Source organism: Rhododendron vialii, chromosome 10a (assembly GCF_030253575.1).
Source record: "Rhododendron vialii isolate Sample 1 chromosome 10a, ASM3025357v1".
Taxonomy (NCBI): Eukaryota; Viridiplantae; Streptophyta; class Magnoliopsida; order Ericales; family Ericaceae; genus Rhododendron; species Rhododendron vialii.
In genome coordinates, this window is record NC_080566.1 from 27438021 (window position 1) to 27582199 (window position 144179).

The 144179-nt window shown below is 39.4% G+C and overlaps 4 protein-coding genes across 12 annotated transcripts; 2 read left to right on the forward strand and 2 right to left on the reverse strand.

Annotated features, from left to right (window-relative positions):
- Positions 1-24976: 24976 nt before the first annotated feature.
- On the forward strand, positions 24977-28244 carry LOC131303868 (uncharacterized). Its single transcript, XM_058330929.1, has 3 exons — positions 24977-25229; positions 25538-25600; positions 27979-28244. Exons 1-3 carry the CDS (start codon positions 25125-25127, stop codon positions 28111-28113), a joined length of 303 nt encoding a protein of 100 aa, XP_058186912.1. The 5' UTR covers positions 24977-25124; the 3' UTR covers positions 28114-28244.
- A 3731-nt stretch (positions 28245-31975) lies between these two features.
- On the reverse strand, positions 31976-57766 carry LOC131303773 (phosphatidylinositol 4-kinase beta 1-like). 6 transcript variants are annotated; one of them, XM_058330765.1, is made up of 17 exons: positions 57673-57766; positions 55711-57560; positions 52373-52564; positions 52213-52261; positions 49592-49724; positions 48922-49444; positions 45033-45113; positions 44824-44946; positions 41731-41800; positions 40195-40292; positions 40007-40111; positions 38485-38538; positions 34821-34964; positions 34669-34722; positions 34482-34556; positions 33047-33130; positions 31976-32959 (listed from the first exon to the last, which is right to left on the reverse strand). In XM_058330765.1, the coding sequence occupies exons 2-17, from the start codon at positions 57283-57285 to the stop codon at positions 32858-32860; spliced, it is 3462 nt and encodes a 1153-aa protein (XP_058186748.1). In that variant the 5' UTR covers positions 57286-57560; positions 57673-57766; the 3' UTR covers positions 31976-32857. The 6 variants fall into 6 exon arrangements, 4 of the variants coding, with proteins under 4 accessions (XP_058186748.1, XP_058186749.1, XP_058186751.1 ...); XM_058330766.1 differs by having other exon boundaries at positions 55711-57689; XR_009192189.1 differs by lacking the exons at positions 31976-32959; positions 33047-33130; positions 34482-34556; positions 57673-57766 and having other exon boundaries at positions 38485-38554; positions 55711-57653.
- LOC131303774 (uncharacterized) lies at positions 50719-98422 on the reverse strand. Of its 2 annotated transcripts, XM_058330770.1 has the most exons (7): positions 97959-98422; positions 94263-94488; positions 93585-93860; positions 92956-93157; positions 91099-91593; positions 90290-90728; positions 50719-51361 (listed from the first exon to the last, which is right to left on the reverse strand). In XM_058330770.1, the coding sequence occupies exons 1-6, from the start codon at positions 98353-98355 to the stop codon at positions 90291-90293; spliced, it is 2034 nt and encodes a 677-aa protein (XP_058186753.1). In that variant the 5' UTR covers positions 98356-98422; the 3' UTR covers positions 50719-51361; position 90290. The 2 variants fall into 2 exon arrangements, with proteins under 2 accessions (XP_058186753.1, XP_058186752.1); XM_058330769.1 differs by lacking the exon at positions 50719-51361 and having other exon boundaries at positions 89893-90728.
- Positions 71844-86652, forward strand: LOC131303775 (O-fucosyltransferase 38). 3 transcript variants are annotated; one of them, XM_058330773.1, is made up of 12 exons: positions 71844-72195; positions 76604-76682; positions 77508-77575; positions 79998-80086; positions 80570-80747; positions 82109-82237; positions 82631-82767; positions 83586-83799; positions 83914-84098; positions 85514-85606; positions 86339-86423; positions 86503-86652. In XM_058330773.1, exons 1-11 carry the CDS (start codon positions 71992-71994, stop codon positions 86379-86381), a joined length of 1419 nt encoding a protein of 472 aa, XP_058186756.1. In that variant the 5' UTR covers positions 71844-71991; the 3' UTR covers positions 86382-86423; positions 86503-86652. The 3 variants fall into 3 exon arrangements, with proteins under 3 accessions (XP_058186756.1, XP_058186755.1, XP_058186754.1); XM_058330772.1 differs by lacking the exon at positions 86503-86652 and having other exon boundaries at positions 86339-86446; XM_058330771.1 differs by lacking the exons at positions 86339-86423; positions 86503-86652 and adding an exon at positions 86005-86299.
- Positions 98423-144179: the final 45757 nt, after the last annotated feature.

Genomic DNA, 144179 nt, shown 5'->3' on the forward strand with positions numbered 1-144179 from the left:
CCTCACCCCATGATCAAACCGATTAACTACTCACTTATAATAAAAAGACTAGAAAAAGAGTTAAGCATGGAAAACATGATTCACCGATAAAAATGAAAATAAACTTGATTTATAAGAAGATCTAACAAGTAGCTACAACATTAATACATGAGAAAACATCAAAACACTTAAACTTACTTGAGTTCTTGAAGAAAATAACTTGAAAAGCTTGAAAGACTAACAATGGAAATCCTAGAGCAAAAACTAGAAAACTAGGCCTAAAACTAACTAATGGCCTCCCTTTCATAAATGGCATACAAGCCTATTTGTAGGGCTTATAAAATCAGCCTTACAATGGACAAAAAGGCCCTCAAAATACCCAAAAACATACTAGAAGTAGAAACTTTCCATATATGGAAGGTTGAAATACTCAGCAAAAAAGGTGCTGGTCGAAGGGCATTGGTACCGGTTCGTCAAAAATGAGGTATCGGTACCAATCCAACTGTCTTCCATTTTAGCACCAAGGTACCGGTACTATGTTTTTGAGGTACCGGTACCGACTGGACAGATTTTTTGGGCAACTTCACGGGCTTGCTCCGGACACTCCCGAACTCGGATTTGGGTGTTCTTTGGACCGTTGGAAAGCTCGACGAGTCTACTTTCTAACCCAAGTGATTTGGATCAAAAGTACTTTGTACATCAAAAGATATGACAATTCTACCCTCAGCTGGTCGGAAGATGAGTTGCTTTGGTAAAATCCTCACTTCTCCTTCAATTCCCTCGACCCTTGGGCGATCTGACCAACCTCTAAACCATCTCTTCAGGACTTTTCGAGCACCACAACAGGGTGGCACGTGGCCTTGAGCACTTGGTTGCATCCAGAGCATTCTTTGGCGTTCATAACCGCCTTATTAGCACGTTTTACCTGAAATACACAAAAACGTACCTTACGTGCAATATCGCATAAAAACGACAATATATATATGTATAAACACAACATACTAGAGGACTTAAGCACCAAGAATATGCATTATTGGGTGCTTATCACTAATCCTGATAGGTATTTTTTAATTGGGGAATCGCTGCCAGCAGAGGAAGAGGCTGAATTGGTAAGTTTCCTAAAGACATACGTTGACGTATTTGCCTAGATGCCAGAGGAAATGCCTGGGGTGGATGCAGATGTCATCTGCCACCACTTGAATGTTGATCCACAACATAAGCCAGCCATTCAAAAGAAAAGAAGGGCAGCAGTACAACATGTTGACGTTGTAATTGAAGAGGTAGATTGTTTGTTGGAAGCCAAAGCAATAAGGAAAGTTTACTATCCAGAGTGGCTATCCAATACTGTTGTTGTGAAGAAGAAGAATGGAAAATGGCGTGTCTGTGTGGACTTCACAGATTTAAACAAGTCATGCCCAAAGGACAACTTCCCTCTTCCAAGGATAGACCAGTTGGTTGATGCAACTGCTGGATACGAACGGATGAGTTTTCTCGATGCATATCAAGGATATCATCAAATTGCCATGTTTGGGTCTGATCAAGAAAAGACTTCTTTTATTACACCACGAGGGTTGTATTGTTATAGTGTCATGCCCTTTGGATTGAAGAATGCAGGGGCAACATATCAAAGATTGGCAACCATCATGTTCAGAAAACTTCTCGGCAAAACTATAGAGGTTTACATAGACGACATGGTGGTAAAAAGTAAAACTGGACAAGGACATATAGCATATTTGAAAGAGGCTTTTGAAATCTTGAGGAAGTACAAACTGAAGCTCAATGCCTCGAAGTGTGCATTTGGAGTCGGTTCTGGAAAGTTCTTGGGTCACCTTGTAACCATAAGAGGGATTGAGGCAAACTCTGACCAAATAACGGCCTTACAGAATTTGCAGAATCCTAAGACAACTAAGGAAGTCCAAAGGCTAACTGGGACGGCAGCGGCCCTCAATAGATATATCAGCCGGTCAAGTGACAAGTGCAGACCCTTTTTCCAATTGTTGAGGAAAAGGGAAGGATTTGAATGGGGAGCAGAGTGCAAGCAGGCCTTCCAGGACCAAAATAAATATTTGGCTTCCTTCCCCCCCTGCAACTCCAGAACCAGGTGAGTCTCTAGTTTTGTATTTAGTTGTTTCTGAACATGCTGTGAATGCGGTTCTGTTAAAAGATAAGGGATCCGAGCAAATCCCTGTCTATTATGTGAGAAAAACGTTGCTAGATGCATAAACGAGATATCTGTCCCTCGAGAAATTAGTCCTGGCATTAAGAACAGCAACTAGAAAATTGCCACATTATTTCCAGAGCCATAGAGTTGTAGTCTATACTAAGTTCTCATTGAAGTCGCTACTACGAAAAGCAGACTTCTCGGGAAGAATCTCAACTTGGTCCGTCGAGTTAAGCCAATACGATATTGATTATCAGCCGCGCACGGCAGTCAAAGGCCAAGTGTTGGCTGATTTTGTGGCAGAATTCTCGCCGGCAGTAACACCTTTGCCTCCTACGAGAAAGGAGCAGGTAACAGGGCCACCAACAAAGAAGAACCAGGCCCCAGCCGAACAGGATCCCCTGGAATGGAAGCTGTTTATTGACGGATCAGCATGTAACACTGGATCAGGAATCGGGATTGTGCTTTTTCCTCTTGAAGGAGTAATGTTGGAACTATCTGTTCAGCTAGGATTCAGTGCATCAAACAACGTGGCAGAATACGAGGGACTCTTAACTGGCCTGAGAATTGCAAAAACCCTGAAAGTAAAACGGGTTAGGGTAATTGTGATTCACAGCTCGTGGTCAATCAACTGTCCGGGGAATACGAAACCCGGAGTGAGAAAATGGCGGCCTATGTGTAGGCAGCCAAAGATCTGCTTGATACCTTCGAAAGGGTGTATATTGAGCAAATAAGCTCTGGACAGAATGCTCACGCAGATTCATTAGCATGGTTGGCTGCAGTTGTACCAACTGAGTTAAAAAGAAAGGTAGCAGTAGAGTATCTGAGTGAGCCGAGCATTGGGAGAAGTATGAGTTGGTCTTGGACATGAACTAGGGACCAAGTTGGATGGACCCAATTGTAGAGTTTTTACGAGATGAAATACTCCCTTCAGACAAAAAGGAGGCTCACAAGATAAGGACCAAATCTGCTAGGTTTTGGCTGTCCCCAGAAGGAAAATTGTACAGGAAGTCTTTTACAGGTCCCTATTTGCTTTGTGTACACCCCGAGATGGTACAGAAGTTTCTCCACCAGATTCAAGAGGGAACATGTGGAAGCCATGCAGGGGGCAGATCCATTGCCCATCGAGCAATCACCCAAGGTTACTGGTGGCCATACATGCAAGAAAATGCTAAGGTTTATGTAAAGATCTGTGAGAAGTGTCAGAAGTTCGCACCAATGATACGAATGCCAGCAGAAGATTTGGTGCCACTAACGAGTCCCTGGCCATTTGCCTAATGGGGCATGGACATCGTGGGTCCACTCCACAAGGCAACAGGAAATAGGAAATTTCTGTTGGTAGCAACGGATTATTTCACCAAATGGATTGAAGCAGAACCTTTGGCTAAGATCACTGAACCTATGATAGAGAGGTTCGTATGGAAAAGCATCATTACTCGGTTTAGGGTCCTTTATTCATTGATTATGGATAATGGGTCTCAATTTCAGAAAAAGTTCAAAGCATTCTGTGCCCAGTATGGAATAAGGAACTACTACTCGACCCCAGCCTACCCTTAAAGTAATGGGCAGGCAAAAGCTTCCAACAAAACCATTCTTAATCGGATCAAGAAGAGGTTGGATAAAGGAAAGGGGAAGTGGCCTGACGAATTACCACTGGTTTTATGGGCGCACCGAACAACGCCTCGGAGGTCTACGGGAGAGACCCCCTATTCATTAGCATATGGAATGGAGGTCGTTATTCCATTAGAAGTAGGTCTGCCGACCAATAGAACCACTTTGGTTGAAAGTGGAGGCAATGACAGAGCCCTGGAGATTGAATTAGATCTTGCCGAGGAACGAAGAGAGCAGGCCCTGATGCATTTAGCCTCATACTAAGAGCTGCTAATGAAAACCTACAACAAAAATGTCCACCCACGAGAGTTTGGTGTTGGAGACCTTGTGCTTTGAAAGGTGCTCGGCAACACTAAGGTGGCCAACGAGGGTAAGTTGGGTGCCAATTAGGAAGGCCCATATCGAGTCACTGAGATTGTGGGCATTGGGGCTTATCGATTGGCCGACCTGGACGGGAACCCGGTGCCAAAGCCTTGGAATGTCCATAATTTAAGAAAGTTCTTTGTTTGAATAGCTTCAAGTTTATTTTTTAGGATGCACATTGTGATTGTGTGGGAGTTACGAACAAAACTCTCTTGTGTCTTATTCTTTGTTAGTTGCAAGGGGTACGAGTAACGCCCCCTTGAGTTTTGAGTTATGAATTCCGATTTTGAATTATGAAACATTCTTCTTTTTTAGCAAATTTTTATTCTGGGTACTAGAATATGAAGTATGGCACTCATTCTTCAACCTTCCTTCATATTGGGGAGCAGAGAGTGAGCCCATACGCTTTCTTTGAATACATACGAGAATATGTAGTTGATTGTCTAAAGTATAAGTGAACTTAGCCATATATCCAAGTATGTGAAACTTGGAAAGCATCATGAATATGCACAGACAACTAAGTACGAGTAAACTTAGCTGGTTATCCAAGCACGAATAAACCTGGGATGCATACGAGGAGATGCAATCATCTAAGTAAAAATTCATAAACAAACTTAGTATGTACGAATACATACAACACTGCCTGAGTACGAACACACTTAGAATGCATACAAGAACATGCAGATATAGTTCCAGTACGAAGCACTTGGCATACATATGATAAACATGCGAATACATTTGGGCACCGAACTAAGTATGAATAAACTTAGAATTCACAGATTGTCTAAATACGAAAAACTTAGACATACGAATATGTCCAAGTATGAACAAGCTTGGGGTTGCATACGAATACATGCATAAGTACAAGAAACTTAACCAAGTATGAAACACTTAGCTAATATACATCTGGAAAAGAACCTTGGCATCCAAAAACGAAATGTAAAGCCAAGAAGGGCCAAGCAAAACAGTGTTCAGGCCAGACAGGGCCAAAGAAGGCCAAAACACCTATGTTAGACAAGTTTTTAGAACCATACTTGTGCCACGCAGGGCCAGTTCAACTGTTTGAAAGACTAGGATTGTCTGTCAAAAGGACAAGATTGTACTTACTCATCTTCAGTAAGATCTTGAACAGTTGCTAGAGAAGCTGGTGCAGTAATGTCCTCTGCAGCAGTATCTCCCCCAGGTTGACCACCATTGGCTTCCTTCTGGCCAGGGTTGGACGTATCAATCGTTTGGTCGGCATTTGCTACCTGCTGATCGGGGACAACGATATTGAGCTCTCTATCCGAACTCCCCTCTTCCACTACTGTTTCATCTTCGGAAATGGCTTGTGTGCTCGGTAGGTCATTGTTGGTCCACAGAAGGGAAGACTCAGGTGCTCCAATCTTTGTAAGACAAGCTGTCCAAGAGGCAGCCCAAATCCGATCTTGAATGACAGGGATTTGATTTTTGTAGCTCTCAGTGGCTACGTTGATCCCTTCATTATACCCATGCTAGTATGCGTCTTTTGCTTTGTTCTTGCTTGACTCTAGCTCCATAATAGTTTGGTTCAAACTGTCTTCGGCACCATCAAGCTTACCTTTCAGTTCGTTCACCTCCCCACGGGCATGGTCTCTTTCTCTCTCAAGCCTGATTATTGTGCGTTGCAATTGAGCGTTCTCATTTGCCAGCTTGGCACGTTGGGGTTCAAATTGGCCGAGTTTTTTGGGCCATAGCCACCATCTTCTGAATTGCCTGGAGATCCAAACAGTCAACGCAATTACAAGAAGATATGACTTAAGTGATTGGTAAATAAATTACGAGGAAGGTTACCTTGGCACTGTGGCTCATAAATGAACCAATGAGGTTATCAGGAGAGCATGCAACCTCTTTTTGCATGTCTCCTGGCAGTAGAAATGCCTGGGATAGTGCAATGGCTGTCCCCTCAGATTCTACACTGTCTCGAGCAGTGATAGGCCGATTCCCATGGGTGAGTGGAGGAGCCTAAATAGGAGCTGAAGTCAATGAGAACTGAGGAAGGGGCCTTTCGTGTGATGATTCCACCCGTTGACGTTTGTCCCGATGGCTATTGTCAATTTCTTCCTGAGAAAACCCAGGGGGAACATGAATTTGAATGTGGGCTCGACGACCATGGCCCTGAGAGCCATTGTGGCTTCGAGCAATGCCACGACCTCGACTTGCACCAGGAATGGTGAGAAGGTCCCCAAGGTCGATTGGCTGGTTCATCTCTTGAGAAGGAGAAAGGGTATAGCCGTTTGATGTGGACGTTGATGCTTCTTCGGCCAAAGTGATTGGCTCGCCTTGGAAGGGAGGCGTTTGAGAACGCCTTTCTTCTCCTTGCTCGGGATGCGAGGTGGAGGGACCAGCAGCTATCGGGTTATCAGCTGCACAGGTATGGCGATCAATGAACCCGCCATATGAGGCCCTGTAACTAAGAAAAATTTGGGCAGCCCTTGCTCGGCTAGCAAGATAAGTACCCTATCCGTTGAACGCTAATACCCGCCTGATATCCGCAACATGGACCTGAGGGGTGATGATGGCATAACCCTGGTTGACATTTGTGGCTACAACAACATACGCAACACAGAATGTTAGTAAAAGCACGAAGAAGCTTTAACTAAAGACAGACAAAACAAGAGGAGAGCACTAACGTGGGCTCCCAAATCTGTGAAGGGCATGAAAACCTATCACTCGGCTGTCTTCATCTTTGGGTTCGAAGTTTCCCATAACGATGAGGAAGTCATCATCGTCTCCCCGGGCAGAGTCAGGAAGTTCAAGCATGAGTCTTTTTCTAGAATCTCTACTTTTGAGATAATAAGTAAGGGCATACTTTGTCCTCGAGATGTTGTACAAGTGATGGATATCGTGCAGACCTAGGGATGTGCCTAGCATCTGGTTTAGAGCATTTATGCCCATGACTACCTGAAAGAAATTGGCAGAAACCTACATTGGGGACAAACGATAGTGGGCTAAAACATGACGAAGCAGGGGTGCTAGGGGAAACCTAACCCCACCTTCAACAATGGCAACTACTGGTATATGAAGGGTGTCGTGATCTGGACACTCACAAAGGGCGTCCACAGGGGCGAAGGTGATGGCGACATTCTCAGGGATCTCGTAGCGAGATCTGAAGTTAGCAATAGCCTGGGGTGTGTTATAGTGCAGTCTAAATCTCCCCATTGTTGAAAAGTATGTTTTACAGAAAGGGTATCGAAGAAACCCTAAGAAATAACTAAACTCTAAATCTACGAGAGACATCGGGCGAAATGGGGAGCAAAGATTTACAATGGATCAGTGATCGGAGTTCCTAATGCAGAAAAGGGGAGACCTTGAGAGGGTGAACAGAGCTCCAATGGTGGGTGTGTACGAGTAGTCTTTTTTGCAGAGAGAGAGACAGCGGGTTTAAAATGGGACGAAAACCCAAAAATACCCTAATAAGTGGAGTGGCATATGTGAAACGTCACCCCAGATGCCGTTTGGGCATTCCATTCCCCAAAAGGCATCTGTCCGCATTTAATGTAAACAATACAATGAACGCCATGTGTACAGTTTAGGACTAAAAAGCCTGTTCAGGCCGAATGAAGAGATGTTTTTTCCTGGACTAATGATAAAAATTGCCCCAATTTTACGAAATAAGGTGCAGGAACAGAATAAATTTACTCGGTAATTAAGAGCTTTACTCGTCATTTGAGTAAAAGTAACGAGTAAAAGCTGGGGAGCAATTGTAGGGAGGTATTCCCGAATAGGTCCAAGGAGGGCCCGAACACGTGGTAAGAGGGATCATGGTATAACAATAATAGGGACAGTCACCGTGCTAGACGATGTTCGGCAATATGGACCAGTAACATGAGAAGTCATTGGTCTAGGAAGGTTGTACGGGGTCTAAGTCCGGTTAACATGAGAAGTTATTGGACCAGGAGACTAATAAAGGAATAGTGACATGAGAAGTCACTAGTCCAAGTAGCTTGTTCGACAAAGAGAAGGACGAACAGGAGGAGAGCTCCTAAGAGGGCAGTGGTCCAAATAATTGATAGAGGACCAATTGCATGTGAAGTGACTGGTCTAGGCGATCTGTTCAGTGATAAGATAGCCGAACAAGGGAAGAAATCCAATCAAATGTTGGAGTAAAGGGAACACTCTGGAAGGGTCCAGAAACAGTGGTATTCCGTTAAAGAATAAGATCTCGAGAATGTAGGATTTGGAAAAGATACCCAACTGGATTGGAATGTACGGCTTGTTATGGAAAAGAGTCCTACAAGGACTAAAGTAATGAACTGATAAGGGAACGAGAATCCAAGGTATCCTTGGATTCCTATACGAGGTAGGAAATCTAGGGCAACACGGATACTTGGGCAGCAAGCATTCATGAATCTATAAATACAAGGTAAACCTAAAGGTAAAAGGTACGCAATACGAGGCATTCATATTGTTTTCCTACTGATAATTAGGGTTCTATTGCTAGTACGTGAGACTAACTTAGACATCGGAGGGCCTTTACCACGAGAGGCAAAGGTGCGCTCACCCCATGTCTGTTTTGCAGATTAGTGTCCCGACGACGAATTAAGGTTCCGATGCAGAGGCAAAAGTAGCTGTTGCCAATTGGTGCAGTTCTAGGCACCAATTGTTTTCATCCCCCTACAGGTTATATCGATGGTTCTGATTGCCAAACTCATGGTTCATTGCCTCCTCATGGGTTTGCAAGGGAGTGTGAAGACAATTTAGTTAGGATGTGTTGATGCCAAAATCTAGACAGTCAAGCTGAGCTTCGTCTTCAAAATGGTTCCTGCAAGAAGTCCAATGACTTGAGGGGTTTCCAGTCGTGGACCCTTTGGATGATTAAGTTAGTATATGGTTGTAAACTGTTGAAAGACTATTTGGGCTGTAATTCAAGGGGAAAACAGAGAACGTACCTTACTTGCACATCGTCTGTCATTTATATACTACTTTGCATAACTGCCAGCTACGCTGGTGATCGTGGTGGAGGTTAACAATGGTTATCTACGGTAATGGACCGCGTAATATGGGAGCTAGGTGCACTCGAGGTCGCGGGAGGCCCACGACCTTAACCCTAGGGTTATCCAGGAACACTATCCCACACGTGCGATTGTGGGACGATCACCCCACCAGAATTGACTCGGTCGGCCCCTTGTAAGCCAATCGACGCCTCATGGGACAAGTGTCAAACAAATGACGCTAGGTAGTGATAGTACAAAAATCCCCTCATCAGTAGACCTCCATTCTTAAGTCGAGAGGCACTTGTTCGACAATAGGAATTCAAGATAACCGCCGTTGCACGGGTAACGAGGTCATTTAATGCCCAAACGTGCGGCTGCCGCCAAAACTTTACCTCCCTTCCTCGAGCAAAATCCTTGGCAAACCCGTCCATCGATCTGGCCAAAGTGGGTTCGACAGCCCAGATCAATCCTCATGGTGACTGAATCTGGTCCATCCAATCGGACCCACATGGAACGGCCCCGATGACTCATGGCTCCTCGCTCCTTGCGCCTGCCAAGGTATAAAGAAGGGGAAACCGCTTGTTGTCATTATCACTTCCAAACTCCCTCATTCTTTCTTCTCCTTTCTTCTCTCTCGCTTTCGTTCTACTCACGTTGGATCATCCAAGGTCCCCCACTCCAGGAGTTGATATTCCATTAGCGTCTCTTTTTCCTTTTTCGCCGGAAACCGCCCTTCCTCTAGCCTCCTTTCCATCGATTTCTCAGGATCTTTCATTCAGAGAGATATTTTGCAGGTATAGGTTGTGGTTTGGTCTGAGTAACGTTGCCAAACGCAAAGAGCCCCTCCCCCTGCTACACAAGTACACCGGCCAAAAGCATTTTTTGGAGGGCGCTCTAAACTTCTACAACCTTCTCCAACACGTGGTTCTAACACACCTATGGAAAAGTCCATCTAGAACCCTCTTCCAACCGATCGACCTAGAAACCACTTTCTCAGACAAAGAGATGGCTAATCTAGAGGTTGGGGACCACCTGGTCGTTGACGTTGACCAAGTCATCTGCTCCCAACCCTTCAAGGTGGAAGGGATCAGTGGGCTCATATACGAAGCAGACCTACCACTTCATAGAGCCGCGTATCAAATCTTAGAGATTGTTGTTCTCCGAGCACCGAGTGCAGAAGACAGGGCATGCGCATTCTTGGAGAATGAGATTTGCCTGTACGAGGAGGCCTTCCATGCCGGTCTACGACTTCCTTTTCCTGGATAATGCGCGAGCTCTTGGCCCGCCTGCGTCTGGCTCCGGGTCAGCTAATGCCGAATGCCTGGAAGATCTTTTATGGGGCTATCATGGCGTTGGAGGAGCTAGGAGAGCCAAGCCGATCGATGATGGTAAATTATTTCCTTTGCTGCTATTCCTTGAAAATGTCCGAGCCAGGGTTTTGGTTCTTTCAAACCCGAGACGACCGTCAAATCATCTTTAAACTACCCACCTCAGTCAAATGCTGGAAAGAGAAATTCTTTTTTATCGCCGGTGAGGGTTGGGAGTATCAAGAGACGGAGGTCGTGGGTCCAGTAACCCTGGGAATCAATCTGGTGTGGGGCATTCTGGACTTAAATGAGATTGGGAACATTTACCCCGAGGCTGACGACCTTAAAGATATAATCAAGGCAATAAAGAAGAAAGCGACCAGGTACAGTGAGCTGGTGACCCTGGAAAAGCTCTACTCCCTTCTCCTAGGCCCTAATCCGAAAGGTAACTTCTAACTTTACCCTAATAGTCTTGATATGATTTCCTATGAGGCAAATGCCCTGATCGTGTCCTTTTGTAGATGGGGTGGAAATCGATTAAGCTGCCTTAAGCCGACTCGGGGTTGCCAGACCATTGGCGCGGGTAAGCCGAGCGCCCCGAAACTGAAGATCGACAAGAACGTCCTTGCCCAAGCTGTCCAGGCTGGCGCCTCTGCTATGGTGAAAGGCTTAGGCAAAAGGGAGAGGAAAGCAAACCGCACCGATGGTCCAGCGACCGCAATGTCGAGCGAGGTGCCGATTGGTTTGATAAGCAAAACCTTGAGCCACGCGTTGAGCCCCCTGGTCGATCACATTGATCTCGTGAAAATGGAGGGGACCAAAGCCAAAAGTCCTGTCGAGACGACCTCAGATCAGAAGGCGGGAGATGTAGGAAAGAAGAAAAAGGTGGGCTTCTAATCTCTTGGCCAACCAAGCTCCTCGGAGACGGACCCAGCGAAGTGGTTGTAGCAGGACTGGGTGGACATGTCTGGGTTGATATATCCTAGGGGAAACGAGTTCCCACGAGTGCCCATCCCTGGAAACATTCTGTATGACCCCAAAGCTTGCGCCGACTCGCTCAACGATTTTTCCATGCCAGTCTTTGATAACCTTAGCGCGCTGACAACAGATCATCTGTGCAGGAATCTTTACCTAAGCATGGGCCGAGTAAGTTACAGGTCCTATTTTCCTTCATTTTTGGATATTTACTTACGTCCTCGGTCTACTCATTTCTTCATTCCCTGGTTGATTTCCAGTTGATTGCGAAATTATGACTGTGATGAACTAACTATCAAGTCGAGAGAAGTTGGTCTATTCAGCAATCTACAATGCCAAGGCCGAGCGCTTGACGAGAGAGAACTTGGAGAAAGACCACAGCCAGTGTGTTGACGTGCTGAAGCAGGCCAAAGAGGAAGAAATGAGGGCTATTGAAGAGGCGCAGACCAGTCGAGCAACAGCTGAGCTGGCCCAAAAGGTGGCGGAAGACAAGCTAGTGGCGGCCGAGAAAATGTTGGTGGAGGAGAGGAAGAACATCGATGTGCTAAAAGGTCAGCTGGAAGCCTCCAAGAAAGCCTCCCAGAATGCGCTGGAACGGCGCCAAAAATGCTTTGTCGTCTCCAATATAAGGAATAACAGCCCAAACGTAGGGTTTAATACGTCGAGATAAGCATAATAATCCGGAAGACCGGGTATCGTACCCAAGGAAATATTTGTTACGGCTTGGATAGATTTGTAGAAGTAAGCAAAGTTTTTGGCTTTTAGACAGCCAACTTTGTTTTACTTTAAGCAGTGGAAAATAAACGGCTAAATTGAACGAAGATTGAACTAGAATAAAACGGAAGGCTAGGTCTAGGAGATCCTAACACCCACGACTCGAGTCAAACCACTTTCTCATCCTATTACGCGGATTGAGATACACAACTAAGGTTCTCAATCCGGAAGAAAAATGGTTTGAATACCAAGTGAGTTATAGAATTCATTTGACAAACACCCCAAGTGACAGAGCTCCAAGCATCGTGTGTGGCAAGTAGCATGCTCTTGCCTGCACATGATCAAGGAGGTTAACACCTTAGCAATTTGACAAATGAATCTGAACTAACTTGACTTTTGAACCAAAGATTGAAACTTTATGATGAGAAAAGCAATTTCAACTTAAGTTATGAGGTGCTAATCATTCCATGACCAAGCCTTGAAAAATTACTCACTCATATCTAGAGAGATAGAAGTAAGGAAAAATCTACCAAACATATTTAATAAACGAAACTTGAAATAAACTAGAGATTACTATAGATCAGGAGCTTAGCTACAACTTTAATGAAGACAAAAATAACAAAATCAAATTAACGAAAGCAGAAAATGCAGGTTTTTAACTAAGAAAATGAAGAACAATGAAGAACAAGAGCAAGAGTAAGTAACAAGAAAAGAAATCCTAGTCTAGATCTAAAAATGCAATAAAATCTAGTTGTTTGGATTTGTGACATCACAGGAAATTTATATCACGCCCCATTTTTGTACAGAATATCCTCAAAGATGCCCTAGAATTTTGGCTACGGAGGCCCCTTGGTACCGATACCTCCTATGATACGGCATCGGTACTGAGCTCACTAAGTTGCTTCCTCTAACCCACACGGTACCGATACCTCCAATGATATGGTATCAGTACCGAGGCCTTTAACGCTAGCTTCATAGCTCCCAACAACGTCTACAACACCCAACAGCTTTCACAACATCTTATTTTCATTCTCAACTACATTTTAAACTTTTCTTTTATCTTTTCTTTACTTTAATTTATTTAATGAAAATAAGGAAATACCCCCCATTTGGGAACAATGGCATTACCAGAAATTTGAAATTTCAATCCAATCAAAATGTTGACCCCCAGCTTTTAGTGTAAAACAAAAAATAGCACGCTTTTTTATAGAAGAAATGGCTCAAAACATGACCTTGCTTTTCAAATAAAACCTTGTAAATTTGAAGTTGCGCTTAGAAAAATCCAAGGATCAATTACCACCATTTTTTATCTCGAAAATTGATTCTTTTTCGAAAAGTCATTTTTCCATACTTAGACAGATTTTCAAGGGCCGACAGGGTCTTCCTTAGTTCCTCAGGTACTTGGACGCACTCGGACCATCCATGACGTCAAAACGTGCCTTATTCACATGATTTACCTAAAAACATTAAAAACATACCTTATATGCAACATCAAAGAAAATACTAACTTTATAAACATAAATACGACAAAACTAAGAACTTAAGCACCAAGAATATGTATTATTGGGTGCTTATCACAAAGCAAAGCCGCCCTTTCCACAGCAACTGAAAATTTCAAGGCTTCAGCTGAGTACCTTGCAGAAAAGACCCTCTATTTTGTGGGTGATTTTGAACAGGCGAAAAAGTCTTTTCAAAAGAGGTTCCTTGAAGCCGATCTGCAAGGTATTGACCCTAAGCCCCCATTAGAGGAATAAACTACAACGGAGGTCGAGCAAAGCGGTGGTGTGGATGACCGGGACGACGCTCAGAGCTGACCGCGTTGGTCGGCCAGCAACCATGCCTTTAACTTGCATTATTCCAGTTCCTTTTGTCTTTTAACTTTTGTCGTTATTAAGAGCTAGGTTTAAATTCAGCAAGTTCAAGAAGTTAGGTTTGTATATGGACAAACATTTATGACAATGTTTGAATCGGTAGTCTTGACAATTGATTTTTGGTACGTAATGTGTTTACCCTTGTCGTCAAAATGACCTTCAGCGCTTGGCCATGCGCCGAAAGTCGCCCGGTCCTTAAGCGAGCAACAAAGTTTGAGTTCGCCAAGTAATTCTACGATGAGCGCCCAAAATGCAGGATCGGCTCCCAGGAGCGCCCCTGGAATCGTTCAGCCCCTGAGCATGTAAGGACCAACTAGCACGCTTCTCCTAGGGAAGCGGAAGAGATAAGCATGATCTGTACCCTTTGTTAATATCCGTCAAATCAGTGTTAATGATAAGAACTCAGAGAGACGGCAAGGCTTTGACTTCTGCCCCCAATTAACTATGATCATTAATAGCGTCTTTAAGTGTACTTACCCCTTACCAAACATCCTGAGTTTGGCTATAAAAGCAACCGATGAGTTATTCATTTGACAGTGCATCATACTAGAGAGAGAGAGAGAGACCAGCAGCAGTCACACGAACTTGACAATTCATCAGGTGGAGGCAATTGCGAACACCACCGGGGCGAAGGCAATGGAGACCCTCCAAGAGGACGTCCGTGGGCTGATGATCGCTGTGGAGGGGTTGGAGAGGGTGGACGCCATGACCAACACCATGTCGGATGTGGAGAAGACCATTCACACGCTGCTCATCGTCAACTGGGATAGGCTCTAGGGTCCTCCACTGGCGTTCCCTTCTCCTCACCACAAGACCAAAGGTGGCCGAGGGAGTGGGTCCAAGTAATGGACTCACTCTTGTCGCCTGTGAGGGTTACCATTTTGCTGCATGGTAACCTTCATTTTGGTTTCAGGGGAGGGGAATGCAGCTTGGTAGTCCGGCGACAGACTAGTAGCAATAGGACTTTTCTTCCTTCGTTTTTTTTTTTTGTAAGTTCATACCCCCACAAAGGGGTAGAAAAGTATAAATAAAAGAACTTTTATCCATCTTAAAGCTATTTGTAGAAAGTTTCTTCTATGTGCGTTGTGTTAAAGATAGGCTACGTTTCACAAAAAAAGAAAGACTGAATCTGGTGAAAACTACCAGGCTTATTTTTGGTGATTGTTACCCTGTTTGGATCAGTCGAGTTATGATGTGATGTTTATCATTTGATCATCCAAGTAATAACACGAGGCCAGGAATTGAGAATGTTGTTGGTTTGCTTATCCAGTCAGTCGGCAGTGCGGGTTAACTCGACCGTTCGTGAGGTGTAGGATGGGAGCGTATGTTAGCTCGACCTACTGTAAAGTTTGAGATGGGAGGGCAAGTTAGCTGGACCATCTAATCGGGAGTGTGAGTTAGCTCGACCGATCGTAAAGTTTGAGATGGGAGTACAAGTTAGCTCGACCATCTGATCGGGAGTGCGAGTTAGCTCGACCGATCGTCAAGTTTGAGATGAGAGTGCAAGTTAGCTCGACCATTTGATCGGGAGTGCGCGTTAGTTCGACAGATGGTAAAGTTTGAGATGGGAGTGCAAGTTAGCTCGACCATCTGATCAGGAGTACGAGTTAGCTCGACCAATCGTACGGTGTGAGATGGGAGTGTACATTAGTTCGACCATCTGATCGGGAGTGCGAGTTAGCTCGATTGACCATAAAGCTTGAGAATACATGATGTACAACGATGAAAAGACATGAACAGTTTTTAGAAAAGAAAAGTCACAGTCATTTCCATTAACGAACTTCTGATATGCCAATCGCCGGAATGACATCTTTTAGGGAAAAGCGAAAACAACGAGGAAAATGGGGCATCGCAGACTACTCTGACATCCCAACAGAAATAAATGACAAATCATTGCTTGAAAGACTGAAAAAGCTGAAAGTAAACAATAACAGAATGAAAAATTACTGATAGTAAGCCCTCAGGTGCTCCGCATTCCACGGGTGCGAGAGCTTCTAGCTGGTCGTGGTGACTAACTTATAGACCCTGGGCTTGATGACCTTCCAAACCTGGAAAGGCCCTTCCCATTTTGGAGCTAGCTTCTTCCAACTTCTTCTTCTCTAAAATTCGTTTCAGCACGGGATCTCCGACCTGGAATGCTTGGCCCCTGACTTTCTTATCAAAATAGTGTTTGGTTCTCTGCTGATAGGACGCGACTCGAACTACTGCTTCCTCCCTAACTTCATCGAGCAAGTCAAGATTCAGGTTTCGCGCCTCCTCATTCTGCTTGGGCTCGTAGAACTGGACCCTATAGCTCGGCAGACCGACTTCAACTGGGATGGCCGCCTCACTGCCGAATGCTAACTGGAACTGGACCCTATTACTTTAATTGTGTTAGATTATGAGAAATTCTCTGCCTAAGTATGGATGAATGCAAGGAATGCAGTTGACGGGCCAAAATGTTTTTCCTGGTTAATGCTGGTTTCTAGTTTTAAGTTTAATGCTACTGTTGGTGCCTTTGGTCTTATGGATGATAGGTTTTTAGTTTAAGCAGATATGAATGATAGGTCTCTAGTGTAATGCTGTTTTTTTTTTCGTTGGTTCATTATGAAATTGTAACTAGAAGCATATGGAAGTATGTAACAGGCCCTAGACATTACTTTGCTTGAGTGAAATGTTGCATGGAACAAGCATTAGACATGTAAATTTTGATGGAAATTAATGGTTTATTTTTGTTTAATGGAAATGGACATAGACTTGGTAGAATATAAAAACAAATCCCAAAGGTAGGTTCTGGAAAAATTTGGGCAAAGTCTTCCCTATTTTTTGTCTTAGCTAGCCCAACGTCTCACGTCTCAGTCATATAGCAAGAATAACAGGAATAGCATCAAGTTACGCACAAGCCCACGCTGGGCATTTGTCATTCTAAATCACTATTCACAAGCCAAAATCCATTGTCAAGTTATCCATTCACAACAAAAATCATAAAACCATATAGTCCCACGTAGGGTCATTCTCATGCTAATTATCATTCACATACATTCTCCTCTCTAATGGTTTAAACCTCATTTGCAAAACAAAAATAGACTACATTCCAGTATTTCAATTATAGGACAAATAGGCCTAGGCTTTACATCTCCATTTTATTTGCTATCAAATCATTCCGCTCTTATTTGCCGCCAAATCATTAAGCATCTTTACTGCTTTGTTTGAGTTGTGAAAACCTTCTTCTCTTTCCATCTTATAGCATTACATGCCCTCGAGCAGCTCCCATAGCTATTTTTTGGCATGCAGACCATTCTAATGGATCTTCGATTCTTTGCGATGACCTTAAACAACCAAAATCAGAGATCAGCTTAGATATACTTTTAACACAAATTATTTGGGCTAAAGCTTAAAACTGTGAATGCAGAGAGACGGTTCACTTAATGAAAGAAGCATATCAAAGCTCATAGAGTCACTGAACTGCTAAACAAAGGCAGACCAGACCGGAATATATACTTGTAAACCAGCAACCTTCTCTTGTCCTCAATACAGAATTAATCCAATCAACATAACAACATTTCGATGCTGAGCACAGCTTAGGACTTAATTGCTTGAATCACTACCTTGGCAAATATAACTGCATAAAAAAGTTGAGACTTAATTGCTTGGTTTCCAACCTTCTCTAATGTAGTAAAAATACCTGGGTAACATGGCACATTAGGGTATGAAGGCATGTACCACAGATACGTACTTCATAGACTATGAACCCTTCGTTAGTTTCATCGATATGTTGCTAATCTTCACCACTTGGTGTAAGAATTCTATGGAAGAACAAATCATGCATAAGGCTGTCCACTATCTAATCCCATAATATTTCATGGGAACCGACAATATTGAACGCCACCACTCAGTTTGACAAACATGGTTCAAAAGCCAAAATCCAACTGAATACAATGATGATGACCGAACAAAAAATTTGCACATAGGGAGAAGAAATCTTCGACTGTTGATGCATATAGGAAGCATAAATCTTATAGTTAGGGTTCAAACCAAAAAAATCTCCAATTTTGTAAGCTCTAATTTTTTTTGGTTTCAACAAGTTATAGTGAAGGCTAGAATCGACTGAAATCGTAGGGGTCGTCGACAACCCAGAAAGAGAGAGAGAGAGACAACCCAGAGAGAGAGAGAGTGAGAGAGAATGAGACCTTGGTGGTCGGTAATGGCGCCGGTGGTGTTGTCGTTGCTGGGCCCAGGAGATTTTTGCTGATAGTACAGTGGTGGTCGCTAACGTAGAGAGTGAGATTGGTGGGAGTCACCGGTGATGGGGGTCCCCGGTGGTGGCCGCCAAATCTAGGGAGGCCGAAGGGGTTGGAATTCAAATTTCAGCAATTTTTTTTTTTTTTTCAGCTGCTGCTGTAGGGCCCACCCATTGGGAACCAGGTCAGGCAAAAAGGTCAGGATACGTAGACTTTCTGTTTCATCGTTAACATAGAAGGCTACAAGAAAATGTTTGCTTTTATTTACGCACCAAGCTCATTGGCCAAGAGGCAAGAGCCTCTTCACTTTGCTTCACTCTTTTTTTAACTTTTTTTTTTTGGGACAGTTCTGAGAACAACTAATTAAATACCTAAAAAAATACATCATAGTTTCGGATGAAATTTTGATGATCCGAACTGTTCAATGTGATCAAAACGTGATTTAAAGGGTACCCACGAGAAATGAGCAAAAAAAATGAAAGGGAATGGCTTGATTTGGACAGTTTTTAGCTCAAATTTGATGAACGGTTCAATTAAAAACTATACAAAACAATCACTTTCCAGTCATATTTTTTGCTAATTTCTCTCGAGCATTTTTAAAATCACATTCTGCATACATTGAACGGTTTGGATCATAAAAATTTGATCAGAACCTATGAAATTGAAATTTAGAATTTTTTTTTTTTTTGTCCCTTGAACCGCCTGACTTCTTTTTTGTGGAGACCAAGAAAGTGTAAGAAAAAGAAGAAGAACAGGCTAGTGTTTCAAGTTTTTTTTGCCGCGGTCCCACCGTACTTGGGCCAAGCTTGTTGAACATGGACTTGGACTTTCTGGCCTAGACTGCAAAAAGAAATATGAATCATGACCAATGTTTTCTCACTCTCTTATTTGTCGAATTCACATTCACCACACCCAGTGTTTCACCACCAAATGCCTTGAATTCTCAAGCCTTCCAAAATACTTTCAGAAATCCGCTGAAAGACAACTCAAATAGTCGAATCAAAGTTTGCAACTTCTTAGAGTTATGCTTGTTCCTCAATAATCCATCGATCTTCTTTTTTAATGGATGAATCAAGTCAAAGACCCCTTTCAATATTTCCTGAGGTTAGGAGGAGTTTTGGGGCGGCTATATCATATGCGGTGCGGTAGCCACAAAATCCTAATAAGCCATATATTTATAAGCTGCAAAATTTGTCTGAGTTGCTATATATCGAAACCTTGATTTTCTTCCACTTCTTAAACAAACATTTTGAAAATAAAATAAAAATAAATTACAACTCGATAAACGGGATATATGCAAATTGTGTTTTGTCGTGAAATTGCCAACAATGAGAGATTGCGGCATTTGGCCCTTAAAATTTGAAAAAATAGGGTTTCATAATAATTCGTAAAAAAAAACCTTAACAGTATGAATGTGAATCACTAAGTAAGGCCATCCACAGTGACATAATCAAAAATGGATAATCAAAAGTTGACACATCAGCTTTTGATTATCCATTTAAGAGGTTGCTAAGCTTAACAATGTTGAGGTCTACAATAGTCACTTCTAGTCCATAACTAAAATAAGGGATACACTACAATTACATTCTCTCTCCCCTTGTGTTTTCCACTATTGATCACTTTCCTCCATTACACTTTTTTTTTGGCAAAAATATATCGATTTTCTTCTTTAATTTTGGGGAAAAAATTGGTGACTTCCTTCCCTAATATTATGAATTTGGAAAAAAAATCATGTACTAAAAAAAAAAAAAACAGATGTGTTCTTGAATTTGTAAAAAAATGTAAGGTTCTTTATGTACTCAACCACAGGGAAAGGAACGAAAAAAGAATAAAATAAAAACGAAAAAAAAAGTGAAATACCTTAATGCGGCGACAAATGTTTTCCACCATTGATCACTTCTCTCCATTACGGTTTTTTTTTGGTAAAAATATATCGATTTTTCTCTCTTCATTTTGGAGAAAAAATTGGTGACTTCCTTCTCTCATATTATGAATTTGGAAAAAAATCATGTACTCAAAAAAAAAAAAACAAAACAGATGTGTTATTGAATTTGTAAAAGAATGCAAGGTTCTTCATGTACTCAACCACAAGGAGAGGAATGAAAAAGAATAAAAATAAAAACGTAAAAAAAAGTGAAATACCTTAATTCGGTGCAATGAGTTGAATTGTAAATGATTGAAAGATATGAGCTTTACTTTTGGAGGGAAAGAAAAAGAAAGAGTTTGTGGCCGAAGAAAATGAGATATAGAGCAGGCGAAGAAAATAAGAAGAAAATACCATTTGAGAAAATACCATTTGAAACACGTGTGTACATAAATTTTAAAACCAGTTAACTTATGTGATGTGAAATCCACAAATTTTGATTATTGAAAAAGGTTGCTAGTTTTGGTTATCCAAAGCTCAAAATTTAATTATTTCTAAGAATATTGTTAAGTTTGATTATACCATTGTGAGCCATCTTTTACCTTAATATTGTTAACTTTAAAAATAATTTGCTTTTGATTATGCCACTGTGGATAGCCTAATACTAACAGCAAAAACTATGCAAACAAATAATCCCATAACACAGAGATATACGTGGAAAACCCCTAAATGGGTAAAAACCACAAGAATGAATTAAATCACTATAATCATTGTGCAGTTACAGATATATCTAACCAATCAAAGTAAATTCTCACAACGTTTTAAGTGCGTACCACCTACCGAGTTACACTTACATCGCACTCAATAATCTTGATCGCCAATCGCCTTGTGCCCCTCAAGCCTTCCCAATAACGAGAAATTTACTTAAAGCGAATCAAACTAGTTGAATCGATAAAGTGACTCCACGACCCACATAAACAAAAAGCCCTCTTCAGTTCCTCGGTTCCTCCTCCTTTACTTCGAAAGTTCTCAATTTATAAGCTCAGTTGTCCACAATCCACATGTCCTTATCCTTATATATAGATAAAAAAGACCTTCTAGGCCTTGGACTATTGGAGATGTCCAGGCTTAATAAAACCATACAGTAACCAAACTGTTTTTTTTTTTCTTTTTCCGAACAAATGATATGCCTTGCAATTAACTAGAAGATGCATCCATTTCCATGTCTAGCAAATCCTTTCCATGTGCAGTAAATCTTTAATTCCATGAGCACCAATTTCTTTCCTTTTCTACCAGTAGAAAACACTCATTCTCAATTACAAATAATGACTTCTTCCACTCTAATTCTATACAGACTCACTAGCCTATAAAAAATAATAAAATTACAACTCGATATAAAATATGTGTTTGTCGTACGAAATTGCCAATACAATTAAGAATTTTGAATTTGGTTCTTACACAATTGTCACGAAACTCTGTTGTCAAACGAAAAGACTGGCCCTCGAGTTTTCGCCGATGTCTTTTCTTGAAGTTTTGGGCTTGGTGAACCTTTTTTTCTTTTTTCTCTTGTTTAGCAGCTACTTCCTTCATGACCACTGAAAGCCTCTCCCACCTCATATTCTTCATTTTCGGATACAACTTTACGAGTTGACCATTCACCTTTAATTCATAAACATTTGTTCGACCTCGATAGACAATTAATACTCCTATCCCTTTTTCAGGTTTTCGCTTTCCGCAACTAAATTGGTAATCGATGGGAGCTAGACCTTGTTGGGCATCTTGAAGAGTTAAAACTTTTGTAAAACTCTCAATTTCAAAACTAGAATCGCATTGCACACTAGGCAGTGAAGTGAAATTCTGAAGTCCATGGATAATCAAAAATCCATCTTCATTATACTCATCTTACATTGGAGGCAAATTCCAATGCACTTGTGGTTGTCAAACTATAGACTCTTCATACGAAAAGACTTCCTCGAACGCATTATCTTTAAACGCCACAGAATGAAAATTCAACAGGATTGATAGCTGAGCTCTGATTCCAATTTGACAGCGGATGTTAGAAGGAAGTAAAGAAAATTAAAGCTCACCACTCGAGATAGGACGTCAAGGGATTAGATAATCACCACCCGAGGTGTCTAACAAGGGATATATACAGGGCTAAAGAAACTCGTCACCTATCAGAATCCAGCGAAGGATAAGAGTTTACAAGAAGATACTAATCTTCTCACAAGCCAAAGGCTAATTCAATTCGACTCAACTCTCGAAACTACTCATTTCATTCACCACATAGGTTTAAATAGATAACTTGAAACATCCCTCCAAGCATAGAAAAATTAAACTTAAATTTTCAAAATTAAAGAACTTAATGAAAAATAAAGATAATTGACTTCTAAAAACTTGGAAGACTCTTGAGAACTTAAAAGCCACTTAGCAACTTAAAAAGAACATAGAAAGACTCCTAGAAGAATAATTAAGAGACGCCACGAGAAATGCAAAAGACGACTTGATAATCATTAATAGAATATCAAATTATTATTATCACGAAACTCCGTTGTCATTTCTTACTTCTATTACGTGATGTTTTTAGCTAGGGAGAGAGAGAATAATAAAAAATATTTAAAAACAGCATATTAGTTTAAAGTCCAAATAAAACAACCCTATAGTAGTTTTAGTCCAGCCTAAGTTTTGTGATGTATAGAGTCCATTAATAAAAATATTTTAGAGTCTAGAGTCCGTGAAAAAAACAAAATTGCCTTTAATGAGACAAGGGCTTTGTTTGGCTAACACACAATGTTTTCTTTCATTTAAATAGTCTTAAATGAGACGAGGGCTTTATTTGGCTAACACAAAATATATCATTTTTCGTGTTTTTCGATTTTGTTGCACTTTCATAGGATACCCTAGGATTTTAGGCACTTTCATAGGGTACCTTAAGATTTTAGGCACTTTCATAGGGTTTTAGGGTGCACTTTCCTATTATAGGGTTTTAGCGATTTAGGCACTTTCATAGAGTACCCTAGAGTTTTAGGCACTTTCATATATAGGGTACCTTAAGGTTTTAGGCACTTTCATAGGATACTCTAGGATTTTAGGCACTTTCAACCCTGATTAACGCCGGTCAACCTTGGTTAACGCGAGTCAACCTTGGGAGGTGCTTTTTGTAAATCCTAGGCAGAATGTCTTTTAGACTTTACGAAAAAATATTTATATCCTTATTATAGCAAAAATCCTTAGAGTATATCCTCCTTAAAAAAAGAGAGGGAGAGAGACAGTAATAAAAAAAAGATACTCACGAACAGTAATTAGCAGGGATGGAGCCACCAATTGAACTCGAGGGTGACCAACGGTCCAAACCTAAGAGATACATTTTAGTATGATGATTTTTTTTAAATTAAATCGAGTCAATTAATTTTTTTTAGAAAAAAGATAATAAAGTGAAGAATTTAAAATTAATCTCGAGATATTGCTATATATATATATATTGTTCATATCATTTTCCTTTTAACTGAGGTTACTTTTTTACACATACGTAATAAAATTAGATAAATGGTACTCACTACATCTTTAAATTAGACGTTTACATCTTTTGTTGCACATGACAATGAATTGAGTGAGAAATCGAGACAATATACTCAGAGAAGACAACACGGTTATTAGAATATCATGAGAGTACTTTTTGCATTTATGTGAAGTCTCAAGAAGGTCAGTCCAGTTAATTACCTAATAAATGGATCTAATTTCTCTGCAGTCCAACTTGTGTTACAAATGCAATCACATATTTATTGTCCATCTCGACAATTAAAAGATTTAAATTTATGAAAAAATCTTACTAATAAAAATTTGTCACCAAATTTGATTCATTAAAATCACTTTTAGACGACTATGATGACACCGATGATCCTTTAAAAGCCAGTTCCTAATAAATAGGGGCGGTCCCAAGGGAGGACACGAGACCATGCACAACTCCAAATTATCTCGCATATTATACTACATTTTAGATAAATTTGGGGAAAAAATTATGGGATTAGTCCCTGCAAGTTCTTTGAGTGAAACAAATTTCTTAAAACTTTTATATACTTTGATTAAAAATCTTCAAAATTCCAAATTAACAGTCATTTATAAGGCTGCATATATAAAAATTAAATTAAATTAAACGGTGGCTTTGCAATACATATAATATGGTCTCTTGTTTGATCCTTGCGAGTAGCAATATATACCTATAAAATATATTTTTTATTATTAATACTCCTTTCATTTTCATTCTTTCGTCTCTCGTCTTATCCCAACCGAATAAAAAATTAATTATAACTTTTAATTGGTAATACTATACATATGTAATATGAATCTTGTTTGATAGATCTTAATAAACTCTTTTAAACGATATTTTTTAAAAAAATATAGATTACAAGATATAATCATTTAAAAAATGATATGAGCTCCCAAAAAAAACTAAAGATTGGGAACAGAAGGAATATGAAAATGCACATGATTTGGGCGCTCTTGGACACGTACAAATTCTGCATCCGCTGCATAAATATCTAAATGGACATTTTTAAAATCTTTTAAACACCGCTTGTACGTGTTGGTCACCCCAATCGGATAGGAACAAGCAATCCAAATCGCGGCAACTCGTGGTTGGTTGATCTAAAAAAACAAACACGTAATAAGACCCCGACCAACCGCCTCTTTCTCCTTTTGGAAATTGGGATTGGAAAAAGTCAAGAGCCATCCATCACGTGTTACATCGCTCGTTTCCGAAATTGGAATTTTGTGAAAAAAAGAACAGCATACCCTCGTCGTTCGCCACGTGTTATATCGCTCCAAACACACACCGCCACGTGCGGATATATGTGTACACTCCCCCGGTTACATTACGTACTCCTCAGGTTACATTACGTACGTGACTGGTTTACCAGCCCCATGTTCTTCACCCCCCATTTGTTTATAAATGGAGATGGCCTAATCACATGCATCACCAATTTTCAGGCCCCTCTCTCTCTCTCTCTCTCTCTCTCTCTCTCTCTCTTAATCCGAAGTCCTATAAATCTCTCTCTCTCTTTCTCTCTCTCTCTCTCTCTCTCTCTCTCTACACACGTACATATACATGTTTTTGAAGATTGGAGAAACAGAAATTATGAGAATGGACAGAAAATCATCAATTGAGACCGAGCCTCGGACTCTTAATGTTCATCAAATCCAATTTGCTAGGGTATGTTATTAAGCTTTTTCTTTTTTTCTTTTTTTATAATGCATTAGCTTAATATTTATGGGTGTTTTTCATGTGCGGCAAATACTTTTCTAGACAAATGGCTATCTACCTATAGTATTCCAACTCTGTTCTTTTTTAACTTTTAAGAAGAAAAAAAAAAGGGTCTGTAAAATCGAGTAACACAAATAAAGCAAATATTGTAAAAAAAAGTTCAATTTTTTCTCACTTCAATGAGTTTTTTTTTTAATTTACAAATACATTATATTTCCTGTCATGAGAGGAAATATTAACTATGGTTGATATAACAGGACGCAGCAAAATATGTGGTAAATACGAGTACCATCGAAGAAGCCTTGAGAATTTTCACACAGGTAAATTCCTTTTTCAATTTACCGCATCTAATATGAATTTCAAACATCAATCCAATTAAACATGATTTTTTTTTTTTTAATTCAAAAAGTTACACACCAATGAGGGGTTACTCAGTGGTGGGAACTGATAATGATCCTATTGTACAAGGTCCAGATTCAAAGTATCCATATCTTTTATTTGAGCTAAACATACACCTAATACTATTCACGCGTTGTCAGATTTTAGCTAACATAGGTGCGGTGGGATAGGTACAGATAGTGGTGTGGCGTGATAGAGCAATACTACTCCCGGTGATGAGCCCTACACTCCCATTATGTGAAGAAAAAAAAAGTTACGTAATAGGACATTCCGCTAGAGAAATAGCTCCATGTGTATGGAGAGAAGGGGGGGGGTTGTAATCTAAGAGCGAATTTCTCTTCTATAATCGTCGTCTTTGATAAGATCTGATCGCTTGACTATTTATTTTTGGTAAGGAGTGTACAATGCTAACCAACTATGCTAGTCCGATGGATTAATTCATGAGCATGATTTAGGGGGGAGAAAAATATATTTGCGAGCATGATTTTAGGTTTGGGTGGCATTTTTCGTCTGTGTGCTCTCAATCATTTTAATCTTTGTAATCATTTTCAAGAATAATAAAATTATTTTAGCCGATTGGGAAAAAAAAAAAAAACCCTTGTACAGGGACCCTATATATGACTGATTTCTTTTGTCTTTCAGCTTGTCATGGTCCATTTGCTTAGCAACAGAAAAACGGAAGGAAAAAAAAAGAGTACAAAGTTGAAAGGTGCAAGAAATTGAAATATAAATTTTGTTCTTATCAGCAACAAAAATTTTGTTATTTCTCTCGCGGATGATCATTCACGATTACCACTTGAAATTATTGTTGGCTTCTGCTTAATGATGAGTAGAAATTGAGGGAAAATTTCATATAGGATTAGTGAGTGTTTTAAAAAATAAAAATTGGTTCCATTTTTAACGGGACTCGTAGTAAGTGGATAAATAGCATCACACAAGCCACGGATGGTCATGTCTCATATATTGTGGGATTATACATCCGGGGCATTTGTAATCAGGATCGTTAATGTTTTAGATGTTTGGTCATCTTGGATATTTGTTCAAGCCAATGCTTACATTCTGTCACACATACGGCCTTTATTGGAGCATACCCGGAGGAGGGAGTTAGGGAACGGGGGAATTGTTCTATTTGTGCTGCTGTACCCTCTAGATGAACGTCATCTAGATCGGAAATGTGATTTGGACTATTCATTTTGTACACCTCAACGTTTAAAACCGCTTTCAACGTAACAATCAATTTGATCGCACAAGGGTAACTCTGTGATAGAGTTAAATTATTTTGAAAGTGTATTTTTAAAGTCGGACTTGCCGTTCGTCTGTTCAAGATATGCTCATTGAGTTATTGATGTCCGCTCCACTTGATTTTTTGTAGAGTAAGAAAGCCCAAAATGAAACCTAATCGACTTGCGGGCTTGGCCATATGTGGCTATGAGGCCTCACTAGACGTGGCCCTCAACTTAGAGAAACGGTACCGCAAGCAGCATAAACTGTAACCATTTATGTATTGCTGAAAAATTAGTAGCATCTCTGATTCGGCTCGAGGAATGCTGCATACACTATACATTTTCACTACACCATCCACTACATTTTTTATGGGACTCATTTCGGGTCCAACAAAAAATACAGAAAAATATCCATAAATTTTAAAATAATATTTTAGGGGGCCTTGCAAAAAATCAGCTTTAACCGGTATCGGTAAGTATTATTTCTAAATTTATAGAAGTGAAAATGCTCAACTGCGCAATTTCGAACATACAAACCCAGAAATAATATTTATCGACACCCGTTAGAGCTGATTTTTTACGGGGCCCCCTAAAATATTATTTTAAAATTTATGGATATTTTTCTGTATTTTTTGTTGGACCCGAAATGAGTCTTGTAAAGAATGTAGTGGATGGTGTAGTGAAAGTGTGTAGTGTATTCCAAGTTATCAACTACGTTCTAGGACAGCTAATTTTTTTTATTTGATGTCCATAATAGAGAAGGTTTAGTTGTTACTCCTATTTATGTTTCTTGTCGTCGGTATTGTTTTTATCTTATTTTTTTATCAGCAAATAATTTTTTTTTATTAAAGCTCGAAGAGGGTACATCGAGGAGGATTAAAGCAGCATCATACTTAGACCATACAACCCAAAACATTTTGGCCTCTATGGCTAAGGAGATATATGTTTGTATTGTTTTAGTTGTATTTAGGGGTAGTAAGATTGATGATTTCTATTTCTTTTTATTGAGAGATCGATCTAGCTTATTCTTGGGACCACCACCACCGATGGCATTAATCCTTAATGATTTATTTCAGGGTTTGGAGCCGGTTGAAACTGTTGCCAAACATAATAATGGCAACCCAACGATGGACGTCGGTGAAGCGTTCGATTGCTCAGTTAGCGAAGTTGGAATCCCGGGGCCAAGAGATATAGCATCAGCACCATTTTGATGATTTTTTCCTACTGCAGATTTTTGTATATATATATATCAGCATGCATATATGTTTGTAGTAGTATTTTGTCTTTCTTTTTCCATCTTCTGGAATATTCTTTCCTGAATTTATATTTTCTTATTTTCAAATACTCCTAGCTAGACAAGGAGATAGTGGTCGGGAAGATAATGATCTGAGTATAGTTTTCAAAGGCGATGAGGATGATCACATTAGTAAAATCGCCCACGGAGCTAGAATCTTGGGATTTTGATAGATTTTTGTGGGTACGTATTCGAGTTGTTAGAGCTAGGGGCTTTAACAAAGGTCTAATGAGAGAAGATAGAGCTAGGGGCTTTAACAAAGGTCTAATGATCAGAGAAGAAAAACCGCGAAAGGTGGCAAAAAATCAACTTCGGAAGCAATTATCTTGCAGTTTCGTGGAGCTTTCGGTCGGGTAGGGAGGAGATTGCATTATTAAGAAAAATCTAAGTTGGGTTGATTTTTTGAAGCTATGCATAGCATCTTCAAGGGCGATTTCGGATCGGGTTAGAGCAATTTCATATTCGGATTATGTCGGATTCGGATTCAATCCGGTCTATTGATAGGCCTAATTAAAGGCTAAGGTCCGATTCCACTCGCGACGCTCAGCCGGTGTTTGGCTAAAAATTATCACGCTACATAAATAATTAAGTCTAGTAAACTATGTAGTTTAAACACGTTGATGATGAAAACATTTCATTAATCAAAATAGGATTTACTAATATAAATCTGCGAAAATCGAGATGCGCTATTTAGTAAGGTGTGCGGAAAACTATGGTCCTTACGGATGATCTTATCACAAAGGAAATCGATTAAGGAACCAACTGAGCTTGATTATGATAGAGATTGATAATACTAAAATAGAAGTCTGATCTTGTGGGAAATAACGTCGAAATACAGATGCAACGTAAAAAGTTTATGAAAGGCTGCTATTATTTGCAATCACAAATTTCCTGAATATATTTAACCCTTTTAAAACTCAAAAATTTTTAAACAAAAATACCCTCATCTTGATTGACCATTATACCCTCAATAAGTTTGTCCTGACATATTTTCGGATTTTAATATCCCAACGTTGGACATACTTCCCGCACATAGTTCAAAAATCTTTCAGATATTAAAATCCGAAAATATGTCCAACTTTCGAATATAAAAATCTAAAAAATATGTGCAACTTTCGGATATTAAAATCCGACAATGTCAGGAAAGACTAATTGAATGCCGACGGTGGTAGTGGAGAGAGGTTGACGGCGGTGGTTGGTGATGAAGCTAGCTGGCAGTGGAGGAAGGCCGACGGTGGTGGTGGTGGAGTGGTTGTTGTGTGGTAGTCGACAGTCGTTGTGGTGGAGAATGGAATGAGAACGGAGAGGAAGAAGGGTAAATAGGGAAGTTCTTAGGGTATTTTTTGGGGTGTATTTAGCAAATTGTTAAAAGGGTGAGTTCTTTTTAGCAAAGAATTTGTATGTAAGAAATAAGCGGTTTGCTGTCCCGATCGGGGATGAGGAATGGTTGCGAATAGAAAAGGTTATTTGAAAATCACGAAAAAATATTAGAAATCAAATTCAACTTCTTTTTTGGCATAAAAATAGAGCTTTTGATGTTAAGAAACAAGCAGCCAAAACAGTAGCAAATGGACGATCAAAAAAAAAAAAAAGGGGGTAGCAAATGAGCTACTCTTCAACAAAATAGTTGCCTAAAATGGAGAATGGATATGACATATTGAGATGAGATTTTGTTATGAAGAATTATTTTAACACTCCCCTCTTATCTATTGTCACTTTTTTTTGATTCATGTAAAAGTACCAAATTGCCCTTCATATGGAAAAGTGACTCAAGAGGTAAGGGTAACTTAGTAACTTCACATCAATAAAAGACAAAAATGGAGTCCAATGGATAAAAAGGGAGTGAAAATTATTTTCTTCTGTAATTTATCCCCTCTTTTCTACAATTTTTTGCAATTTATGGGAGAATCTTGGAGAGACCTATTGTTTTTTTTAGATATTTGGTCTCATCTCTAAAAAGAACGATGGGTCCTTCCAATATTCTCTCAAAAAGTATAAAATAAAAATTGAAGAAAAGAAGTGATAAATTACAAAATCTCTACTCAATATATCATATCCATTTCCCATTTTGGGATTTTCGAGATGAGTTAGAGATGCTCTAAGGAGTTAGAATCCTCAACCGTTGTGAAATGGGGAAAATGGTGTTTGCTTCCGACCGTATCCTTGAGTAAGTTGCAAACTCAGCCAATCTGATCCGGTGTCTAATACTGTTTCACTGCATAACGGGACATGTAATTACAGTATTTAATTAATGATGCTTTAAAATTGGAATTCTCAAAGAAATAGGAGGGAGTATTGGACATAAGAAATTTGATACTAAAAAATTTTGGGTACTGAATGAAAACTTACAGGAACCGCTTTGGAGTCTAATCAAACAGTATCCGAATACCCAAGAGAGGTTCTCTTTTGGAAACAGTATAGAAAGATAGATGTTACGCATTGTCTGAATATTATAACAAACGAATTTAGAGCTAAGAAAGGTTAAAAATTGTGCAATTATAATTAGTAACCGACTTTTTTGGAACAGTTTCTTTTATCAAGGAACCAAACCAAAAAAATCATGGGAGCCTTGAAATTCCAATACAACACAGCCAAAACTAGGCAAGCCTACACACACTTCCTTACCAGGAAAAGAAACAAACACAGAATCAAACCAAAAACAGCTTCAACAACAGAAGAAAAGCGAAGCAGTCTCCTAGCTCAGTTGGTAGAGCCAGTAATGGGCTCTTCACCAGGTGAGGGTTCAAACCCCACCCCCTACTCCCATGTTACCTAGGATAGTATAGAGTAGGATTTTCTTGAATAAAAAACAAACACTAGAAGAGCCTAATGCTGGAGCACATAAAAGGGGATACTCCAATCTATACAAAGCCTCACATTTTCTGCAGAATGGTTAGTTACACCAAGAGAACACACAAGCTTTGACCTCCTCCACCACTCTATGCTCCAACATAGTAGAATCTACACGAATTTGCTCAAAAGTCCTACAATTCCTCTCCTTCCTTCCATATGTAGTGTATGGTGGCAGCCAGACTCAACATATAAATGGAACGCCTCAGTGACTGCCTTTTGCAGTTTCCTATCCCCCAGTTTAGCTCAGAGGTTAAGTCCAGAGCATGAGAATTACCATAACATTCAAGTCTTATCTTATGACATACCCGACCAAGGAATGCCACCCACTGAATAAAAGTCCATCCAGGGACTTGTCTTTTTACACGAGACCATGCCATACTAGTCCACCACAAGAGCTCTACCCGTAAGGGCCATCACTTGTTTCTTATGATTCGATTTGTTACATATATTCCAACTCATTTGTCAAATTTTCTCATGGTATTAGTTATGTATCAGTCTGGTTAGTTAATGAGTGTACAATTTGCAAAATTTCTAACTAGTTAGGAAATTACCTTGAGTGTGCATCATAAGCTTCTCTTAGTTTTCCTGCCCTACATAAACCGAATCTGAGGCCAAGCATAACGTAAAATTATCCACAAAAGCTGCAATTACACTACCTCACTGCAAATAGTAGCTTAGTTAAGCAATGATAAAATTAGATGAAGCCTGCAAAAGAGTCTTTAATTGCCCCACTCATTTGTATCAAATTATGACAACGTTAAGAAAAAGCATACGCATACTGCAACAAAATATAAACCAAACTAATAATCTCCCTCTCAGAATTCTGAATCAGGTGACAAACAGGACAGCAGAAAAATTCAGCCACCAAAAAACCCTCACATTACATAAATGGACTTTGTGGGCTTGAAAGCTCAAATAATAAGAACTATAAGAACTCTTTTGCGGAATATATTATGCACTTGTAATGACTTCTACACTGCCATAAGGTACAAAAATGGATATCACAAATCAATATACCACCAAAATCAAAGCCAAGACAAACACCACCGCAAAAAATTGCACTAATGAGAACTGCAATCAATGAAAAACTATACATAGTACAATCAATTGCTGTTTCTGAGCAATTAGCAAATACCGATGGAAGAATTGTGAATGAAGCTCCAAGACAGATGTTGTCAGGAGATGGAGACCGAGAAGAATTGGCGTATTGCTTTTCCTATGATAACATGTATCCAAACCTTTTATCTTAAGTATAGTAGGAAGAGGTAGATATACAACCTGGCAATCCCTTTCACTGTTCCGGACACCCGACTGTAACAAATATATTGATCATCTGTAAAACCTGGCGCCAACCGTCCTCTCCCATCTAAATGTTCCCTCCAGTGTAATCACTCTGTACAGTATGTGTAGCCCAAAAGATGGCAACAAGGGCAGCATACCATCTTCAAAATTAAATCTGAGGTTAATCCCCCTTCACCCGGCAGCACTCTTCCTTCTTGAAATAAAGCAGATGACAAATAAAGAAAATGGAAACGAACTGCCAAATTCGTTTTGGCTTGGTAGACCCCACCCAGCTATTTCTGCCTTTCACAATTCCAAATCCCTCTCGCTGATAAAAGACATGCCAAATCTGCTATCAGTAGTCCTTTTAACTCTTTGACAAAAATTGGTGAAGCCCATCCATTCATAAAATAAGATATCAATTGCTCTTTATCGAATGGCGCACTCGAATGCATTTTCTTTAGTGGAAAGAATTAGGATCTGGCTTTTCCAAGTGGACAATCATGTAAGTGGAAATCAATCCTATATCACAATATGCCATTTAACACCCTTTGATAGTAATCATACTGCCGTGTCCTCCATGCATCTAAACTGCTGCTGATCAAAGAAAGCACCAAGGACACACATTGCTGCCAGAAATCACCAGAAACTAGCATGTTAACCATAGAAGTAAAAAGCTACAGCTCGTTTAAGAGACAGAATGAGAAAAATCAAACCTCTTCTGTTAGACTTAGGTGAAATCGTTTCCTTAGGTTCTGAAATGTCCGAGGACCACCTTTAAAACATGGGAAACCCGAATCCTGATTCAAAGCATTAGAAAATAACTAACTTGAGCTAACCATGTGTTGCATGTATTGATATAGTAAAGCAACTGTTCTGCCTATTTCATGAGGAAAGAAATCAATGCGATGTGCTACAACAAACATCGCTAAGATTCAACACAAAGAACCCCTACAATGTCATCAACTTAATAAGGGAGAAATACAATCATAGCCATGGGCCTCTAACTTCAACTAATCACATATTACTAATAGGGTTTCAAAAATTGAGCCATGGGAGTACATACTGGTTTTCGGGCCTCCTGACATCATAACACCCCATTATAACGGTGGAAATGGAAAGCTTGCCTATCGGCCAGTTCGTAATGCATATTGGTTTCCAAGATGGCTGATTCTCAACCATTACTGTTATTTCCAGACACAAAGAGATCATTTTATATTCGTCGTTTACTGAGTTGATATTGCACTTTAGTCCGAAATCATATGGGAGTGAACTCACTATCTTTGAACCACAAAGGGTAACCTGAATTTTGCCAAATGCACTATCTACTATATGGAATTTGAGTCCTAATTGGTTAACAAACTTTGAAAATATTTAGGAAAATGTCTGAAAGGCTTACTTAATATATGAGTATATACAGGAAGTTTCTTTTGGGCTCTTGAGCATCAATAATATGCCTCTTAAATGCCCAACAAGATTGAAGTTTAGTCGTCCTGTTCCCCACAGAGAGAGGAATAACTACAAAACCGGTGACTTACTTCTGGTTCTTAACATGCCAAAAGATACTTCTCTCCTATTCTTCCCTTAATTTCCTTATTGTATCTTACTTTCTACTTCTGAAGACATGTTTTGCCACAATTTCTTTCTCACGGACTAAACACAAAAAGGATCCCAATGCATAAATTAATTACCATAGTCCACAAGGAAAACATTACATTCAAACCACCTATTTTTCCCCCCAACAGTTTAGCCCTACAAGTAATATTTAGGCTGCTGCCTGACATTGCTAGCAACGCCTGTCATCCCTCATGCCCCTGGAGGTTCAACAATCTAGCTGTCACCTACATACCTGGACTACATTGCTTACTCTAAATATTAACAAAATATACTGGGTAGTAAATAAAATCAATCAGTCCAATAGATCTTCATGCACGTTATATTTAAGAACTTTACACAACGATTACAGAATTAGAGTCGTTTCAAGAATCTTTCATTTTGGATTGGGTATAAGTTCGATCTCAAATACTTACACTCCATTGTGGACCCATCAGCGCATTTGGAAATATGAATCTCGGTACACCATTTTTTGGCAGTATGATCAATTAGAATTATGAAACCAAGGAAAAACGTGAAAATACAACTTTGAGTTACCTGCAACATCTCAACAAGGAGAATTATGCGCTCTGCATGCTTACGGCATGTTAGGAAACCTTGAATGCATAACACCTGAACACATAGGATGGATGACAAATAATCACTACCAATAAAAGTAGAATTCATGTCTGGTTTAAGTCAAAACATTGAAAAATTAAACAAGGTGAGAGAGATTGATAAATACTTTAAAATAGTCAAAGAACTCGCTTGGTACGCCCTCAGCATCAGAATCCATGACCTAACACCATGCCATAGTCATGGATTGTTAAGGAATCAAACAAAACTGACAAAAAAACATCTATCATGCTAAAAACATCCCATGCCATAATTGCTTACCTCAAGTAGTTCCCGCGTCAATTTAAATGGTGCACTCTCAAAATTGACACCTCCAGGCGAATTAGAGAGCATGAAGCCAAAATCAATGTGGATAATATGACCTTCTTCATCCAACAAAAGGTTTCCATTATGCCGATCCTTCACCTAGACGACAACTAAAAGAACTTTCAAAACAGAGGCACACACGAAAACTACTTATCTAATATTCCAATTTACCAGAAGACCCTGTACCTGTAGGCAATGCCCCTTATACACTTAAACAAAATTATAAATTGCAATATGATAAGTTCCTATTCTGGAAACATTCTAGCTAGTAATAAAAAGAAATTTCCAGATGGATTAAACTCAACAATTTGCACATACATGGATTTACTACCACCACAATTGCAATCTTTTAACTTTCAAGAGGTTAGGGAACCAAGCGAATAAGTTGCTAATTGATCCATATCCATCTAAAATTACTGCAGGTATCATAAGATTCAAGCCCACCGGAATTTTATGCTCGCTCTCAACATTTATTTATTTATTTATTTGCTTGTTTTACCTTCAGAAAAAGCAAGGAGCAATTGCAGAAAAATGCAGAGGCATGACACGTGTATCTGTGGACCCATACAATAGCCAAAAAAAAAACCTAATTGAGCTTTACCCAAAAGTCCGCATAATTATTGAATACAATGAAGGATGTCCTGTGAACATATTTTCTCTTCCAAATATAACCTTTAAAATACGCTTTAACTAAACTTAGGAGGACTCCACCTGACAAATCAATGTTCTTTGTCTACCCCCACCAAGTCATAAGCCCAACCCACAAGAAACTCCCACCAAGAACAACAAAAGAGCACATCCTGCCAACTCTCAAGATGCCTACATCACATGTTCCCAGCAAGAATCCAACATCTGAAAACCAACTCATAAGCCCAAGATACAACTAAAATTAAACTCTAGGGGCCCACCCGGTGTCGCACTGCGGTAACTAAAAAAGTATATAGCCTGCAAAGTGATTTTATGTATCTTGGCTACACATCCAAAGCACATTGAGATAACAGGAAATACAGACCCAAAGTACTTGGACAGGAGAAAAAAGGAATTGACTATCAAACCAACAAGATTTAAGTACTGATCTGTCTAGCGGCCAAACTACGAGGTTGAGCTTGGATGGAATGATTCCAAACTCTTCCATGCAATCCAAAATGAAGATTCTACAGGAATGGTTAAGTGGAAGAATTTGAAAGGTGTTCCAAGTTAATTGCTAACCTATTTAGCATACACTTTGTAGGACCTCCATTTAGTCTCAGTGGGATCCACCCATAAAAAAGGACAACCCTCTTTTTGGGTTTCAGTTTCCCAGCAGGGAATGGAAGCTGATACTTCCACTTTAGAAGTCGCAAGAGACACCTCTCAAGCTAAGAACAGACTGTCTACTAGAATTTTGTCTTTGATTTCAACCAACACACGTTAGGCTTCTTCAGTTGAAAGAAAGGATAGGACTCAGATTTGGGTTCAACCAACAGATGTCCACCTGCAAAAAAACACGGGCTTGACCGTGGACGATGTACATGCCTATGTTTTGTAGTTCTTCTTTTAAATACCTTTCGCCAACCAAAGCCCAGTATCCAGATTGCAGTACCTCAGTACAAGGGAAAAGCAATACCATGCTTCCATTACACTGGTTCTCCTCAACTTCTCTTATTTGCATCTTCACATCAAAAATAGGCAACTAAAGTGAAGCCACGTTTTATTTTGGTTATGTTTGGCGACAGGAATCCAGAGATTAAATAGGAATCCTATTCCTGATTTCCCTCATTTGGGATGCCGGATGTGCTATTCTCAACCCTCAACAGGAACCCCACTCTTCAAGGATTTAGATCCCCACAAGAAGTGACAATTCAGCAGTAGGTGCTAAACCTATTCCTATATTGGGAATTTCCAAGGATACTGCTAAGTTTACAGAAGGTTGAATACCTAAAAGTCAGTACACAAAAATAGTTTCTATATTACCAAAATGTTAAAGAGTTATAAACTACATATAAATCAGTAATTGGGACTCGAGTCTAATCAAGAGAGGTTGCTTATTCTTAGAGTCTCCACAGGTTTGGAAAATTTCTTGCCACAGCCAAAATTTGCCACAGCGAGCATAAGTGCATCTCCACTAGTTGGGTAACTACAACAACAACATAACCCATGTAGTCTCCAACCATTGGGGGTATGGGCGGGGGAGGATTAGACACAAGACCTAACCTTTGGCAATATGCACAAAGTGGCTGCTCTCAAAATACAACTGCAATAGTGCTGCCCCCCCCCCCCCCCCCCCCCCCCCCAAAAAAAAAACTCCCTTGCAAAAATAGCCAAAGCCATTTATCGAAAAGAAAAAAAAAAGGGTCACTTGTATCAGTGGAGATGCTCTAATAATTTCAAAATGAGAAGGGGCTTTTAAATTACCTTTTATTCAGTACTTGAGCAGATCATTTGTCCAATTTTTCCAAGTAACCACTCTTACATGACTATTACCATCAAGCCTTCCAACCAATCGATACGATTTTGATCAAATTCATTTGAACCTCACCCTTCACTTAAGGCTATGCCATCCTAAGGTGCTGCTAAATAGAAAAATCTTATCAACGTCCATGAAGATGAAATTCGTTTTATTTTCCTAATTTCCCTCAAAAACGAATTCACTCTTTTAGAGGGCCTCTTGATTACTAATCAAGAATATTAGTAATAATAGAACTATCTGCAATTTTTCTTTGTTGAGTTTGTTCTACATTTAGATCTTATGCCACCAAAGAAACCTTATTCCTCTTATTTTTGCTTTGGTTTAAATTTAGGTAACATGTTTTACCATGTCCAACTGCTGGATAGTAATGACACTAAGGTCTAATTAATACCCATGACATTACTCCTACGTAGTAATAAGACAACCATGAATGCTACCCATTTCACCGTGTTATACACCCTGTTTAATCTCATCTTTTAAAGAGAGCTGCTACCTGCACAGACTTTGTGCACAAATCACAATGTAGGGCCCACTACAGGTCCCCCACAAACGACCCGAGCAGTTCATTAAATGTAAAACATTCTTTGAAGGCCTCGCGAAAAATCAGCTCAATCCGATACCTATAGGTATTTGATACAATCATCTAACTTTTCATTCAGATTTCAAGATAAAAAGTTAGATGATTGGATCGAGCACCTATAGGTATTAGATTGAGTTGATTTCTCGCAGGGACACCCAAAAAAATATTTTACATTTCTCCGATCGTTTGTGTGGGATCCGTAGTGGGCCCCACACTGTAATCTGTGCTCAAAGTCTCTGTAGTTAGACTTTCTGTAATAACAAGAACAGTAACCTAATCATAAGAGGCCCAGGAAAACACAAGGAATTCACATATTAATGAGTCAGTAGAAAATAAATACCCACTCAAAACAACATACAATATATGTAGACCACCAAGAAAAAATAGGATTCACATATTAAGAAAGATCAAAAAATAATGCAAGGCATGTATTCACTATTCATCCAATGCATGTCCATTGGTTGTGTATGTTCAACATAAACTGATGACTTTTGTGTTTCCAGGTTGCTTAATTGAACACAAAACTTGCACCACTGTCCCCAGTACAAGTATCTGTATGTCGAGATCAAGATAGAGAGAGAGAGAGAGACCTGGAGAAGGTAGCAAACTAGGGAATAGCCAGCCATGCTTTCGACGAAGTTCCTCTGTAACAAGAATTGCCTAGTCAAAACAAGAAGATAAATCCCCTTTCCACAAGAATAAATATCAATTTTCACTCCCTTTATTTTAGATAACTCTGAATTTCCACTCTCAAAACACATCAACATCTTAAGGACAAATATCTATCCAGAATTTAGGAAGTTCTTGTGCATTGGAAAAAAAAAGACAGATGATCCAAGGCCCTCCCAATACATAGCTGCTTCGAACAAGACAGTTCAGATTAATTTGGTACAAAATTAGTTATCAGTTGCCTCCCATACTATAGCAAGGAAAAAGTACAGACAAGCAGATGCAGATATCCATTTCTTTGTCGTTAACTGGCCATGAAGTTTCAGCTTGCCTATGTCCACTAAGAACCTTATACTCCCTTGGCCCCTAATGTTATTCAATTATTCCATAGTTTCCATTTGGGATGTCCCAAGATGCTAGTGTTTCTTGAAAAGGTATGAAATAGGGGGTTTTCCAAAATTATCCCTTATAAATGTCTAGGAATCCATCAAAAGTAGTTAGAATAAAGGAGCAACGATGGAAATGATGTCTTTAAATTTGAATTCAAGTGCAATCATTACAATCTCCTTAAAAAGTTGAAACTCCGAAGGGCAGATCAGGTGCAATGGTACCCAATGTGACCTGGGGGTCACAGGTTTGACTCGCAAAAACCGCCTCTCTGCTTGCAGGGGTAAAGCTGGTACATCAAACCCTTCCCAAGACCCTACACCGGCAGGAGTCTCGTTGGGTAGTCCTTCCTTTAAAATTTGATACTCACAAAAGGGACCAGTCCCAACATCAGGGGACAGAGGGGGTCACTACCCTAGCTATGATATTTGTCAGACGTCAAGATTCTTTTGCATTAATTTATTGCTGATTTCAAGTTGACTTGACAATGTTTAAGCATAACAAATAGGCTGAAGATAAGATAAAGATTATTAGGTTTGAGAAAAGGATTTTTTTTTCCCTAATATTTATCCACAACTTTTTCATAAGCTCCATCTTATAAATTTTGTAGTTCGTTCATGTCGGGCTGGTTCAATAATTCAATTATCTCAACAATGCACGTATACATACCAAGAATACTCTGCCTAATATTTCTACATGACTTTTTTATAAGCTCCATCCACACTATTTCGTTCTTGTTTGGCTGGTTGGATAGTTCAATTACCACAAAGACGTATACATACCCAAGATGTAACATAAACATGATGCTAGGAAATTGGCACCTGGAAAAGTTAATGGTATCTTCTCCACTTATTTACTCATTAGTTGGAATAATATGTTTTCATCGAAGAAGGTAAAAACCAGAGTGTTTCATGTGACATCAAAAAGAAAGAAGAAAGGTTAAGGAGAAAATATAGTAGAATAAGATACCTTCAGGAGGCAAGACATTTGGAAAAGAATGTGCATGCTAATGGCTACACATTGCAATGAGATCTACTACTTTCCAAATTCATTTACCTGAGCAAGCTTAAAACTAGGAGAATTCTCCTGATACTTGGCAACAAAAAAGTCCCGTAAACTTGTAATGTCGGGAAATCTACTCTTGATAGAGTGCAGTGAGGCCTACAAAAAATTCATATGCTATCATTGTAATATCAAAGTTATCTTGTATTAAATCCACTGAGGAAACAAACGTCCAAATTTACCGTATCAGGAATGGTTTCTATCAGTGCTGTGTAAGAAGAAGTAACTAGGACTTCATAAGGGCGCAACCAGAGAGGGAGACCTGCTTCCTGGAATATATCTGGAATCAGAAAAAATGATAAAACCTTTTAGCCTCTAAAAGAAAATACTTAGGTCTATACGTATTACGTGACATGGTTCAATAATCAGTCAAGACATTCAAGATAAAAGCCCTACAAACACACTATTATGTAAGACGCCATGGTTTTGTATTCTGTTCTGGTGAAATTGGTAAGGCAGTCGTAATCCATGCCTTTGGTCTCGTAATAACTCGTAGACCTAGTATAGTTTTAGTTCTAAACCAAGAGATCAAGATACCCAAAAAGCTATAAGGGTGAGATCCAAATCACATCCCTAATGGAGCAGGGCTGTTCAAGATGGAGAACAGCTCAGTAATAAAATCCTCAAGATAGATTGTCTTCTTCAGCCTACATTGCCATGAAAAAATGCGGTTATGCACCAAAGGAAGGGCACTTAGATATTTTAAAAAAGAAAAAAGAAAAAGAACTGAATAAACTAAATAATTTTACGATTTCTAAACACCAGAATGAAAGTAGTGAAGAAAAATGTGTATGGCAAGGGATGCAGGTTTAATTTTGCTAATGGTGGCAAGATATGGATCTTGTTCGTTTGGGGGCTTTAAAACCCCTGGGCACGGCGGTCCCCAATACATTTTCTCTATCTATCTCTCTTCACTCAAACCTCCTTCAAAACCCAAAACGAACAAGCCCATGGAGATTAAAAAGGCTTCGAAAGTTTAACAAAGTAACAACTAAGCCATTTCTAATTATGTCACTCATTTGAGTTTGGGTATAGCATCTTTAACAGTATGATTTAGCATCTGTTAAAACTCAAGTACACAAAGTTAAGCAAATTTGCACTCAGGAAATTTGCCAAGTTTAAGTACAACAAGTGGAGGTGGGACATGCATGAATGAAGAAGATAATGCTTGTCTTTGAAGTTACGTAATAAATAAAAAAATCACCTGAGTTTAATTTCAATCTAAATTGAGTACCTCTTTGGAGTTGTATTACAAAAATGACAAGCAGAGGGATTACCAATTTTATCAAGCAGGTTACCATATTCTGGCCCAACAGTAGCCCTACAAACGAACTACATTATCTAAGATTCTAAATAGATCAGACCATCCCTAAGAAGGTAAACTTATGAACAAGGTTTAACTAACATTAACTAGATCAAGATGAAGTGCTTGGGCTTGTTGCTAATTTCTTTTGTTTTTTGTTGTCGGCATATAGTTATGCATTGAGTAAATTACAATGTGTATAGCAATGTGTATAAGTCACAGCTACCCCAGCCATACCGGAACTTGTTTTTTTAGGCTTTGCCATACCGAAGTACACAGTACCGTACCAATAGGCTACCTGTAATGGAGCTTCATAGCCAAGAGCTCTCATTATAAAGTAAGAAATACGCAAACAAAAAATACTAAACCATTCTCCAAACCCAATGAACTTGTCAGGAATAAAAAAGATACCTACCATAAAAGTGAGAAATAAGTTGTACAGCAAGATGCTCCTGCCTACAATCATCGCCACTCTTCACAATAGCCTAGAGAACCAAAACACAAAACAGGATTAATGATTGTATGATACAATATAATCCACCATTCTCAGAAAATGCAAAACTAGAATACAGATGGCTACTTATTATGACAACAAATCCTCTTCCTGAACATCAACTACCAGTTTTACAGTGCTTGGAACCTAGAGAAGGAGAATTTTCCCTTTCTTTCTCAGTTTGGTACTTAATTCAGATAGAATTTGGAAATCACAAGGGAAGAGCAAAGAAAAACATGCGGAAGGAAATAAATATTCTCATTTTCTTCTTTTCGTTCTAACATTTCTTGGTTAAGTTAAAGAATTTTTCTCCTGCTTTTCTTTCAATACCAACCAACAATTATGTTCCCTATCCTTTACTTTCCTTTTTGCTCAAAACAAAACAAAGAAAAGTGATAGCACTTTCTTTAAAACTCTCTCCTTTCCTTTCTTTATCTTTCATTCTTTTCTCTTTCCATAGGTTCCAAACATAGCATTCGTTTTAGTTTCAGCTATCCGAAAACTACAATACATCTTTCATCGGGTTTAAAATTCAGAAAACAAATAAAACAAATTGCTGATACTAAATTAATGACTTTGAGAAAGAGTAGCACCCTTTTCTTTTTCTTTCTTTTTATTCTTGTGAGTTTCCTCTTTTTTTTTTTCCTATTGGCGAAAGTCAATATTGTTAGAATAGTTAGATTAGCACCTTGGAAGAGGAGTTGAGCTCCTGACCTCCTTTCTCCAGCACCTAAGTGCACCCCCGATGCCATTGCGCCAAAGGCCTCTTGGCTTATTCTTGTGAGTTGACTTGTGTATAATGTTGAAAACTCAACAAGTCCTTAATCCCAATACGTCAAAAGATTTTCCCAACCAATCCGCACAAACTCAAATAGCATATGGAGCTTGGTAAATAACTCCGGCCAAATTTAATATCAAAACATCCTTCCTTGCTTGATGTGAGGAGCAGAAGCACCCACTTCTCTGCTTAACCTATAGCCCTATTAACTTGACAAAAATGGGGCTCCAAGCCTTCAACAAAGTGGTACGGCCTACAGTATCCAACTGGAATGGAATAGCAATAGCTGCAACAAAGACTATATCTGGGAATTAAGGCTTGAAGAACGAAATGTTGGAACCTTGCATGCTCAAGATTCAGGTAGGTTCAAAGGTTGGATACAAACCTTAGCTGCAGGAACCTTCAACTATGCCCACGTTTCTTCGACGGAAACGCGTTTCCGCGTTCCCGTCGAAGGAAACTCCAAGAAACTTGTCCTAATGACAACGGGAACTCGTTCCTTACCTGTACGGGAACTTACACCCAAAAAATGGTTGAGAGATTTACGTTTCAAGCTACAATTGGTACCTTTAAAGTTGTTTTGTTCCTGTTGGTGTGCACATCTGATATTAACCTTCTAGAGTCATACTAATGCCTTTAACTTTTACGCCTACTTAACATGCACAAGAGCTCTATTGTGTAATCATGTGCTTCAATAAAAATGTTGAAATGTAACTAGAAACTTATAATTTTAATAGTAATATTTTATGTGGTAGAATAATATTTTTATATTGACATTTAACAATATAAAATCCCAATATATATTTATAATTTTAATAATTTTTCCTAACCGCACCCAATGGCTCTCCCACACTTCTTTGATCACCCGCTCCCCCGTCCCCACCCCCGCTCCCGCTCCCGTCCCCACCCCACCCCCGCTTTGTGTAACTAAGATACAAACCAGCATCCGGTCAGATGAAACCCCACATAAGATCACTAAAAAGATGAAATTCTAGGAAATTGGAACCAAAAAAGACTCCACCCTAAAAGCAATTGGAAAATTATGAGAATGTGGAATCCGGAAAAGTGAGAGAAGAAACAAAATTTTCTTGACAAAGCTATGCAAATGAGGGAACAATGGATGAAAACAGACATTCCCAATCCAAACATCCAATGAATTTTTCCACAAGCGTCAAGAATCCCAATCCCATACTAATCGCCTTGAGAGTAGAGGTGTAAACTGGGCCAGGCCAGCATAGGCGCGACACATATAAAAGGACATCACGGAACGATTTGGGCTGGCACGACAAAACACAAACACTTACGTGGGCCAGGCTGGGCTGCCATTTTGGAACACTCAGCATGGCACGACGCAGTTAATCACGAGCACAACACAGGCATGGATGCATCGTTTGTATTTATTTATTCGAAATAAGATTAACTCATTAAACTTACCTTAACTGCATAAAAGTGAAATTTGTTCTTTCTTGAATCAATTGAACTACTTGGATAGTTTTGAAACATTATATATTTTACTTCTACCAAGATGCACAATTCAAATTATGTAAATAGAAGTGCAAACTCATGATAATATAAATGAAACAGTGAGAAATCAGATTATTATGTTATTTAGTGATAGCTATTTGAAATTTTTAATGTTTCAAGACTCAAAAAAATATAGGCAATTTTTGTTCAAGGTTTTTATTTTTGACCATAACAAGGCGCGACTAGGCAAAATACGGGCACAACATGAGATAGGTACAATGCGGCATGCATTGTAGTGTGCCCAGGGCCAGGCTGGGCCTAGAGTATTCTTACATGGCATGGCACCACACAATTAATTAACGGGCTGGGCTAGGCATGGCAAGAAGCACATAAGGTATGGAAATAAGGTCAGCATGGCAAGACCCATTTGATACCTCTACGTGAGAGACCACCTCCCAGTTAATCATAATGTCTTCCACATAAATCTCTGATCGTTTTCTCTTAGTGTTGTTGGCCACACCCACCGGAACCTTAACCAAATAAATGGGTACACTAAATAAAACATAATGGAGAAAAGACACCGAAAAATGCAGCATTTAAGTTCCATAAGACTAAACGAATTGTTAACATGTAAATTGTTTACTAACACACAAGCATTACAGATTGGAACTATACAAGTACACACATTAATTCTCCAAAAACATGCTTGTTTCACAAACCAGACACTGAAGGAAAAAAGGGGGGATAGCAGAGTTAATAAACCCAGAACTTACGGAGCGCAAGTCCCAACCAGGTAATTTTCCATGAACCGAAGCTTTTCGTATTCTCTCTCTCTTTACCTCCCAAAGTTCACCAGATAATGCATCACCAGCTTTCGGGCCACCGCCATTCACAACCTATTTCAAATGAGGCCCATCAGTCAGATTCAACACAACAAGCAAAAGCAAAAGAAAAGATGTTCCAACTTTCAGCAAGTGCTCACCTTTGGTTGTGCATCTGAGGAATCCTGACCAGCCCCTTTCAGAGGAAGTCCAGGAGGTGCTTCACCCTTTAATGTGGCAGCCTGCAAAAGATGAACACGGCGATTTTCATTTGACAAATATCAATTGCACTACAAGGCTCAGAAAGCTCTGAAGTGCTCTGTTAAAGGGTGAAGCATCAATCAGAAAGCTCCAAATGCTTCACTCGATAAAGCTCCAAAGTACTTCATAAATTTATTCCACTTCCACCAGAAAATAACTTTTTCACTATTATATTCATCTTCTTGTTCTTTTCATTTTTTGGATGGGAGACCACCATTTGCCAAATCGCTAATCCACTCAACATGCTTACAAAAGTAATTATATCAATGACATACTCCATCAACACATGTATAGTCCCAATGCCTCGGAGCATATATCCGCAAACTTAAAGGAAAAAAGCCACTAGTCAAAATAAAACCAAAAAGAGCCGGGAACTGCAAACTAAAAGGCCCACATGAAATAATGTGATAGCGAAAAGTAAACATGACACTGGTACATGGACTTAAAGCACCACAACAAAAACATCCACTAGAAGAGAGACATTCTGCTCTGCCTGAAGCCCAAACATCCCAAAAACCCAATCACAGAATCCAAACAAACTCAGATCTGCCTGAAGTCCTAAACTCGTACCATAAACTGCCTTATCTATCGTGACAAAAAAAAAAAACCTTATCTAATGATTTAAAGAAAGAGCAATCATTTAGTCATACAGCATGTCAGCATCAAACACTTGTATCAACTTACTCATCTAGAACAAGAAAAAGCAAAATCATTGATCGTAGAACATCAATAACATGTAGAACATAAACATTTGTTGTACAAACATCAACAACAACAATAACAGTACCCATGTAATCTCCCGTCGATGGGGGTATTGGATTTGTTTTCTAGACGAAACCAAACTGAGCCTTATGTCCCAATCAATTGGGGTTGGTTACATGAATCCATTTTCTCCACTGAGCACTGTCAAGGGCATTGGGTTTCGTGTATCTAACAAACCTAGATCTTTTCGAACTATGACCTCGAAAGTCAATTATGGCCTACCTCTCCCCTTAATGCTACCCTCTACCACAGGTCTGAACCAATGTCACTTCTCCTAACTAACACATCTAGCGATCTACGATAGACATGTGAAAACCACCTTAATCTATTCTCCTTCTATCGGTGCTACCCCTACCAAACATCCAACTCAAAACGAATTGGCAATGAGTGGAGAGGCCGGCCAAGCTCATATACTAGTTTTGTAGGTCTATAATTAACCAATATGGGACAAGGTCTACCAGTTATCGTTCCTAATTTTATCTTGCAAGTCTTACCACTAATCCATCTCAACATTCTCATTTCTGCTACACTCATCTTACTCTTAAGTTGTTTCTTAGGAGCCAACACTTCTGAAGCACTGCCACCACTTGACTCATCCAACTTGAACTCTATGCATCACATCCTCTATAATGTCTCAATCCTTGATAACAATTGGCAAGATACTTAAAAACTCGCTTCTTCGTAACTCCTGATTTTGGAGAGTGACAAGTCTCTCTATCAACACTAGCACTTTGACTACCACTAAACTTACATTCCATGTCCTCCATTTTACTCCTATTGATCATAAATCCTTTTGACTCCAATGTTTCACTCCAAGTTTCTAATTCAGCATTAACACCTTGCAATTTCTTATACTAATACAATATCATTCGCAAACAATATGCACCATTGGATATCATCCTGATTCCTGAACATGTCTAATCAATTCATCTATAACTAAGGCGAAGAGGTAAGCACTCAAAGCAGGCCCTTGGTCTAAAATCCATAGCATACATATGTACATAAATGAATCATTGCCACAAATGACTATTTCTAACTCTCAAGTCACAATTAACCATATGAGGTGGCCGGACTACACGCTAGAGCACTAGTCAACAAACTCAACAAAATATCCGACCAGATTTGCAACTTCAAAGAAAATTTAACTTGAAGGAGCTTCAGCCAATAATATTATTCCATGTGTAGAATATCCAAGTCGCTAACGTGGAATAAGCTGTGTGGCTCTTCAAAAGATGCAAAACCGAGCCTTAAGTCCCAATCACTTGGTGTCGGTTACCTGAACCCGTTGTCCCCATTGAGTTCTGTCGAACCCATTGTGCTTCAAAATCTCCAAGAAACCTAGGTCCTTCCAAACTACCAGCTCTAAAATCAATTTTGGCCCAACCGTCACCTTAGTGCTACCATCAATCATGACCGTATCACTCGTCCCAACTATCGCATCAACAGATCTATGATAGAAATATCCAAATCACCTCAATCTATTCTCTCCAATCCTATCTTCTATCAGTGCTACCCCTACCATTCCACTAAGGTTTTCATTTCCATTTCTATCTCGCAAAGTAGTACCAAACATCTATCTCAACATTCTCATATAATTAAAATTTCGACAATGCAAATGCTGTGACATGGCTAATGCATTGCCTGTTGCTACTTAGGTAAAAAGCAGCAAAAGGCTACAGTAGCGTGTTCATATCGTAGTAAGGCTTTTCTATTATACTAGACACCTGAACCTTTTAAGACAGCTAAGATCACAAAAGTTAGATGAAGTCATAAAACCAGTATTTCTTCTCCATACTGCTGCAGACTCCAACTACACCATATTTTAGGCGCACTGCTGGAACATGGTGGTCTACTTCCACTACTACTCAAAATGCTAATAACTGAAAGATGAAAATCTTTCAGCGGAAGTTTCGACCTAAATATCGCCAATCAGAATTACTTTTGTGAACCATGTTATATAGAGACAGTAAACACTCATAAAACCAGATGTGAAAAGAAACATAGAATGGACTGTGAATAATATCTAACATGGTCAACATATGGAGCATAATACATATAAACAGTGAGAGCAACTCCAATGGGGATGTATAACTGGTTCTATACAAATATTACAGGGGGGAAAATTCAACTAGGAGCTCCAATGGGGAGTCAAAATTGGTTGGAAAATGGAACAAATGGATAATTGGTTCTGTATTTGGACCCTGCCACCTCACCAAATCCCAACTGCCATCTACCAATCTCGAACCAGAGTATACCTGCAAATGGCCGGAATCTAGAAAATTGCCCGGAAACTGGAAAATCTCGCCAGAGAATGGTGACAATCTGTGGGTGACGATTGTAGCCGGAAAATGGTTTCATCTGTTGGTGAACCAAGGTTTGATCGGTCCAAATTGCAAGAGGTGAAATTCTGTGGGGTTGATAGGAGGGGGGCGGGGTTGATCGGAGGAGTCGATAGGGGTGAGATAGCGATGGGGTTTGTCAGTGGAGAGAGAGGGGTTTGGCGGTGGATTTACAGAGGGGTTTGTGTTTGACGATGAGAGAGAGAGATGAAAAAAAAATCCACGCACTGCTTGCGTTTGACGACCCACTCACAAAAACTGGGGAAAAATTAATTTGAAACTGTTTGGGGGTTGAGAACGTGGTTGAAAACGGGTTAGGTAGTTGAATTGCGGTTGAGAAAGGAGGGGAAAATGAGGTGGAGGGAAAGTTGGTTAAATTTGGAACTGTTTCTTTCTAAAATAAAACCAACCACCGGAGAGGCAGTTTCATAATTTGGCACAAAAGCATTTTTGGTGCCAAATTATGGAAATGAGTATACTCATTTTCCGACTACCATTGAAGTTGCTCTAACAAATGCCAACTACCATTGGAGTTGCTCTAACACATACCAACTACCATTGGAGTTGCTCTAACACATACAAAGCCAGATGTAAAGAGACGTATAAAATGAACTGTCAGAATTTGACTGTAAGTAAACCATGGCAATGTGGCAGCAAAATAAGTACAGATAACAAAACAAAGGCCCACCTTTACTTCCTCAATAGCTACTGTACTTGGAACACGGCGATGTTCCTTCCTGCGGGGTGGTTCTTGCTCGACAATGTCATCCATGTTAACACCAGGATCTGCTGTCAATACAACCCTCACCCATTCTAAATCACTACCAGATTCTCGTTTTGGCATATGAAATGTGCCTTTCCCTTCACAACTACAGGATAGAACCTCCAATGGACTTGAACCAGGCTGAAGACCACTGCAACTGGTCCCACATTCTAAACTTGGCGTTCTCTTTTCCTGACAAGGTAATTGCTGCTCCACAGAAAGACTGACATGAACAAATTTTGCTTTGGCATCCCACAACTGAGCCATTGCTTGGTCGATTGCTTGAGAAGTTGAGCTTGACATCCTGTCATAACCACTGTGGTACATATCCTGTGCAGTCCCCAAAGGATAGGCCCATGGAGGAGGCTTTGGCAATAGTGCATCCCCATTTGCTAATGGGATTCCTCCTCTGGAAAGCTTGTGAGAATGTGATACATCCTTTGTATTGCTGCTTAATAGAAAAAGAAAATGGAAGGAAAGACAAGATGTATCAGTTTGCATCATCTCACAAAAAGAACTAGTACATCCTAACTTCTGTAATTTATAAGACCGGCGACTCCCTTCAAGAGTTAAAGTTCCACATCCACATAATTACCTCGGTGTTTCGCTTTTCAGAACTTCAACACAGATTAAGTAAGGTGCCTTTTCTCTGGAATTCAAAAGAACTGCCTCATCTTCTGGTATATTAACAACGCGATACATTCCCTTCCCCATTGGAAAGCATACTCCTGCAGCATTGTCAGGACATATTGTTTACTTTTACCAAGTAAACTATCAGGATCTATTTTACAAGCATACCGACAAGATAAAGTAATGAAATAGCAACTATCTTGACCAAATAAGCACCAAGGTTCCAAAATGTGCTTAGAACCTCAGCTTACCTATCAATGGATTTCAAAATAAAATATGCTAATTGCTAAGAACCAGTATTCCTGTCAGGTAACTTACCCCAATAGTAGTCTTCATACTACCAAGCAATGCAAAATGCTAGACTCTAGACTTTTTAATAATACTATTGATACCTATTAATGGACCTACATAAGTGTTTGCACCACCAATATTCTGATTACAATTTTCCTTTTTCCCTGCTGGGCATGAACGGTCAATGATGTTCAACAAAAAATTTTGTTCTCTTGATATTCAACGATTTTTTCACAAAGTATAAAGCACCATGAACCAATAGCTAAGAGACAAGGAAATCAAAGTTTTTCTATTATGTGAATGCCATTCCAAGTTTTGCAGCATTAAAAAAGGCTATAATATAGCAATCCTGCTCCTATGGTGCTAATATCATTAGTTCACGTTTATTCACACCATATGATAAGGAAATGCTATATGTGAACCCCATCAGGAGAGATAGAGAGAGAAGAACCGTGCCAAAATTTGGCAATTGCGTAACTTTGGGCCAAGTATGGAACAATGTTTTATTATTGCTTAATTGGCCAGGTGATATGGCAAACCATTTGAAAGCCATTTGAAGAGCTAATGCCAAATATGGGAATGGTAAGTGATATAGCAGAGACTGTTGAATAGCCTAATATACATTGTGGGGCTCATTTTCCAACAACTTAAGCTTTGGGGATTACTAGTAACTTAACATAGTATCAAAGCTCAGGTTTTAAGAGGTCTTGGCTTCAAGTCTCTCTTTGCATTTGTCCCCTGTTTGCATTCTACTTCTCTCCTTCGTATTCTATTTCGCTTCATCTATGAAATTTGCATCTCCACTTGCAATGTTCTAAAACTCGGTACTCGGTACTCGCTCGGCCGGCCACCTTGTACCTTGTAGGCCGAGTACTCGGCGATTACTCGGCGAGTAGAAATTACTTGGAATATTTTTTTTAAATGTTCCCCAAATGATATTCATAATGCATAATGAGAAGTTCAATGTTCGTAGTTCAAACCAAATGAAACTACGTACAAAATTACTAGTCCATTGCAAAGCTTAACGTTCAAACCAAATGAAACCAGGTACGAAATTAATAGTCAATTACAAAGTTCAACATTCAAACCAAATGAAACGAAGTACGAAATTAGTAGTCAATTATTCCTTCTCTTCTTCTCAAAGAAGAAGAGGAACAGCAGCAGTAGCTTGATTGGTGTGTTCACTCGATTAGGGTAAGTATAAAACTATACTGAAATTACACTAACGACCCTTCAAATTTAACATATTATGTATTTTACCCCATTTTTCAGTTTTTTTTCGATTTTCTCCCCACTTTCGAGTAATCTCGTTTTACCGAGTAATCGGTACTCGCCGGGTACTCGCCGAGTAATGCCGAGTAATTCCACCGAGTAGCCCTAACTCTACTCGGCTAGGCACCGAGTACCGAGTACTCGCCGAGTATTTCCGAGTTTTAGAACACTGTCCACTTGCAAGACAGGGCTGCGCTTGAGGGAGGATGTGTATAGCCTGAAATACATTGTTGGGACCATTCTCTAACAGCTTAAGCCTCTGGGATTACTGGTAACTGACAGAGACTATTGGAGATGATCTAAACAACCCATTCATGAATTTTTTGACAGTTTGTCTAAACTTAAAAACGAGTGAAAATTTAGCCCCGGATCATGAGACATCAAAGAGCACATTCATAAGACTAACAAAAACTTCAAAAGACGACATATAATAAAACACGTCCCCACAAGCACACAAAACAAGAACAGTAAAATTATTTTGAAAGAAATGAGGTCCACAAAATCCTCTTTGCTGACTCCCAAAAAGAGTTATAAAAACAAAAATGACATCACAAGAAAAAGGTTTTCACACATTTCAAGCCTTTTCACCGCCAATAATTTTTACCAGAAAGGAAAAGCAAAAGGTACAAGAAAATAAAAGGAGGGCTAGAGGTCCACCAAAATAACAAAAACAAGAAACTAGAACTCGACACACTCCTTTGGAGTTACTATTAATCAAAACAAAGGCATTTCTTAAAGGGCAGACCACAAGCAAAACAATGGTATTTCTGAAGTTCACACAAAGCATTCAAAAAAATGATTTGTTAGGGAATAGAAACAATTGCATGAACTCAACACTAAAGCTGCCATTTCCTTTTCTTTCTTAACGATAGTTAAAACTCACTAAAACAGACAGCGATATCCTCTTTAACTGCTATTCTTTTTCTTTTTTTTGGCTATGGCAGCAACAATATCCTTACCACGCGTTCGATAACATAATATAAGCACTTTGCATTGACTAAAACCCATGCACTTAATACATACCACCACTATCCTGAGCAGCAGCCACATGCCCATTGATCTCCACAAGTGACTAGAAACACAAGAAGTGCATAATGAGTACTTGTAGCCGATAATAACGGAAAAGATATGGGGCGGACAATGTAAGCATGGCAACATAAAAGGAAGTGAAAGTAGGGACAACCTCTCGAAGAGCACTTTTACGATCTTCAATAGGAAATACGTCAACTAAGCCATATGACGTCTCACATAGTGATTGCACAAAGTCAAGTGACTCATGATACGTTCCTTTGCGAAACTGTGATGCAGCATTACTTGGGAGTGGCGGCTTAGCATTAGGCTTTTCATTCTGCTGCTTTGGCGAGCCAGGGCGCTTCTGCAAATAGTACTTGGTAAGAACAAACAAGAGCACCACCCGAGTAGCTATATGTCTCAGTCCAGATTAAAGATAACTAACAGTAAATGTCTTCACAAGAAATGCTATCAAAATTATATTCTGAAGAAGGGGAAAAAAAGAAAAAGCAAGGAACGCACAAACAGTGTAGACTGCACATTCACTGCATGACCAAGGGACTGAAAATTCTCACAAGTCAAACCACTAGCACTCTCTGTACCACAATCTTCTACTCCGAAAGTTGTATACTGTTTTCCACATATGCATAATGTTTTTTTCATTTGATTTACTAGGTAATGTTACAAAGAGTGCAACTTTTGTCTTTCACAAATTGAGATTAAAGGTCCTTTTATCACCTTTAGATGGATAGAAGCTCTCGCAGAATTTGCTTAATTTTATGGCATCTCACAATTGCTTGCCAACTGAAGGCAAGTGGCACATATGCTTTCTAAGGAGAATTCTTATCTGTGTCGGTCATAACACATTGGACACTCCTTAAAAGTGGCTCTGTTGCTGTAATTGCCATGGCATTACTATGCATATCTCCTACGTCACCTATGCACTTTCACATGTTTATGTTACCTTCCTCTCATGTGAGTGCCAATACGTTTGAGCACATAACAATTAAGCGTATCTTTGAAGTTCCTAAGTCACAATTATGATGCTCGTTTAAAGATAGAGTCCTTGAGGTGGGGAATGAATGGTGCTACTTGTATGCTTGTTAAGAAACTCGGCCTTAACCTGTACTTAATTAGCTTAACAGTTATTATTGATATAAGAGAAGAAGATACCAATAAAAAGCCAAAGGAGAATACAGAAGTCCACCAAAAATCTAGAAAAATACAAAAGACATCACAAGCTACAAACTGCTTTCAATTCGCTAGGAATTTATCCTTTTCTTTTTTCTTTCACAGCACAGTCAGTTTAGGTAGTTGTAAATAGTGAGGTTTGAACCCGTGTCAAATGCATGGGAGTACATGGTGCCTACCACTCCACTTGCTAGGAATTGATCCCATTCACAAGGTTTAAATAGCACACTTTCATTGGACCCCATACACAACAAACCATGAAGAGTGTACACAGTAACTGACCTTCAAACCATGCCTCTGGTAAAAAGCTTCCTGTGATGTGGATTCTTTACCGTTAGAGGGACACAAGGACTTGAAATAATTATTTGAAGGACAAAGTTCAGTGCGCTTTGATTATCGATTACTTTACCAAAATTATGACTGATAAGAAATAAGCAGGAAAAAAGAAGAGTGAGAAAGAGTCCACAACCTTCGATCAATACAAGCATTGAACAAAGACATTCTATTGTCAATAATGAAACAATACATTGACATCATGATCAGTTAAATCTCAACGAATTGGAAAGCCATCTGGTTGGAGATGTATCCAATAAGGACTTCAAAACAATTAAAGCTCTAGTTAACACATACATCTGCAGAAACAAGGGAGAATGCAATCTCCACCTCCAAACATCCTCCCAAGACAAATGAACTCCCCAATGCCCACGAGAAAGGAGTGAACTGAGAGAAACCCAATAGACCTTACAAGTTAACCATCCTCTATCATGTAGCTCCTGTTCTCTCTTGATAATTGTTAAGGACATGAATCCCACATTGGTTGGGAGTGGAATGGGTGATCACTTAATAACATCTGGAACCTATCCACTCATTGCCAATTGATTGTGAGATGGATATAAAGTTTATACATGGTATCAGAGCAGGGCCCGTTCCACCCCACATTTTATAAAAATTCACAATCCACAACCCACGACGACAGACCAGTAAAAAGGCTGCACAATGATAAGACCCAAAAAGTGGCCACACGTGACAGACCTCAAACGTGGCTACACGTGAGGGGGGATGTTAAGGAAATGAATCCCACATTGCTTGGGAGTGGAATGGGTGATCACTTAATAACATCTGGAACCTCTCCACTCATTGCCAATTGGTTGTGAGATGAATATAAAGTTTCTACATGAGCAATGTGGGATTCATTTCCTTAACATCCCCCCTCACGTGCAGCCGCGTTTTGAGGTCTGTCACGTGTGGCCACTTTTTGGGTCCTATCATCGTGTAGCCTTTTCGCTAGTCTGGCATCGCGGGGTGTGGATTATGAATTTTATAAACTGTGGGGTGGAACAAGCCCCGCTCTGATACCATGTGGATTGTGAATTTTATAAAATGTGGCCACACGTGACAGACCTCAAACGCGGCTGCACGTGAGGGGGGATGTTAAGGAAATGAATCCCACATTGCTTGGGAGTGGAATGGGTGATCACTTGATAACATCCGGGACCTCTCCACTCGTTGCCAATTGGTTGTGAAGATGGATATAAAGTTTCCACAATAATCTTGTGCTAAAAAAAGTTAAGTTCCCACAAGAACTTCCATAGACACTTGCCCATTAGTGCAGTACTCTTTCAACAATGTGGCCCATGGTCAGTCCCCTCTTGCACTTAGAGAGGGAAATTTTCACCCAATTAACCAAGATGTCTTTCCTCCCCTCATCGCTACCCTCCCACCCAAATTTCTACATTAACTCCTCAATCTTGTGAGTACCACCCAATAGAACTCTAAACAAGTAAAGGTAAAAGATTAATTTTGTGACAGAGCTTCAAAAGTTGTTCACACCAAAAGGACTTCTCCCTTCATATATTGGAATAGATATTGCCAAAGGTTAGGTCTTCTCTAGTCCTCCCCATACCTACCCCCATCAATTGGGAATTTCACGGGTATTGTTATTGTTGTATTATCTTGATTTATCTCCTTAGAGATTTATCGCTGTCCATGGGATCACATCTTCCATTACATTGCAACCTAGCTAAAAGCTCATTATCTATAAAGAGAAGGGAACTTGCTAAGCATTTCCTAAGAAAGTGTATACAATTTAGGAATCTCAAATTCTCAATACAATCTACATAATCCAGAAAATGGCAACATACAGTAACTAGAAAGCAACCTGACCATTATGACCAAACCAATGACCTAACCCACATCCTTTTCTCATTGGAAGGAGATAACAACAACTAATCTTAGCAATATTTATTGCATGACTACCGTAAACAACTGATCAGATGAACTGAGAAGGACAAAGGAAAAGATAACAAAAAGTGAACTGACCTCTTTCTGCTTCTTTAACACAAAAAGTTCAGAGTCTTCTACTGTACGGTCACGATCTCTAAAAAGCTTCCGAAAAAACTTTTCTGTCCCTGGACTGCTTTCAAGAAAACGGCCACTGCTAGTAACTTCGTTACCTGCTGTAATCTTCGCATCTTCTGGATGCACCCGAAATAATCTCCGAAACAAAGAAAAATCAGAAGATTCTTCTTCCTCACCATTGATCTGCCCCTTGCCTTTGTCATCCGTACTGTCATTGGCGTCTTTCTTGTCCTCAAATTTCTCCTTAAAAATTCTTCGAAAGAATCCTTCTTTTTCATCATCTTGTGCAGACTTTGACCTTTTCTCTTCCTCATCGTTTATGCCACTCCCATCCTTTTTGTCCTTGAAAAATTTGCGGAAAAACCCATCCTTTTCATCCTCTTCTGCCAACTTTGATACTACTTTTTCTTCAGTATCACCTTTGCTATCACGAAATAACCGCTTGAAAAACCCTTCGGAGCTCGATGTGAGCTCCTCATCCTCATCCCCCTTGCTATCCTTCAAAAGCCTCTTGAAGAAGCCATCCTTCTCCGACTCCTCTTCGTGTTTATCCATTGATTTCCTGCTATCCTCGTCCCTACTATCCCTCAGAATCCTCTTAAAGAATCCATCCTTCTCTGACTCCTCATCATGTTTATCCATAGATTTCCTGGCATCCTCATCCCTAGGCTCCCTACTATCCTTCAAAAGCCTCTTAAAGAATCCTCCATCCTTCTCTGATTCCTCTTCCTGTTTATCCATTGATTTCCTGCTATCCTCATCCCTGCTAGTTATCAGAAGCCTTCGGAAGAAACCATCCTTCTCCGGTTCCTCCTCATCTTTATCCACTGACTTTCTGAAAAACAATGAATCTCTTACTTTCGGACTTGGAATGAATTTCTTGAAAATCTTGTTCTCCTCAGGGGTTGCTTTACCCCCACCTCCATCATCCTGCTGCAAAGAGTTCCCGGACGAAGGGGAGAAGGATAAAGACTTTTGAGTGGGTGGCGATGATGTCAAGGACAATAACCGCTGTTTTGACGATAGTAACTTATTAAGGACTTGGTTCTTGCTCACAGGACTGACAGGTCCATTCAGGGGCCTAATCAACGGGGGCCACTCCCCCATTAATGTCGCTGCAATCTGACACTTCTCTTGAATCCTACTGATCCCTTCATTATCATCCGAATCCTCAAGCTCAGCCATCAAAAACCAGTGCACTTTTAGCGCTATCTGAAGCGATTTTGAGCAAACATCGATGACAAACTTATCGAGCGACGGACTGGGCTTGTGAACCATCATGTAACATATCTGGAACAAGTAGCTCTCAATGCCGGATAACGGCAGCGTGTACATTCGGTTACACAGGTAGTCCCGTACCCCCGCGTGATTATGCTTATAAAGATAGCTAACAGCAATCCACTCACAAAAGAAAGCAGAATCGAAGAACCGGATTAGCCACCCGTTATCTCCTCCAGATGTGTCACTGGTTGGGGTGGTCCTAGTGATTTCCCTGGGCTCGGATTCGGACCGAGACAATCCCAAAAGCCTCACCATTATTTATACTCAATCAACCATCATAAACCAAAACCACAATTGTTCTTTCTCAATGGACGATTAAACAACCCAATGAACTTCAATTTCAACAAGCTATACCTAAGTACAGGGCCGGCCCGGGGTAGAACCCTAGAAAGCAACTGCTTAAGGACCCACCAAAGAAATGCTAAGAGGAATGGTACTAGTGCGTCTGCGTTAAATTGAATCACTCCTGGTATGTGGATCGGACATGGGAATACTCTTTGAAGGAGTGATTGTTTACTAGGCCCGAAAACCTATCATGTTTAAGCATGCGAATTAAGCATAAAAAACAGCAAACAGAAATATAGACAACGACGAGAGAGAGAGAGAGAGAGAGAGAGAGGGAGGGAGAGAGAGAGAGGGTACCTGCTCGATTTTGGGCTGGTTGGGATCGCGTAGAAATTGAATATATGTGGCGACGATTAACAGAGGAAACCCTAGAGTTTGATACTTGTGGCAAATTACTCCTCTTGGTTGTACAATTTTCAATTGAAAGCTACAAGACTTCTTAATAGCATCTCCAATTTTCAATTGAGTCTAGTATTCTATTTTAGATAATCCCTTAATAAGTGACCATTTAGAAAAGTTAATGTGTAGAAATTTGTACAATTATCATTTTGTCCTTTTGAAAAGTTCATAGGTAAAGAGTTAATGCTAAAAGTGGAGGATAATTTTGATAAGTGAAGGTAAAAAATTGATGTTAAAAGTGTAATGATGATATTTTCTTAATAAGTTGAAATTACAAAGCTTGATATTTAAAAAAAGACAACTGGAGTATAAATTAGTATAAATTCTTTAGCTACCACACCATAGTACAATTCATCCGTGTTGATAATTTAATTGATCTAAATTAAGCGACTATTTGGGCGTATGACTCTAAGAATTTACTCCATTTTCTCACAAAATAATTAAGAAAATTCGACAACCATAAAAACAAAGAAATGAAGAAAATAGATAGGTTTCAATGTTTTTTTGTTATGTTATTGATTGAACTTATTACAAGTAAACTACTCCTAAAATTAAGATACTTCTAATCTTGCGTACTGTTATAATTACTGATACTTAAATCTATGGCTACAACTAGATATTGAAATATAAATATGTAAAGTAGTATAAACAAAGTGTACGACCCTTCTTTTTTTTTAAGACTTGGTAGCTATTTATAGATGCAAAGATGTTAGGTGAACAACCATTTGAACACAATACCAAACATAGTCTCTCACATAAGCGTGGATCCCACACACGAGACCCACGTGTATGTGAGGATTTGTGTTTGGATTGTTGTGCACCTAGCATTGGAGTTAGTGATATTGACTTGGAATTGGTCAAATTCAATTTTGTTTAAGTGTGATGCTCCCCATTCACCATATATGCTGCCACTTTTGTTTTTTCGACTTCAATTCCTCTCTTAAACACCACCATTCCTCTCGTTAACCACTTGATAATATTTTGAAATTGTTCATGACTCATTGTGCTCTACGTGACAGCTTTGTGAGTTGGAACAGTCAACGCTCATGGGTAAACATCTAACCCAATATGCCAGTTTGTAGAAACTTTATTCCATATGTTTATCTTGTAAGCTTAGCTTATATGCATGCTCTCAATCGTATCATTCTCTCTTCCTTTATTGATTTTATGTTTAAGTCTAGTGTCACATTGTTACTTGATGCATGTTATAAGATGTCAACACATACAATATTTTTTACTAAGACTTTATTGTTGGACTTTTAATTGCACTCGTCACAAATTATCTATCTTGAACATGTTTCTAATTTTGTGGTACATGGAAGTGACCATGTGATCACATATTTATGTAGAACCACTATGACTCACGTTGGTAACTTATTTAACCACAAATTATTATTGTCACCAAAATAGTATGTTCTATTACGAATTAAAGCACTCCTTTTGTTAATCTTTTAAAACTCTAATGAAAAAGGTTTCATACGTGGCAAGCGGGAGAATGTTAATTCCATCGTCCGCTAATTCAGAAGTCAAGAGCTGGAACTGTTGAGTTTTTTTTTTTTTTTTTTGAATAAGAGTAGGTCTTAAATGACTTTCACTCAAATACAAGGGATCAAATACGAATTAAGAAAATCACGGGCAAGCGATGAAGACCAGGCTTATTCACCACTTTCATGGTCTCCACTCTCCAAATCACAAATACACTCCATACAAAATCACCAATACACAGTAAGTATGACTAGAGTGGACAATTTTGCCCTTTCATTAACATGACATCGTTCAACCAAAAACCCCATTTTCCCTTCTCTCTCTTTCTCTACTTATACGATTTCATCTCGTCTCTCTAGGGTTTAATCCCCCCCCCCCCCCCCCCCCTTTCCCCCTTCCTCTCATTTGTGCTCCCCATACTCTGAAGACTTGTGCCTACTCCCTCCTTGCGACACCAGACCTTGTTCCCCAATTCCATCCTTCGCATCTGTTTGAATTTTCTACCCCAGAGACACTACCTTGCCTAGGGCTGCAAACGAACCGAGCCACTCGCTCGTAGCTCGGCTCGTTAGTAGCTCGTTCAAGCTCAGCTCAGAAGTTAAACGAACAAGCTCGAGCCGATTTTTTCAGCTCATTTTGTAAATGAGCTGAGCTCGAGCTAGGATAAGCTTGGCTCGAGTCGGCTTGCGAGCCGGGGTATATACACTTAAGTTTAGGATTTTTATTGTTATTTCATAATTTATTCTTTTCGTTTTCAGTTTCCAGTCAACCAAGGGAGGCGAGAGCACATGCACACCAGTACACCCCCGCTCCATAGGAAAATGAAAGATATATACCTTCACAATCAAAATATTTTTGGTTGTATTAGGCCTATGCGAGGATATATATACATTTTTCGTTGGTCCGTTGAGGCTCGTGAACAAGTGATAAGCACCCGATAATACAATTAAGGGTGCGCTAGTTGTCTAGTTTTAGTTACTTCTTTCATTAATTTAGTGGTTTTTAATTGCTTTTGCTCATGAGGTAGCGTAGCCTTATTTTGTAGGAATTTGCCTTTTAACAGGTGTTTTTAAGGCCCAAGGCATGTCAAGAGATGAAGGTGACCCAACGTCTCACAAGGCAAGGAAAAGCAGCGAGCAAGACCAATTGCTGGAGTTAAGCACTTCAGCATCAATGGAAAGTATCATGTTACATCGATGCCGAAGTACTTAGTGACCAGTTCCCTACCTATCTCGGCATCGATGGGAAGTTAAATGTTACATCGATGCCGAGACCTTTAGCAGCAGCTTTAAGCCTTTCTCCATCGATGCTGAGGGCTTTAGGAGGGCGTCTTTGGAGCATCTTGGAGAATATTCTATACGCATACTTGGAGGATATAAAAGCCGTGATGTCACTTTGTAAAAAAGGAGAATAGATTTGATTGCATCATTTTTAGATCTAGATCTAGATTTTGAATTGTTCTTGGTTGTTCTTCATTTTCCAGCTTTGAATCTTTATTTTTCTGTCTTAATTAATTAGTTTTTGCCATTGTCATTTTAATTAAAGTTGTAGCAAATCCTTCGATCTATCATTTAATCCAATTTTCTTCTAGCATTGTTATTTCAATTATGCTAAGTAGATTTTTGCTTGCTCTTATCTCAATAGATATGTGTGAGTAGTTTTCCAAGGTTAGGTCATGGGGTAATTAGCACCTCATGGCTCAAGTAGAATTGCATTTTTTACCATAAAGTTTAAACCTTTGGTTCGAGAATCGATGTGGGGTTCGGGTTTATTTGTCAAATCGCTAAGGTGTTAATCTCCTTAATCACGTGTAGGTAAGAGCATTGCCTACTTACCACACATGATGCTTGGAGCTCTATCGCATGAGGCATTTGTTAAATAAATTCTAAAGTTAGCTTGGTAATCGAACCATCTTATTTTCCGATTTGGGAACCTTATATGTGTATCCTGAACCGCGTAATTGGGTGAGAAATGCATTTAACTCGAGTCGTGAGTGTTTGTAATTCCTAGACCTAACCTGCTTTTTATCTTAGTTTATTCGCTTTTCAATTTAGCCCTTTTTACTTTCCACTACAAACGTAAAACTAAGTTGGTTGTCTTAAAGCCGTAAACCCGAGCTTACATCTACAAATCCAGCAAAGTCGTATTAATTATTCTCGTGGGTACGATCCTGGTCTTCCGGATTATCATGCTTCAACTGACGTATTAAGCCCTATGCTTGGGGCATTATTCCATATATCGGAGTGAACGAAGCATTTTTGGCGCCGTTGTCGGGGATTTCTTATTATGGCTTTTGTGGGCTACCACAGCCCCGGGTGAGATCGGGGCGGCTCGAAAAACATACCGCTCCATCGAATCGGTTTGAAAATTTTTGAAGAGTCGCCACCTGGATTTATGGTTCGCCACCCGAGAAACCGTTTTTGATTTGAAAATTGATTGATTTGAATTGAAAACCAGAGATCATTCGAGGGTTCGGAAGCCATGTTACGAGGGGGAAGGGTTTTACGGCACCCCCTCGCCTGACGCGATGTCGGTCTCTACTAAACATTTATGGAATTTTTCACAGGGATTTTGTTTCATTAAGCATGTAGTAGGTATCCACAGGTATAGCAAATAGAAGGTGTATACTGGTGCTTGTGTACAAGGAGTGATGAAATGATGATGGACACATGCATGATGGCAAAGTAATGTAAACTGCCACTGGATCAACTCTCGAGCGCTCGAGATCACTCTCGAGCGCTTAGGAGTGTTACAGACCAAATCCTGCAGAGTTTGTTAGTCACAAATGAGATGCCAAATAACAGTGTATGCTGGTGCACGTGTATAGGGGGTGATTATGTGATGAAAGACAGCACGATAACAGGAAATGAAACACTGCTCATTGGCTTCACTCTCGAGCGCTCGAGAGCACTCTTGAGCGCTTGGGAGTGTCTGAACCCCACCTGTACATTCTGTTAGTACTGACAAAACATAATGTAAAGACTGCAAAATGAAATACTATTAAGCAGACCACTGGCTCAGCAGAGGACTTGATAGACTGAGATGGGACCTCAAGTTTTCAAGTCATGTATCATTGCCATCGCACAAACCGATCTACAATTTTAAAAGAGCAAATTACACATCCATGCATGCAGAAGCTCAGAAAACATAGAAAACCGGGAAAGTGAAATGCAATGGCATGCATGCACTCCCGAGCGCTTAGGAATGGCTTCGAACGCTTGGGAGTGAGCTGCATGCTAGCTTACTCTCAAATAGAAAATGGCACCTCTTCGTCATGCAAACACCCTTATCTTAATTTTTAACAAGAGAAGATCTTATTTTTAACTTAGGAAAACTTTGTTCTTACTTGAGATTCATAAGAAACATTTCTGTTTTAGAAGAAAATGATCTTCTGTGTCTGCATGCCAGAATAAAACCATTTTATTTAAAAGTGCACTTCACCCCCAGCCTACTGCTTACCAAAATGCCATGCATGGGACTGGAAGCAGTCCCGAGCGCTGTGGAGCACTCTTGAGCGCTCGAGAGTATTTCCAGTAGGGGTTTTGGGAAAACATTATTCGTGGACTCTTTGCTCTTGCTTTTTCACTAAGGTCTCCCAACCATGCACCCAGCATTAAGGACTGGAACAGGCTGAGGGACCCCCCTCAGAAGGGAGAACAGCCTCTTGATTTGAATCAAGGATAGAAATGTTTCTACCTTTGCTTGACACTTTGCTCCTTGGATGGTTGTGAAAGGCGAATGTAGAGATCAGAAACTAAGAGTACTCTGGATTTCTTGCCCTTTTCCTTGATGATTTTGAAAAAGACCTTTGAAGTTGGGAAAGAAGTTTGAGTTTTTAAGACTTTTTCCTTTGAACAAGGGAGAGAAAAGAGGAGGAGTTTAGAGAGAGAGAATTTTCCTCCTCCCCTTCAGCAGAAAAACCAGGTATATATATAGAGCATATAACCCATGGTTTTGAAAAAAAATGATTTTGAAAGAAACCCTCCTTTTTTAAAGAAAGAAATCTTCAGCTGATATCCTCTCTGACTGAGGTTGAGTGTTAACTCACCTCAGCCGGTTCAAAGGGAATACAATGATGGCTTGCATGGATAGTGGGAATCTTTTTCACCCATTGGGCACTGGGAGAGATCTCGAGCGCTCGGGAGTGGTGTCGAGCGCTTGGGATTTCATTCTCAAGCGCTCGAGAGTGAGCCAGGCCAGTGGTTTTGGAAAATAGTTTGGAGCGCTTGGGGCATCTTCCAAGCGCTTGGGAATGATTTTGACCATTTCCTTTTTAAATCCTTTAAGGAGCAACGTCTCAATTGGTACATGGCTTGTTTTGATCCATATTCATCATTGGGGAGTCTCAGGGCCACAAATTAAGGAAATTCGACAAGTCCAAATTGGGGTGTCTACAGCTTTCTTGGAGGTTCGACAAACCACTGTAAGTATCCCACTTTCGTCTAGTAGTAGTAGTTTAGTAGTTTATGTGTTAGTAGTTTGTATTTAGTTTGGTGGATACCTCTAACCTGGTTATACCAAACTTGAGGTGTAACGAAGCCAGGCTAAATATCGAGTTTGTTCTTAGTTAGTGTAGTTAGTTAATTTAGTTAGTTAGCTTAAATTTGATTGCATTGCTTAGCCGAGGTGGTGGCATAACCCCTCGCATATTCTGTTTGCTGAGATGAGGTGGCAGCATAGCCCCTCGTATTTAGTTTGAGTTTTTAAGACTTTTTCCTTTGAACAAGGGAGAGAAAAGAGGAGGAGTTTAGAGAGAGAGAATTTTCCTCCTCCCCTTCAGCAGAAAAACTAGGTATATATATAGAGCATATAACCCATAGTTTTGAAAAAAAATGATTTTGAAAGAAACCCTCCTTTTTTAAAGAAAGAAATCTTCAGTTGATATCCTCTCCGACTGAGGTTGAGTGTTGACTCACCTCAGTCGGTTCAAAGGGAATGCAATGATGGCTTGCATGGATAGTGGGAATCTTTTTCACCCATTGGGCACTGGGAGAGATCTCGAGCACTCGGGAGTGGTGTCGAGCGCTTGGGATTTCATTCTCAAGCACTCGAGAGTGAGCCAGGCCAGTGGTTTTTGGAAAATAGTTTGGAGCGCTTGGGGCATCTTCCAAGCGCTTGGGAATGATTTTGACCATTTCCTTTTTAAATCCTTTAAGGAGCAACGTCTCAATTGGTACATGGCTTGTTTTGATCCATATTCATCATTGGGGAGTCTCAGGGCCACAAATTAAGGAAATTCGACAAGTCCAAATTGGGGTGCCTACAGCTTTCATGGAGGTTCGACAAACCACTGTAAGTATCCCGCTTTCGTCTAGTAGTAGTAGTTTAGTAGTTTATGTGTTAGTAGTTCGTATTTAGTTTGGTGGATACCTCTAACCTGGTTATACCAAACTTGAGGTGTAACGAAGCCAGGCTAAACATCGAGTTTGTTCTTAGTTAGTGTAGTTAGTTAATTTAGTTAGTTAGCTTAAATTTGATTGCATTGCTTAGCCGAGGTGGTGGCATAACCCCTCGCATATTCTGTTTGCTGAGATGAGGTGGCAGCATAGCCCCTCTAGGCTGGTAGTTTGTTGGTAGTTTGTTAGTATTTGTGCTAGTTTATGCCTGTTTATCGGAGTCCAATTTCCAATCGGCTTCATCGTTCTTCTTCACCGCGAAGAATCCGTAGCATTGCCAGGGCATATCCTGCCCACTCTCCACCTCACAAATTAAATCGCAATCGCAAAGGCCCAATGGCCGAAGAAGTTCCAGTTCGTACTCTACGTGATTATCTGAATCCAGAACGGGCTCCTCAAGTATCTCCTATCGTTATTCCGACTCCAACTGCTGGGAATACGTTTGAATTCAAAGCTGAGTATCTTCAGATAATTCCAAAATTTCGGGGGCGAGAACTGGAGGATCCTTATTTGCATATCCGGGAATTTAAGAATATTCTACATTCTTTCGTTACAGTTCCAGGGCAACTTGATCAAGCTCGCTTGAAGTTATTCCCATTCACTCTCAAGGACAAGGAGAAACAATGGTTCAATTCTTTGAAGCCTCGATCTTTGCGTAACTGGGGAGAAGTCCAGGATGCTTTCACCACTAAATTCTTTCCAGCTAGCTGGATGAAGTTACTTATCGATCAGATTCAATGTCTCAAGCAAATGGATGGAGAGACTTACCACAAGTATTGGGAGCGATACAAGGACTTGCTTATGTCGGTTCCTCATCACAACCTTCCGTTGTATCTCAGAGTCAACTATTTCTACACAGGGTGTTCTCAAGAGAGCAAACAGCTTTTGGATACTATGGGTGGAGGTGATTTTATGGGGAAGACACCGGAGGATGCTTGGGATTACTATGAGTCACTAGCTGAGAATACCCAGTCTTGGCAGTTTGCAGATCCAGGAGATAGAGCAATGTACAATCAAGGTCCTACAGGTTCAGGAAAATTCTCTATTGCGGAGCTTACAGCTTTTGAAACTCGATTGGAGGAGATTGCTCGAAAACTTGATAAGTTGGAATTAAAGAGTGCTCAATCTCAAGAAGTAAAGTAGTGCGCCAAGTGGAGGAAATTTGTGTTATTTGTGAGATCGTGGGCCATTCTACCGAGACGTGCCCCAACATTCTTGCTCTTAAGAACGTGATTAATGGGATTGCTCCAGAAGAAGTACATGTAGTACAACATTTTGACCCTTATTCTCAATCTTATAATCCGGGGACAAGGCAACATCTAGCTTTCCGTTGGAATCAATCTAATGAAGGGAGTTCTTCTCAAGTTCCACCACTTGCTCCACAACTACCTTGGAAGCAACCTCATAATGCTTTCCGTTTCCCTCAAGCTCAAGGTCCGCCAAGATTTGCCCCTTCTGCTCCGTTCCCACATGCAAACCAATTCCAGCAGCCACCTGCCCAGTTCCAACAACCATCACCAAAGCTTTCTTGGGAAGATCAATTCAGTGCTCTTTTGCAAGGTCAAATTGCTATCAATGAGCAACAAACTCAGATGATGAATGATATCAAAAACTAGTTGGGGAAGTTGACAACTACGGTGGGTTTGTTACAACAAGAGAAGGGGAAGTTTTCTACTCAACCTCTACCTAATCCGCAACCGAATCCTAATTCGTCTTCTTAAGGTCTTCACTTTGCTAGCTCTTCGGTGACTTTCCCTGAGTAAGCAAAGGCTATTATTTCTCTTCGAAGTGGCAAAACGGTGGATAATCAAGTGGTGATGCCTTCGAAACCAACTTTATTGCCTTCTCCTATTGAAAGTTCAAGTCCAACATCGACCCTTGGGGAATCTCCCAAGGGGGCAAGCAAGGAGGTTTCAGAAGGAGAGGGTAAAGGCAAGAACAAGGAAAATGTATTGGAACCTCAAGTTATTCCAACACCGGCACCATTTCCTAATCGTTTGAAGGCTTTGGCAAAACCAAACTACAATGCGGAGTTGCATGAATTATTCAATCAAGTAAAGATCAACATTCCCCTCATGGATGCAGTCAAGCAAATTCCCTCGTATGCCAAGTTTCTTAAGGATTTGTGTACTCGGAAGCGCAAGCTTAATGTTCAAAAGAAGATATTCCTTACTGAGCAAGTGAGTTCTATCATTCAGACGAATATCGCTCCAAAGTACAAGGATCCCGGGAGCCCAACTATCGCTGTCACAATTGGAGAGAAGAGTATCGAACAAGCCTTACTTGATCTTGGGGCCAGTGTTAATCTACTTCCGTACTCTGTTTATCAAGAACTTGGGTTGGGAGAGATGAAACCTACTCGTGTTACCCTTCAGTTGGCCGATCGAAGTGTTCGTGTACCAAAAGGGGTAGTGGAAGATGTTCTAGTGCAAGTTGATCAGTTTGTCTATCCAGTGGATTTTGTGATTCTCGATACAAACCCGACCAACTCTTCTGCTGCTTCGACTCCAGTGATTCTTGGAAGACACTACAACAAAAAAGGTCAAAGACGAGGAAAAATTTTTGTCGGCAATTACATGATTTTCATCTCCAAATTGATTGCCGACGAAAAATTTCGTCGTCCCCGTTCGTCGTTTTATGTTGGTCGAGAAAGGCCCCTGACGACGATTTTTTTTTTTTGTCGGCCTTTTTTGGTTTTGGCGAGGAATTTTTTCGTCGTCTATTTCGATTTTGGGCGACGAAAAAGTTTTGTCGGCATTGGTTTTTTTTGGCGAGGAAATTTTTCGTCGGCCATTGTGTTTGCAGCGAAAAAAAATTTTCACCCTTAAGCTCACTATTTTTGCTCCCAGTGGATTTCGAACTCATGACCTCGCACCTACAACACCCAAGCCCTTACCACTACACCAACACAACATCTATTACTAGAAGACTAATATTTATTATATATACTATTTCTGATTCGTTTTTTTTTTTTTCCGAAACCACCACCACCACCACGATGCCACCACTACCACCACCGCCACCACTATACCATTACCACCACCAGCACAATCACCACTCCACCGCCACCACCACCACTCCACCACCACCACTCCACCACCACCACCACAATCACCATTCCACCACCATCACCACACCAACAATCACCGCAACCACCACATCACCACTACACCACCACCACCACCATTCCTACAACTCCACCCAGGCCACCCACCATGCCGCCACCATCGCCAATGGATAACTATCGAAAATTTTAAACTAAACTATGTATAATATATATTACTTTTTTATGATTAAATTTTAAACTAAACTATATATGTATATTTTATTTAATATGTATATTTCTATTTATTTTTTATGCTAAATAATATATAAAAAATTAAAAATTAAAAAATAATCAGCCAAAAAATTCGGTCAACGCCGACGAATTCTAAATTTTCATCGCTAGAAGCTAACCTTTGTCGACGAAATTTTTTTACTCGCTAAATAGCTCCCCTATGACGACGAATTTTGAATTCTTGCTAAAAAGCTGCCCTATGATGACGAATTTGGGATTTTCTCGCCAAAAATTTGCATTTGACGATGAAATTTGAAATTTTCTCGCCAAAAATTTGCATTTGACGACGAAAATAATTTCGTCGCCAAAAACTAAGCCTTCGACGACGAAATTTTTTTTCCTAGCCAATAGCCCTCCTTTGGCGACGAAAATAAATTTCGTCGCTAATTTTCGTCGCCGTAGACCAACTTTGTTGTAGTGAGACCCTTTTTAGCCACAGCGGATGCAGTTATCAACTGTCGAAATGGACTTCTCAATATGACCTTCGGTAACATGAAGATGGAGGTCAATGTTTTTCATGTGGGCAGTCAAATGGGAGATGACGAGAACGTGAATGAAGTGAGCCTTATTGATACTCTAGTAGAAGAACACGTGGATGAGTTACTCTATAGTGATCCTTTGGAAGTTGCTCTTACGGCCGAGGAGGCCGAATTTCTCCAATCTTCCGAAGTGAGGTATTTGCATGCGTTGCTCAATGTGGAGGATGAAGTCATGACCTTTTGGACTCCAAAATTTGAAGAATTTAAAGAACTACCCCCAATAGAGAAGAAGGTTCTTCTCTCTCTTGTGGATGCCCCGCTATATGATGATCCGGGGGGAGAACACCTCACCGCTAAAATTGTCTCTTTCGATCTCTCGTATCTTGATTCTTCCCTGGAGGAATTACTCCTTGCTCACGAAATGAACATGCTTGAAACGTCGAACATCTACTATGAAGATCCATTGGAAAAACCTTTCACCGCTAAGGAAATGGATGCCGAAGTGGATTACTTGTATTCGTTGTTGGCTAAGCAAGATGCTTTTGGACCAATCTTTGAAGAGTTAGAGCCCATGGAAGCCACAACTATCCCTTCGAGTTCTCCATGCTTTGATCCTCTCACCGTTAAAGAAATAAATAGCGAGGTAGATTTCTCACACTCTTTGTTAAAAAAGCAAGATGCATGTGAGCCTATTCTTGAGAAGTTACCAATCATAGAACCAATTGATTTTCTTGGTGTTGACAATTTTCTTGTGGTTTATCATCCTTATATTGTAGATTTGGTCACCAAATTAAAAATTGATTCTGTTTGGGCTATGCACTTGGTGGAACTTAAGTTTTTGAAACGAATTCAGCAATTGCTTTACTTAAAGTATCTTATCTTGTGGCATGGTCTAGTTCAATTTTTGGCATAGAGTGTAGCATGGGATGTTATGTTTATTATATTAGCTCTTAATGGCATAATAACTATTCGAAACCATCATGTGGATGAACATATTTTCTCTCTCTTTCACTCATTGTCACACTCTTTTTCTCTCTCTCATTTCTTTTTCACTTTCAACAGTCTAGTATAGCCACCCATTTCTTGCCCCACCGGTAAGGGATGGGAAGAAAAGTATGACTCGTGTGATCACGTGATGATCGGGTGGTGCATTGCATTTCATTCTGTTTTGCACGTTTTTAATTGTTTTGTGTGTTTTCTTCGTATTTTCTTTACCTTCTGTCTTTTAAGTTTTGTTTAGCTTGAAGCTGGATAACACGAGCCGGTGGTTCTAATGTCAATTGTTTTGTGGAAAGTCGTTCTTTTAAGTCTTCTGCAGGGTTTATTTGCTACCACACTAGCCTTGGTAGTTTGGGTCTAAAGCCGGGGTGAGTGAGGCGTTCAGGAGCCCTAAGCATGGGTGTGGCTATGAGCCGCGGTTGTTAGTCCGATAAAGCTTTGGATATGGCCCAGTGTGACTAGCTATGGTTCCGAGTTGGCAGAACCGAAGGAGCAAACCCTGGAAGCATCTAATTTAGCTGGGGCAAGACATTGACATCAAATCCTCCAACTTGGTCGAGGTATTTAGGGGTTGACATTCCCCTTGGATGGTACATTCGCACACTCTTTCTCTCTTCGTTGTGTTCTTAATGCTATGAGGGCATAACATCGCTTTAAGTTGGGGGGAGGGGTTAGCTTATGTGCCATTCATTTTCATTTTTGTGAAAATTCAAAAACTTTGAAAATTTAAAAATCCAAAAAAATGAGAAAATAGAAAATTCTCAAAAATAAATAAAAGCTTTTTACTTGCAATTCTTCCTTTTTGTCACGATTTTTTGTTCTTTTTCATGACTTGTTGCATGCTCAATAATTGTTAGTTGGTGTCATGCCCTCTATTTTTAACATAATACTAATAATAACTTTTAAAGAGAAAACCACTGCGGTATACTTATAATAACCCAAAAGACTTTCTCATATTCATTTATAGAGTACAATCAAGTTCAAAAGATCACAACAATGGCACTTTGGCCCCAAAGTTTCAAAGTTTAGACAAGGATAAATTAAATAATTACAATACTTCTAAACCGAGGATTTGAATGAAAACTACAATTTATGTCTTCCCAAAAGAGTTTACAAATGATATTTGAGTTGTTTCCTTGATGTTCACTTTCAAAAGGATAAGATAATATGCACGCCAAGTACTCCATGCTAATGCTCTTGAGTTGAACCTGAAAGAATGATAGGTTTGAGCAAAACACATGCCCAGTAGGAAAATCTCTACAAACTTTATATGCCATGAGAAGATTTGAACATAAAAGAATGACATCGGAGACAATGAAAGATGATGCAACTAACACAACGTCTTGAAGGGAACTCCGAATTAAAGGGGCATTTCACTTGTCATTAATCGATCTATTAGCCATATTTTATGAGTCATTATTAATCAACACCGTCTTGCACACTTCTATAGTTAATGACTCACATTCCGGGTCTTAAGGACCACGTACATCTCCTGTTGATCCCCAATACGAGCTCATGTAGCTCTTCCTCCATTAACATACTGAATAATGAGTTTAAGTAATTTTCCGGGTCTTAGGGCCCCACATACCCACAATACATTTTCGGGTGCTCATGACTCCGTACATCCGATTCAAGTTCCAAGTATCAAGACCTCGTATGCCAATTACAACTCATTTGTAGTAACAAGCAAATATACCCAGATCAAATGTGCATATGGAGCCCCGTGTAAAGACCAAAACTCTAAACCGACCATGGAAACTATAAACTCTGTTCAGATCAAAACACTCATGGTTACACCATATTTGTATCAGTACAAACCCACATGCCAAAATAACATGAACTAAATACGGAGTACGAAATAACCAAAACAAACAAAGTGACCAAAATATGGACTTATACACATAAAAATATAGTACTCCGTAAAACTCCCCAAAGTAATATCTGTCAAATCTTTAATTAGGGTTCACACAATTATGTGGGTCAATATTTGCGTAAAACAATCAAAAATTCGTCTCAAATGGCCAAATATTAGAGAGAGAGAGACACAAAATGATAAAGAGAGAGCAGGGAGGAGAGGACGCCAGAGAGAGGAGAGCGCAGAGAACGCTAGAGAGTGGTTGTTAGAGAGAGAGCGAAAGGGAGACGTTGAATGGTAAAATTAGGACTTCAATGTGATATATATGTAGGGATAGAATTGCAAACTAACATAGCTTTACCATGTCTTGATGAATAATTTTTCTTGTGTCATTAGAGTAGTGATTTGGAGGGTGCAGACCATGAGGTGATGAATAAAACTGGTTTTCACTACCTGCCCGTAATTTTCCCATAAGAATTTGCCAAGGAAAAAAAAAAAAAAAAGCTATAGACATCTCTCAACCATCGCACGCATCAACCTTCTCTCTCTCTCTCTCTCTCTCGAGCGCGCTCAAGCAATACGGAAAAACATCGTGAACTCACAGCAAGCGATTGATGAAAGAACCAGAAGTGGATCTACAAGAGAGATCTAACGTATGTCAGTGAAATGGTTAAGGACAGAGCCTTTTCTCACCCAAGAACCTCAACGGCAGCAAATAAGTTCCTCCCAAGAAAACCCTCTTCCTCCTCAATCGCACTCTACATTATCTCTCTCTTTGCCTTTTCAATCTTCGTGTTTAACTACTACAGTAAAGACATTTTGGAAGATGAACAAAAACATCCTCTGCTAGAAGAGTCTCAATCTTTGCAGGTGTGCTATTGGTTCATTTGCTTTACATATACCGTTTCCAGTAATTTTGAGATCAGGGTTCTATTTTTTTTTCCGGTTGTTTCTTGAGATTTGCAGGTTTGTTTTTGTTTGCGCTGTTGTATGTGTTGATGGGTAGCTTTTGATTTGGTTTTCTGGGGGTTTCGTGATCGGAAAATGTTTCTTGTTGGTTATTAGGAGAGAATTGGTTTCGCTTATATATGGTAATTGGTAGTTTTCTTTAGATTCCTATGTGTACTGGTTTTAGATCATGGTTCAAATCCTTGGCGACTCTGTAGTTTGGGGCTGCTTCTGGAAGTGGTTAGTCTCTGAATATGTTAGGAAATTGTGTGCAGGTTCACGCGTATATTCATTAGCATTCCTGTTTTTTGTAAAATTGTGAAGAGAGGGGATACTTAGGAGTGACAGATTATCGACAACCTTGGTGTTGAGGAAAATAATAATTGTAAGTGGCTGAGTGTCTGAAACGGGATTTAAAGAAAAAGAATAATATGGGCTATATCGAATATGGATCGAGCTTACTTGATAGTACCAGTAGACATTAGACCAGCTCTTGTTACGCATAAATTTTTATGTGCTCAGTGGATTGAACGCTTTACCAATCTCATTCATGCTTTCCTGACTACCGATATCAGAGATAAAGAAAGGGGTTCTTTGTTGGTGCCCTCTCCGCCGGCCTTTGACAGACTTATAGATAAGTAAGTACGCGGACACCTTGGATGCAGTTTTTTCTGCTGTGTCTGGTTGTATAGGGATTTGGGACCTTCTTCTAAGAGTTGGAAAGCCAAAGAAGTGTATGATCCCGTGAATTGGAAATTCGTGGATGACAAGTGTCGATGAATGGCATCAGTAATGATTGGTCAGTGTTTAGTTTCAAGGCTAGGGTGGGACACAAACTCTGCTTGTTTTTGTTGAACTGCCAAAGGCCGCTAGTAACTTTCTAACAACCCTGTTGAACAGTAGCTATCAGAGGATTTATTTAAAGGCACTATAGGTTTGTTTTCTGAGAGGGAACCATTTTGGGGTGTATTTTGTTCAACATGCCTTTGATCCTTCAACAAGTTTATAGTCTGAACTCTAGCAGGTTTCGTATTCGTACCCCGTACAAAGTGTTCAGTCCAGATAGAATGTAGTTTTGCATTGCTGCTTTCGGAGGTTCTAGGGTTTCAAAGTCAGATAGATAAAGAGTACGGTGCTTGTTGGGGCTTAAGGATGGCATGCGCTGAAGTAATTATTTGGTGCATAGGCTGATATGGGCTTGGGAAATCAAATAGAAGGGCTATCATGGGCCTAAGGTTGTTTTAAGGCTCTGCTTTAAAGCTTTTATGGGCCGTAAAGACACATGCTGGGGCCGAGCTAGACTTTGTTATTTACATTTAGTCTGATAATTTGTACTGTGATTAGTTGAGGTGAATTTAGCATTGAGTTATTTTCAACTAGTTATGAACTTACAATAAAATAATACCAGAACAAAAATATGTATTTCTCATAAATATACTTGGCTGTTGTAGATATATAAAAATCCTTTTATTCTTTGTGTACCCACACGTCCATGTCCTAATTTATTGAAAATTGTCTTCTTAGCTTGTTTCAGCGTGTCATGTTGTGTTGTGTCTGTGTCCTCCTCCAATATACTCGTCCTCTCAAAAGACATGTCAAGAAACCTCTGATCTAAGAAACACGGATGTGGTCACAAAACGTGGGCACGATCACGATGACCATGAAAAATGGCTTTCTTTTTAAAAAAACTAGGACACAAACAGGAACCCAGACAAGACCTAGTTGCGTTATTTTTTTAGAAACTAGGGACACAGACACAGACATGATGAACATAGAGAAGATATATTGTTATATCTTATGAATTGATAGGCTAATTACAGAATTTATTTCTATCGAATTTGGGATAGCAAACACAAATGGTTTTTTGTTATGGAAATGTATAAAACAACAATGTTGGAGAACTATGAAGCACCGACACCTTTAGAAGTTGACGTATTGTAGTGTCGGACACGGGGACACGTGTCCCATAATTTAATTTAAATTTTTGAGGGGGACACGGCTGAGGACATGGCAAGGTCAAAGTGCAATTTTTTTAAAAATGGGGGCCAAACTGTAATTTTTTTAAAATTTTGGGGTCAAATGGTAATTTTTCAAAATTTTCAGGGGTCAAACTATAATTTTTCAATAGGGTAGTATTGAACGTATGGATGTCTTGTTTTGTTTGAATGATATTGGAACTATGGATTTTTCCTTTTGTTCACATTTTGCCATTTAAACTTGGAAAAAAATTGAAAAAAATATAAAAAAATAAATAAATAAATATACACGTGGTGTGCCACCCACCGTGTCCGTGTCCGTGTCCCCATTTTTTTAGAATATCTGTGTCCCCGTGTCCGTGTTTGTGCATCATAGTTGGAGAACTAAGCATCACATGGAAATTTTGACTTGAAACCTATTTTTTGAAATTACATTCTAACTTGCTAATGTGTTCCTGATGTGTCCTTACTCCTTAGTGTGTGTGCATCCGACCAAAAGCCAGATACTAAAATAATTGACACATTTTCATATTTGAGCATGTTCGGAGTGTGTCGGACACATGATGCCAATAGACGTTTTCCTTTATCTTAGCCTCTCTTGTCAAAATATCTCTGACCTAGTCGTTATATGTAAAAATGCTCCCTGTACTTATTTAGTGAAGTAACCTGCTTGCGGTGGTTGTGGAAATTCCATCCTACACGAACATTTCAGAATAGAAATAACTGCATTGTTATCTTTTAAATATATTCAAAAGCAGTCCTATTTTCTATAAAAAACCAATTCAGAATAAAGAACTTTGATATTGATGACAAATTATTGTAAAATTTGAGAAGACGGATGAGAGGAGAGAGACAGGGTTGGGATAAGGAGAAATACGATGAAGAAGAGAGAAACAGAAACAGAAACAGAGAAAGAAGAAGAAAGAGAAACAAAAAAGCAGAGAATATTAGTTTTAAATTGTTGAATGCTTGTCTGAGCATGTCGGAAACGTGTCTGACTCAAACAACTAACTAAATACTCAGACACCTATTTTCACGTGTCCGAGCGGGTCTGAGTCCCAAACGTATTAGACACAGAGGCTAGGAGAGGTATCCGTGTTTAGATGCACGGCATACGGAACAAAGATACTGGCATGGCCATAGAATGACCAAAAGAGATTGAAACTAGCTAGGCCCCTTGGTGCCTATATTTTTCCAATGCGGCTTTGTGGTGGTTTTGACATGGCAAATTACGTGATAAATGATTATCATCAAGGTGTATTTTTGCGACAAGGACTTATCTACGATCTACGTTTATCATGTAGGAATATTGTGTGACTATACCATCCATTATGAATCTCTTGTGAACAACTTCAGGATTTATCGATCTCTTGGATTTGTATATGAAACTTGTTGGCTTGTTGCATATTTGCACTTTAGGGTTTATTAGGAAAATTAATCTTGAACCATTCCTTGTTTCTCGTTTAACAAGTCCTCACAAAGCTCTTCCACCTTCGTTGTTCTTTCGTTATCTAGTCTAGGCTTTATTATTTCATGTCATTAGCAAACTATCTCTCAAGTGATTAAAAGCTTGTATATTTACATAGGTATGGAATACAAATGAACCAATTTGCAAAGCATGCACACAAATGCAAAAAGAAAAAAAAAACAGAGTCAAGAAAATACTCCCTCCATCCCAATTTGCTTGCCCCTTTTGGGGAAGCGTGTTTTTATGGGTCGGATGATGGAAAATATAATTGGTATTGACTTTCTCAATTTGCCTCTACTTTATGCTTTGGCATGACACTTAATGTAGAAAAGAAAGGGTGAAAGTAATGTTGCACAACTTTTTATGTTGACTTTTCAAAATGGACATTCATTATGGGACATCCATAAAAGGAAAGAAGGACCATCAATTTGGAATGGAGGGAGTATTAAATAAGTGAAGTTGTGAACAGAGTATGTTTACTTTTGTTCAATGCTGAATTTTATCTCTCACGGTTAGTTGCTGGACCTTAGCATACTGCTTTGATAACCTACAATGTGATCCAGGGTTTGTTCACTTCCCTACCTTTATTAACTCCTCTGAAATGATCTTAACCCCTATGTTTTTGTATTGATGAGATAGTCGTTCACCCCTGAGCATTTTACATGCTTTCCTCGTGAAATAGATTGTGCCAAAGTTTTCAACCTATGTGCTCGATCATGAGCTCTTATTGCTATTTACCTGCTACCCTTTTGTTACCATATAAATTTCGTTTATCAAATACGGACGACCTTTAGCAGAAACATTCTTCTGCACATGTTTATTTGTTTTGGTTAGATAATTGCGGTATTTTCCTCAATAATGAGGTCCCCATGCGTCAATTTTGCAGCTGCCACGTGAAATGCTTTGGGGAGCACTTGATGACTACGGTTTACGCCCATGTGTCGAGCCTACTGCTAAGTATAAAGGTCCATCTCATCATCTTTTCTCTGACGTATTTTTTCTGGGGTTCTTTCCTTAGTTACATGAAGCGGGAGCGGGGAAGGGGACGGGGGAGCGGATGATCACAGAAGTGTGGGAGCGCCATTGGGAGCGGTTAGGAAAAATTATTAAAATTATAAATATATTTTGGAATTTTATATTGTTAAATGTCAATATAAAAATATTATTCTACCACATAAAATATTACTATTAAAATTATAAGTTTCTAGTTATATTTCAACATTTTTATTGTAGCACATGATTACACAATAGAGCTCTTGTGCATATTAAGTAGGCGTAAAAGTTAAGGGCATTAATATGACTCTAGAAGGTTAATATCAGATGTGCTCACTAACAAGTTCAAAACAACTTTAAAGGTACCAATTGCAACTTGAATCGTAAGTCTCTCAACCGTTTTTTGGGTGTAAGTTCCGGTATAGGTAAGGAACGAGTTCCCGTTGTCATTGGGACGGGTTTCTTGGAGTTTCCTTCGACGGGAACGCGGAAACGCGTTTCCGTCGAAGAAACGTAGGCATAGTTGAAGGTTCCTGCAACTAAGGTTCTTTCTTGTTCTTGTGACTCTTTGGAGTTACATCTCTGCTACTTTTTTTGGGAGCAGAAGTTACTGTGCATTCTTCAAGGGCACGCCGTACCTTGTTTTTGAGTTCTTAGTTCATCTTTATCTTCATCTTGTTGTTTTCTGGGCAATGTGTGAGCACATACCCATATCTAACTATTTGATTGTAGATTTTTTTATTATTATGCTCGAAAGATTCTCTCTCTCTCTCTCTAAACTTGTTTTACAGTCTCAGCAACACAAGCACGGGATCGCTATTTGACTGTAAGGAGTAATGGGGGACTGAATCAGATGCGCACTGGTGTAAGCAATGACCTTTTTTTTTTTAATCCTTTAAGCGTGTTATGTAATCTATGTTTATTCCTCTGTGGCTAGAAGAATGTGCAGTTTCACATGCTGCAGCTTGCAGTAGTTTAGCAACCTGATGTTTTTAAGGAAGCTCACCAGCTTATCTTAAGTAAACCCAGCAGGGTTTTATACACTCCATGTTCTATTTTTCCTTTTTCTTCGTCAATTCTCTTGGGATTTTATGATGCATTGTTGCAAGATGTGGGATATTCCTTGTTTACGTCCTTATAAAAATAGTTTGATGCCCTTTAATTGTTGTTCTTTGACCGTGAAACTAAGATTATAAATGGTATCCCTACATTTAGGGTCAAGGATGAGTGAATAAGCACAAGTAATCAAAATTTTGTTTAGCTGTTTCAATAATGATGTACTCAAACTTGGAAGGAAAAAGAAAAAAGAATGATGGACGAACTTGGACATTGTAATTAATAATCACAAGAGTTATCTACTCCATAATTGAAGTAGTTTTTATTTTTATTTTGGGAAGAATTAATAAACAGAACACTTAGAAAAGATGAAGAGTTGAGATTTGCACCCATCTTTGCATCAGAGTTATGCATTGTAGACTGAGGGGAAATGGGATTTTGCCATTTAATTTAAATTAAAAGACTAGCTGACCGACGTATATGGCAGCTTATAAGCATGGCCCTTGGAATGGAAACAAGAACAATGGTAGCCTGGTAGGCAACCACAGTTTTAGTTCAAAGCCAACCACATTACTTTGGGTCAACAAGATAATTTTACTTCCTGATCGGTGGGATCCTTTCTATTGATATGTGGAATTCAAGTGGCACTTTAAAGTTTTACCAAATACTACCCTAGAATCTAAACATGCAAGATCTCCAAAAATAAATAAATAAAAGAATACTTGTCATGAATGACCCTGAAAATTCTGCTGCGACCAATTCAGTGGGTAGACCAAAAACCCAAGGGACGGTGAAGGCTTACATGGTTTTCTGTTTTTTGCTTCTGCCTTGCCGGAAGAAATCGTTGGGGATTTTTTTTCAATGTTCACAACGCTTAGTTTGGGGAAAGGAGGGAGGCAGGGCTTGCTTGGCAGCAATGGGCGTGGAGTGCTGAGAGTGTAGGCAAATGAAGAGTCCTGTTCATTAATCGGGATATTGGGCCAGGAAGGGTGTCATAAGATTCATAACTGAGGGGATTTATGGGAATGGGGTGCATGATTCAAAATTCAATAGTATGTCCCTTAATGAAGTTAAAGTTAACTCTTTGATAGCAGGCCAGGGAGGTTTAGGGCTTAAAGCTGTAGTGTAAATTTTGAGGAAATTGGGACTCTTGCTGTTAAAAGCTTTGTGTTAATTGAGGATCCGTTTCAGTAAGGAAAGAGGTTTAGGTTTCTTGATTAGATAGCCGTATTTATCTTGAGCACTTTTATTCATACGGACATACACTACTTTTAGCTTCTCACTCTCATGTGTCTTATAGCCTCACTCTCTCTCTTGTCTTATGGCCTCTCAGCGGGGCAATGTGTGTGGCCACAAGTGAAATGTGAATGTCTTTGCTCTTTATTTTTTATTCCAAGGTCTTGTGAGTTTTGAGAAGAAATGGGTGAACATTGCCCCTAATCATTTTCGGGACAGCATTCTTGGGTACAATTTAACATAGTGATAAAATCCAAGGGTTTATTGAAAAGCCAAGACTATTGGCATGGAGGACAAAATTGATTACTAATAGGCCCCTAATGTGTGGCTAGACTCTCCTTCATAAGCAGGCCAAACACGTACTAGTATATCGATCTGATTGGTTAGCACTAGGTTTTTAACAAATAATTACTAATCACTAACTCATCTCATTTGTTAGTATTGTGGTTTGTTTGGCTTTTGATACGGTTAGGTGTGGTCTGTTCCAGGATATGCAAAATAATAGTATTCAGAAAGCTTCAAATGACCATTTCTCAATGTCAACTGAGTTCAAAAACTGATCAGCATGATGGTAAACCCTTTCAATAGGCTGCTATGGCAAGTAGAAATTTAAATTGCCCCGTTTCAAAATTAATTCTGACAAGAACCAGACCCTGTGAATAGCTCCCGCCTAGAGGAATATGTTGCTTAACCAAGCACGGCAACTTGCTCGCCGTTTTATTAGCAGATTTTACCTTGTTTGATTGAGCCGTGAAATTAACGCAAGTGTTTATTTTATTTGTTCTCATTCAAAATTTCAGGTTTAGCATGTATTGTGTGGCATATGTTATTGGATGCATATTGTTGTTTGTGAATGAACACACTTTTTAAGCTTAGTTCTCGCGTTCACCTTAGCAAGTCTATTAGCAAGCAAAACAGTGTCATGCCACTAACAGGACCTGATTTACTATTTTCCTTTGTTTGTGGAACCCCACTTACCCTTGATGTACTCACAGATATCCGATATGGTGGCTGTGGCACGCATAATGAATGCAACCTTAGTAATTCCTCAATTGGATAAGCGCTCATTTTGGCAAGATTCAAGGTAACCTCAAGCTAAGCCACTGTTACTTCGTCTCTCTCTCTCTCTCTCACACACACACACACACACAAACAAACACATACACACATGCACGCACACAGTCTTCTTCATTTCTCTTTTTTTTGGAAGGCAATTTTTTTCATTAATCCTTGAGATTGTTACAAAGATTAAAAGGACAAGGGATGATGACATCAAATCCTAAGCACAGCTAAGAATTATCTTTTGCCCACCCGAGACCCAAACCCTAGGTTAGCAATAAACCAACCCAGGAACACCCATTGGGGCATAGCCCCATAAACACCCATGGAGTCTAAAACCTATATCTAAACATTCAGCTCAAATACGGGCCAAGCCCAGCCCAAAAGGACCAAGTCTGGCCCGAAACACCCAAAAACCCTCTTCCGCCGCAGTCTTCTTCATTTCTAATGTTCAGGTTTTCTCTGTGCTTATGTCTACTTGCACTTTGTAACTGGAATTTATTTGCAGTACCTTTTCAGATGTGTTCAATGAGCACCATTTCATCACAAGCTTACAAAGAGATGTGAGGATTGTGAAAGAACTTCCCAAGGAATTAGAATCTGCTCCTCGAGCCAGGAAGCACTTCTCTTCTTGGTCTGGTATGAGCTACTATGAAGAAATGACACATTTGTGGAAGGACTATCAGGTACAAATTTTCCATGATGTACTTCATCTGCCGAGGATCATATGGTTGGGAGATTTCCCGGCCTAACTATTCTCTACACTGTCCTCACGAAATCATTTTCTTCTAGAATGGAGTCATTACTTCTTAGTTCTTCCCAATTCAACCTGCTCCCCCTCCCTGTGATGTGTATCTACAGGCATAAAAAAAGCAAGGAAAAATAACTAGATATGTGAAAAAGAGAAAAGCATTCAACGGATTGTTTGTTTGGATATAAACACAATATGCCAGATAGGTGTTCCAGCCAAGTGTTTCCTTGGGAAATACTCTCATTATTTTGCTCTCATTTTTTTTTGTCTTTAGTTGAGTTCTTGTATATGATTGACCAACACTGTAGCAGTCTGGCATGTGCTTGCACAAGCAGTTACAAATCTGTGCCATTATGCTAATGTGGGTACTTTATACTATCAGATGTGCATTAGTGTAAAAGCATATATATAGTGAAGCTACATGTTTATAAGTGTGTATTGGCTAATCTTTTGAGTGTGGTTTGTATGTATAGGCATGCATGCATGGGTTAAGTGCATCTGTGTTTTCGCGCACAGAACATGTACTTGTTATTTTTTCATTTTTTTTTTTTTTGAATCCAAGTATCCTTATTCCGTAAAAGACTAAATGGGCAAAATCTTTTAATACATTTTCACGTTTTGGAAGCTACAACATGTTGCAAAAAGATGCGACTCAAACCAACACAGAAAAGCCTTTTTCCACCTGAAACGTTATTCTATAAACAATGCAGAACCGTCCAAACCCAAGGAAAGAATTGGAGAACCGCCCCAATCAGGGCAGAGGTGGGGCCGGGTAAATCGCCATCCCTAGTCTGTAAATGTTTTATGGTCGACTGAACATTGGGAACTGGTGAGTTTGTGACGTATTTTGTGGAAAATATTTTAGTTTAAGCAAACAAAGGTAATCCAAACCTTTGTGCACACATAACTAAATGGTTCATGTAACTGCTAACTCATTCGAATTTGTTATTCTTGCAACACAGCATAATGCTTTGGGAAAATAAATTAGACTTATGCCACATTTTACCCAGAAAACAGTAACTTATGGTTTTCCTTTTTCTTTGTTATTCTATTTGGTTTTCTATTTGTGCTTGCTTGATGGTTTGTTATAAGAAAATTAATGACTTTCTGAGCAAGCATGTATGTTATCTTTATTTTCTCCAATGAGTAAAGTAAAATATAGCAATCAAAATTAGGGCCTTTTTTTTTTGGATAGCTGAAAACACCAATTGAGCCACAGAAGAGGGATAACAGTTTCTGTGTGAATAGATTTAGCTTTTAAGCTTCAGGGGTCGCTTATCAAATCAAATTCTACAGGTGATTCATGTCGCAAAATCAGATTCTAGACTTGCAAACAACGAGCTACCTCTTGATATTCAGCGGTTGAGATGTCGGGCACTCTATAATGCTCTCCGTTTCTTTCCTCCTATTGAGAATCTAGGGAAGGTTAGAACTATTGTCTCTCTGCTATTGGTTTTGAATACATAGTTATCCACTGTTAAAATCTTAATTGGGTATATAGTCTCAGTGACAATAAGACGAACTTTCCAGAATTCTGAATGCTCCTCAAGTATATTGTCATGTATGTTTGGACTTTCTTTATCAACAATGGCTGTAAATGATTGCAACTCTGCCATTCATAGTTTCGGATAGTTATTCCCTCGACATGGATGGTTAAGTTCTTTGAGAATACCACAGATGTATAAAATGTAGTTGGAGGCTTAGAGCAGGATGAAAGATCGCAGTTTGTTATTGCTTTCCTATGAATGCGTTTAAGAGGCCTCCTACGGGGATTCCTGTTAACTTAGGTTCTGAGAATACATGACGGTGACACCACAGAGGCTGGTGGAGCGGCTGAGATCACATGCTGGGAGATACATTGCTCTTCATCTGAGATACGAAAAAGACATGTTATCTTTCACTGGCTGCACTTCTGGTCTTACTGATGCAGAATCTGAAGAGCTGACAATAATGAGGTAACAATTTAGGACATTGATATTCTTGCAAATGTGCTTTCATACATCCATACATGTCTAGGCTGTACAGTGAGGCATGGCAAAACTCCCTGCCTCTGCCTTGGATATAGTTCTGTAGCTCCTTAAGACAATCACTTGTTCCTAGGAGCTAGATCAGTGAGTTTCACCTTGTATTTCTACTCTGGATCTCCACAGTTCTTTTTTGTTGGATGTCCTATATCTTCAAAAATAGGAGATTAGGGTTTTTTTTTTTGAAACGGCAAAATCTTATTAAGAAACTTGATAGGGGTACGTCAAATGGGGGGAGAGGGCGATCCAACCAAAGGTTGGACAAGCACCTATTGGGCTGAGACCCAAAACACCCGTGGGGCCAAGCCCGAACACCAATGGGCCTAAAATGCCCAGATTAGACATTAAGAACAGATAAAACTAAGGGCCTAACTGCCCAAATTTGACAATAAAGCTCAAAAACAAACTGGCCCGGCCCAGACCAAACTCCCCGAAACCCTGTACGTTTCAAATCACCACTGCCGCCGCAGCCCCAAATTGCCGACCACCACCCTTGCAAACCAAACACCACCATCAGCACCTGCCCAGGCCGAGAAGCCATTACCACCAGATGGAATTTAATTTAATCCTAATTATCAAATTTAAAATTAAAATGTTGGGTACTTTGAGCATCTTTTGAGGTACTCAGGAAATGGCATATTCAATGCTTTCAATGAACATTCCTGGCAAATTTTTTTTTCTTCCGAATTTGATGAACTGAATTGAATTTATCAATTATTTTTCTTTCTTTTCGCAAATTCTTTTCTTAGGGAGACCACAAGCCATTGGAAGATGAAGAAGATAAATTCAACAGAACAAAGACTAGGAGGCTTTTGTCCACTAACTCCCAAGGAGGTGGGGATATTTCTGCAAGCTCTTGGTTATGCTCCATCAACAATAATTTATATTGCTGCTGGTGAAATTTATGGTGGCAACACGCACTTATCAGAGCTCACATCTCTCTTCCCAAATGTCGTTTTCAAGGTTCTTTCATTTTGTTTTCATTAATTTTGATGTTATTTGCATTGGCAAATAAGTTTGATGATGCTATGCTGCCATTTTGTATGGCTATGAATTGGGTGTCTTGATTGATGGCAGGAAATGATTGCAACTCAAGAAGAGTTGAAAGCATTTTCAAATCATGCATCGCAAAATGCAGCACTTGATTATATCATCTCGGTAGAGAGCGATATATTCATTCCGTCATATTCGGGTAACATGGCAAGAGCTGTTGAGGGGCACCGTAGATTCTTGGGCCACCGGAAGACAATCACTCCAAACAGGTGTTACTGTGTTTAATTTATAAAATAATGCGTTCATTAGCTTGTTTTCATTTATTAATAAAATGGAAAGAACAAAGGGCTAGCTGCGGATCAAAAAAAAAAAAAAGGGGCTAGCTGTGTTGACAAATCTAACTTTTAAAAATAATTTCTTGTAGTTTTAGGGAAAACATGACAGAATTTTTCCAAATCAACAATTTTTGTTTCCACCATTTCATATCAGCTTGGTAAATGAGTACACGAAAAAAAAAAGGGGGGGGGGGGGTGGTTGGGGGGGGTGGGGGGGTGGGTTTGCCACTGTCGGTCTGGATGCAAGGCCGGCCCTGGGCATAAACCCACCGAGTGGCTGTTTGGGCTCCCCAAAAAACAAGGCCGGCAATTGGGTGTAAATTGCACAACTTATCAAATAGCAAACAAGTACTTGTATTCACTGGCCTATCGCCTGGGCTTAGCGGCAAGTTAATTTGGCCCAATCCATTTCATCTATGGTTTGAGTCAGATACCAACCCAACTAAGCCTTAAGTCCTAACCAATTGGAGTCGGCTACCAAAATCCTTTTCCCCCATAATATTTTTTCCATTGCAAGTGTTTTTGGTACTTTTTCTGGTGCATGCGTTTTCTAATGTCCAGTTCCTAGTAGTGAAGTCTATTTGCTTCTAGGCTCTTTCCCTCGGCTTACTTTTCTTTCAATGAATACATATAGATTTTTGGTCAATTTTTAGAGTTTTGTATTGGTCTTTAATAAAAGAATTGCGAAGTAGAAACAAAAATTATATTTGAAAAACATTTGTGTGGGCAAAAATGAAACTAAAAAAGTATAAAACTCTATTTTTGGCGTAGTTTACTTTAGTTGCTTTTTGACAAATATGATCTATATCTTGTCAGTCTTTTAATTTTTCACTTACGACAAACTAGAAGTGAACGATTTTGCCAAAAATATAATATAGCTAGTACTAAATACGAAATAGCCTATTGCAAAATACTTTTCCAAAATAGAGTCTAAATGGTTAACTATAATTTATCTAATATTGCAGTTTAGAAGACTTCTTAACTTAATGATTGCTATTTGTTTTATTAAGATATCAGTTCGAATCACATTGCAAGCATTCTTTTTTCATGACAGCAGTATAAATGTTACCCTAAAGTTTTCGGTAATCTTTTTATGGAAAAGTTTAATACCAAGATGTTTCAAACTTGCAATTATGAAAAGTTTAATACCAAGACGTTTCGAACTTGCATTTCATTTTTTTCGTAAAAATATAGAAGAGCCCAATTTTATGAGCTCACCTTTGAGCCCCTGAAATCTCAAGTCCGGCCCTGTCTAGATGGCACATGCTACAGCACAAACTTTCGTGGTACCTACTTCATTCTTCTGGATTTTCTTCTTCCAATCTCTCGCTCACAAGCCTCGTTTGCAGGAAGGGCCTTGTTGAAATATTTGATAAGCTGGAAACCGCACAGCTTGAAAGATCATCCTTGTCAAATCTTGTGATGAAATTGCACAAGAACAGGTATTCAGTTGCAACATCCATTGTTCCTTCTTTGACGTAAAGAAATAACCAAGAGAATAAACATATCTGACATTTTGTATGATAAGTTGGAGTCCTTCCGTTGATTTTGTACAGCAACCAAACATTCTTGCAAATCTTGTTATATTATCTTGTCAAATAACCTCCAAGTAATTAACAGACATTGAAATGAGCTTATTTTGGAAAGCTTCCATGTGGATCTTTTCTAAAACTAGTAGAAAACTGCAACAGGAAACAGCAATGGACTGCTTTTTCCAGGAAAAACTTGAACGATTCAATCTTCATAAAGAATCAAAGTGACTAATAAACAAATCAGATCGCCTTAAATAGCATGGAGGACTGGAGTGTTTGATGTGACTTTTATAAGATGTATTTAACAGGCAAGGCGCTCCAAGGAAAAGAGGAGGTCCCCTCCCAGGAATCAAAGGCAGGGCGCGGTTCAGGACTGAAGAATCCTTTTATCAAAATCCATACCCAGAATGCATTTGCCGTTCAAGAAGTAAAACATTACGATGACAAAGCCACAGAATAAGCCTGCAGTTCAAAATTGCTAAATTTTTTTTCCTTCTCTTTTTTATTGCATATATATTCTGTATTTTTGGAAAATACGGATATTTTGTGCATGAAATTGTTGGGTTTCCATGTTATGGCAAGTCTTTGGTTTCGAGTAGTAAATCACCAGAAGCACTTGTATGTTGTTGCATGTAACGGCAGCACACACAGGCGATGTGCCTCGATCACATTTTTGTGGAGATGAAGGAACATGCTAAGGAAGAGATGATAAGGCAGCAGTGAGAAGGTAAATTTTTTCCTTTTGTTACATTTTGATTTGCTTGTTATTTCTCCGTAAATCCATGATCTAGGAAATAGCTTAATAGATCTTTAGAGACGGAGGATTCAGAGTGAAAGGTTACGATCCTCCAGAAGTTGATTTTGTTTGTTAAAAATCATGGGCACTCGTGATCAAGTTCATTTCGTTCGAGGAAAAGTTTCCTGGACCTCCAATTTAAGGCCTTTTTATTTTGTTTCATATATCCATCTCTCCCTCTCACGTGCTTATTGAATGGCTTGAGGAAAGGAATGCCTTTGGGAAGCGCCGAGCACGTGAAATCTCCGCTCAACAATAGCCATTAATCTTGATTATGGAGATGGCTACGCTTTCAATCACGGGCGAAAGTCAGTAATGAAAGTGCAAAACAAGTTGATGGGAGCTATATTTACAAAATATTTATTTGTATTGTACAAGGGGGTTTCTAGAGAGAAATTCTGCAAGCACTTGTAAAAAGAATCACTTGGGGCCTAGTTTCGTTTGATTTTTTTTGAGGGGGGGTCATCTTTGGCGCGTCTCTTAAAATTTAACAAGTGAGAAATAACTTTTCAAATCGACGCTCTCTTAAAAATGGGGTGTTGAAAATTTGGGCAAAAAATCAACATGTTTTCCCGGAACTGAACTGGTCGGATCATGAATTTGACCCCATATGGAGGAAGTATAGTCTGAATGACACGATCGTAGTACTGTAAAAGCAAAAGCAACCCAACAGCAGAGATCACTGTACACGCCGCATGTGCCATTGAATTTGTTGCATGTGGATTAGACGTGACTACATACGCCCAAATGTCATATACCTGAGTAGACGAGATTTTTTAGACACAGTTATTGTTGTATATCAACGTTGAGTTAAGTCAAGTTGAGCCGAGAAGGAAGGCAAGCCTGCGAGAATTTCAGTAGCTGTGAGATAAGACGAGAACAGTTGAGAACAAGCCAATCTAGATGATATATTCAACTTTCAGATTAGATTTAGACAATGTTTTGGCTATCTAATGCCAAACAGATGAGAAATAGACAGAGGAGGTGAGGAAAAGCGATATCAGACAAAATTTTGTGATTCTGGACGTTTCGGCTCGAGGTATTGGTGATCCAAGCCCAAAATGAATACGTTGACATGACAGGGAGAGATTTGACGAGATATGGGCCATACTAGACGATGTTGTTGCTTGTATTGAAGAAAATACGAAGAACCCACAAGGCTCAAGATAGACGAGATGTACCAAAATTGGATGACGAGATAGCGGATAAAAAGGGAATAGAGAAGATAAAGGATAAATAGGGGATAAAGTCTTCAACAATCAAGTTTAAGGGGAAAGCGGTTGAGCTTCTATATAGTTGTCTTTGTGTGTAATGTGAAGGTGTGGGGAGAGATGTGTGTGAGTGTGAGAGAGAAATAGGGAGAGAATCCAGATTGGGTTCTTGAGAGTTTTGAGAGGTTTGTAGTAAATCGTGTAGGGTTTCTGGCAGTAAACAAAAATTGTTGTGTGAATTTGTGACTCCTCTCCCACCCGACCCAAATTCTCCACCAACATATAGCTGCTGCATGTATGTACTACCAATAGTCAGTGATGGACACATAATTTGTGTATAGTAGAGGCCTAAAATTTTTACACTCCTATTATACTTGTAAATATATATTGCTAACTTGTGAGATCATGACTCCTCTCCCACCCAACTCTCCACCAACGCCAATAGTTAGTTGCAGACGCAGAATTTGTGTTACAGCAGAGGCCTAAATCACGCGTATTTTCGTATTATACTTGTGAGTATATATTGCTAACTTGTGAGGTCTGAAGAAGAGACGATATTGTGTGTATGTGCATAGTCACCCTTTAATTTTATGCACGCAACCTAAAAAGTGATTGATAACTTGAAATTTTGGGAATTTTTCTCCCACAAATGTAGAAATTTTAAGAAATCTTTTTCACTCAAGGGACTTGCAGGGGCAATTCCTAGAATTTTTCTTAATTAACCTGATAATTAGTACAATACGCAATAATATTTGGAGTTGTGCAGGGACCCGAGTCCCCCCTTGGGACCGCCCTTGCCAATAGCGGAGGACACTAGATTTGTATTCAACATGCAAGGTTCAAATCACGTATGTTTCTGCCGTAGTAATAAAAAAAAATTTAATCCATAATATATATTGCTATTAAGCTAGTTCTGAGAAAGAGACGAGATTGTGGATATTCGTAACCGCCATTTAATATTGTACGTACAACAAAAAAATGGTTTATAACTGGAAGTTTTAGCGGCTTTTTCACACATGCATATACGGCCTTTTCACACATATAGTAACTTTATGAACATTTCCCCCCTCCTCGAGTACGTACATCTTATAGAGCTTTTCCAAATTAACCTAAAAAACTAGTAATTAGCAGGAGTATTTGGAGTTGTGTAGGAGTCCGGACACCCCTTGTGTCTGACTATCACCAGGTGCTCCGGTTTCGTTAATGGGGTTGTCGCAAAAGAGTCGAATTTTCTCAGCTTGTTTTTATCTTTCTTTCTTTCTTTCTTTCTTTGGGGAAATGGGAAACTATTGAATAGCCAGCAATATACTGTATGTTTATTTGGTAAGTATAAATCGTTTTCTTTGGGGTGGTGGTTGGAGTTTCAACTACTATATATAAATGCGTATACCATTGGCTAAGAATAAGATTGTCAGTGTCAATACGTCCTTTTCTTTCCTTGTATTATTTCGCTAAACTCCATTTTACTTTGCCTAACTAGGCGTATCTATAGCCATACAACGTTTTCCTTTGAGCTCTCTTTCTTTCTTTAGCTTATTTTCAATTGTATTTGTTTGAGAATACATACATGGAAAAGACTACAATACATATCCATTATTTGGGTGTGTATCATATGCATCCCTCAAAATGTTATAAATTATAGAGAAAATTTTACGAATCGTATTGCTAAAATGTTACGAATCGTATAAAGGTTACGAGATATACCAAAATGTTATGAATCATAATGAAAATGTTACGAATCGTACTGCTGAAAAATTATGAATTCTAGGACAAAAGTTACGAAACACACTGAAATGTTATGAATGAAACATAAAATAGGTGCATATTGTACACCATTTTAAAGGGTGTGTATTGTAGACTTTCCCTACATTTATAGATAGAGACAAACAGTGGCGGAGCGACGAGTTAATGTTTGTGGGGTACCTTTTAAATATACTACTTCAACCAAAAAAAATTCGTAACAAGCAATGCCAAAGTAAAGAAAGAACGTTTGTGCTAAAAAAAAAAAAATCTAATACAATCACTGAGAAAGTTATCCGTTCTGCTAAGATCTTTATTTTTTAAGTATTTATTTTCTGTTTTACGAGACAAGTCATTCTCTCACAATACATCACATTTAATTAAAAAAAATAAAAATAAGTACTTATTTTAGTTAGTGAAATGAGGCTGTTATCAAAACAATTAGTGGATGAAGTATGAGAAAAATTCAATACACAATAACTAAAATGACAATATTTAGCAATCTTGATCCAACTACAAATAATAATTTTTTCCGAAACTTATTCCTAAACCTCCAAATTCGCTTTGCGTTGTTGATTCTATCGACAAATTATACAAGAAACAAGACTACTATCAAAATTGTAAATAAAAAATACAAAACCAAAAAAAAACAAAGAAATATAGTGGGGGCCTGAGCTTCCACTGGGCCCTTATTGCCTCCGTCACTAGAGACCGGGGGATAGCATGGATACTATAATTCCATCTGTGTGTGTATGCGTATACTCTCTTACAAAAGCATGTCAAGAAAAGAATCAACCAAATACAGTGTGATGAACTGGATTTTTTGTGCAAGGGTCTAAAGTTGAAGCTAGACCCGAAAGGGAAGGAGGTCAAGGTCTATGTCCTCCGGAACCTTACGCTGAGTCGGGAATTTGGGAAGGAGGTTCGCTATCCGCTTTGCGGTCTCCAGATACGATGCGAACTTTCCGATCACCCCAGAGTCTAGATCACATTTGTTGCCGCAGTCTTTCGCTTCATGATACTCGAGGTTTAATGCCAGCACCACACTGGCCATTGGCAGGCCATAGAAGTTGGTGTTGTGCTCGATTGCTTGTTGAGTCTCTCTCAGCGCCTTTTTCTTGAAACTCCACGCTCCGGTTTTCCAGTTCAAATGGTATAGTGGCAGGAACCTCTGGCCGTATACAGCTACGAATTCCAGTGCAGCTAAAATGAACTCGAATTCTTCGATGGCCATGTAGTAGGGGAAGCTGATTCTCGTCCATCCTGGCTTCACTGCATTGTAACCCTATCGAAATACGAAGAAAAATCAAGGTCACACAAAATAGGAAACTGGGATGTTTTCAATATTCATTGAGCCAACAAAATATAAGGTCAAGAAGTGTAGAAAAATCGAATTGTGAAACCGATCAATGTGCATAAAATGAGTTTGTGGCTCAAGTCCAGCTTACCATTTCAATAACATCCACACCTATTTTTTTTTTGGAGAACTTTGTGAATTTTTCCCACTTATCTTTCAAGACAAAAATGCAGGATTAAAAGTTGAACTGAAGCTGTTTTGAAAAACCACAAATCAAAACTCTTGGCCACAAAGTACGATTTTCATGCACTTGTGTATCTCAATTCTGTGTTTCATTTGCGATAAGTAGCCAACTCACCAACTTAATGGCGGATCTGAAGGCAAGTGATCGAGGCTCGTCAACATTCAACAAACTATGACCATAAGGTCCAGCACAAGCACAACCACCCCTAGCTTGGATTCCAAATAAGTCATTGAGTAGCTTTGCCACAAAAGGGCCATGGAGAGGCTTCTCTCTCTTGTTCCCGGTCTCACTCCACATATAAAGCCCTTTCACCTCTCCCCCACCGATGCTAGAACCCATCATCTCAGCTGAGGAAGAATACGTCGTGGTGTAAATAAGGAAAGACATAATTGGCTGTCGATCAGCCTTTGTGTTACCCAAGATCCGTATGTTTTGGTTTGGTAGTAGCCTTTCCATTGCTTTTTGTATGTAGTCGTGCTCTTGTTTCTCTATCACTTGATACCCAATGTATTCTTTCACCCAGAAGGCCAATGCTGCTCTGATTTTCTGGATGATTGGTGGAGTTCCGGCGTCTTCTCTTTCTTGTATGTTTTCTACATATAGTGTGTCCTGAATTTTCGTAGTATGACAGATTAGTCGTAGATTAGCGAAGTTTCGTTGGTGATTAAGATACAGGTTCATAGGTGACTAATACTATTGGGCAACATCAAATATTCGTTATGTACAGATTTGCCTACACAGTGTGGGAGATATTTTGCCAAACAAAGAGGAACTAAAAAGAAAACTAAAGTAGTTTAGGTTCTTCACCTCGCTACTTTAAATACTCTCTCTCTTTTTTATTTTTTATTTTTTTATATGCTATTATCGACCGAGTAGAGTGTACTTGATCATCTCTTCTTATCATTTTATGACCTTTTCTTCTTCCTTGGTAAACTGCTCTACGGATTTATGATTCAAATACAAATTAAAAAACTCTCTTCTTGTTTTCATCCGTATTTGACAAAACAAAAAGTCTAGTGCGTAGACTTTTTTGTGATTTAGACGTATTTGTGTCTGGAACTGTCCAATCCATGTCCTCATTGTTCTGCAGGTCTACGTGCATCGACGGGCTCCGAACACATGTGTTTGGGTCTGTGGACGTAAATCTGTACACCTACATTTTGACAAAAAGCACACATGTATGCAAATATAGCAGTGCTTTCTATCATGTTGTGATCATGCTCATGGTATTACTATGTTATTGTGTGCTGATAAGATATATAGTCATTAGTTATTCAATGTGCCAATTAAAATATTATTTGAGATTAGGTTTGGCATATATTACATCATATAAAAATCAAACCCAATCTCCCGACTTGAAAATTGGCATGAATGAATACCAAAGTCATACCGTAGGAAAATGCATGCAAGACCTAGGAAGAGTAGTAAGAAAATGCAAAACTCTCTCTTCTTGTTTTCATCTATATTCCATCTATATTCGACAAAACAAAAAGTCCAGTGTGTAGACTTTTTTTGTGATCTAGACGTATTTGTGTCTGGAGCTGTCCAATGCACGCCCTCATTGTTCTGTGGGTCAACGTGCATCGACAGGCTCCGAACGCATATATGTTTGGTTGGGACATCTGTAGACATAAATCTATACATGTATGAATATATAATAGTGCTTTACTGTCTATCATGTTGTGATCATGCACATGTGTAGTATTACTATGTTATTGTGAGCTCGATGTACTCATTAGTTATTCAATGTGCCAATTAAAATATTATTTGAATAGTCATATATAGCAACAAAAAAATTGGTTTTGAGATTAGGTTTAATTGGCATATATTACATCATAAAAAAAAGTCAGAGACACTCTCCCCTTCTTGAAAATTGGCACCAATGACTACCAAAGTCATACCGCAGGAAAATGGATGCAAGACATAGGAAGATCGAGCAGTAAGAGGCTAGGGGGCGGTTTGATCAATTACCTTTTCATTGAAACCATTGACAAAATCGACGGTGCCACCTCCACAAGTTGATGGAGGAGAAGACCTGAGCTGATAGAGAGAATTGTTCATTAGAAGGATGCCTGGTGAGCCTGGTCCCCCCAGAAACTTGTGAGGGCTTAGGAAAACTGCGTCGTACCCATCCATCTCCCCTGATCTCATATCTATCTCCACGTAAGGACCGCTGTCCATGCGATAAACACAACAGGATTCATGGCTACACAAAAACTGTTGAGAACAATTTCTAGATAGTTTTCCTGTAGAAGTAATTTATTGAAACTATTGAGTTCAAGCTACGGTAATTAAAGTAGTTCTTGGATGGGAAACAACTCCTGTGATGATTAAACACATACATGCATTTACTAGATGCTTGAGCACGCGCGGTATGTGTGGAAATCGTATTATCGAAAAAGTATAGAAAGTGAGGAGGTGAGAGTAGAAAAAAGGACCAAAAAAATTTGAGTTGGCAGTTTTTTCTTCTTTCTCCCCAGAAGTTAAAAGGGGTAGTTTGGGAAACAAAAAATGTGATTTTTTTTTCATGCTAAATATAGAGTGCCAATATCAGTTTTGTTACAAATTAGTACAAGCAAATCCGTGAAAAATTTTCCTACCTTGCCGCAAAATCAAAGCATGCAAATGCTCCAAACTGGTGAAGTAATCGGGCAAGGGATCGAGTATCGGTGTACGTTCCCGTCACATTACTACAAGCTGAGAAAGACCCCAACATGGGCCTGTTAGTACCCTTATACGACCCGAGTTGAAGTCGTAGATCTTCCACATTTACCAACCCATTCTGATCCAACCCAATCTCCACCACCTCCGCCAGGCTTTGCCGCCACGAGAGCACGTTGGAGTGGTGCTCGTACGGCCCCACGAAAACCACCCACCTGTTTGGGGATTTAAATATTACTAGTGACTACTCCAAATAATCAACTTATAGTGAGAAAGCACACACGGGATTTATGCCCAATTGCTAGTGATTTTTTTTTTTTTTCACATGGTAATAGCTTGAGTGTGTTACTGATCAGTAGGTTTTTTTTTTTGTCATACGGTATATATCAAAGGGGGTTAACGGGATATTAGTATGTTAGTTAATAGGGGTTCAGAAGCTATCTATGGCCCTGAACCCCAAACTTGCTCCTCATGAGACTCGAACTCAAGTCACCACTTGAGAGAGAAATGATACAACCAATTTGACAAGCTTGGTTTCCTCTACTGATCAGTAGTTTGAAAAATAACTTTTCTTTATAATGTTGAAACTTGTAAATTTTCCAATTAATCAAGATTACCTCTCTGCAATGGATAGGCACTTGAGCACTCTCTCTCTCATGATTGACGGAATGGAAACACCCATAACTTCTTGGAGACGCTTGATGGCTGCGGTGGTGCCGGAGCCGCAGAAAATGAGGGCGTCGTCGTGTCCACCGCCTAGGCATCGCTTCACGTACTCGTTGGCTTCGTGCACCGTTTTGGTTGTTTTGTTCCCCACGTAACTGTCACTTGTGTGACTATTTCCTGTGACCCATTTTCATCAGTTTTTGTTTACTTGACTTCCAACATGTAATGCATAAAAGTCGTATTGTGCTGCGTGTTTCCTTGACAGGCTGGAGTATTAAATAACGAATACGCCCTCCCCTATTTTAATTGTTAGTCCAAGAGGGACCAACGACATTGATCGAGCTTACTATACAATCTTGAATTTTACTACCTCCGTTCCAAAAAAAAAAAAAAAAATTTGTTTGACCCGCAAAATGATAACTTATAAATAATTTACTTTTGTCAAAGAAAATCGAAACTTTTTTTCATAACTTGTGTTACGTTTTTTGGAGGGTTCCAATAAAAAATAAATTGGCAATAAGTGGAGTAACTTTTAGGATATATTAACTAAGCATGAATGGCTTAAATGAGTGATATGAGACAAGTCTGATACTCTCCTTCACGTGCAACCCGAATGCATGTGGAGGTGATAGACCAGGAGACCAACAATTTGAAGAGTCACTATGGGGATTTGAAACTAGGGGTATTTGAAGAATGGATTTCTAACTTCTAAGTTATCAACCGTGGAAATAGTTGACGGGATAGAAAGGGAAGATGGCGGGAAGAGTCCAACCCGAGGGGTGGAGTTAGACAAGGAATTGTCGAATGAAACGCAACTAAAAACGTTAAGGGCAAAAAAGACGTTAAATGGAGGCTTTTGGTTTTCGAATCGGTTGGATCTCTTTAGAGCACAAAGGAGATGTGGGAGTATATGCACGAAAAATTTGATATTTGGTGTGTAGCGGTAGATTTGTATAAGAAAAATTGAGGGAGTTATATTTGTGTTTGGTTGTTTTTCTATTTCTTTCATCTTGCAATATTTTGTTATTATTAATGAAATATTACTTTTTCATTGTTCCAAAAAAAAAAAAACTTTCGGGAAAGAATATAAGAATATTTTGAATTTTATTGGACAAAAATATATTATTTTTAAGTTCTCGTTTTGCGAACTAGAGAATATTTAATTTTGGGACGGAGGTAGATAATTTTAGTAGAGCTCACAATATTTTATTTACCTTTAATGAGTTGGACTTTGTGAGACCCGCAAATAATGAACTTAATATGCAAGTTTTTATATACTGTATATAGTTGTATTAACTTGATGATGTTCTCCTAAATAACGTAAACGATTGGATATGACAGTAAAACAGTATAGGAATATCAATCGGCAATAAAGAAGATGGCGACCACCAATATTGATGGGGTGAACTTGACATGGTTAATCGACAAAAAAAAAAATAAAATAAAATTAGTACACAATTAAAGTGTACGGGCTAGAGACGAATTACAAAAATATTAAAAAATCCAATTGAATCAAAGATGGTAGTCGAGAATAGTGACGATTTGAGCATGCGGAGATGATATATATCAACGACGATGTAGACTCCTAGACTACATCAATATCAAAATAATTAGCGAGAATTAAGCCGATCTATTAGAATATCTTAGATAAAAATTCTATCTCTATCTAGCATAATTGTCTATAATAGGCGACGTTGTAGATAATAGTATAGGATATAGGTTATAATGATTAAATGTAAGAGTGCATAACATTCGGTATTTAAGACTTTAGGAGCACGTGCACGACACTAGTATACGTGTACACGTATAGAAGGACGTTAGTTAGTTTATTGGTTGCCTCTTTGGGAGTTTGTGAAATTGTCAAATGTTCTAAGTGGTTAAGCAAGCTATATATAAAAGATCTGGCATTGACTTTACCTTAGTTTGGTTTATTATTTTTCTCTCTCTAAGTTGGTGGTTGGAACTCTGGACGAAATCAATCTCTTGAAACAGCGACATCGCTATCAACCACGCAAGGCAACGAGAATTTCGTCAACTATTGAAGGAAGGGACTAAAGGTAAGTGAGACTAGAGATAAAACTTATCAATGAGTTAGCCCGCTGATCAAGATTTGCGAGTCAGGGTTTCGCTCATCCTAAGGCTGGAAATCTCAAGTTCGAAATTTATTAGGTTATATCATTTTTTTTAGGGTCAGTTCATATCAGGGACGGATCTAGGATTTTATGACACTGTGTATCAAATATTCACAGCAAATGTAATACTGTATTCGGAAAACTACTGTTAGTTTCTTGCCAACTTGTTTGGTTCGTTTGGGTCCTGGTAGCATATAATTGTCGGTAATCAATGGATGTTTCTCGTTGTGATGCCGTCATGTCCTGATCCTTTTAATCTTTGTAATTTTTATTCAAAGATTAATAAGCTCTCTTTTTGTTGTTAAAGAAAATAATTTTGTATTCAGACTTGATGAACGGAAAAAAAATATTCATAATATATAAATAAAAAAGAGATATCCATTGATAAGAATTCATTTCATTTATAACTCACAACAACAATTTTTCATATTTTGAAGCTATGCATGATTACCTCTTTTGTGATAAAAAATATATTCTCTTTTCATTTACCCATTGACTTTTTAATATGACATTTTTTTAGGACAAATCAAAATAGAACAGTGAACACTTATAAAGAGACGGAGGGAGTATTAGATGGATCAACAGTTCATGCATCCAATGAAGTATTTGTTCTCTATTTTTTTTTTTTTTTGTATTTGAGAGAGAGAGAGAGAGAGAGAGAGAGAGAGAGAGAGAGAGAGTGTTGAGTTAAAAAGTAGATGGGACCAAAAAAATAAAAAAGATCAGGGCGGTGGGTTAAACAAGTTAGGCAATATATAGAGATGAGAGTATAATGTCATGGGAAAAAATTACCAAAACATCCAAAAATATGTGCATATTTCTGTGGAGAATCCCAATCGAGTGGGGTCATCAGGTGACCCCGCTTGCTTCTATGTGTGTCCGCCCCTGATTTATACAAATATTTGCTCCAACTTTAAATGGCCCCTCAGTGGTGGACGGGTGCGATTTTGGTTCGTTAGAAGATTAGTTGAAATATGTGTAAGCGGATCGGAATACCGAATGATTTTTTTTTTGTGTGGATGTTTTGGTAATTTGGAGATAACCGAAACAAGGGTACATAAAACCGAAACAGGGGTACCTAAAACTATGAGTAGAGAGAATATGAACTCGTTTCGGAATTGTGAACCAGCTGTGAATATTTTTATTTTAAGAGGTTAACATTTGAAACATAGCTTTCTTGGCGCAATATCTTCAAGGGTAGTTGGAATTCTAGACGTGAAACCTTAGCAAAACGAATAAATATTTGTGGTTTGAAAAGCAACACATCTACATAATTTTGTTAACCAGTACTCGTAATTATTCTTCCTTTGCCCGTGCAGGATTGGTTGTTAGCTTGATTTGTGCTGTATTGCTTTGCCAGAGCCAGAGGTATGCCTCTGTTCTGTGGTTTCTGTAGCGACTTTCGTTTTCTCGTGATATAAAATTTTACTTACCCAAAAGGAAAAAAAAAACACACACACACACGCACACATACCAACGGTGTAATTCAGTGCACTGTCAGTATGAAAAACATACCATAGGAAGGTAGAACATTGTCGATGATATAGTTCTCGATGTAATGAAGGCACCGGCCGGAGGCGGTGTGATCCGCGTAGGTCAACCTCCGTTCCCCAAACGGGGACTCGAATTCCATGTTGCCACCGATAATTTGAGACCGTAACCAGTCCATTTTGCTCTCCGCGGAATCAGTACGTCCCGGCATCACACCCCTTTGGAAAGTCGTCCGGAATGACTCCATTCCCCGGCCGGTTATCAGATCATCTGGTGCTGATAATTGTGAGAAGCTTAGCCTAGGTGAAGAACTTGTGCTGCCGCTGCCGCTGCTACTGCCAGCGCAATATTGTTGGCTGTGGCTTGGGTTTTTGTTAGCCTTCTCGCTTTGGCTACCGAAAATGGGTTGCTCAAATTCCATTCTTAAGATATCAAAGAAACCGTATTTGATTCAGAAGGAGAAGGAGAATGAGAAGGGGAAGATAGTTTTGGTATTTAAAAAGGAAGAGAGAGTGGAGATTTGATCCAGTGGGCCGGGTCTCAAAAGTTAAAAAACAACTGGAGGAAGTGGGGACTTGGTGTGGTATCTATATCTATATATATAATTGGAAGGTTATGACAAAGGTTTTTTTTTTTCCAAATGAGTTCAACTAGGCGGTCAATTTCCTATTGCGCAGAAAAAGATAACAGCAGTATTCAACTGTTGCCTTGAAATTACTGTTATCTACAGAGAAACGGTCTTTATAATTAGGCGGTCATTCCACAGGACTTATTAGTTCCAGTCGCACAAGTTTGGCAGGCGGATTAGAGCCCCGGATATAGCTTTGCCCCGGATATAGATATTCGGGGGCTAGTATATCTCTTTGTTTGTGTACCAAGTGGAACCCGGATATGATAGTCTTGGGATTATATGAGTGTTGCTACAGGTACCGAAATTGGGGGACCGAAATCGGACCGACGGCCGCCGGCGGGCCGTCTCCGGCCACCGGACGGCCGATCCGAGCCGTCCAAAAATTCTAAAAAAAAAAACCGAGGGGGCCCACGCGGGAATCAACGTCATCCGAGGTGTGTAGGGTGCTTGATCGGAGCACCCCTTTTCGTGTGTATATGTGTATATACACACGAAAAGGGGTGCTCCGATCAAGCACCCTACACACCTCGGATGACGTTGATTCCCGCGTGGGCCCCCTCGGTTTTTTTTTTTAGAATTTTTGGACGGCTCGGATCGGCCGTCCGGTGGCCGGAGACGGCCCGCCGGCGGCCGTCGGTCCGATTTCGGTCCCCCAATTTCGGTACCTGTAGCATTTTTGGGATTATATACATGGGCGGAGGCATTAAGAGTCAAGGGGGGGCAGCCGACCCCACTGCCTCCAAATTTTTTTAAGAGATTGGTATAATTTTTACCCAAGTTTTACTCATTTGACCCTCCCTTTAAAATTCATTTTTGTTCCAACCCATATATAAAAGTTTTGTACTTAGCAAAAAGAGGAGTCAAAATAGAATTTCCACCCACAAAAATCCCCAAAATGTGAATAGCGTTTCATTGTTCTTATTATTAATATATATCTACTTTTTATTAACTTGTTAATTTGATTATTCCGTTCAAATAGCAACTAGAAAAAGTGAATTATACATAGTTTAAATTTTCGACTCCACTTATCGAAAATCCTGGCTCCGCCCCTGATTATATAATCCCCTTTCACCCTCCTTAATTTCCCTATCCATAACATATTCCCTTCCCACATTACCAAAATACCCCCCACCAGACCTTCTCTCATCCCCTGTTTTGCCGTTTTTGATGCTGCATAGGCAGCCACCAGCGGTACTATTTGTCTATTGACTTTTGTTTCCTTTTAACATTATATACTGTGTTATCATGTTTGATCTCTGCTGTATAGGGAAGTTGTCCAGAATAATATTTGAATGATTCAAGCAAAAATACTTTTAAACAATAATATTTGAATGATTCAACGCTTACTATTACCTCTTGCCAAGAAAAACAGAGAATCAACTCGAATCGTGCCACCGTTATTTCAAGGTTTGGATCGCATCTCCCATATAATTGTTGGATTGCATTTGGAATAAATATTTGTTCTAACCAATATCCCCTTATAACAATCATCACAAAATATTTTATGACCGACCGAACCAGACATCTTAATTTTTTCAAGTTGTTCCTGACTTTTTGCATGTCTAGCCGCAAATGTTTTATGAAAACAATAATGTTATACTCCATATTTTTCTAACTGTTAGGCGCAATATTTTTCTAACCAGTCGGCACAATATTCAGAAAAGCCATGAACGGAAATCAAGACAAAAAAAAGAACGGTATAGGCTAGAAAAGGGAAAAAAAATTATATTCGTTCAAAGCATGGTATTTTGTAAAGAAAAGAACGGTATAGTCCAGAAAAAAATATACTCCATAATAATATAGATAGTCCATATTTTTCTAACCGTTCGGCATACTCCCTCCGTTCTCTTTTTAAAGTTCAGTATTCCATTTTGGGCTGTCCCTTAATAAGTGTTTATTTTGTAAAGTTAATGAGTAAAACTTGATACATTTTCTATATTGTTCCTAAAAGTAGATTACATTTTGAAAAGTTAGTAAGTAAAAGTGTAATGATAATGTCTTCATAGATGGTAAGTAGGGAAAGTGAAGGTAAAAGTTGATGTGAAAGGTTTAATGATGATGATTTTTTAATAAGTTGGAGTTATGAAGTATGACACTTAAAAAGGGACGGAGAGAGTAGTATTTTTCGATTTACTTAATCAAGCTATCACAAATCCAAATGCCCATTTTTGGGAGATCCACTAACTGTTTGAACTTTCCATAAAACACATTCAGAAAGCCATGAACTTTCTTTTTTCATTTAAATTGTCTTACATGAGACAAGGGTCTTGTTTGGCTAAATCAAAATATGTTTTTTTTCATGTTTTTTGATCTTGTTGCACTTTCATAGGGTATCCTATGGTTTTAGACACTTTCATAGGATTTTAGGGTCCATTTTCCTATTATAGGGTTTTAGCAGTTTAGGCACTTTCATAGGGTACCCAAGGGTTTTAAGCACTTTCATATACAGGGTATTCTAAAATTTTAGGCACTTTCATTGGGTATCCTAAGGTTTTAGGCACTTCCAATGCCGGTCAACGTTGGTCAACGCCGATCAACCTTAAGATGGGTTTTTTTTTGTAAATATTGGACAGAATGTCTTTTAGACTTTACGGAAAAATATTTATATTCTTATTATAGCAAAAACTTTTATAGTATGTCACCTTACTCAATTTTCCCAATTTGTTTTTTTTGGAACAGGAAAAAGAATTTTATTCCAAGCAGGCTGATCAGTTTTGTTGTGGGTGCATGTACGCAACATTAAAATATGCACAGATATTGGCTCCCCGGATAAGTACTACTTCGACACAAAAACAAGGGGAAGTTTATTTATTTTATTTATCTGAGAACAATGGGAAGTTGAAAAAGGAGTTTTAGTTAGTACTCTAATTCCCACAGATATACGGAGTATATAAAATCTAAATTTTGACTCTGTTTTCAAGTTGAAGGAATCAACACGCTTAACCATTTTAGTCGGATTCAGTAGACGTACGCTCGACCGCTTTGCACAAATCTCTGGAAGTAGAAAACGTAAACATACACACATGTATGTATTATAAGCTCGTTTATTTACAAAAACTGTATTTGTATACATCAATGGGGTTAGAGAGGATTTAATGGGTTGTTAAAAAAAAGCGAGTTCGACGGTTTTTCATAGATTCGAACCCCATACATACCTTATATTGGAAGCCTAATGGGTATTGCGAATCGAAACCCATACATACCATATATGTGGAAGCCTAACGGGTACTACTAGATAGGTTTTTTTTTTTTTTTGATCGGCTACTACCAGATAGGTTAAGAGTCACATCTACTAGCTCGTTTATTTAACTAGACTAATTTAGTGAAAGAAATTAGAAAATGAATTCGGAAGGGGGAGAAATAGAAGATTTGTTTTTTGTCCTGGAGAACCAATACAGGTATTGCTGATAAAAAAAAAACTAATACAGGTATCAAAATAGTCGTTGTTGCATGTAGGAGCAATTATTTCATTTTTAAAAAGAATACTAAAGTATATTTCGAGTAAAAGTGGGTGGGGCCACTTAACCGAACAAAAATAAATTAGTTGGGTGATGATTATTACATATACACGTATACCTACGTAGCCGTCTCTAGGGAAAAAAAAGCGGGTAATTCTGCCTCTAGATATATAATTCGATGGAATATACTAATAATTATGGGGGACTATCAATGATCAGATTAATAGTCAAAACCATGTTTTGCAAGATGGAAATTTAGTATACATCTTATCAAACTTGGTCAAACTTTTAATTGAAGATCCAATATATGCTCGTATTCGGCTAAATAAGCATTGTTCCTGCGTACGTGTGTGTACATAATACGTAATGACCTAACGGAGTGATGACCAAATGATAGGCGCTACGTATATTTATTGTATTAGGTGAGGGTCCAAATCCTACGAACTCCATCCCACTTACCCTATTGAAGAAATCTGGTGAACATCGAATCTGGTGGCTTAATCAAGAGAACTTGGACCACCGGTTTTTTTTTTTCTTGGGTTCAAACTCAATAAGTAAATTATTCCGAATCAGGAACAGTTGAAGCGGTAAAACATTGTTTTGTTGGGAAAATTATTCAATGCCCCTGGGACACTGCAAGTGGTGTGCGCCCTGAACTCTTTCTTCACTGTATATTAGTGTGATCCCCATCACAAAGTGTGGAGCCTGCACAAATATAGTATACTCCCTCCGTTCCATATTTATAATCCACTTTTCTAGTTTTCCTATTACGGAGCTCTCAGAAAATTGTTTATATTTTTAAATTTATATATATAATATTTTATACATGTAATATGAATATTGTTTGATAGATTTAAATTAATTTTATTAGACAAAATATTTTTTTATGTTATTTAAAATATCATACACTGTGAGATATATAATTTTTTTTAAATGATACGTATGTCGAAAATGAAAACGTAGAAGGGTAGAGAAGAGTTTGGTGGTCCCCAACAGCATGGAATAATTACTAAAGAGATTAAATTATTTACACCGCCGGTGTAAACATTTGTTTCCTCTAAATCAATTACATTGCGCCACGTATTTTGAAGGCGTGGCACAATGTAATTGATTTGGAAGAAACAAATGTTAATACCACCGGTGTATATAATTTATTTCTCATTACTAAATTCTATTGGCTTTCGTAAAACAGAGATTGCTTTTGACAGGCATGTGAGCATCACATGCCAGGTGAAGTCTCATTTACTTAATTAAAACAGAAATCCAGACCGACCTTTATTAGAATCACAATAATCTATTAGTGTTGTTCCCCCTTCCCTTTTCGCGGTGGAATTGACATATTAGACTACGTAATCCATCACTTAAATTGTACAGTATAATATGACAATATGGTGGGTTTAGACTAATTCAAGTACTTTTTTTTATTACTATTCTGAGACTAAATATGGTTTGGTTTAGAAATTTGTTAAACTCTAACCAACTTTTAAACCAAGTTCGAACGAACTATTACTCCGACTTGTTCAATTTAATTAGCAATGTATAAAAATTCAAGTTATTCGAGATGAGTTCGTGCTCGGCTCAATTATCATTATTTGTTATCAGAGAGGGCCATGGACGTAAAAAGCTCATCAAGCCACCGCCTAAGATTTCTGACTTTAATTTTGGCAATAAAATGGCCCCCCCAAAATACTAGGATTATAAATTTATAATATATGCCAAAGTGAAGACAAATATGCGCCATGGTTCAGTGATATAGACACTTCAATCTTCAAGTCTTGGATCAAATCACGATGTAATTTGTTTGGTTCTTCTTTCAAAAATATTCTCTCAAAAAATTGACTGTTTTGTCATTCGCGTTTTTCGTCTTTAGTAATTTTTTAATCATATTTCTTTACTTATTTTTTACTTTTTGAATGTATATAACGTACCTCTATTCAAAAAGTAAAAGAATTTGTTAAAATGCTAAAAAAATTGACTAAAGACGAAAACATATGCAAACCTATTAAATTTTTTTTTTTTAATCTCAAAACTAACAACCAAATAAGCGCGTAGTAATTAATAAGGTTCAAACTCAGGCTGTTTGAGAAACACCGCTTAACCAACGAGTTGATTGCTCCATTCGCTGTTTGTACAGGGATGGTTGGAGGCTAATCTCTTTTTGGTGGTGTTGTTGAATGTACTCTCTCTTCTCAACTTCTTGTTGGAAGTTTTCGGCTCAGTGAGGCTACATGATCAGTCTTGTAGCTTTAGTTTGGGCTCCTTTTCCTCTTTTCTCCCTCCTTCGATGTATCCTTTCGGTTCTCTCATAATAATATTTTGCTGTTTCAAAAAAAAGAAAAAGTTTTGATGTGTGCCACAATTTGAGATAACAATTGTTCCACATTTATATCTTTCATTTCTGCTTTGTACGTATTGTGTAAGCTTTATGCTAATTTCATTTTGAAGGTAATTTTTTTTGAAGAAAAAGTATAGGCCCCCTTTTGTAATCTTGCTTAGCACCGGAAATTTCAAGGCTGGCCCTGTTGTGATAAGCTAGTCTCATAAACTAGTTAATTAATCTTTTGAACAGCCACATGCTCAATTCGGTTAGCTCGTTTGTCGCTCCTAGTTTTAGTTGTGCCTTTGGACGCATGCAAGGTTAATGTTGGAATAATTTTGGATAAATAGAGAAACTTTTGTCAAGAGGCTTTTGGACTAACGGCATCAGGGATGCACTTAGGTGCTAGGAGAAAGGAGGTTAAGAGTTCTACTCATCCTCCAAGGTTCTAATCTAATTATTCTAATAATACTGACTTTCGATGAAAAATATTTGAATAGAGAAACTTTTAGGGTGCGTTTGGTATTTTCCAACCTTTTCTTATTTTGCTTACAAAGAATATGGGGTAGGCTTGTCAATGGACCCGACCCGAAAAATCAGATCCGAATACGGTAATCCAAATTCGGATCGGATCAAATTAAATCCGTTATCAATCTGAATTCAAACTTTATTTTTTTTAATTTTTAATTTTAAAAAAAAAACAGTAAAATTTTTATTTTGAAAAAAAAATGTTTAAAAAGTTGTATTTTAATTTTTAATTTTTTTTGGAAAATAATTTTTTTTTGAAAAAAATATTTTTCAGATCGGATTTGGATTTTCGGATCGGATCTGAATTTTTCGGATTCGGATCCGGATTACCAGTATTGGATTAGAGTCTTATCGGATTCAGATTTGTCGGATTAGGATTGGATCCGGCTCATTGACAGGCCTATATGGGGTAGTGCGAACCTTTTTAGGTTGGAAAATTTTTAGGCTGGCCCCAAAAAACAGGTTCGGACTTACTTTAGTCCTGACAAAAATATTCCTTCTTTATTTCAGTCCTTTTTTTTTTATACTTTTCATGCATTTTTACTATTTTGTCCATTCTTCTAAACTTTTTGTGTATATATCCATTTTTAGTAAAATTTATATTTTTAGAATCAACTCCTGACACATATTATTTCGGACAAAAATACCCTTGGCTATGTGAACTGACTATGAGAACTACCAATTCTCATAGCCAGTTAACATAATATTTCAGACAAAAATATTCCCGCCAGTTCACATAGCCCGAGTTAACATTATTTTGGACAAAAACACCCATGAATTATGACTATGAGAACTAGGGCTATGAGAGTTATATTTTTAGAATCAATTCTTGAAACATATTATTTCGAACAAAAATAGCCTAAGCTATGTGAACTGACTATGAGAACTGCCAAGTCTCATAGTCAGTTCTATGAGAACCGCTCAGTTCTCACAGAGAACTTGCTATGTGAACAAAGCTATGAGAACTGGCTATGTGAACCTGCCAATTCTCATAGTCAATTCTATGAGAACTGCTAGTTTTCATAGTTAGTTCTATGAGAATTGGCTATAAGAAGTGACTGTTCTCATAGAGAACTAGCTTTGTAAACTAGTTATGAGAATTGGACTATATGAACTGGCTATGTGGACTAAAAAATACACAGTTTACATAGTCTTACCACACCCTAAAATACACAGTTCTCATAAAAAAATATATAGTTCTCATAGAAAATACATTGCTCTAATGGACAGTTCTCATAGAAAAATACGCAGTTCTCATAGAAAAATACATAGTTCTCATATACAGTTTTTATGAACAATACACAGTTCTCATAGAAAAATACACAGTTCTCATAGAAAATATACACCGAACAAAAATAAAAAAGGTAATCAAAATCAAATATAGTTATAAATATTCTCACCGCCATATCTTAAAAAAATGCACAGTTCTCATAGAAAATATACACTGAACAAAAATTGAACAAAAATAAAAAAGGTAATCAAAATCATATATAGTTATAAATATTCTCACCGCCATATCTTAAAAAAGTAATCAAAATAAAAAAGTAATAGTTTACATAGGAAATAAATTGATTTAGAATTGAATTTTTAACTATCAAGTCTCATAGTCAGTTCTATGAGAACTGGCTATGTGAACTAAACTATGAGAACTGGCTATGTGAACTGCCAATTCTCATAAAATTGACTATGAGAAGTGACTGTTCTTATAGAGAATTAGCTTTGTGAACTGGTTATGAGAACTGAAAAATATATAGTTCACATAGTCCACATAGTCTTACCACGCACTAAAATAAACAGTTCTCATAGAAAATATATAGTTCTCATAAAAAAAATACGCAGTTCTCATAGAAAAATACGCAATTCTCATGAACAACATACAGTTCTCATAAAAAAACACACAATTTTCATAGAAAATACACACACGAACAAAAATTGAACAAAAAAAAAAAGTAATCAAAATCAGATATGGAAGGTTGAAATACATAAATCTGACATTTAACATATAATCAAAAAAAAATCAGAATCGTGAAAACAGATTATTTAACAATTTACACATACGCACACAACTACTTCTTTCTAGATTTCACCATTAAACTACAAAAAGAAAAGGCAACTACAAGCATGTATAACTACACCATTTGTTCCACCGCGGAACAGATCTGTAAACTCTAGGACTTTGACTTCACGGAATTTCTAGAACAGATCTTGGAATGGTGAAACCAAATCTTGGAATTTCTGTTTGGTTTGATCTAAAAGAGGACTTTAACTTCACAGTGTCCCCTTGTCCGGTTGGAGATCATGATCTCACCGAGAGCAGCGAAGGAGAAATAGTCGACGTCGGAGAGAGCGGTGGTGGTGGCGCGACGGCAAAGGCGAAGGCGGTGGAAGTCTTCTTCGTCACTAACCACTGATCCTCCTCCTTCGTCGAAGTCTTCTTCGTCATCCTCGTCTAACTCGTCGTCGTCGACCTCGCTAATGGAGGATTCGTCGAGAATTGGTGAGCTAGTGCTTTCCGACTGCCTACGGCAGTGGAGATTGATGATGGATGAACAACGAAGAGCCGGGGGGGGGGGGGGGGGGGGGGGGTTTCGTGTTTATGAATATCGTTTGGATTGCAGGAGCTGTTTTATTTTGTTTATTGGGATTTGGGGTAAAAAGTCCACATGCAAGATAACCGAGCCATCCAGCTTCGGGAAAATACGTAATCAAGTTTGTTTTCCTTGAAAAAAACACAGTAATTAACAACTTTAAGGGGCATAATCCAAATTAAAAAAATGGCAAGATTTTGGTAAATGACTCGTTCAACCAATACACACGACCTACGAGCACCGGCGTCGAAACCGGCCACAGTTAGAAAAAGAAATGACCGTCAATTACTTCTTAATTACGTAGTGATTAATGAGTTTAAGATGCATCTGTACGTGTTAGTTTCAACAACGTCCTAAGTCTTCAAACTAATTTGGCGGCTTGAATATTTTTTCAAAGGCTATGGAAGTTCGATGTACGTCCAATTAATAAAAACTAGTCCACTCTTTCTTTATTCCAAATTAAGCAAGCTGATATTTATTTTCTTCATCTACTTGCTTTCAACATATACCGAATGGTTGTTATTCAACAAAATCTGCCTGGATATATGGCCCTTCGACAAGGGCGGAATCAGAAATTGGTTGTGCCCTGGGCTAACCCCAAAAAAATTTCTGTGGACAAAATAGTGTATATAATATGCATACAACATTTTCTAAAAAATAAGGCTTGTAATTCCACCCCAATTTTCGCGCAATTTCAAGATTTTTTTCTGTTCCATTATAATCTAAACCTAAAAGAATAAGATTGTAAGAGCCAATATTTTAAATCAATTTAAGCACATCAGTCAATGCTCTGCATTAACTAAATTAATAAAAATCTAAGCACACTAGTCAGTGCTATGCATTTAACAACATAAGAGCAAATCTTAACACACTAACCAATACTCTACATTTAACAACATAAGTATAAATCTAAGCTTATTAGCCAATGCTCTGCATAATAATAAAATACTTACGGATCTGAAGCATTGCGATTCGAGGTATTTTTGGCTGAAACCATTTGGATGGTGGGTTGGACTAGGCTGAATTTTGAATGGTGGGATGGGCTAAAATTATTTAGATTAAAATTTACATATAAATTATTATATACTTTTTTTTGGTTTTTTGTGGTAGACATGGGCTACAGCCCAAGGTAGCCCATGAATAGTTCCGCCCTTGCCCTTCGAAATAGAGCCCCTACTGTGGATTGGACTCATATGGCATGGCATAAAAAGTATGTTCCCCGTTGGTGTTTCATTTTGTGGGTGGCCCTTCTGGGTAGGCTATCCACTAAAGACATATTGATGGAGTGGGGGTGCAGACAACCTTCGGCAGTGATTTAGCCCAGGCGTGTGGGGGCGGAGCCCCCACGACACAAAGTGCCGCAGTTCGGGGTGCGACTTTAGAAGCACACTGAACTGCAACGAAAATGATATTTCAAGGACTTGGGGTGTATTTCTACATAGGACCCGACCTATTTTACACTACAGTTTGTATGTAATTAGGTTAATGTGTTGTTAGAGAAAAACAGAGAGAGGCGAGAGAAAACGCAGGTCTCAGAGAGATTGTGAGAAGACTTGTACTCTTGATTTAATTTCATAGTGGACTTGTATGGCTCCTGTGGTTTTTTCTTGCGTTGAGGTTTTCCACGCATATCTTGTGTTCTTTCTTCTTTTTTCTGGTATGCACTATTATTTCTGTCAGCTTGCGATTTCTGTGATCATAGTTTCCAAGATCCGTAGGGCGTTATGAGTTGAATAAGGAGTTCAATTCCTAACATGGGGGTAACTAATGCTAAGGACTGTGTCCTCTGTTATGGAGGTCAGGAATCTCATAGCCACTTGTTTTTCGAATGTGATCAATATGCTACCTTGGTCTAGACTGGTATTAGGTCCAAGTGAGTAGGCGTGGAGATTGTAACTATTCAGATTTTTGCCCTATTTTTTAAAAATAAAAATTTGTAATGTTAAATTCTGAATTCAATAATTAATTAGATTGAAGAATTAAAATACTTTATTAGGTGTATAATTGATGTTACTTAATAAATCATATTCGATATATGTTATATTATACTTTAGATATACAAGGATCCATATACTCATCCCTTATCATCTTTAACTAAAATTCTATCAAAACTAATTCTCCACTTTCTTCTCACCCACTCCCCTGGATAAACCCATCTCCCACATTCCCAATTGATTCGGCTGATAAAAAGGAGAGAGATTAGAGGAACACAAACACCTCCTCTTCTATTTTCATTTTTTTTCCCTTTGAGAGTGAACTGCTGGAAAGGAACAAAGAAGGAAAAGAAAAGAAGAGGAAGAAGACGACCATTGGAATTCCTTCATTGCCACCAACAAGTTCCGCTTTCGAAACTACCGGTATCATCCATCGTAGCTAGAACTCGAAGGACAAAGGTAGATTTTTTTTTATCCTTTAACTTTAAGTATATTGGGTGTATTAGTATTATCATGGGTTGGATCAAGCCCGTGCTAAGAGAAAAGCCGAAACTAACAAACATTGTTCGAATGAGCCGAGCACCTCGCGTTTGTGACTCTAGGCCTTATGGCCGCAAGAACTCTTTTGGACTGAATCCAGTTAATTTCTAACACAGTGCTTGATTTCATGTCATGAATACTCATAATTTATTATATCTTTTATTCAATTACATTTGTTAACCTGTTATTTGTTAATCCTTATTAATCTAGCACTAAGTTAGTATATCCATGACGTGATGTTAATAAGCTTTAATTGGTAAAGCATTATAATCTAATATACACGTAAGAGTATATTTGTTTTGTACTAAGCACCAGATTTATATACTTGGTAGTATTAGAAATATAAGATATTTAAAAGATAATGTAAAACACCCATATCTGAAGAAGTCTAGTAACTTTCACCGAAACAAGGTAGTTAATAAAAAAAAAAAAGAAACCACTAATGATAACTATGGAGTTAATAAAAATAATGAAGCTTACATTACATTAAAAAAAACTACATGGGAAATCATTTTAGTAATGAAATTTATCACTTAAAAAGAAACCCTGTGTTTTGTGTGAACCCTAACATTTCCTATGTGTTAAAACAATTAAAAGAAAAACTAGTAAGACGATTTAAAATAAACACTTGATAAAAATAGTATATTTTTTAAAAAAAATCTAAAGTTCCTAACTAAGAAAAAGAATAGAAATTTTATCTGAATTGTCATAGTGAGTAAGCGATGTATATTTTTAGTAAGTAGAAGAACCAAAAATCTAATAAACTTCTCTTACAGTGTATAGAAAAAAAAAAAAAACCCAGGTTTTGTGAAACAGCAAAAGAAACCTAAACTTAGCAGTTACTATTAAATTAACCCTACGGTTTACGAAATGACTTTTGATCCTCAAACGTTAGAAATTATTAAAAAGAACCTATGTGCTAAAACATAATGAAACCAAAAGTCACATGGACAAATCCAAATACTTTGTGTATTTCTTGTGCCCTTTGAACTGTTGATTAATGCTTTATTGATTCGTATGCAAGTATTCTGCTGTGAAAACATATTGGAGAATGTGAAAAGCATAGTTCAGACTTAAGCTCACTGGAGGTGGGTGTACAGTGGTTCAATTATCCTGTGTCTGTGGTTATATTATGATCTGTTTGCTCGTCATTTGAAATGATCGTTTTGCCGATTGAACCGGGAAGATAGAAACGATATTAGGGACATTGAATGAGTTGTAGACTTAGAGAAATTTTATAGATGTTGTTCTGGCTAGCGGAAAAAGGAAACAGATGAAAGGTTGTGGGCTTAGCAGGACCTCTGGGGTGGCCTGACAGGACTTCGTGTTATCGGGGGTAGCCTGGTAAGACCTTGAGGGTAGCCTAAAAGACCCAGTGTAACAGGGTGGCCAAGCGGGACCTCAAGGGTAGCCTAGTAGGACCTCAGGTATTGAGGGTAGTCTAGCAGGACCTTGAGGGCAGTCTGATGGACCTAGAATTGTGAGAGTAGTCTACTAGGGCCTCGGGATGTTGAGGGTAGTCTAGTAGGACCTGTAAAGTATGTCCAGTGAAACTCCGAGTTTGGAATGTGGTGAATACTGCAGTGTTGGAATGATTATAGAAGTTGAGATTCTGGAATTTACTTAAGTTGATGTTATATAATGAAATAAGTTTTGTGCTATTCAATTCTTACCTCCTTTTATTATAAATGTGATTGCTTTTAGAGTAAGGGTTAATGGGTAAGATTTATCTACTGAGTTTCAAAACTCATTATAGTGCCGTTGGGCTAGCGTTTCATGCCAAGTAATCAGGAGACCGAAGAACAGAATTCTTGCAAGATGATCAGTACCAAGGTGAGGACCTCCCAGCTGAGAAATGGGAGTTTGTCGAGCCTTGGATGCCTTAACATTAGAAACTCTGTTAATTTGGAGTAGTGTCATTTGAAATTCCAAAAGTGTTATCACATTTGTCAAACTTTGTTTTATTTTTATTGAGTTGTAAGAGAATTACGTAGTTTTGAATTTAGTATTTGAGATTTCCGCTACTAAACCCTGTTTAATAAATTTTATTGCTTAAATTAGTTTTATGAATTATTAAATCAATTAAAAATAATTTAATTAACAAGTCTGAAAATCGGGGCGTTACAAAGATAGCTTGAGTCTGTTGGCTGAAGTCCAACGGGAATCCCAACATTGTTCCAAATCAGTTTCAACTATTATTTACCAATGGTATTTAGCAGCCTCAGTATACTTCCTTTGGCGGGAGAGAAATTCTCGAATATTCAAACAAGTTGGAGTAGATTCCTACACCCTAGTAATTAAGAGAATTGAGGAAGAGATCAGAGCCTGCTTGGGTATCTATGAAGCTGTCCATACATTCTGATTTTGATGCTGCTATTTGTCAGGACTGGGGGATCCAATTCAGAGTAGACACTTAGAAGGGTTTGGTGTTTTGTTGTTTTTCTTTTTGTTGTGAGCAGTTAGGTTATCAGGTGGCCATAGTTTTGGCTAAAGTCTTATAATTTCTGTAGAGACCCAAATATTTTTAAAATTTGAAAATTATTGTTAAAATGCCTAAATTGAGAAAGTATGGTTTATTTGTGGTTAATTAGATTGGGGATAAAAGTGAAATGATAGAGACTAGAGGGGGTGAGAGTGTGATTTACTTGTGTGTGAGTATATATAGAAGAATATGTATTGTAGGAGATAATTTCATCTCCCCTTTTCTCTCTCTCTCATCCGGTCTCCCCCTCTCTCCACCGATATCTCTCTCTTTCTTGCCTTCTCTCAAAAACACCTCCAAAACTTCAAGAATCAACCTCATTCAAGTTTTCCAATCGCGTATTTAAGCTCAAAATTTCGTGGGTTAAGCTCGAAGGAGAGGATTTTGGTTGATTTCAAGGAGTTCAGAGCTAGGGCTCGTTCAAATCTCTTTGGTTTCGCTCCTTGACTCAAGGTAGGGATTTCTTTGCCTTCTTTATGTGTGAATATGTTGATTTGTTGTGAATATCGTGCCTAAAATAGTTGTTGTTGATGTTGTGGTCGAATCCTTGAAATTATGCAGAAATTCTGCTCGAACTGGTATTGTATCGATACAGCTCAGATTGGTATCGATACAAGACTCTTTGTTGTGTTTCGAAGCCCATCTGTATTGATACTAGGATTGCTAATATCAATACAAACAAGCTTAGAATCAGATTTTGCTGTTTTGCTCCAAACTCCATTGTTTTGACCCCCGATCATTTCTAAACCCTTTTTGGCACCTCCTAAGCTATCTCAAGCTTGTCTAATTGACTTCCTATGATGGTTCGATGTATTCCTTGGTCCGTTGGCTTCCCATTAGCAAAAATCGAATAAGGATTTTACTTGATTAGAGTTTTGTCAAAAATACGTCTTAATGATAAATTGATTTCTCAGTTATGTTTGTGGCATACTTAGAGCATTGTTAGAACACTGTATGCTGTTTCATATGAATGTGTGATTAAGGTAAAGTCTTAGTTGGCTTGTAGAGTGCGAGGGTAGGTGAATGAGTTGAGGGATGGGTTAGGAAGTCTCGTAACGTAAGGGGCGGTAATACGGAGACTTAGGCTGATTCTGTAACGCAAGAGGTGGTAATACGGTGAACCGAGTTGTTAGGGATCACTGTGACGCAAGGGGTGGTAACACAGTAATCCACGTGGTGTATACGGTAATGCAAGGAGTGGAAATACCGATGGTGGGAATTTGGAATAGCGAGTCGTGTTGCGATTGGGGAGTGTTCGAGTCTTATAAATTGTGTGGCAAATTGTGATATTGGTATATATTTTGTACTTGTCTTCCTTCTTTGCATCTATCCTCATATTTACACATAAGATTGGTAAATATTTTCCTACTGCGCTAGTATAGCTCAACCTAATCGTTCTTTTCAAGACAAAATGCCGGGCAATAGATTGCATGCATTCGTGTGCTTGGACATGAAGATTTTTGGGAGCTAACCTTGTTTTAGTTACTTAATCATCTTTTGTAATTGATTTACTTTTGGTAAATATGAGTTTGTAACTAATTGTTCTTCAATTCCTTTTGACTAAAAAGTTTGTAATATTCTAAACAAATTCGTACTTGTAATTAAGTTGATTTGGGCCATGGAGCCAAAGTTTTTATAAATTTTAACTTTTGGGGACTTGCATGTAAAGTTAAATAGTGGGGAACTCTTTTGGGTATTATTTATGTTATGTGAGGATCTTTTATTAAATTGGATTATTTATTTATGTTGTAAATTGAAGGCATGATAATTTCTGTCACAAGGCTATCTCCTTCGTCTTTTGGGCTTTGTCCCTTTATAAAATTTGCCTTTTTCCAAAAAAAACATATACCGAATGTGGGAACAAAAAGGTGGGAATTCAAACCATGTTATAAATTAATGAGAAAAACTTATTTAAGGTGGAGCCATGAGAAAAACTTATGCATGGCCCCACGCAATCTCACCAGTTCATTCGCGTAATCAATAGCTGAGATGTGTTTTCAATTTTGACCGATCGAAAATAATTGTTACCGGTCACAGTTGGTTTTCAATCTGGACCGTACATCCAAAACACTTTTGGATGCGCGAAATTACGCGCCGTAAATCTTTTTTATGGGATGCTCTGTAAAGAAGATTTTCTCTAAATTAATATGAGGATAAATTAATACAAAGATTTTTTCCATCTCAAAATATTGTTTGTCTAGCTAGGCCGCAACGAGGACTTAAAAATACTACAATTTTTGCAGGAAAAATTCTAAATTTGTTCAACAATTTACTAAATTATCAATGAGTTCTTTCACTTTATGAAAAAAATTTGAAATTTTTAAGTCATCATTTTGTAGACCTGACAAATATTTTGGGAGAGAGGGAGTATAAAATTGAGCCCACTCAAACATTTACAAAGTCATGTTGATTCTCGAAAAATAAATAACATGTTGAATTTCTTTTAGATAAAACAAATTGAGTAACCAAACACTCTAATTTTAGATTAAGGATTTATTGATTTTTGGTGGGGCCCATTTTGGATTTTACAAAGATGATTCAAACTGCACATAATTCTTAAAATATTTTTTTATTGATTCCTACAAAAAATAAAAAATAAATTCAGCTCAATTTGACATCAATACGAGTTTTTTTTTTCTTTCTAGAATGAGCCATAGCATGATACTCTGCTTCTACACTAGACCTTGCAACAACAATTTGTTTCTTACTTTTCTAGGTAACTAAGTTGCCACCGACAAAAGTACAGTAACCAGTTGTTGAACGTCTATCAAAAGGTGACCCTGCCCAATCTACATCAGTAAATGCCTCAACATGCAAATGACCATTGGAACGGTAAAATAAGCCACGTTCAGGATGAGCCTTAAGATACTTCACAATACGAATACAAGCTTCCCAATGTGGAAGACGAGGAGCAAACATAAATTGACTCACCATATTAACAGCAAACGAGATATCATGACGTGTATTGGTAAGATAATTCAACTCACCAACCCAGCGATGATATTGGTTTGGATGAGGAAATTCCTCCCCCTGATCAACGCAAAGTTTGACATTAGGATCTATCAGAGTATCCACAGGTTTGGCTCTCTGCAAACCTGTCTCCTCTAGAATATCCAACTCATATTTCCTATGGGACAAACTAATTCCATCCTTGGACCGTGCTACCTCAATACCCAAGAAATATCGTAGCTTACCCAAGTCTTTAGTGTGAAACTGACTATGTAAGAACTGTTTCAACTCACCAATCCCTTTCTGATAATCTCCAGTAATAATAATGTCATCTACATAGACAATGAGCAATACTTTCCCTCGAGCCGACATAAGAGAAAATATAGAATGATCTGATTGACTTCGACACATGTCAAACCTGAAGATAGCCTCACTAAACTTGCCAAACCATGCTCGAGGAGATTGCTTAAGTTCATAAAGTGCCTTGTGAAGACGACATACCTTATGTTGCTCCCCCTAAGAAACAAACCCAGGTGGTTGCTCCATATAGACTTCCTCCTAGAGATCGCCATGGAGAAAGGCATTTTTGACATCTAACTGATATAACGGTCAACCAAGATTGGCGGCTAGAGAAATAAGAATCCGCACAGAGCCAAGCTTGGCAACATGACAGAACGCTTCGGAATAACCAACACTATAAGTCTGGGTGTAGCCTTTAGCAACTAGGCAAGCTTTGTGACGCTCAATAGTGCCATCAGGAAGATACTTGACAGTATAGACCCAATGACAGCCGACAGTAGATTTCCCAGCGGAAAGAGTAACCAACTCCCATGTGCCATTAGTATGAAGAGCAGACATTTTATCCGCCATAGCTGTCCGCCACTCAGACCGAGATAATGCCTCCTGAACAGTTTTAGGAACAAAAACGGAGGAAACAGTAGTAGTGAAAGCATGAAGGGATGGAGAAAGATGAGTATAAGAGATAAACTGAGAAATAGGATGAGAAGTACTCGAGATATTAGAAAAACCATATTTTACCAGTGGACGGCGATTCTCACTAGTCGGATATCGAGGAGCAGGTGGATCTGGCGGCGGGGGAAAAGACGGATACGTCGGCACAGAGAGTTCAGCAGACTGGAATGGTTCTATAGGCGAATGTGGTGCTTGAGGCGGGGTTTGTGCTAAAGGCGGAGGCAGTGCTGATGCTGGGAAACGACGAACATATACCTGCAAAGGTTGGGGTGGAACAATGCCAGTAGGAACAACCATAGGCAACACAGACTTGAGTGTAAAATGATTAAAGGTAGTAACAGGGTCCGAGTAATATGGTAATGACTCATTGAATGTGTCACGCCCTCAATTTTCATCATAAATATAAATGACTTCCATAAATAAAACCTCGTCATAATCCGCACGATAACCAAAATAATGTAGCATTCCCAAAATATTACATCTTTGGCTTCGAGGCCCAAATTAACACAAGTACTGAATATTTAAGAGTTAAGGATTTACAATATTTCGTAGTCAAAAGATTTACTATTAGAGTTACAAATACATCTTCCAAAAGAGATTTTACAAAGATGACTAAGTAACTCCTCAATTGTTAACTTTCAAAATAATTCCACCTCCAAGCATTTCAACCATGCACGCTATTGCCATGAGTTAGTACCTAATATTGATAGAGGGTTTGAGCTACATTAGCTTCGCAGGAAATTTTAATCTAACATTATATGCCAAAGAAATGCGAGGATGATCAGAGGATATAAGAACATAAACAAGGACAATTTGGTAATCAATACTCTTGGCTTAATAACCTCGAAACAACAACTTAACAATCACCATTTAACTCACACCAGAACCATTCCCACCTTTTATGTGTCCAACACCATCTCATCCTATGTGTCTTGAGCCGAAGCTCCTGCCGGGCTAATTATGGGGCCCCGATACCTTCTGCCAAGCGTCCACCTAGAAAGTTGGGCCTCGAATGTCCAATATGAGCATTAGCTCCTGTCGGGCTAATTATGGGACCCTGATATCCCCTGCCAGACACCCACTCGTCGATGGGCCCCGAATGTTCTCGTTGTGTTGGTAAGTGTCCAAGAATCTCGTACTCACATAATGTGTCATTTCAATTCAATCAAAGTCCATATGTACCAAACAAGAGGCGAAGGATGCAAAGATACTCCACGAACTCAATGGACATGATTTATCATGTTATGGAATGATTTAGTGATGTTTAGAACAAGTTAGAAGTAATCGGGGGTCAAAACAACGAAGTTTGAGACATGACAACAAAATTGGCCTTAAGCACTGTTGTATAGATACTGGCCAAATCAGTATCTATACAACAATGCCTAAAAACGTTCCAGAGATTATTGTATCGATACTAATTAAATCAGTATTGATACAACAGTAACTAAATTCGTTCCAGATTGAATAAAATTTAATAGCAAGACCCGCATTTAATCATCATAAAAGATAGAAATTTCTATTTCTTTCTGGTTGGAATAGAATCATCAATGATTTAAAGCGGATAGATAAAAAAAAAAAAATCTTATGAAATTTTGCTACCTTTCCAATTTCTAATGAATCAAGATAACCATTTGTTCCGGTATAAATAGTCATTATCTGGTCTTCCACTGTAAGGGTCTTGGATTAATAGAATACTCAATTTCGTTATGGCATCGAATCGAACAAAAAAAAGTCATCAAAAAAATGACTTAGATAATCGAGTTAATAGTCAATGGACCCTTATGCGCTTCTAAAATATCTTTTTGGCCATGACCAATGCCCCAGTTGCTCCTATACATGTGACCTGCTATCAGGAAAAGAATTGCAATAGCTAAATGATGGTGTGCTCCGGTATAAATAGTCATTATCTGGTCTTCCACTGTAAGGGTCTTGGATTAATAGAATACTCAATTTCGTTATGGCATCGAATCGAACAAAAAAAAGTCATTAAAAAAATGACTTAGATAATCGAGTTAATAGTCAATGGACCCTTATGCGCTTCTAAAATATCTTTTAGGCCATGACCAATGCCCCAGTTGGTCCTATACATGTGACCTGCTATCAGGAAAAGAATTGTAATAGCTAAATGATGGTGTGCAAAATTCTATGGAAAGCCATGTTCGATGAAAGTCGTATGTACGGCTTTGAGGGAGATCTTTCATATCTTTTGAGATCCACCCTTTTATTTGGTAGGTAATATTGATGAAGCTACCGCGAAGGCTATGAATTTAGAAATGGAGAGCAATTTGAAGAAATGACCTTAATTCGTTCCGAAGATTCTTGTATCGATACTGAGCAAAGCAGTATCGATACAAATGAGTGTTCAAGCAGATTTTCTATAGAAGTCGACGATTTCAACAACAACAACAACAACACCAACAACCAAGGACACAATTTAAGGCTAGAAAACACTTCAATTACATATATTGAGAGGTAGAATCCCTACTTCAAGGCCGAAGAACGAAACCCACGAATTTCAAGCCCTAGCTTTCCAAATCGAAACCGAGAGCGATACGACTCCACCGAGCTCAAACCAGTAAATTACGGACCACAATACGCATAGAGGGTGAAGGATTGAAGGTTGTTTTGAGTTATTTTGGTGAAAAATTGAGAGAGAGCAAGAGAGAGGGAGAGAGCCGAGAGAAGGAGAAAGAGCCGGGTGAGGGAGAGGAGGAAAAATGATCTCCTACTCTCTCACCCTCCTATATACCCCTGTATTCAAAAATCACACCTTAAACCCTTTCACAAACAATTCTATCACTTTGACCCCAAATAACATACACACAATTATTCCATATTTCTTTCTCAATAAACATGCACTTATAAAATATTAACTTTGATAAGTAAATACGGGTCTCTACATTCTACCCTTCTTAAAGAAATTTCGTTCTCGAAATAGTTTTTTTTTATGCCAGGACTAGCTACATGTACATCACTTATGCAAGCAACACTAATAACCATTAATCTTATGCAATAAATCAATTATTATGATACTTAAATCTTAAACACTCACATTGGTTTGTTCCAGAAATAGGTGCGGATACTTCTCCCTGACTTTGTCCTCCCTTTTCCACGTCTACTCTTCTCTACCTTGATTACTCCACAAGACACGCACCAACGGTATCGTCTTACCCCTCAAAACTTGATCACGCGAATCTAGGATACGTATCGGTTCCTCCCCATAAGATTCATTGGCCTCTAACTCGAGTTCGGCCATTCTAGCACGTGAGACGGATTCGGTTCGTATTTCCTCAACATAGACATGTGGAATACGTTATGTACACCCGACAGCTTCGGTGGCAAAGCCAAACAATATGTGACCTCCCCCATCTTCTCAATGATATCAAATGGCCCAATATAACGTGGTGAAAGCTTCCCTTTTTTCCTAAAACGCGATAAACCCTTACGAGGCGATACTGTAAGGAATACGTGATCCCCTTCTTCAAATGACAATGGGCGACGACGACGATCAGCATAGTTCTTTTGCCTACTTTGAGCAGTCAACAATCTTTGGCGAATTACTTTAACTTGTTCGGTTGTTCTCTCTTGAGCTTCCTTAAGGCGTTGACGAATCGCTTTCATGCTCTCGGAGGTCTCCTTGATCATATCCTGCCCTATTAACGTAGCTTCTCCCAATTTGGTCCAACACACAGGCGATCGACACGGTCTCCCATACAAAGCCTCATACGGTGCCATTTCGATACTAGATTGATAACTATTATTGTACGCGAATTTGACTAACGGCAAGTGGTCCTCCCAACTACCCCAAAAATCCAAGACACAAGCCCAAAGCATGTCTTCCAAAATCTGTATCGTTCTCTCAGATTGCCCATCTGTTTGAGGGTGATATGCGATACTAAACAAAAGATTCGTGCCCAAAGCAGCTTGCAAGCTCTATCAAAAACGCGCAGTAAACCTCGGATCACGATCGGACACAATGGACACGGGAATCCCATGAAGGCGAATAATCTCTCGAATATACAAGCGACTAAGTGTATCCACGGAATCGGTAATCTGAATAGGTAAGAAATGAGCGGTTTTGGTTAAGCGATCCACAATTATGCAAATAGCGTCATGCCCCCTCGCCGACCTCGGTAAACCTGTAACGAAGTCCATTGTCACGTTCTCCCACTTCCACTCGGCCACTGACAATGGTTGTAACTCCCCCGCGGGTCGTTGATATTCGGCTTTAACTTGTTGGCACGTAAGACACTTGGATACACTTGGATACGAAAATCACAACATCCCTTTTCATTCCGGACCACCAAAATTGCCTACGCAAGTCATAATACATTTTTGTCCCCCCCGGATGAATGGCTAACAGTGAATGGTGAAACTCTCGCAAGGTTTCTTCCCGACACGAAACGGGTACGAACAACTTTCCTTTATAGCGCAAGCTTTGATCGGCATGTATCATCCACCCTTCTTGAGCTTTTCCACTAAGGAATCTAGCATGAAGTTCCTCCGCTTCTTCATCATGTTGTTGAGCCTTAATTACTCGAGTCGATAAAGTTGATTGCACGGTCAAGTTGCATAACGTAACCCCTTCCCGAACTTCCTCGAAATGCGAAGCCCAAAAGCCCAAATTGTTCATCATTTTCCACTCGTGGAAAGCTAGACTCGCTAAGTGTATTGATTTTCTACTCAACGCATCCGCCACAACGTTCGCATTCCCCGGGTGATATTGCAATTCGAAATCGTAGTCCTTCAAATGCTCCATCCAACGGCGTTGTCGAAGGTTAAGTTCCTTTTGAGAAAACAAATATTTCAAACTTTTGTGGTTGGAAAAGACTTCAAATTTTTCACCGTACAAATAATAGCGCCAACTTTTCAAAGCAAAAACGACAGCCGCAAGTTCTAGATCATGGGTAGGATAGTTTCGCTTGTGAGTTTTCAACTGCCGCAACCCATACGCTACTACTCGTCCCGCTTGCATCAACACACACCCTAACCCTTCCTTAGATGCATCACAATATACAGAGTAACGAACTCCACATTTAGGCACAATCAAAACTGGTGCGGTAGTCAATCGCTTCTTCAATTCTTCAAAGGCCATCTCACACGCGTCACTCCAAACAAAACGAGTTCCCTTATGGGTTAATCTAGTCATTGGTGCAGCAAGACGAGAGAAGTCAAGAACAAAACGGTGGTAGTACCCGGCCAAACCCAAGAAACTATGGATTTCAAACACGTGCTTCGGTCATTGCCAATTCATAACGGACTCTATCTTTCCCGGATCAACAGACACCCCACCTTTCGAATTAAACCACATGACCCAAAAATTTGACTTCAGATAACCAAAACTCGCACTTACTAAGTTTGGCGTACAATTGGTGCTCCCTTAAGAGTTCAAGAACAATGGTGAGATGGGATTGGTGTTCCTCCTCCATTGGCGAATAAATAAGAATATCATCAACGAATACGACCATAAAACGATCAAAGTACGCGTGAAAGATACGAGTCATTAGGTCCATGAAAGTAGCTGGAGCGCTCGTCAATCCGAAAGGCATAATAACAAATTCATAACGACCATAGTGAGTACGGAATGCGGTCTTAGGAATATCCTCTCTCCGAACCCTCAACTGGTGATAACCGAACCTCAAATCGATTTTGGAAAAATAGGTTGCACCCCGAAGTTGATCAAACAAATAATCGATTCTAGGCATGGGATACTTATTCTTAATGGTAACTCGGTTTAGCTTACTGTTGGGGGATGAAAACAATTGATACCTTGAACTGACGTTTAAGGTAGCAATTTGATTGCAAACGGCTTATCGTGCCTCTTGCCCTGAACCCTGGTTTGATGCCTGAATCCTAATCTGCAAAACAGACAAGGGGTGAGCGCACCTTTGTCTCTCGTGGCAAAGGCCCTCCGATGCCTAAGTTAGTATCACGTACTAGCAGATGAACCTTAATTATCAGTAGGTAGAACGTGTGTATATAACGTATTGCGTACCTCTTTCCTCTAGGTTTACCTCGTATTTATAGAATCATAGATGCTTGCTGCCCAAGCATCCCTGTTGCCCTAGGATTCCTATCTCGTATAGGAAATCCTGGGCATCTTGGATTCTCGTTCCCTTATCAGTTTATTACTGAAGAGTCCTTTTAGGACTCCTCTCCATAACCGGCCGAACATCCCACTTTCGTTGAGTATATTTCCCAGATCCAAGATTCTCGGGGTTTCATCCCTCAGGGGATATCGTATCTCTAGAATATTCCCTATACTCCAGCTCTTGGCTAGAGCTCTTCCCCTGTCCGGCTCTTTTATAGTCGAACAGACTACTTGGACTAGTTACTTCACATGTAACTGGTCCTCTATTATCTATTTGGACCATTATAATGGTATGTCTTTATTTGCCGAACAGTCAGCTTTAACCAATGACTTCTCATGCCATTTGTCCATGTCGCCCATCACCGCTTAGGGTGGTTTATTGTATCGCTTTTAACCCGTGATCCCTCATATCACGTGCTTGGTTATTACTTCATCTGTTCGGGATTACCTCTCTACAATTGCTCCCCAGCTTTGCTTGTTGCCACCGTTCAGGAGTAATTAGTAAAGCTAAAAATCATCCTGGAGCCAAGCTCCTTGCGTGTTATATTGACATGATACTTTATATTCATTGACGGCTTTGGCGCCTTTGTCATTATACCATCTCGAGGCTGTGACTCCACGTGGCGCGTCTCGTACGCTTTACATTTAATGCGAACTGACGCTCTGTCTAAATGACGTTAATATGTCGTCAGTTCAATCCTACTTTCCCGTTACTTTTTTAGTAACGGTGTGAGATGAGACGTTTCGTTTCCGTCTCTTTCACTTAAATCCCAAAGAGGGATTTTATTGGTTTTTTTCATCCAAAACTTCGAGCCTTGTTTTGTTCTCTTCAAAAGTCAGGCGAAAACTCCCTTTCTACCGCCATTGCCGCTACCTGCAACTCGCTCGTGTCACAGGGACCCTTTTCATTAAACTCGTAAGATCTCTATTCCTTCTGCTTGGGTTACCCACTAAGATTCTCTCTTGTCCCATCAGTTTCTATATGAGATCTCATTCTCAGATTTTGGGTTACTTCTAGGGTTTCAATCGCGTCCATTTCCAGTTTTTACTTTTCATTCAAGTATATTCATGGCGGATGCACATGATCCCAAGCCTGGTAAATTTAGGAAACTCTGTGAAACCCCGCTGCCATGGCGGCATTTAGGACAGAGTACAACATTCCTGATAATGTAAGACTCGAACTTGCCCCATTAGGAGCAGATAGGGATGCTGGTACTTGGGATAGGATGTGTATCCCAATCGTGGCTATCGTCGAGGGTGGAGTTCGTTTCCCCCTACACCCATTACTCCGCCAGATTCTGAATTGGTACCGCCTTACTCCCATGCAAGTTTCAACCAATGTCTTCAGGCTGATAATGGGGGTTGTAGCTTTAAATAGGATTTTAGGGACCAAACTAGCTATTTGGGATATTCAATGGTGGTACAGTATTGTGTTGAATCCTGAATACAACACATACTACTTCAAAGTTAGGAGGGCAGAAAAGCGTCTCGTGCTAAACCTGCCGGACTCTGCTCATGACCACGAGATTGATTTCCTCTATGTTACTGGAGCATTCGAGCCAATGGGGGAAGATGGCCAAGTGGTGGGCCTCCATTGCCCCCATGTTCGGGGCTACCCACGTATGCTCATAATTTGACTTGCTTTATTCGTAGTTTCCTTTTATTACTTCTCTTGTACTTTACTCCATCCAATATTTTTGTGCCTCATCTTGCAGCGGATAACGCCAACAGGCATCCTAGACGAGAGCCAAGCTGCGTCTGAACAGCAGAGATCAACAGGGTTCTGAAATACACTGGTGAGCCTGGTACCCTAATAGCTGGTCGGGGTCGTAACGCGGACGTACTACTGGGATACGATCCCGCTTACAGTGGTGTCATTGACAGGAGGCTTGCCAACCCAATCACTAGTGCTGCCTCGACATCGACTGCTCCCCAGTCAAGGAATTTAAGATCCAGAGCTGGAGTGACAATTGCCGGGCAGCCGAGTGAGATTCCTATTTCAGAAAGTGTTCCATTACCTCACTTAAGACTTCGAAGAACTTCTCAAAGATAAGCTGTTCCTTAACGACAGCCCGAACAGCCAGTTCCCAGTTGTGACACCAGCCAATCATCTTCCTCCGGCTATTCTCCATCTCCTCTAATCTCAGGTACAATGACTCGTCAACCCGTGAATCTTAGTTCCCTCCTTACAGTGTCTGCACGGGGGCATGGCTCCGACCGTGGGGTCTCCACTGGGCATACCCCCCCAGCAGCTCATCGTAGCAAAGGGGGTTCTAATTGATCCACCACATCTCCTCGTGAGTCTGATACCATATTCGAGGCTGGAGATGCCCACCGAGATAGGCGCCCTAGGACCGATAACCCGACTACCTCTGTCGCACAAGTTGACACAGACACCCATCAGCCTCAATCTCCCTTCATTCAAGTACTTCCCCAAACATGGGCCCCTCAACTCATCAGGGGGGATCGTCCAGTTCATATTGGGGACAGTGCCAGTTCATCTGAGACGGCGCTTGCACTTGCTCAAGGACTGCTGCTCCCACTGGACATGCAGAAAGAGTCTGAATCTCCATCTGATCGGCTTGTTTCCACTGGTCTCGTCAGTGGTATAAAGGAAAAGTATTTTGATAACTTTAGTTAAGTCTCAATAGTTATCGTATTAACACTTCTTGTCTTTTTGGACCTTCTTAGTTTATCCAAAAGATGGTCGCTTTGGGCCAAAGACTCCAAGAGATCGAGCCAGAGCGCAACAGGCTTTTAAGGGATAATATTAGGCTGCTTCAAACAGTTACAAGATTGGAAAAAGAGAGAGATAAAGCAAAAATGAAGGTAGATGAAACTAAAGTGAAGCTTGCGACCGCCAAGGAGAGCCTCAATAAAGCGGTGTCCGAAATTGATAGCGCCAAAAAGGCGGCCTACGATGATGGATACCAGAAAGGTTTTGATGCTACGACTGCCAGCTACATTGAGCAAATGCCGGCCATTCAAGACTAGATTTGGGTCGCCTGCTGGGAAGCCTGTTTAACAAAGGTGGGTGTTCCAGAGGACTCACCCCTTTGGGTGAACAACGATCTTCCGAGCAGCCATCTCCTAAGTACTCAGGATTCTATGGGGCATCAAGAGGATGACGTGGAGCAACAGATTGACGACTTTGCTGATGCCGAAGAGGATACGCCAACTAATACGCACTCTGTGCAAACACCTGTGCGAGTGTCAACCAATGAACCCATTAACCTGGAGGAAAATGCAGCTGGAAGTGGTGCAGTTACCGAGACCGGTATAGAGGTTCCAGTTGAAACCCCTCAAGAGGTCCAAAACCTAGACTGATTGGTAAGTACATGCTTTGAAGAAGTTGATTGGTCCTACATGACAGTAAGCATTAGCCCTGTGAGGCACTGGTACATTTAATACTTTTGATAATACAGGTATTCGGCCTCTTGTGGCGTAACGATACATGTTGCTCGGCCCCTGATACGTTTGCACGTGGTTTTTGGACCTAAGTATCTCGTAATTGACTCAAGTGTTTCTTACTAGTGTTTACATACAGTGCACTTTCCTGTATGCTTCCTAATTTCCTCATATTTGGTTTTACTCCTTAAGTGTATTCATACTTAGGGAAGAAGATTTCAAATAATCATACTCGGATTATGTCATACTTTATGTGTAAGTGTCTCGTTACTTGAAAAAACACATTTTGGAAAAATATTTCAAACAGTTGTTTTCTGCCACCCAAGTTTATTCGTACTTTGGATGTTGCTTAGTTTCACGTACTTAAATAAATTGCAATTTCTCGTATGCTTTCCAAGTATCACACATTTGGATATACCCCATTTTGTTTAGACATATTAAGTTTCTCGTACTTTAAATGATAAGTTTCTCGTACTTGTATGTACTGCAAATGTTCAAGCATGTTTTCGTATGCGAACCAAGTTGTTTCGTACTTGTATGTATCTAAGTTTCTCAATCATACAAGTGTTTCATACGTGTATTTACTAAGTTTCACGTACTTTATTTAAGTTTCTCGTACTTAAATATTTCTAAGTTTCTCGTACTTGGAATGAATTGCAAACCATACAAGTGTTTCATACTTGTACTCGCTAAGTTTCACGTACTCAACAGTATTAAATTTCTCGTACTTAGTGTATAGGTGTTCCCTGCTCCCCAATACGAATGGGGGAAACCAAGCTCGTAGTTCGTATTCGTAGAACAAATACCAAGAACGCAATATTATACTGCAAAAAGTGATTTTATTCATAATCTTTGAAACTCAAGAAGGCGTTATTCATATCCCTTGCAACTAACAAGTAATAAAAACATAAGCTCGTAACTCCCACACAATCACGATATGCAGCCTTAAAAGACTGGAGGCCTTTAAATAAAAAACTTCCTTAAATTATGGACATTCCAAGGCCTTGGTATTGAGTTTCCTTCCAAATCTGTCAATCTGAAAGCCCCTATGCCCACAACCTTGGTCACTCGATACGGGCCTTCCCAATTGGCCCCTAACTTGCCCTCGTTGGCCACCTTGATGTTACCGAGCACCTTTCGAAGTACAAGGTCTCCAACACCAAACTCTCGTGGGTGGACATTTTTGTTGTAGCTTTTTATCAGCTACTCCTGCTATGAGGCTAAATGAACCAGAGCCCTTTCCCTCCTTTCCTCGGCAAGGTCAAGCTCAATCTCAAGCGCCCTGTCATTGCCCCCACTCTCAACCAATGTTGTTCTATTGGTTGGAAGGCCAACTTCTAGGGGTATAACTGCCTCTGTACCATATGCTAATGAATAGGGGGTCTCTCCCGTAGACCTCCTAGGCGTCGTTTGATGCGCCCATAGTACCAATGGTAATTCATCTGGCCACTTTCCCTTTGCTTTATCCAACCTTTTCTTGATCCTGTCAAGAATGGTTTTGTTAGAAGCTTCTGCCTACCCGTTACTCTGAGGGTAGGCTAGGGTTGAGTAGTAATTTCGCATCCCGTATTGGGCACAAAAAGCTTTAAACTTTTTCTGAAACTGGAACCCATTGTTTGTAATCAATGAATAAGGGACCCCAAATCGAGTAATAATACTTTTCCACACGAACCTTTCTATCATAGGTTCAGTGATCTTAGCCAACGGTTCTGCCTCAATCCACTTAGTGAAGTAATCTGTTGCCACCAACAGAAATTTCCTATTGCCAGTTGCTTTATGAAGTGGGCCCACAATGTCCATACCCCATTGAGCAAATGGCCAAAGACTTTTCAATGGCACCAAGTCTTCTGCTGGTGTCCGAATCATTGGTGAGAACTTCTGACACTTTTCACAGATTTTCACATAAACCTTGGCATCTTCTTGCATGTGTAGCCACCAATAACCTTGGGTAATTGCTCGGTGGGCTATGGATCTGCCCCCAGCATGGCTTCCACAGGTTCCCTCATGAATTTTGTGTAGGAATTTTTGCACCATCTCAAGATGCACACAAAGCAAATAGGGACCTGTAAAAGACTTCCTATACAATTTTCTCTCTAGGGACAGCCAAAACCTAGCAGATTTGGTCCTTATCTTGTGAGCCTCCCTTTTGTCAGAAGGGAGTATTTCCTCTCTTAAAAACTCCACAATTGGGTTCATCCAACTTGGTCCTTGGTTCACGTCCAAGACCAACTCCACACTTCTCCAAATGCTCGGCTCACTTAGATACTCTATTGCCACCTTCCTTTTAAACTCAGTTGGTACAGCTGCAGCCAACCAAGCTAATGAATCTGCGTGAGCATTCTGTCCAGAACTTATCTGTTCAATATATACCCTTTCGAAGGTATCAAGCAGATATTTGGCTGCCTGCACATAGGTCGCCATCTTTTCACTCCGGGTTTCGTATTCCCCGGACAGTTGATTGACCATGAGCTTTGAATCACAATATACCTTAACTCGTTTTACTTTCAATGTTCGTGCACTCCTCAATCCAGCTAGGAGTGCCTCGTACTCCGCCACATTATTTGATGCACTGAACCCTAGCCGAACAGATAACTCCAACATCACTCCATCAGGGGGAAAGAGCACAATCCCAATCCCTAACCCTGTGTTACATGCTGATCCGTCCACAAATAGCTTCCATTTCAGGGGATTCTGTTCGGTTGGGGCCTAGTTCTTCTTTGCTGGTGACCCTGTTACCTGCTCCTTTCTCGTAGGAGGCAAAGGTGCTACTGCAGGCGAGAATTCTGCCACAAAATCAACTAACACTTGGCCTTTGATTGCCGTGCGCGGCTGATAATCAATATCGTATTGGCTTAACTCGACGGACCAAGTTGAGATCCTTCCCGAGAAGTCTGCTTTTTGTAGCAGCGACTTCAATGGGAACTCAGTATAAACCACAACCTTATGACTTTGAAAATAATGTGGCAATTTTCTTGTCGCTGTCCTTAATGCTAGGACCAGCTTCTCAAGGGGCAGATACCTTGTTTCTGCGTCTAGCAATGTTTTGCTCACGTAATAGACTGGGATTTGCTCGGATCTTGTATCCCTTAACAGGACCGCACTTACAGCATGCTCAGAAACAACTAAGTACAAAACTAAGGACTCACCTGGCTCTGAAATCGAAAGAAGGGGGGCAGAAGCCAAATACCCCTTCAGATCCTGGAAGGCTTGTTCGCACTCTGCTCCCCATTTGAATCATTCCATTTTCTTTAACAGCTGAAAGAAGGGTCTGCACTTGTCACTTGACCGGCTAATAAATCGATTGAGGGCCGCTGCCATCCCAGTCAACCGTTGGACTTCTTTCGTTGTCCTAGGACTCTGTAGATTCTGTAGGGCCTTTATCTGATTAGAGTTTGCCTCAATCCCCCTTATGGTTACAAGGTGGCCCAAGAACTTTCCAGAACTGACTCTAAACGCACACTTCGAGGCGTTGAGCTTCAGTTTGTACTTCCTCAAAATTTCATAAGCCTCTTTCAAATCTGCTATATGGCCTTGTCCAGTTTTACTTTTTACCACCATGTCGTCTATGTAAACCTCCATAGTTTTGCCGAGTAGTTTTCTGAACATGATGGTTACCAATCTTTGATATGTTGCCCCTGCATTCTTCAATCCAAAGGGCATGACACTATAACAGTATAACCCTCGTGGTGTAATAAAAGAAGTCTTTTCTTGATCAGACCCAAACATGGCAATTTGATGATATCCTCGATATGCATCGAGGAAACTCATTCGTTTGTATCCAGCAGTTGCATCAACCAACTGGTCTATCCTTGGAAGAGGGAAGCTGTCCTTCGGGCATGACTTGTTTAAGTCTGTGAAGTCCACACAGACACGCCATTTTCCATTCTTCTTCTTTACAACAGTATTGGATAGCCACTCTGGATAGTAAACTTCCCTTATTGCTTTGGCTTCCAACAAACGATCTATCTCTTCAATTACGGCGTCAACCTGGTGTACGGCTGCCCTTCTTTTCTTTTGAATGACTGGCTTATGTTGTGGATCTACATTCAAGTGATGGCAGATAACATCTGCATCCACCCCAGGCATTTCTTCTGGTGTCCAGGCAAATACGTCAACGTAAGTCTTTAGGAAACTTATCAATTCAGCCTCTTCCTCTGCTGGCAGTGATTCCCCAATTAAAAAATACCTATCAAGATCAGTCTCGTTGATCTGTATTTTCTTCAAACCCTCAATTACCCTCTCAGTTGGGTCCCTTCCGATATCCTCGATAGTCGGTTGATCCGGGACTTCCACCGTATGGACATGGTGGGCGTTTTGGATTCTCTTTACGATGAACACCAAGCACTGTTGAGCTACCTTCTGGTTACCCTTGATCTTTTCAATCCCATTGGATCCCGGGAATTTTACCATCTAATGGAAGGTGGAAGAGACTGCCCTCATCTTGTGTAACCATGTTCTCCCTATAATCACGTTATAGGAGGATGGCACATCCACCACCAGGAAGTCAGTTCGTAGTACCACTGTTCCAGCCCGAACAGGCAAAGTTACCTTTCCTAATGGCCAAACTGCTCCTGCCCCGAATCCAACCAAGGGGGTTACTGACTGTACTAAATCTGCTTGAGTCAGTCCCAATTTCTTGAATGCATCGTAATATAGCACCTCGGTGCAACTCCCTGAATCCATCAGGATTCTTTCCATGTCATATTCCCCAACTCGTAGGGTTATGACTAAAGCATCATTGTGAGGTACCTGGACTCCTCCCAGATCCTCATCTGTGAAAACTATGCCCTTGTTGCATGTTTCTTCATCACACCCCCTTTTCTTTCCCAACCGCATCACATGTTGGTCATGTTTGATCCGTCTCTGGAGTAATCTCACCTCATTCCTCGTATAAGGCTTGGCCAATCCATGTATCATATGGATTATACCCTTTGGATTCTGCTCGTAATCCAATTCCATTGCTTTTTCTTTATCCTTGGGATCTTCCTGGATAAATTCCTTGAGATAACCTCGCAAGACCAAATCATCAAGGTGCCTTTTAAACATCTCACAATCCTCAGTCATATGGCCCCAATCCTTATGGTAGCTGCAGTGCTGATTTGTAGCACATTTTGTATCTTTATTCCCACCCAGACTTGGAGGCCATTTAAAATAAGGTTGATTCTTTATTTGATAAAAAATCCTGTAGATGGGTTCCTTCCAGACTGTGTTTATTGAGAAGAAAGACTTGGGATCCGGAGCTTGTTTATCCTTGTATGGCTCTTTCTTTGCCTGCCCATAGTCTTTCCTCTCTCGGTAGATTTTGGGTTCTGGCTTATCTGCTTTCTTCACAGGCCCCTTTACCTACTCGGTCGCCACCTAACCATCCTCCCGAAATATGTGATCCTCGTTTCTGGCGTCCTGTTCTATCCGCTCCATTAACTTTGCCAGTGTTTGCACTGGACTCATGTTCAGGGACTTACGCAGCTCCCCCCGAACAGGTAAACCTGTCTTGAACGTGGCTATTGTGTACACCTCGCTGCAACCTTCTATCTCGTTGAAGGTTTCCCAATACTTTTTTGCATAGTTCCTGATCAGCTCATCCTTGCCTTGTTTCATAAAGGAGAGGCTCTCAAAAGTCTTTGGAGCTCTTCTGCTTGTTAAGAACCGTGCAGTGAATTCCTCGGCCAACTGCACCCATGTTCGGATAGAGCGTGAACCCAACTTATGAAACCAGGACAAGGCTACCTTCCCCAAACTTGATGGGAACATCTTGCACATAATTGCATCGTCTCCTTCATGCATAAACATTGCCTGTTGGTAATGCTGTATGTGTGCCACGGGATCAGCATCTGTCTCGTAGAGGATGAACGTTCCGTGTTTCACTCTGCTCGGCAACCTAGCCTCCTGCAGCTTTCTTGCGAAAGGGGAGGATGCAATAGTCTTAAGTGCTTTCCGTGCTGCTTCTCGTGAGTCATGGTTTCATCCTCTATTTCTTTACCTTTGTTGGGTCTAGTCCTTTCCCAATCAGAATCAGGTCTCTCGTACCTGTCCCTGTGATGTTTTCTAGTCCTTTCATCCTCAGGGGTAGAGCTTCGGCCCCAGCTCCTCCTTCTTCTTGAGGAAGCCTTTCGCTTTTCTGGTGTTCGGCACCTACTTTTGCTTCTTTCTTTTCATGGAAAAACTTTATGTCGCCTTGGAGTGGGACTTCTGCTTATGCTCCTTCTTCCTCGTGAAGGAGCCTTTTGGTATTTCACCATAGTATACGTATCTCCTCTGGAATTTCTCCGTGAGAGTCCAGAGTCCTCCGAATGTTCTCGGATCCTTTCTAGCTCCCGGATCTCATGCTCTCATTTTTTTATCAAACGAGCATACTCCTCGATTTCCTGCCTTTTCTTATCGAGGACATCTTCGCTGTAGTGCACACTGTTGGAATGTGCAACTGATTCATCCCTTTGATGGGATTTACTCATTCTCGTGGATCTCGAGGCTGTCTTTTCCTTTCCGCTCTTAGAGTTTTCATGGACAGTAAGGGGGGCAGCCCTTACTTGTGGTCCTCATGTGTCCACCTTCGGGCTTTTTCGGAGCCCCAGGTGGAGATTTATCCCTTCCTCCACCTAGCAGGTTTTTCGGATCGTGTGGTGTTGCTGGATCTACTTCCACCATGGTCGTATTTCAAAAGGAACTCTTTCGTTTCCCACAGATGGCGCCAATTGTAGGGGGATGAAAACAATTGATACCTTGAACTGACGTTTAAGGTAGCAATTTGATTGCAAACGGCTTATCATGCCTCTTGCCCTGAACCCTGGTTTGATGCCTGAATCCTAATCTGCAAAACAAACAAGGGGTGAGCTCACCTTTGCCTCTCGTGGCAAAGGCCTTCTGATGCCTAAATTAGTATCACGTACTAGCAGATGAACCCTAATTATCAGTAGGTAGAACGTGTGTATATAACGTATTGCGTACCTCTTTCCTCTAGGTTTACCTCGTATTTATAGAATCATAGATGCTTGCTGCCCAAGCATCCCTGTAGCCCTAGGATTCCTATCTCGTAAAGGAAATCCTGGGCATCTTGGATTCTCTTTCCCTTATCAGTTTATTATTGAAGAGTCCTTTTAGGACTCCTCTCCATAACCGGCCGAACATCCCACTTTCGTTGAGTATATTTCCCAGATCCTAGATTCTCGGGGTTTCATCCCTCAGGGGATATCATATCTGTAGAATATTCCCTATACTCCAGCTCTTGGCTGGAGCTCTTCCCCTGTCTGGCTCTCTTATAGCCGAACAGACTACCTGGACCAGTTACTTCACATGTAACTGGTCATCTATTGTCTATTTGGACCATTATAATGGTATGTCTTTATTTGCCAAACAGTCAGCTTTAACTAATGACTTCTCATGCCATTTGTCCATGTCACCGATCATCGCTCAGGGTGGTTTATTGTATCGCTTTTAACCCGTGATCCCTCGTATCACGTGCTTGGTTATTACTTCATCTGTTCGGGATTACCTCCCTACACTTACGATAATCAATACACAAGCGGAGTGAACCATCCTTCTTTTGCGCGAAAAGAGCCGGTGCTCCCCACGGTGACGTACTCGGACGATTGAATCCTAAGTTCTCCAATTCCTGCAACTGAGTCTTTAACTCTCTCAATTCGGTGGCACGAAACGATACGGAGGTACGAAGATAGGAGCGGTACTAGGAAGTAAGTCAATAGAGAATTCAATCTCTCTCTCAGGAGGTAAACTAGGTAAATCCTCTGGAAACACGTCCGGAAAATCGCAAACCACTAAGTGTAACTCCCCACGCACGGAGGCGTCCTCATCTAATGTCAAACTCGCCAACAAGGAATAAATTGACTCGCGCTTTTGAGACCCATATAGGTACAGTTCCAACGGCTCCTGACGTTCCCTAAAGAATTCGAAACATGGACCCTCAGGAGGACAAATACGAACTCGACGCTTAAAACAATCAATAGTAGCATGAAAGGTAGATAGCCAATCCATTCCCAAGATAAGATCAAACCCAAACATTCCCAAAATGACGAAGTCGAATACAAAATGATGGTCATGTATAATCAACTCGCAATCTCGACAAATACGATCAAGAGGTGTGCTCTACCCCTTAGAGGTGTCTCAATAAATAAAGGAGGACTAAGACTTTCCATTTCCAACTCCAAGGCACACACAAATGATGCAGCAATGAATGAATCCGATGCTTCAGAATAAAAAAGGACTTTAGCGAAGGAGTTGAATAAAAGAAATGTACCCCTCACAACAGGAGTCTCTGGAGCCTGAGAAGTGGTAGATGCGATAGAAGATGTTATGTTGTAAACTCGCCCCTGGGTACCCTTACCCTGCCCATGACCTCCCCTCTGACCAGAACCCTGAGTAGGCGCGGAAGAACTTGCTCCCTTATCACCCCCGAAACTCTGAACCGATGTAGTCTGGCGGAAGTGAGGCTACTGCTGCCTCTGAGTGCCCTAAACTGCTGGCCCACATTATGCCCCGTTCCCGGCTGCTGCACAGAACCCGACTCACTATGCATTCCCGACCCCTGAGGACAACTCCTAGCAAGATGATCTGTTTTACCACAAACGTAACAAGCCTTCTCGAGGTGTGGACATGAGCACGGATGTGTCCAGGTTGATTACACTTGTAGCACACAGGCGAAGGTCTAGATAAAGCACCTTGAGTCCCTGAAGAAGAAGGTACCCTAAAGTTGGATTGATTAGATGGTTGTTGAGATGGTTCCCTCTGTCTCTTCTGTCCTTGACTCCCAAAACTACCCGAAGAAGTTCTCAAACTTCCCACTGGTTGCCTTAGTTCCCTAGCCCTTGCATTTCATTGAGCTTCCTTCGGAATTTCGATGCTCCTTGCACACTCCACAACTTCAGAGAACTTCATCTTACGCTGGACCACCACCATTCTTTTCACGGTGTTGTGTAGCCCTTTCTCAAACCGTTGACACTTCCTCTCCTCCGCTGCCACCAATTATAGAGCCAAACGAGATAAAGACTGAAACTTCTGCACATACTCCGATACAGTTATATTACCCTGCTCCAGTTTCTCAAATTGATCCCTCAGATTCTCACGTGTAGTTTGCGAAAAGTATTGATCCTCAAAGAGTGCCTCAAACTCAGCCCATGTCAAATTTTCAACATCCGGTTCATTTGCTTGAGCCGCGGTTCTTGTCGCCCTTCTCGCATCCTTCCTACTTTCTAGAACAGATTCTCACCATTCGCTGGCCTCCCCGACTAGTTGAACAGCCACAATACCTACTCTGATGTTGTCTTTAGTGATATTGAGAGCTCTAAAGAGCTTATGAATTTGAGCTAACCAGTGGTCAGCTACCAAAGGGTCGCTACTGGTCCCATCAAACGTCAGAGGATTCCTACAGCTAAACTCTCACATCGCTACCATGGCCCGATCCTCGACATTCTCTCTAGGAGCTTGGTTTAAAAGATTTGCAGTAGTAAGTGTTGCGACGAGATCCCTAGCAAATTGAGTCTGATTAGGTGGTATTCCTGCACCCCTACCGGCCCTAGTCCTCGGATTCCCACCTGGGTTCTCCCCATGCTGACTAACCTCATCCTCCAATGGCGCCTCACAGCCTCGACCTCCCCGGTTGCCCGCCGCACCTTGTCTAACACGCGATTTCGGAGGCATCTTACTACATGATATAAGAAAGGAAAACTATTAATCACAACATCAAAACTATGAGGTCTAAGCCCCCAAATTCCCAACACGGGTTAATAATAACTCCACGCTACTCTACTATATTGAAAAAGCAATGCCACGTAGTCATATGAATGTTAGTCACACAAGCATACACAAGTCAAGTTAAAAGATGCTACATTTTGAACCCATGAGACGAAACGTCTCCCCCGCGGTCTCTAGGTGTTCTAAACCTATGCTCTGATATCAAGTTGTCACGCCCTAAATTTTCATCATAAATATAAATGACTTCCATATTCGTCATAATCCGCATGATAACCAAAATAATGTAGCATTCCCAAAATATTACATCTTTGGCTCCGAGTCCCAAATTAACACAAGTACTGAATATTCAAGAGTTAATGATTTACAATATTCCGTAGTCAAAAGATTTACTATTAGAGTTACAAATACATCTTCCAAAAGAGATTTTACAAAAATGACTAAGTAACTCCTCAATCGTTAACTTTCAAAATAATTCCACCTCCAAGCCTTTCAACCATGCACGTTATTGCCCTGAGTTAGTACTTGAAATTGATAGAGGGTTTGAGCTACACTAGCTCAGTAGGAAATTCTAATCTAACATTATATGCAAAAGAAATGCGAGGAAGATCATAGGATAAGAACGTAAACAAGGACAATTTGGTAATCAATACTCTTGGCTTAATAACCTCTAAACAACAACTTAACAATCACCGTTTAACTCACACCAGAACCATTCCCACCTTTTATGTGTCCAACACCATCTCATCGTATGTGTCTTAAGCCGAAGCTCCAGCCGGGCTAATTATGGGCCCCGATACCCCCTGCCAAGCGCCCACCTAGAAAGTTGGGCCTTGAGTGTCCAATATGGGTATTAGCTCCCGGGTATTAGCTCCCGCCGGGCTAATTATGGGACCCCGATATCCCCTGCCAGGCACCCACCCGTCGATGGGCCCGAATGTTCTCATCGTGTCGGTAAGTGTCCAAGAATCTCGTACTCACATAATGTGTCATTTCAATTCAATCAAAGTCCATATGTACCAAACAAGGGGCGAGGGATGCAAAGATACTCCACGAACTCAACAGACATGATTTATCATGTTATGGAATGATTTGGTGAAGTTTAGAACAAGTTAGAAGTAATCGGGGGTCAAAACAACGAAGTTTGAAACCAGACAACAAAACTGGCCTTAAGCACTGTTGTGTAGATACTAGCCCAATCAGTATCTATACAACAATGCCTAAAAACGTTCCAGAGATTATTGTATCGATACTAATTAAATCAGTATTGATACAACAGTAACTAAATTCGTTCCAAAGATTCTTGTATCGATACTGAGCAAAGCAGTATCGATACAAATGGGTGTTCGAGCAGATTTTCTGCAGACGTTGACGATTTCAACAACAACCAAGGACACGATTTAAGGCTAGAAAACATTTCTATTACATATATTGAGAGGTAGAATCCCTATTCAAGGCCGAAGAACGAAACCCACAAATTTCAAGCCCTAGCTTTCCGAAATCAAAACAGAGAGCGATACGACTCCACCGAGCTCAAACCAGTAAATTACGGACCACAATACGCATAGAGGGTGAAGGATTGAATGTTGTTTTGAGTGGGTTTTGAGTTATTTTGATGAAAAATTGAGAGAGAGCAAGAGAGAGGGAGAGAGCTGAGAGAGGGAGAAAGAGCCGGGTGAGGGAGAGGAGGAAAAATGATCCCCTACTCTCTCACCCTCCTATATATACCCCCATATTCACAAATCATACCTTAAACCCTTTCACAAACAATTCTATCACTTTGACCCCAAATCACATACACACAATTATTCCATATTTGTTTCTCAATAAACATGCACTTATAAAATATTAACTTTGATAAGTAAATATGGGTCTCTACAGAATGTGACATCAGCACAGACAAAGTGACGACGTAAAGTTGGAGAGTAACATCGATAGCCTTTCTGGGTGTGAGTATCCCAAAAAGATACACCTGAAAGATCGAGGATCAGGTTTACTCCTATCAAGATCAAGAGCATGAACATAACAGGTGCACCCAAAAACCCTAAGGGGTATAGAGTGGAGAGGCCGACTAGGAAACAAGACCATATGGGGAATCTGACCACCTAAGACCGTAGAGGGCGTATGGTTTAAATAACATGCAGTGAGAATGGCATCACTCCAATATGACTTAGGAAAGTGCATTTGAAATAATAAAGCATGCACAACCTCAAACAAGTGCCTAATCTTGCGCTCAGCAACTCCATTTTATTGTGGAGTCCGAGAGCACGACGATTGGTGAATAATGCCATGATCATCGAAAAACTAAGAAAGTAGATGGTGAAAATATTCACGGGCATTATCAGAACGAAATATCTTAACACAAGTATCAAATTGATTTTTGACTTCCATGTAAAAAGTTTTTAAAATAGATTTGAAGTCAGACCGCTCTTTCATTAGATAAATATATGTAATACGAGAAAAGTCATCCACAAAAATAACATAATACTAAAAATCAGAAATACTGGGCACATGACTAGGCCCCCAAATGTCTGAATGAATTAACTGAAAAGAATGCGACGCACGACGCTTAACCCTAGGTAAAAAAGTGACTCTACGGTGTTTATTAAACTCATAGACCTCACAAACCAACTTATTAATGGAACGACAGAAGGGCACAAGGTGCTTCAAACTCTAAAGAGAAGGATAACCAAGACGACAGTGCTGTTGGAATGGAGGCTCTAATGTTTGAAGAGCTATAGGCTGAGGAACAGTCAAGTAATATAGGCCACCTCGCTCAATGCCCCCACCAATCTTCCTCTCCTTCTTGAGATCCTAAAAAACACAGTCATGAGGAAGAAATGTGATGGAACAATTTAAAGATTTTGTAAGACGGCTCACAGACATAAGGTTAAACGGGAAACGAGGAACATGTAATACAGATGACAAAGTAAGAGAGGAAATGACAGGAACTGAACCAAAACCAGTAACAATAGTGGTAGAGCCATCAACCAAGGTAACATGAGATGTTCTACCAACCGGTTGGCGATCAAATAAAGTAGATGTACCCATCATATAATCTGTGGCTCCTGAGTCAGTAACCCAAGGAGAGGAAGAGGAGGAGGCAACACAAGCAATGGAGGAACCGGTCTGAGCAAGAGTAGCAGTAAAGGATCCTGTCGCAACCTGAAATGACAAAAAACGCTGATACTCCTCAGCTGAAATAGCCACACTATCGGCAGAGGATTGAGTAAACTGTTCAGTATCCTGAGAGATAGCAGCCTGATGAGCTTGGGGAAAGCCGTGAAGATTATAACAGAACTCCACCGTATGGTTTGTTCCCCAACAATGAGTGCAAAATTTGGAATCACGGTCGCGACCGCGACCACCTCCCCCTGATATGCGACCCCCGCAATTATCAAAACTAGAGTCACGGCCACCAAAGCCACGACCAAAACTATGACCTCCAAAGTCACGACCACGACCTCCAAACCTAGAATCACGGCCGCCAAAGCCACGACCACTCACCCCGTAATCACGGCCCAACTACTAAACCCAGAATCACGGCCGCAACCACGACCATGGCTGACAGAAAGAACAAAGCTGTCAGAAATAGCGGAAGACAAAGCAGAATGACCAGAAGTCGGTACAGAAATAGATGATGACGCCTGAGATGACTGAATACCTCGTTGAGAGGAGGTAAGTCACGATTCCTCAAAATTTGATTACTCACAGGGCCAAAAGTGGACGATGCATCGGATAAAAAATGAGTAACCCTCATGCGCTCACGCTAGCACCGTACAACCAGAATATCAGCCGTAAGTGGCTCACATATATCCAATTCATTACAAATGCACCGAAACTTAGCATAATAATCCTTAAAAGAATCATCACCTTGAGATATATTAAAGAAAGACTGATGAAGATCGTATGTGCGACGGAGATTGTCGACACCTGAATACAACTCCTTTGCCTATGTCCACACCTCTCTAGCTGTATCACAGTACATCAGCGTACTAACAACCTGTTTCGTCATACTATTCCATAATTCTGAACGAACGCAGGTATCAACAGCTTTCCATGCCCTATATGTGGGTTCAGTAGTAGTAGGAGGCTCATCAGTCAAATAAGAGTCCTCAGACTGACCCATATAATACACCTCAACAGCTTTAGCCCAAAGAACATAATTGCCCCCATTTAATGGTATGGAGGTAATTGGGCACCTCTCGCGAAACCAAGAACCACTCGATAAGCTACCAACAAGAGTAGAATTAGGGCTAGAAATAGTACCAGAATTAGAATCCTTCTTCTGCTCAGACATTTTACCAAACAATGTAGATGCATCCCAAATAATAAATAACCACAAAACTTCAACCGACTAAACAACAAACCATAAAAAAAAAATAACGAATCAAATGACCATCAACATAAAATGACCGAGCTCTGAGCAACTGCTAAGGACTTCAACAGTATAATAACACCAAGCACAGTAACATAACAACACATAGGTGGAGAGAAATCTGAGTTCAAACTACCATAGAGAATCAAAGCCAGTGCAAATAGAGGTTACCCAGTTGATTTCAAGTGTAAAATAGGAGAGAAGACTGCGTAGTTGATGTTGGAAGATGCTGAATATGACAGATCCAGTTCTGAAATGACTTGGAACTACAAAATATCGACTGGGCAAGTTCACCAGAGAGTCGTCGGAGACTGGCGAGCGTCGACAAGGGTCGCCGGAGGCTGGGCGACGGTCGCTGGTCACCGACGAGGTTGCTTCAGGTACTAACACACGCACTGGGTATAGGGTTTAAAGGGTTTTTGAGAGATTTTGGATATAGTTTTAGAGTTTTCAACACAGATCAGGCCATTTCGAACTTATTGAGGGTACTTCGAACGTCGCCGAAGTGTTTTTGAGGATCATCGGAGGGTTTCGAGCTTATGGGTTAGGGTTTGGTTGTTGATTGAGGTTATGGGTTAGGGTTTCAGTATGGTTGGGTTAGGGTTTCAGTACACGAAAACTATTCACGACTGCGCGAGTACTGTTCACGGTGGTTATGGTGGTGGGTGATGATGTTAGGGTTTGATTTGTGGTGGTTTAGGATTAGGATTAAGGTAACACTCTGATACTATGTTATCAGAGGTGTAAGAAGTGTATAAAGTGTTAATGAACCCTTACACATATATCTTTATTTATATTACTCTGGAGAGTTGCACATACATAAGACAAACGATGTGGGACAAACTCACTCTCTCTAATAAACACTTCTAACAGTATTAAAAAAAATGATACTTGGGAATGGTTTTTACTAAATTTTTTGTCTTCGGAGAATGACTTGCCCATAAATTTGTAAATTACATTGTCTTTTTATTACTTCTTTTAGTCAATAGGAGAAACTACCCCTAAAGTAGTATTAAAAAGTGTAACATTTTCTCCCAAGTTGAGATATAAAAAGATTAAAGAATAACAACTAAGAACGAAAGAGAGACGAGAGCAATGCTTTGGAAAACCCGTTTTACAAAATGCTAACGTATATGGCGCTTTTTTATGGCTACAAGGGAGACGAGAGCAAAAGAGTTAGAAGTTGAGCAAATATATTATTTTAAAAAATGGCGTTTTTTTTAGGGCTACATTAAATAAACTTGATTGCTTAAAGAAATCAAAACAACGATATTTTTGATCATCTGAAGCAAGCTAGAACATAGAGCAAAAATTTAAAAAAAAAAAAAACCCATTGAGTATAGATATACAGTTGAGCTGGGTAATTAATAAGATTTCGCAAGTATATCAAGATACCATCCTTACGCTTCTTGATATACATATGACCTTATAGTGGCATTAATCCCCCTACTTAATTATGATACCGACCTTATAATGGCATTATTTAAAAATCATCAAGAAGGAAGAGAGAAATGTTAGGTCAGTTTTAGGCTTTCAAAAACTAATCGGTGCCCCATCCAACAATAAGTCTGTTATATGATATTCTTACTTCAATTTGTGTAGTAAAAAAATCGTGGACTGCCAATGGGGTAAAAATATCGTACTAATGAAATGGAAATAAAGATTTATTTCTAATAGAAATTCAAAAGACTCGATCTATAAGATTATTCACCAATCTTAATCATTAACTAACCTTGTAAACTGAAAGTAACCGTCGACTAATAGTCCAAAATTAATTTTGGATTGTTCATCTTTCACTAAGAATTTCCTCTTTACTTTTTTATTTTATTTTATTTTGGAACCAATTTCTTCTCTTATTCAATTACCTTGAAAAAGATCTTCATTCTTCTATAATTCAAATTTGAGGAGCTTGCTGCGATCGTTTAAAAAAGTCGGAAGAGATGGAAATGGAAAAGTAGTGATGGTAGTTCCGTCCGGCTGAGGCAATAGTGGAGAGAGAGAGAGCGCAAGCTATCACCACTCACACCGGCGCTGCCATTACCATCACCACAAACACTTTGCAAGTCCCTGCCGCCACTACCAACACCACCACTACTACACCACCCACACCCAGGGGCAGACCCACCTTGGGTCAAGTGCCCAATTTTTTTTTCCCGATTTGTGTGTGTGTGTGTGTATATATATATATATATATATATATATATATATATATATATATATATATATATATATATATATATATATATATATATTATACATGTCGAATATGTGCAAGTAAGCAATGTTTGGTGCAATGGTAAAATGATGGCTTTGTGAACAGTGTGTGTTCAAGTCTCCCTCCACTCCCCTAAGTTATTTTTTTTTTCAAAATTCTGGCACTAGAAAATAGTGCGCACCTTGGAGGAAAAACGAAAAAACAGCAATCTATCATCTCATAGCTAGAACCAAGGTTTTACCCCACTCTCCCAACATCTTTGATCATTTGTGTAGTACTTTATATGAACCTGCACATTGCATTTGTACAGTACTTTTGGTCTCCGAAACTTGTACTCGTATAGTTAATAATAGAAAAATAGATAATGAACATGCGATTATTTTGTTTTAATACATATAATCGAGGAGTGCAAGTTTGTCTAAGTAGTTGGTTATTAAAATACATATATACTTTAAAATTGTTACTTTATCATGAATGTTAAAATTATTTTGGTGTAAATGTGCTTAAGTGTAACTCATATATTACGGTTACAAAGAAAATTGGTGCCTCCACTTTGTCAAATTCCTGGGTCCGCCACTGCCCACACCATCACCACCACTACCACCCCACCATTACTACCATTATCATGACCACGACCATGATCACTCCACCACCACCACTTCTACCATTACCATGACCATGACCACGACCACTATCACCACTCCACTACTACCGCTCCTCCACCACCGTAGTGACCTTTATCTGTTATTGTACGTAGTATTGACTCCACCCACACCCACACCCACACCAAGATCGCTCTTCCACCACCATCACTCCACCGCCACCACAATGACCACTCTATTACTACCACAAATACATGGTGACTATCACGAATTACTATAACTAATTTATCTAAAGTTAATTCATCATTTTTTTTGATTCAGTGCTTAATATATTTACCAAACAGATTTTCAGCTTAAAAAATTTAGCATTCATCTTTTAGGACTTAATTTTTCATTTTTCAGTTTTCAATTTTTAAGTTTTATTAAACAGCACCGCAAGTTAGACTCTTAGAGCATGATTGTAGAGTTATGGTCAAAACATCAAACATGTATGTTGTCTATGATATTGTGTTAATGGATATATAAAACCATGAGGGGGTCAATGCTAAATTATAAATTTGAAGAGAATCACTAGAGTCCAAAAGAAGTGATGATTCAGAATCAGTAGATACCAAAAAGTAAGCATTTTAGGTATTCAAGTTCAATTATTAGCAATGATGGAGAGATTACAAACGATGTAATCCATATGATCCAAGTTAGGTGGCTCAAGTGGAGAGCCGCTTCTATTATATTGTGTAGTTGAAGGATATCTATAAAACTGAAAGGAAAATTTTATAGACTTGTTATACAACCAGCAATACTATACGAGACAGAGTGTTGGCCTATGTATACGCATTCAAAAGTAGCTCAACTTCATATATAAAAATAGAATATAAGTTATTAAAGTTTGGAAGAATTTTCAAAATAATGTAGTACACAATAATCAATAACTTTTTTATTAGAAAGAAGAATGAAAAAGAAAAATGAAAGAAATTATTATCTCTATCAAAAAAAATTTAAAGGAAATAAAAAACGAGATGTCACACTTTTTCGCACAAACCCATCAATGCAAGTAATCCTCACGCCTTCCAAATCTACAATGAATAAACAGAATAAGTGTAGTTGTTTTGTTGATTGTTTCTATTTTTCCTTTTAAGGTGTGCTTTTATTTGAATTTATTATTGATGTGAATTTTATTTTGAAATTTTTTTTTAAAAATTGATATAATACTTTCATGCTCACAGATATTAAAAAAATATTAGATTATTATTTGGAGTGCCTTTAGGCACGAGAAATCATCTATTGAATATATAACAATCGTTCTAAGATCAGACCAAGCAATTACAATTATCCAATTAATCGAGCTGATTTTTTACGGGGTCGCTTAAAAATGTATTTTAGAAGTAATGAACGGTGAATTGTTTGTATAGAACTCTGAAGTAGGCCCTATAAAAAATACGTGCAGGTAGTG

Bases quoted from the DNA above. Each gene is read 5' to 3' on its own strand.
- LOC131303868 (XM_058330929.1), top strand. From the start codon at position 25,125: ATGTTTTTGAAGATTGGAGAAACAGAAATTATGAGAATGGACAGAAAA. The intron at 25,230-25,537 runs GTATGTTATTAA...TTGATATAACAG, and splicing joins ATCAAATCCAATTTGCTAGG to GACGCAGCAAAATATGTGGT. The intron at 25,601-27,978 runs GTAAATTCCTTT...GATTTATTTCAG, and splicing joins CCTTGAGAATTTTCACACAG to GGTTTGGAGCCGGTTGAAAC.
- LOC131303773 (XM_058330765.1), bottom strand. From the start codon at position 57,285: ATGGTGAGGCTTTTGGGATTGTCTCGGTCCGAATCCGAGCCCAGGGAA. The intron at 40,293-41,730 runs GTAGGTATCTTT...TTCTGATTCCAG, and splicing joins ACTTATTTCTCACTTTTATG to ATATATTCCAGGAAGCAGGT. The intron at 38,539-40,006 runs GTAAATGAATTT...TTCTTGTTACAG, and splicing joins CTAGTTTTAAGCTTGCTCAG to AGGAACTTCGTCGAAAGCAT.
- LOC131303775 (XM_058330771.1), top strand. From the start codon at position 71,992: ATGGTTAAGGACAGAGCCTTTTCTCACCCAAGAACCTCAACGGCAGCA. The intron at 80,087-80,569 runs GTAACCTCAAGC...ATTTATTTGCAG, and splicing joins TCATTTTGGCAAGATTCAAG to TACCTTTTCAGATGTGTTCA. The intron at 83,800-83,913 runs GTTCTTTCATTT...GATTGATGGCAG, and splicing joins TCCCAAATGTCGTTTTCAAG to GAAATGATTGCAACTCAAGA.
- LOC131303774 (XM_058330770.1), bottom strand. From the start codon at position 98,355: ATGGAATTTGAGCAACCCATTTTCGGTAGCCAAAGCGAGAAGGCTAAC. The intron at 91,594-92,955 runs GTAATTGATCAA...ACGAAAATTCAG, and splicing joins TCAATGGTTTCAATGAAAAG to GACACACTATATGTAGAAAA. The intron at 90,729-91,098 runs GTGAGTTGGCTA...GTATTTCGATAG, and splicing joins TCAGATCCGCCATTAAGTTG to GGTTACAATGCAGTGAAGCC.